The sequence below is a fragment of the Cucumis sativus genome, unplaced genomic scaffold (genome assembly GCF_000004075.3).
Source record: "Cucumis sativus cultivar 9930 unplaced genomic scaffold, Cucumber_9930_V3 scaffold110, whole genome shotgun sequence".
NCBI lineage: Eukaryota > Viridiplantae > Streptophyta > Magnoliopsida > Cucurbitales > Cucurbitaceae > Cucumis > Cucumis sativus.
In genome coordinates this window covers 1-129,950 of record NW_022279517.1, presented here as the reverse complement: position 1 = coordinate 129,950, position 129,950 = coordinate 1, and the positions used below count along the sequence as shown (strand labels likewise).

Sequence of the window (129,950 nt, the reverse complement as noted above, 5' to 3'; positions counted from 1 at the left end):
TAGAGAACTTAAGGTTGTTATGACTTACATATCAGTTTTTGAGATTTTCCTTTATAACTTTTTCATAGACCTTATTGTAGTTTTTGTTCTTCATTTTTGTTTGTAGGACGTTTCTAGAGAATGCAAGACCATGTTTGAGTGAGAAATTGGTCTCGATGAAATTGAGAGTTCAATGAACAGCACATACAATGCAAGTAAATCTACCTACTCAAACCCATATTCTATTTCTAAAGTAGAAGGGCTTTCGGTGGCTGAACCAAGTGAGTGATTAAGTTTTTATCACTCGTATTATTTGTTATCACTAGGGAAAGAAAGTTGAGTAGAAAAAGTAGAATGCCAAATGGAAAAAAAAAGATTAGTAAGCATCGTTATTATTTTAAAATAGAAAAAAAAATTAACATGATTGTTAAACCGAGCCATTCTCGAGAACATGAAATAGAATTGGATAGCTACCATACATCGTGTCTATGAATGTTAAGAATGAAACTATCGGTAGGGTTATAGAATAATCATTCTATCAGCCTCAATTATGATACAGGGTTTATGAAATATAATTTTTTTATGTACTGTAATAGTAGAAGATTCTTCGTTAGGAAGCAAAGCTTATAGCTTTGAAGAGTATCTAAAGGTTACAGAAGAGCAACTGAAAGCTTACAATCAGCTCCAAACCAATTTTCCAGCACAAAGCCAGAGTGGATCCCAAGTACAACGGGAAGGTTGTTAAAATCAAATCTCTTATGTCTTATTTCATAACTATTTAGTTTTGATCTTAACTACAACAATTTTCATTTTTTTCTAGGTGAACATTGTATGTGCTTAGATATTAAGTGTTTTGAAAATTAGAGGTGAGCAATCACACTTAGAAACTAATTGTAGAACCATAGAAATGTTACCCCATTGGTTCTAGCAACGCCTAGTTACCGCAGTTCATAACAAAGAAAGAAAAGAGGCTCGTAAATGCAGACCATAAAAAAGTGAGACAATCAACAATTATAAAAAAAAACATATGCAATATGCATTAAAAAAAGCTCATAAAAAATATAGAGTCAAGTCGGTTAGGTCAAGTAGAACCTGTTGAGTTCCTAGCTATTAGAGCTTTTGGGGGAAAACATCGCTTTTGGCCTAACCAAAACTAGACCATCTATTTTTAGTGTTTTAAACATAACGTCAAGTTTGATTGAGGACTTTGAAAAGAGGAGGAATCCTCCTCGATCCACAGTAGTAGGAGAAAACGAGGCTTGTTGTCACTCCGAAGGAGAAGTCAAACTTAGAAACTAAGTCTAGAACCATAGATAGGTTACCCCACCGGATCTAGGAAGACCTAGTTACCACATTGTACGTACCAAAGAAAGAAAAGAGAGACTTGCAAATGTAAAATGTAAAACAATGAGACAATTAGGAACTAAAATATATATATATATATATGCAATATAGATCAGAAAAAAACGCATAAAAAATGAGTAGAAACTTCACTTTTGGATAGTTATGTTGTTATGGTTTCATCACTCGCATATTTGTTGGAAAACTTCCAGTTTGGTTCTTTTACAAGAACATCTATTGAATCGATTAACCATTCTAATTGGGTCTTGGATAAATTGAGGATTAAGTTTACAAGAACATCTTGTATATGTATTTCTTTAGTGAATGCAATAAGTTATTTTGATTCTCTCTCAAACCTCTAAGTATTTTACGTATCTAAATCATATCCCCTCCCTAGATTTTTGTGTAATTTGTGTTACATATTGACGACCCAGATCAGTTTATTAGACAAGTTTGATGCTTCATTTATTTCCTGGATTGATGGCTAATGAAAAACTTCTGGTACTCTTCTTCAATCCTCTTTAAGTTGTTTAAGAGACCTTAGCTTCACACAATTTGTACATTGAGATGATGGTCTATTAATTTGTGAATTATATACATAGCATAACAAATATTATTTCTTTCAGCAATGGGATAATTGTTATGCTTTATAGATATATATATTTTTTAAAGTTCATTGTATTTTCTTCTTCCAACTACAGGTTGACATGATTGTCTTGACAGATGGAAGTCGTATTCTTGGCCGGTGACCTTGGAGTTCAGGGAATAGGAATATCTACAGGAAAGCTGGATATGTATGTTGCTGTTGCTGGCATAAACCCTCAAAGAGTATGTTTTTCTTAGACAAGCTCAACGCCCCCCTTCATCCAATGGTTGTTTATCCAACTTGATTTCAATCAGTTGTGGCTATTTTTTAATTGTTTATAGGATGTCTGCATTCAGATTGTTTTATCTTCTCATGTTGGGCTACTTCCAAGAAATTTTTTAAGCGAAGGGTGGATAATAGCTCGCTTGTTTAGTCTAAACTTGGGGGATTTCAAATTTTGCCCAAATTTAAAATTTTTCAAAAGTTTTTCATTACAATAACGAGCATCATAACTTCTTAGATCTTGCATAAAAGGCATGACTGTCAACCCTTGAGCAAAGCTCGGGTTTGTGACATGAGATTCTGAATTTTGAGAATAAGCTTATGTCCTTTTTGTTTTTGCTAAGTTTCAACTAATACACTCGTATTTATCTTTGTGCTTATGTGATAGATTTGTTATGCACTGTAGTGATGTGGGGTGTTTCCTTATTTTCTGCATCTTAACTACCTTATTTCCTGCATTTAATACCTTATTTCCTGCATCTTAAATACCTTATTTTCTGCATCTTAAATACCTTATTTTCTGAATCTTAGTTGGTACTGAAATTTGGTTTGTTTCAGTGAAAGAGGCACTATCAGCATTGACATGTACATGTGATTTTAGGCATGAACCAGGAGAGTGAGAGTTTTAGTGTGCCGTGTTTAGAATTTGCCGATATCTTTTTCCCGTTCCAGCAAGTATTCCTGATTGTGGGGGTAACTCTCAAGTCTGCAGTCTTTTCTTCATGAAATTTGTAGATTATCTAAGAATACTAATATCATTTAATGTTGACATTTTTTTAGCAACTTTTCTTAACCCCACTTTTTGAATTTCATTAAGTTTACTCTTGTTTAATTGACAGATTCTTCCAGTAATGCTAGATATTGGTACTAACAACGAGAAGTTACTTAATGATTCTCTTTGTAAGTGAAAGGGAAACCTTCATGTCGTTTATCTCCATATTTTCCATGTAATATATTGTGCTTATATTGATCTGTTTCTGTTGTCAATGGCGATATATTTGGGTTTTTGTTGTTGTTGGTGGTGGTGGTGAAATATTTTATTTAAGTCTCTAGTTAATATTTATGCTTACTTAACAGAAAATTTGTTGCTTGAGCTTGCTTCATTTGGTTCTTTTACTTGTTTAAGTCCTCCTCTAACTAATTATACATTTCGTCCTTTTACTTGTTTAAGTCCTCCAAAAAGTATTCATTACTTTAATAAATTCCCTCACCAGCATCATCACCTCTTATTCAACAAACTGTTTTTTCCCAAAAGCAAAAAAGGAAAAAAAAAAAAGATAAAGACAATCAAGAACAACCATCAACTACATGAAAAAAAAAAGAAAAGAAAAAGATAGCTGCGAAAAACATTACTACCCATTTTCATTATCATCATCCTCTACTATGCTTTTCCACCTTCTTCTAACCCATTTTTCCATTGCAGGATTTATTGGAGTTGAGGAGTCCCACAATCTTTATGTTCTGTTTGTTTTTCCATCACTTTTTCAAGGCTGTTCAATTGGAGTTCCATCTTCAGGTAATATTAATGTGTTTGTTTCTAAGATAATTTTGTTAAACACTTGTTTTTGTTGTCCCCATCCACCAGCTGTTTGATGAAATGCCGCATTGAATAATTTTGTGGGTTCTTGGGAAGCTGTGATATATGTGTTGTGGAATTTGTATAATTAGTTAGAGTGATTTAGGAAAACTTTTGTATTTGTAGTTGAATAGATAATTCATTCCATATTTAGAGCATGATTAAGAGTTATTTTGAAATTGTTAAAATTACTTCAAAAGATATTTGGATAATTTAAATGACTTTCTATTGTATGTTGATCACGTTTGATAGATCGAAAACTTTTCTTCTTCTTCTTCTTCTCGTTTCTTCCTGCTGCCTATTGACCTGCAACTTTGAGTGTAGTTGCTTGGCTGTCTAATTGCCACCACTAAAGTCACTCCTTCGCCTTCTTATCACTCTTAATTTCTTGACAACAAAGTCAAACTGCTACAGAACAATCGAATTTTCGTTTGATTAATTTTCTATCCACAGAGGCTTTTGTATGTTGATCACCCTTGTTTTCTTTGAAAAGTTTAAAATTCCATACACGATATATTGGGAAACTTTCACATTCCTCGGACATTAAAAGCTCAAGAGCATTGATTTTGAGCAAAATAAAAATGAAAATCCCTTTTAATTTCCAGCAACACCATATTTGAAGTTCATTGTATTTTCTTCTTCCAACTACAGGTTGACGTGATTGTCTTGACAGATGGAAGTCGTATTCTTGGCCTGGTGACCTTGGAGTTCAGGGAATAGGAATACCTAGATTGGAGGGAGAAGAGTATCTATCTATTGTTGATGAATTTATGGAAGTCGTGCATACATGTTGGCCTAAAGCTATTTTCAGGTTTATTGGTTAAGATATCAAATTTTTAACTGTGTTCACTGCCAGTAATCAGTATCGTAATCTCGCAATTTGATTTTGAATGATGCCAGTTTGAGGATTTTCAAATGAAATGGGCTTTTGAAACATTACAACGTTATCGTAAGAGGTTCTGCATGTTCAACGATGACATACAAGTGGTAGTTCATGTTGTATTCATGCAGTTGATAATTACTTAAAAGGACATTCATTTTGTTTATTTCATTTCATAAAGGGAACTGCTGGTGTTGCTCTCGCTGAACTATTGGAAATGTGAGAGCTCAAGGGCGGCCATTGAGTGATTTTGTTAACCAAAAGATAGTAGTGGTAGGGGTTGGAAGGCATTGTCAGCTGTTTAACTTTAACATTTTCTCCAAATAGTAATATTGCTAACTCTTTAGGGATCATAAGCCTTGTCCTCTTTGTTGAAACAAAAGTGGTTGTTTGAAAGAAGAATTACTATTACTATAACTATTACTTGATCACTATTACTATCACTATTACTATCACTATTACTATCACTATTACTATCACTATTACTATTACTATTACGTGAATATAAGAGAAATGAAAACTTTGGAAACTATAGTTCAATCCTTTTGGTTTAACCTTCATTTGTTTCAACATGCTGTTTTTTCTCCTCTTTCAACTTCAGTGGGGCTCGGTGTTCTTAACATGGCTATTCAGGCTGTTTTGAGAATGGTAGGGAACAACGATTCTACTGCAAGAAATCGATTTTTTTCTAATAGACAAAGATGTAAGAATCTTTTTCAAACTTTCATTTCTCAATTTATGCATCAGTCTGTCCAAGTTTTTCCTTCCATGAGAGTTACTGATTTCAGAAACCAATCGGATGGGGTTTGGAATTTGGGTAGCTTTATTATGGGTTAATTTGTATGACGCAGTTTCGTGTGAAAAGTATGAGGCAGTTGAAGAAGTTAAATGACTTGTGGTGGTAGTAATCAGTGTCAAACTCATGTGGTTTTTAACTTACAAAGAAAGAGGAAAAATATCAACTTAGTCCGATGCAGATTAGGTTTTAAGTCTTCTATCTAATTGTTTGTGTGATAAATGCAGTTACTTTATCAAAAACAAAGAAGAAAAGGAAGGGACCACAAGATTCTTTAGTATTTTAATTTTATTGCATTACATTATATTCAATCTTCATTTTTCTTGGTTGTGCTGCAAATGGTGTTTCTTCTATTATGGATTTGCATTATACAACATTGCCATATTAAGTCATAAAGTTATGAAAATTAGAAACACACCCTTTGTAGGAGAGAACATGATCCTTCCTTTGAAGTAAATTGAGAGAATTTCCTCTACTGCCTCAATTTTAAGGCTTGAGGTTTGAAGAACAAGGATGAATAATCAACGAAAAAGGAATGAAGAGGTTTCTCGTTTAGGGAAAATAGCGATTTTTCGTTTTTCATACTTCCAAAACGACACAAGTATGAACTTATTGTGTATTAAATTGATCGAGAGGCCTTCCAATTGTTTGTTAATCTATAGTTTCTGTCTCTATTTTAATTAACTGCTACATGTAGAAGCCTAACTAACTTAGTTAGAGTTCTATCAAAAAAAGGAAAGAAAAAAAGGAAGAAGAAAGATCATGTGATAAATTTATAGAAATGCCATGCAATTATTTTCTAACTATTAATTTATGTTTCTGTGGTAAATTACTGCTACTAGAAATCTAATTGTGTTCGGTTAGTTAGACTTCATGGGTTTGATTTTTTTTTTTTTTTGTTAAAGAGGTTCCATAAGTATACCGATGGTTTTGAAATTTTGATTTGATGCATGTCTGAGAAATTTCAAGGCTAAATTATACAGAATACCCATAAACTTTGTACTTTATATAAAAATACCATTGAAAATACACCAAAACATAAACTACCAAAAGTGTTAAAAATACAGTTAATATAATTATCCTAATTTTAGTAATAAATGAAATTGAGAGAACTTTCTTTGATTTTCAGGAACAAGGATGAATAATCAATGAAAAAGGAATGAAGAGGTTTATCCATGCAAGCTTCAAACCAAAGCCAAGGATGTCGATCCTTCCAGGGGAGTCCAAAGTTCTCCCTTATTTTTCTCCCTTTATTTTGATTTTCAAAAGTTTGCAATTTTTTAAGTGGGGGTGGGCAATTGCTTGCATGTTTAGTCTAAACTTGGAGGTTCAAATTTTGCCCTTCAAAATTTCTAAAAAAAATTTCCTTACAATAATGAGCACTATACCTTCTTAGATTACTTAGATCTTGCATAAAAAGCATGACTAGCAACCCTTGATCACTGAGCTTGGGTTTGTGATGTAAAATTCTGAATGTTGATGAGTATATGTGCTGAAATTTGAGAATAAGCTGCCAGTGTTTTTTGGTTTAAGCCCATTTTTAGCGATATCTTATGGAGATGTGAATGCATGATTGAGAAAATGGTATGTGTGTTGTGAATGCTTGATTGCATGCATATAATAAATAAGTGCATGGATACTTTTCTAGCTTTGTCTTCCTTTGTTTCTTTGCCATGACTTACCTATGATGCGCTTAGTCCAAACCTAGCCTAGATAGAGTTAAAAAAGGATAGGAGGTACTCTTTAGAAATTGAGATGGTTTTAACAAATTTGTCTTGTCAAACATGAGTTTGGAGCCTCTTCTCTAGCCACAATGAACTAAATCCCTTTAGAAAGGGTGGGCATTAACAAATCTTGTTGTCACTTCGAAGGGAGCAGTCAAACTTAGAAACTAAGTGTAGAACCATAGAAAGGTTACCCCATCGGTTATTGTGTGCGTACCAAAGAAAGAAAAGAGAGATTGCAAATGTAAAACTTAAGACAGCGAGACAATTAAGAGCTAAAAAAAACAAAGAACATATGCATTATACATCAGAAAAATCCCATAAAAAAATGAAGGGAAACTTCACTTTTGGCCTAACCAAAAGCAGACCACCTACTCTTAGCGTTCTAGACATAGCATTGAGTTTGATGAGGGCTTTGAAAATAGGAGGAATCCTCCCCGTTCCACACTAGGGGAAAAACGAGACTTGTCACTCCGAAGGGAGCAGTCAAACTTAGCATTGAGTTCAAGGTATCCTTCTTAGATTCTTGAATCATGACTACATTAGGACTACAATAGTTGATGAATTTTTTAAGTGCACGTTTAGAGGGTCGTTCAAACTCCTAGTGCTCCAGGAGACAACCTTCATAATGACTGGGAGGAGGAAAAGGCAGTTGCACATCTAATTTAAGCCATAATGATTCCACAATCACCGACTATAGACACTAAATCATTAGGCAAATCCAGGGGAATTTTAATAGGGAGAATATCTTCATCATTGAACAAGACATTCAGATCCATCCCATTAATTTCTTGGACTAATTTAGGGTCAACTTCAGTGTTGGGGACTGCCAATTTAACTGATCTCACAGTAAGTTGATTAAGTTGGGGAACACGAGACAAGGCATCTGCTGCTTTGTTTTCTAGTCCCGGTTTATACACGACATCAAAATTGTAGCCAAGAAGCCTAGCAATCCACCTCTGATGTCGAGGTTGGATAACCCTTTGTTCCAATAAAAGTTTCAATGATCGTTGATCAATTTTCACTACAAACCTCCTGCCCAAAAGATAAGGTCTACAACATTGCACAGCCAAAACTACAGCCATAAATTCCCGTTCATAAACTGGTTTAGCACGACCCCTCATAGCTAATGTCAGGCTAAAATAAGCAATTGGCCGATGATTTTGAATTAAGACAGCATCTACCCCGTATCCAGAAGCATCGGTCTCTATTTCAAATGGTAAGGAAAAATCTGGCAGTGCTAAGATTGGGAGAGTCATCATAGCCATCTTTAAATTCTCAAAAGTTTCAGCAGCACAGTCCATTCATAAGCTCCTTTCTTCAATAATTGAGTCAAAGGAGCAGCCACACTTCATAATTCATTACAAATCTTCGATAATATCCTGTCAACCCAAGAAATCCACGAACTTCACGGACATTAGTGGGCACGGGCCATTCTTTGATAGATCTAATTTTCTCGGGATCACCCTCTACACCCTTGCCCGAAATTATATGGCCAAGATACTCCACTTTCATTTTGGCAAACCCACACTTGTGCATATTAGCATATAATTTATTCTCTCGCAGCACCTCTAACACCCATTCTAAATGTTGAAGATTTTCATCCAAACTTCTGCTGTAAATTAAAATATCATCAAAAAAGACTAAGACAAACCTGCGTAGGTAAGGTTTAAAGATACTATTCATCAAAGCTTGAAATGTTGATGGTGCATTGGTGAGCCTAAAAGGCATGACAAGAAACTCATAATGCCCCTCGTGAGTTCTAAAAGCTGTTTTCTCCACATCCTTTTTACACATTCTAATTTGATGATATCCCGCCTTGAGATCAATCTTCAAAATAATTAGCCCCATTAAGTCATCAAACAATTCCTCTACTACTGGAATAGGAAACTTGTCTGAACGGTCACACTATTCAACGCACGGTAATCTACACAAAACCGTCAACTACCATTTTTTTCACCAACAAGAACGGCAATATGGACTAGTACTAGGTTTTTATGCCAGATGCCATCATTTCATCAACCAATCTTTCCGTCTCATCCTTTTGCTGGTATGCATATCTATAAGGCCGAACATTGACTGGATTAGTCCCCTTTTTAAGATGTATATGATCTTCAATGGTACATTGTGGTGGCAACTCTCCAAGCCAATCAAAAACATCTTCATACTTAGCTAACACGGCTAGAATAGACTCATGAATGGTAGGCACTTCATCAACCCCATACAACGCTGCAAATGCCATTCCACCTTCCAAAGATCTACACTCAATCAGAAATCCCTAATCAAGTTATGTCCTTGTCTTCATCATGTGCTTCAAACTCACCCTAGCCTTCGTAAGACTCGAATCTCCCCTTAATACAACCTTCTTCCCATTTTGTATGAATGTCAAAGTAAGTTTTCGCCAATCTACTTCGGTTACTCCTAATGTACGTAGCCATTGCATACCAAGAATGACTACATACTCAAGTTCTGTCCTTCGGTTACTACTAATCAAGTTCTGTCCTTGTCTTCATCATGTGCTTCAAACTCACCCTAGCCTTCGTAAGACTCGAATCTCCCCTTAATACAACCTTCTTCCCATTTTGTATGAATGTCAAAGTAAGTTTTCGCCAATCTACTTCGGTTACTCCTAATGTATGTAGCCATTGCATACCAAGAATGACTACATACTCAAGTTCTGTCCTTCGGTTACTCCTAATCAAGTTTTGTCCTTGTCTTCGTCATGTGCTTCAAACTCACCCTAGCCTTCGTAAGACTCGAATCTCCCCTTAATACAACCTTCTTCCCATTTTGTATGAATGTCAAAGTAAGTTTTCGCCAATCTACTTCGGTTACTCCTAATGTATGTAGCCATTGCATACCAAGAATGACATCCACTCCCCCCCCCCCCCCCAAATTCCAATGGCAGAAAATTATCTACAACCTTCCATTCACCAATAGCAGTTCCACTTGTTTACAAATTCCCTTCCCTTTTACAGCAGATTCAGACCCCAAAATAACCCCATAATGAGAAGTTTCTTCCAATGACAACAACAATTGAGTTACTAAATTTTCAGATATAAAATTATGGGTCGCGTCGCAATCTATCAATACTACTACTGACCTTTCTCGAATCATACCTTTAATTTTCATAGTTCCGGGGTTTGTTAATCTCACAACCAAATTTATTGATAATTCGATCACGAGTTCTTCTTGTTTAACAACTTTAGTCTCCTGTATTTCAGTTTTTGAATCCTCTTCTTCAACTACTTCTAGTTCTTCCCCATTTTCCCCAACAACTAAAACTCTAAGTTCCTTATGATCTTTCACTTTACACTTATGTTATGGCCCACAAAAAATCTTTCCTCACAACGAAAACAGAGACCTTTCTCATGTCTAGCCTGAAATTCAACATCAGAAAGTCGTTTTAGTGGTCCTTCTCGTCGATTAGGTTCACCAGCCACTCCTCGAAGTGTAATCGTCCGCATTGGAACAATCCCTCCTGACTTATTACCATTAGAAATCACAGGAATTTTTGGTTTAAAAGAAGAAACCTGAAGTTTTCCATCCGCTGCATGTTTGAAACTTGATTCTCCCCTTATCACTTCTCGGTCCTCAATCTTTTGGGCCAACTTCATCATTTGAGCAAGCCCCATAGGTTCCCAACATTCCATATCTGCCTTAATCCATGGTTTCAAACCATTCATATATGTTTCTTCTAAGACAGCCTTTTGTAGAATAGGCAATGGTGCTACTGATTTATCAAATAAATTTTGATATTCTTCCACTGTAGTTTCTTGCTTGATCTTTAAAAATCTTCCCAGAATTGATCCCTCACGACCCGATCGAAATCAGACAATAAGTCTCTTCTTTAAATCGTCCCAATTAACAAACGGTTCACGATCTTCATGAGATCTATACCAATCCAAAGCTGCTCCATCAAAACTAATAATGGACACAGTCATTTTCTCTGACTCACTCCATTTGTGTATCTGAAAGTATCTCTCAGCCCTAAACAACCAAGAATCAGGATCATTTCCCACAAAAACTGGCGTTTCAATTTTTTAAAATTTGCTTCGGTCGTGCAGCGTCTTCACCCTCCAACTTGGTATGTTTTTCCTCAAATTTTCCTCCCATCATCGTTGAAAATCAACCATGCTATCAACTTTACTTGATGATCCTTCTAGTACTTTTTCCATCGTTGTCTTCCCTTTGATCATTCCTTCAATATATTTCAACAGTGTTTCTAGTTAATGTTGTAGCTTCTCAGCTTGTACTCCTAACCTCTCAATACTCTTCGCCAAAGATGACATGTTTTCCTTGATTGTTGGCAGATCATTTAATTCTGCTCGAATGCCGGATATTTCTTGATCTACCATTTCCAACTTTTCCTCAATTTGCTTTTGAGCCATGATATAGAACTTCACATATTCGATTTCTTTGATGCCAAAATGATAGAACACCAAATAGTGTGTTCTACTAATTTATTAATCAGCCAAACTTTTACAGAAAACAGGTTCTAACACAGTCTCGAAAACAAAGTACAACACAAGAACTAATACAAGGATAAACCATGTTCAACATAAAACATCAAAACAGTAAAGTACTTCACGATAATGGATATAACTTGCTCCAGACTACAGAAACTGAACACTTTCTGCATTCCCTGCTCTCTAGGAAATTACAGCCCTCCACTTCCAGAAACAGACTAACCACCCCTCTCTTCCCTCCATTCTTTCCTTTTAACTCTCTCCCATGTAACTAACTATGGTCCCCACCAAGGTGGTTTCCACTTCTTTTTCCACTTCTCTCTATTTCCCTTCTCTTGTTCACGTGCAACTGCTCCCTTTTCCCTCCTACTATATTGTAAAATAATTGGTGGTCTATCACATTACTTGTGTGAATGTGAACCATTATTTTGTTTGAATTTGAAACTGATCTCTCTCTCTCTCTCTCTCTGTTTTTTTGTTTCTTTGGTTACCAGCTAGTGCTTATGGCTGGGGGCCTTCAAATGTTTCAAGTATGCACTTTTTCTAATCCCAATTCCTTCATGTTTTTTGTTCTTGAAGAGGAGGAATAGTGTGTCAATTTGTGGCTGTACAGGAACAACTATGTTATTCATGAACTGGAAAGGAGAATAGAAGATAAAGATAGAGAATTGCAATCAATTACATTAGACAACGAAGCGGTCTGTTGGTTTTTTCCTCATGCTTGATTTGCTTGCATAAGAATGTTTTTAAATATTTGTTTTTTTCTTCACGAACCCTTTTATTCTATAATTTCTTCACAGGCTTGGGTCAAGGATGATCTTCTGGCGTGAAAAAGAAAAAGAATTAGCAACTTACAGGTTACATTTTTTGTTGAAGTCATTCAATTTTTCTCTTCTTTAGCCATTGATTTTACTTTTTGCTTACGCTCACATCCTAACACATTCTTTAGTATTTTAATTTTATTGCAGTACATTATATACAATCTTCATTTTTCTTGGCTCTGCTGTAAATGGTGTTTATTTTATTATGGATTTGTATATTATACAACACTGCTATATTAAGTCATAAAGTTATGAAAATTAGAAACACACCCTTTGTAGGAAAAACGTGAACCTTCCTTTGAAGAAAATTGAGAGATTTTCCTTTGAAGAACAGGATGAATAATCAATGAAAAAGGAATGAAGAGGCTTATCCATGCAAGCTTTAAACCAAAGTCAAGGATGTTGATCCTTCTAGGGGAGTCCACTGTCCCCCCCCCCCCCCACTTATTTTTCTCCCTTTACTTTGATTTTCAAAAGCTTTGAGGACGAAGCAATTTTTTAAGTGGAGGGTGGATAATAGCTCACTCGTTTTGTCTAAACTTGAGGGATTTCAAATTTTACCCAAATTTCAAAAATTTTCAGAAGTTTTTCATTACAACAATGAGCATTATAGCTTCTTAAATCTTGCATAAAAGGCATGACTATCAACCCTTGAGCACTAAGCTCGGGTTTGTGACGTGAGATTTTGAATTTTGATGAGTATATGTACTGAAATTTGAGAATAAGCTTCTGTCCTTTTAAGCCCTTTCACAACTTGTATATATCCTTTTTTTTTTCGTTAGTTGGGCTTACTTCAGTTTTGTTAGTTGGATGAAGCAATTTGGAGTTTCAAAGTTCTTGAAAAGGTTAAATTTTTTGTTTGAAATTGGGCTCTCGGTACTATTGATACAACAGTCAAACAGTAGTAGTGAGACGTGAAGCCTCGTGATTACCTGCATTCTAGTGTTTGCAGTCTGCGAAAAAGCAGAGAACTGTTGACAACTCCTTTTTTTTTCTTCACCAGGGTAATAAGAAGCATTGGAACATCCCTATTAAACGATAGAGTCTTACTTGCTGTCTCTACATGGTAGTAAAATATTGTTTACTTCATCTCTTTAGCCGTCTGCATCTTAAATGCAAAAGCTCACAATATATGGGTGACATGAGTCAAAGGGATCTAAGACAAGGAGACCCCCTGTCCCCATCCTTTTTACCCTCCGTGGTGATGCTTTCAACAGATTAGTTTACTTCTATATGGAGAAATAAGCTCTTGAAGGTTGGGAAATCAGTAGAAAAAAGGTGGCTATCCTTCATCTTCAGTATGGTGATGACACTTTTTTTTTTTTTTTGTCCAGGGGATGTTCATTCTTTAATTTGAATATGGCGAATTTCTTCCTAATTTGATTAATATGAAGGAGCATAAGGTGTTTGATGGAACTCCAATTGGTATTAACGTAGGAATTTTATTGATAGTAGCAAGGGAATGAATTCCCAAATACAAGCTAACACTAATACCTTCTGCAACCTATCTTTAAAGGGAACAAAAAGGTACTCTTTACTTGAATTCTAACTAACTTTCCCACCTTTCTATTTCATCTATTTATACTAGTCTCTCCTTCCCTCCTACTAACTAACTCACACGTGCTTCTCACGTATTAATTCTTTTTTTTTCTCTTCTACTATATTGATATAAGATAGGAGGTCCTAGCTTGCGGTTGAGTTGGGTTGTAAGATGGAACCTCTCACCCTTAACTCGCTAGGCTTTCCTTTGGGTGGTAAGCATTGGTTTCTGGCTTTCTGGGATGTTGACAAAATTAGAAGTAAGATTGCTAAATGGAAGAATTTGTTTCTTTCCAAAGGTGGCTGGTAATCATTGATTGCTCCGTTGCTCAATGGGTTGCCTTTGCATTTCCTTTCCCTCATCAAAGCTCCTTACAGGATGATTAAAAGTATAGAAAAACTGTTTAGGTATTTCTTCTGGGGTGGTGAAGACTACAACTCAGGGAGTCATCTTGTTATAGGAAAGTTCCAGCACTGATTGAGAAATGGAAAATTTATGGAATCAGTTACTTGGTTCTCTGTGAATGATATGTTTAAAATTTTTCATTCATAATCTATAATTTTGTACCCCATATATGGTTCTCAGGTTTTAGCAAGTCATTTGATTTAACAACATATTGGTAATAACTTTGACTTTTATTTTGCAGCCTTTTTACTGTATGCAGCATCGGTTATGACAGCTGTGTTTATTGTGGTTATATTGCTCTGTTTTTGTTGTCAATGGCATATATCTGGGCTTTTTGTTTTTGTTGTGTTGTTTTGGTGGTGATGGTGGTGAAATATTTTATTTAAGCCTCTAGTTAATATTTATGTTTACTTAACAAAAATTTGTTGCTTGAGCTTGCTTCATTTTGTCCTTTTACTTGTTTAAGTCCTCCTCTAGCCTGTCAGTTTATTAGACAAGCTTGATGCTTCATTTATTTCCTGATTGATGGCTAATGAAAAACTTCTTGTACTCTTCTTCGTCTTCCTCAAAATCACCGATTCACGACCATCTTCTTCTCCTAGCCCTAACAACGCCAGATTTCTCAACTATCGATCGACGTGACAATCATGCCTGCCTGCTTGACAAAGCCTTTTTCGGTCTACCAATAAAGGAAAAAGGATTGCTGGTGACACGAAAGTTGGCTCGACGCTCCTTTTCCTATTCCACTGCGCGTCGTGGTCTTTCCCTTGCTGGCTTGGATGACTACTATGGACGATGATCACAACTACTTCCAGTCTCTACTCGATAAGTACCCAAGGATGCCCTGGAGAGCTCCTTAGTGGATCACAAATGCTTCCAAATTCTTTGTTCGTAGACTAATTTGAAATCCTTCCAATTTTAGGGTTCTAAAAGGTAGAATTTGACCACAAAATCCAAAATTTTTCTTTGATTATTAATTTATTGTATTCAACTTTTGTCGGTTATTTACAATAGCATTATAGTTTAAAGATATTGAAGTAGCTTTACCTCACCTATATAACTACATTTAAATCGAATATTTGTGGTTTCATGGAGATACTTTTATTTTTTTTACTTAAGGTCTTGTAGTAATAACTTTACTTTCTTTTAACATCACAACATTCCTCTAAACTTGAATCATGTGTTAAATTCTTACTTCATTCAGGAAAATATGGATCCATGTTGTCTTTGATATCCATAAGATACCAATTAGATTGTGTTAATTATTGTTTATAAGAAAATATTTGTGTGCAGAGTTGCAGTGGGTAAATCTTAATGGCTGGCAGAGCAGAAAATTGGTCCGGGATATATTACTCTCAAGACAAAGTATTTTTTATCAGTTTACTTCCCATGGGGTATTTGTTCTTCCTATGCTTTATCCTTATCCCATCTTTCTCCGATGTAGTCTTCATAGGATGGATTTCTGTGGTGTAAATTTATTCATCTAGTTTGTTTGATTTATGGTTGCATTTAGGGAGAAGGTAAATTACATAAGCCGAAGTAGTTATGGAAAACATCTCCAATTTACAGCAAGTTAAAGCAAAAAAAAAAAAAAAAAAAAAAGAGAAAAATAGCAGTTAAAAACAACTGGGCATCTTGCTTCTTTCTTATTGAAAGTTATGTCGTTTCTTTCAAGTCAAATTGACCACAAAATGCTCAAATGAGATTCTTCAATAGGAATATGTAAAAAAATATAATATGTAAAATAATTTTTTTATATTGGAATTGGCAGATGGCTGAGGGCCTTCGTGAAACGTGGGAGAGAAGCGATAACATTATCCTTCAAAAAATTCAGGAGTAAATATTTATGTGAAAGGCATATTATTTAGCCATTTGACCTTATTTATTATTAATTATTTGGTTGGAAATGATAAACTACACATTATTGTTTCCTTCAGTTGTGATCTTGATTATGGGCTATTTGGTATTTTGCCTACAAACTGTATAGTTAATTATCTATTAGCTTTTGTTTTACTGTCAGAACTTTATGTTTATGTGGCTAATTAGCCAAAAGTTTTATTTATCGATCTTATTTTTCACAGCATAAATGAAATTGTGTTTCAAGAACCAGATGCTGCTACATCATTCAAGGAAATTCGTCGTAGAGGTCCGTAAGTTTTTTCCTTTGGAGCTGTGATACTAACCTGTTTGAATAAAGGAATTGACTTGGTCTTTTCCTCTTTAACATTATGGATTAGGTCTTTCTCTTTACCAGATTTCGTAGCTGAAGTTTATGAAGTAATCAAACGTGTTAACTTCTTATACAAAGGTTAGTGCTAACTGCTAAGCTTATTTCTAAGGTGAAAGATGCTTTTATACCCTCCCCAAAGAATATCATTACTATTATGTTGTATTTCTGATAACTAATTCTGCATAGCATCTGGTTTGATAATTAAAGTGAAGTTTCTGACATGGAGGTTTTCAAGTTGTAATATATGTTTATGTTTTAGGTAGATTCCCAAACTTTGAAGAAACACTGCAATACTGAGGTAATGGAACGTTGTAAGGCAGAGCATCGGGCTTATTAGAGCCAAGGTATCTTCTTCGATAACAAAGGTAAGGATAGTCCTGATACTACATTTCTTTTGTTATTGAAGTTTAGTGTTCCTTTTGTTGGGTGCTTGGTGGTTGTGCACCTATATTGATTTGTACTTCTGTTAATTAATTATAGTCCTTCTCTCTTGAGTAATTATTGTCTACCATCTTGTTAGCAAAGGCTTCCCATGGAAATTCAGTTTGTTGTGCTGCATGTCCACGCTGATTTTCGTGATTTTAGTTTTAGATACATAAAAGGGTCTTTGCATCACAACATGAATGACTATTTTTTAATATGAACCTACAATACCCCAAATGAATGCTGGATTTAAATTGGATACAGGCAGATAGAGAGTGAGATGGAGAGTGTGTTTGTGCTTTAGAGCCATCTGTCTCTAAAACATAGTTTCTTCCCCCCCACCCTATAAGAAGTAATTTTATTGATGTATGAAATTTACAAAAGGTTTGGTGAACACCACAACAATCTTTTGAACTTTTTGGTAGGTTATGAGTTACGAACTTGTATTGAATATTTGTTAGGTCATTTTAATAATTCAAGTGATACTTAGAAAATGCAACCGAGCTAAACAATTCTACACATTTTTCTAAAATTTTTAGTTTAACCTCTTTAATAAAATTCGATGCGAAATTATTGTTTTCTTTTTGTAGGAATAAAGGAAAATGAAATATAACCAAACTTGGGATCTTTGCAAGCAAGCTTCCATGAAGAAACTAGGTTACAAGGGGAGGTCTTCTGTTCTCCTTTTTTTTTTTCCATCCGTAGAATCTTGCTTAAAATGCTTGAGGACAATGCAAATTTTTAAGTGGGGTTAGGTTGTAGCCTTGCACATTCCATGTCCTTTGGGAAATTTTCATTTTGCAAATTTCGCTAAAATGTCAAAATTTAGAAACTTTGCAATGCTCTATGCTTAGAATAAGTACCATGTCTACTTCGCTTTTAGCATAAAAATGCATGTATGCCTAACCCATGAGAATGGAGCTCGGATTTGTGATTGTATTTGTTATTTGAATATGTTACATATGTTGAAAATGCATATATTGATAGCTTAGAAATGAGTAGAACACTTGGTTCATTTTCTGAATATTGTGAATTATGTACATAATAATATGTGTGGTTGTCTTTTTTATCTCAATTTTAATCCCCCTTTTTTGCCATATTCTACTGCCTTTTATATTAATTTAAATCCCTCTTGTGGCCATACACATTTGTATAAGATTGTTTGAAAGCAAAATACGATTGTTAGGTCAAGTAGAAAGCAAAGCCGGCAAGTTCTTAGAGTTCTTCACCCAACATAACAGTCGATAAAAACAAAACAAGAACCCTAAACCCTAAACCCTAAACAAAACATGACTGGCAACCCTTGACCACTAAGCTTAGGTTTGTGATGTAAAATTCTGAATGTTGATGATTATATGTGCTGAAATTTGAGAATAAGCTGCCGTCTTTTTTGGTTTAAGCCCCTTTTTAGCCACATCTTACTGAGATGTGAATGCATGATTGAGAAAATGGTATGTGTGTGTGAATGCTTGATTGCATGTATATAATAAATAAGTATGGATACTTTTCTAGCTTTGTCTTCCTTTGTTGCTTTGCCTGACTTACCTATGATGCACTTAGTCCAAACCTAACCTAGATAGAGTTAAAAAGGATAGGAGGTACTCTTTAGAAATTGAGATGATTTTAAACAAATTTGTTGTCTTGTCAAACATGAGTTAGGAGGCTCTTGTTTAGCCACAATAGACTAAATCCCTTTAGAAATGGTGGGCATTAACAAAACTTGTTGTCACTTTGAAGGGAGTAGTCAAACTTAAAAACTAAGTGTACAACCATAGAAAGGTTAGCCCACCGGTTGTAGCAAGACCTAGTTACCACATTGCATTCCAAAGAAAGAAAAGAGAGACTTGCAAACGTAAACAGTGAAACAATTAGAGATAAAAAAACAAACAACATATGCAATATACATCAGAAAAAGGCCATAAAAAATGAGAGGAAACTTTACTTTGCCTAACCAAAACCAAACCACCTACTCTTAGCGTTCTAGACATAGCACCGAGTTTGATGAGGCTTGAAAAGAGGAGGAATCCTCCATGTTCCACACTAGGGGAAAACGAAGCTTTTCTTCTTCTTCTTCTTCTTCTTCTTTGTTTCTTCCTACTGCCTATTCGACCTGCAACTTGAGTGTAGTTGCTTGGCTGTCTAATTGCCACCACTCAAAGTCACTCCCTCGCCTTCTTATCACTCTTAATTTCCTTGGCAACAAAGTCAAACTGCTAGAGAACAATCGAATTTTCGTTTGATTAATTTTCTATCCACGGGAGGCTTTTGTATTTGATCACCCTTGTTTTCTTTGAAAAGTTTAAAAATTCCATACACGATATATTGGGAAACTTTCACATTCCTCTGGACATTAAAAGCTCAAGAGCATTGATTTTGAGCAAAATAAAAATGAATATCCCTTTTAATTTCCAGCAACACCAATTTGAAGTTCATTGTATTTTCTCTTCCAACTACAGGTTGATGTGATTGTCTTGACAGATGGAAGTCGTATTCTTGGCCTCGGTGACCTTGGAGTTCAGGGAATAGGAATACCTAGATTGGAGGGAGAAGAGTATCTATCTATTGTTGATGAATTTATGGAAGTCGTGCATACATGTTGGCCTAAAGCTATTGTCAGGTTTTTGGTTAAGATATCAAATTTTTAACTGTGTTCACTGCCAGTAATCAGTATTGTATTCTCGCAATTTGATTTGAATAATGCCAGTTTGAGGATTTTCAAATGAAATGGGCTTTTGAAACATTACAACGTTATCGTAAGAGGTTCTGCATGTTCAACGATGACATATACAAGTGGGTAGTTCATTTGTATTCATGCAGTTGATAATTACTTAAAAGGACATATATTTCATTTATTTCATTTCATAAAGGAACTGCTGGTGTTGCTCTCGCGTGGACTATTGGAAATGTGAGAGCTCAAGGGCGGTCATTGAGTGATTTTGTTAACCAAAAGATAGTACTGGTAGGGCTGGAAGGTATTGTCAGCTGTTTAACTTTAACATTTTCTCCAAATAGCAATACTGCTAACTATTTAGGGATCATAAGCCTTGTCCTCTTTGTTGAAACAAAAGTGGTTGTTTCAAAGAGGAATTACTATTACTATTACTATTACTATTACGTGAATATCAGAGAAATGAAAACTTTGGAAACTATAGTTCAATCCTTTTGTTAACCTTCATTTGTTTCAACATGTTGTTTTTTCTCCTCTTTCAACTTCAGTGCAGAGCTCGATGTTCTTAACATGGCTATTCAGGTTGTTTTGAGAATGGCAGGGAACAACGATTCTACTGCAAGAAATCGATTTTTTTTCTAATAGACAAAGATGTAAGAATCTTTTTCAAACTTTCATTTCTCAATTTCTGCATCAGTCTGTCTAAGTTTTCCTTCCATAGAGTTACTGATTTCAGAAACTAATCGGATTGGTTTGGAATTGGATATCTTTATTATGGGTTAATTTGTATGACGCAGTTTCGTGTGAAAAGTATAGGCAGTTGAAGAAGTTAAATGACTTGTGGTGGTAGTAATCAGTGTCAAACTCATGTGGTTTTTAACTTACAAAGAAAGAGGAAAAATATCAGCTTAGTCTAATGCAGATTAGTGTTTTAAGTCTTCTATCTAATTGTTTGTGTGATAAATGCAGTTACTTTATCAAAAACAAAGAAGAAAAGGAAGGACCACAAGATTCTTTAGTATTTTAATTTTATTGCAGTACATTATATTCAATCTTCATTTTTATTGGTTATGCTGCAAATTGTGTTTCTTCTATTGTAAAACCCCGAAACTCTAAGCTAATTGATTTTAATCAGATTGCTCTATTTTAGGATTTAATTTTTGTTGAGTGTTATTTTATTTCTTTAGGCTTGAAGAGAAATTTAATTATTGGGAAGAAAAGAAGTGTAGGATGAAAAGGTATATAATATAATAATATAATAAATATTATTAATTATTAATTTATAAAAAAAGAAGGAAATTAAAATTTCTCTCTTCCTCTCTCCCGCGCGTGACCCTTCCCCGTCTTCTTCCTTCTTTTTTTTTTTTTCTCTTCTTCTCCTACTTCATCCAATACCCTAGCCTCCATAGCCTCCCCCATCTTTCTTTTTCTTTTTCCTTTTCTTTCCTTTCAGATCTGCAGTCGACCGCCGATCGTCTCGATCTTCCATTGAAGTTGAAGTCGTCGTCGTCGTCGGTTGGTGTCATCGGCGTCACGTCCCTCTCACCTTGTCGTTCTCCGGCTACGTCTACACCGGTCTCCATCGTGAAGTCCAGCCGCCGTGATTTTCGTCACATTTCGTTCACCGAAACTGAAACCCAGTCGCCACACTTCTTTCTTCTTGAATCTAAAACCGCCGCGCCCATCCGCCTGTAACGCCGTGTCTCTCCGTGCCGTTGTCCAGATCTGCAACGCCGTGTCCCCATCGGTAGCCCCGTCCCAACGCCGTGTCCCCACCGGTAGCCCCGTCCCAATAGTTTTGCCGACGCTCGTCGTTCAGATACGAGCCGTGTAGCATCCAACAGTTGTGCATCGTGAAGTCCTCATCTGTCGCGCAACTCCCCGTTTTCCAGTCGCGGTCTGACGTCCATCTTTATTGTAGTGCATATCTGTTTTGCACGCATCAATTTCATTCGATTGTCGCTGATTCTATTTTATTGTCAATCGTCAAAGTTATGTTGTGATTTCATTGGTAAGGAGAAATTGTGGATTTAGTAGTATTGTTCTTGGCTAGCGTAAGTTTTAAATTGATTAATTGATTTGGGTATTGCTTGATTTTAAGGTGATATTGGAGAGTCGTGCTTGATATCTATGTTTCGAAGTGAGCTTCATTGGAATTGTTGTTTCATTCTACTTGGAATTTAATTTATTGGATTTAGTACGATTAAAGAACTTTACGTAAACTTGAGGTAAGGGACTTTCTACTGGACTCACCTAAAGTTTTCAGTTGTGTTGGACGATATCCTTATATCGAAACTTAGTAAAGATGATGGTTATGATATACACATTTGGTTGCAGATTAAATGTTTAGTGTATATTGTGTTTAACTGGAAATATATATATATATATATATATATATATATATATAATATACATATATTTATGAATGGATTGATGTGGATTGTTGAATGTATACTGTGAATGACTGAAATTATGCATATACATAAATTGACGCAGATTTGATGTTGAATATATATGGAGATTGTCTGGGATTAAACATGCAGGTGTGGATGTAGATAGGATGATATTAGTAGACTGTGCTGTATAAAATTTTGGATGTGAATTGGTGAATTTGTTTCAGTTGGGTGTGTGTTATAATGAACTGTGGTTTGCGCTGGTAAAATGAGGGGTGTTGTGACTTTGTGGTTTACTTGACGGATGTATTAAAATGTTATCAACGACCTTCGAACTTAAGTGAGATAGGTTGACTGTTAGAATGTTGAGTGAAAGAACTTGATATTTGAAGTAACTGAAAGATGTCATAAATTATCGTAAAGATAGTTAGAATGGATTGAGGGGAAAAATTGTTAGTTTTATTGGGATGTATGCCTTGTAGGTGTCCTACGGGATCACCAATTTTTATGCGACCTTCGGAGCATTAGACTGATATGTGTTTCTGCAGAACACTAGACTGAAATGTACGTCTCTCGGGGCGTTAGACTGAAATGTGCATCCTACGGATCACAAGACTGCGACTGTGCAGGGTGTCCCAATAGAATGTTAACAATTTATTTTTCCCTGACGGGACCAGTAGAGGGTCGCTTACTGGGTATTTTTATATTCACCCTCCTTATGTTTAATTTTTCAGGCAAAGGTAATAAAGGCGGCAAACCGGCGAGGGGCAGGAAGGAAGCGTGATCGCCACAGGGGACACTTTAAAATTTTGCTTCCGCTTAGTGATTTATTGTATTATTTGTATTCGAACGTGAGACTGTTTAGAAATTTTGAGGTTTTAAAGTATTCAAGGATTTGAAACTTTTTAGTTTTAAATTTTTACGTGAATTTTAGTAATTTAAAACTGGGCCCAACAAACAAAATAAATTTCGTTCTTTTCAGGTTTTAAATTTTATTTAAACTCGGTCTTTTGTCAAAATTAACGATTTTGACATAGTTAGAAAAGTCGGGTCGTTACATCTATTATGGATTTGCATTATACAACACTGCCATATTAAGTCATAAAGTTATGAAAATTAGTAACACACCCTTTGTAGGAGAGAACATGATCCTTCCTTTGAAGTAAATTGAGAGAATTTCCTCTACTGCCTCAATTTTAAGGCTTGAGGTTTGAAGAACAAGGATGAATAATCAACGAAAAAGGAATGAAGAGGTTTCTCGTTTAGGGAAAATAGCGTTGAGTTTGACGAGGGCTTTGAAAAGAGGAGGAATCCTCCCCGTTCCGTAGTAGGGGGAAAACGACGCTTGTTGTCACTCCGAAGGGAGAATTCAAACTTAGAAACTAAGTCCATACCCCACAAGAAACTTGTCCAATGAACCTTAACACTACGAGGATGAATAGTATCCCATGCACTAGCAATCAAAAAACCACTATGACGACCAAGAACCCAATAAAGTTTATCAAGAAATTAAAATTTCAAGATGAGCAACCCTACTCTGATACCAATTGTTGGATCGGTATGGCAACCCTAGAGGGGGTGAATAGGGTTTAAATAAACTTTTTGACAAATAAAAAGTAAAATCAACTAATTAGATATTTTTTAAATTTAAATAAAGAACTTTGTAAACTTTGTTAAATAACAAGATTGATAAAAAGATATGAATGGAAGTATGCAATCAAACTCAACCAATAAGAATATGTAACTAAAATTAAATTAAAAAATAATTAGAAAAGAGTTAGAGAAGAAGACACCGTAATTTTATAGTGGTTCGGTTAAACTCAACCTACATCCACTTTCCCAAGCACCTCTTGGGATTTTGATTGAAAATCTTCTTTGGACTCTTTCCACGGATTTGAGCCGAACCGATTCTTGCTCCTTTTTCGGGTTCAAGAGCAAACCCGATCCTTTCCACGGGTTAGGATCCAACCGTTACAATATGTTGAATTTTTAAATCACACAAAAGAAAACTCTCTAAAAGAGTGAGTATACAATTTGAAGCTCACAAATTTAATCCTCACAATACAATAAGAAGCTCTCAAGAATAAGATGAAAAGAATAAAAATTGGAAGCTTTAGAGAGAATAACAATGTTGGCTTTTTGCTTGAGGATTGTAAAGATTTAATGATCTTGTGTAAATGTGAAGTATTTAAAAAGAGAGGAAAGATAAATTCAAAATCATTTGGGTCATTAGATATAAGTAAAAGAAAAATGAATGGTTGAGATTTAAACTTAATTAGCCGTTAGACACAATACAAATAATAATATAATAATATGTCTTTTCAAAATATTTTGTTTAAAAAGAAATCAATAAAGCAACTTCACCCTCTTTTAAAAAAACTAGCCGTTAGACACAAGAAAATAATAATATTAAAATCATTTTCTTTTAAATTCATTTTCTTTATAAAAGCCAATAAAACATAACAAAAAGCCACATTTGTTACTCCTTCATTGCTCCAAGTGGCTTTCTCTAATTGGTTCAAATTGAATGCTTGGTCGCCACGTCACCATCTCGGGTATTTTTTCGTTAAGCTTCTTTTAGCAATATTTTCTTCATTTGAACTTCGATTTGGGTGATTCAAGAGGCGTTAGAATCATTTTTCCAAGCTCTACGATATGGTCTATTCAAATTAATAAAATTGTCAATAAAAAAATCAGATTTGTTATCATCAAAACATAAATTAATTGAATAATTAAAATAAATTAATTTGAGATTAAGGGCCAAAAAGCCAACAATCTCCCCCTTTTTGATGATGACAAATCATTGAAGAAAAATAACTTGAAACACACATGATCAACAAGTAATTCTATTATCAAGATGTATAACCATAAAGCTCATGTATATATTTCACCACAAAGACATACTTGAAAACAATTGATAAGAGAACCTTCTTTGTCCTTAATTAATTTTTTTCTCTAAAAAAATATGCATTATTCAATAGAAACAATTATGCAACAAATTGATAAAAACATATTTTTCTTATACTTCTCCCCCTTTGGAATCATAAAAACAATACCAATGAAGTTAGCTCTCCCAAAAAAATATGAACACATACAAAATGTCTAATTCTCCCCTATCAATATGCATTACGGTAACAATATCAAGTAAGATATAAAATCAAGATGCATCACAACGAATAATTCCAAGCTCAAGCCTATTTTTACAAAAGCTTTCTTCACTCAAAGGTTTGGTAAATATATCCGCTAATTGATTATTGGAACTTACAAACTCAAGAGTAATATGACCATTTTGTACATGCTCTCTAATAAAGTGATGCCTAATATCTATATGCTTAGTTCTAGAATGATGAATAGGATTCTTAGTCAAATTTATGGCACTAGTATTATCACAAAATATAGGCACATTATCAAATTTTAATCCAAAATCACAAAGAGTTTGTTTCATCCAAAGAATTTGTGCACAACAACTAGCAACCGCAATATATTCCGCTTCGGTAGTGGATAAGGCAACCGAATTTTGCTTTTTACTAAACCAAGATACTAAGGAACTACCAAGAAATTGACAAGTCCCACTAGTACTTTTACGGTCAAGTAAACTACCGGCAAAGTCCGCATCGGAATATCCTACCAAATTAAACTCAACATTTCTAGGATACCATAATCCAACATCAATAGTTCCAAGCAAATATTTAAGTATCCTTTTAACGGCATGGAAATGTGATTCTTTAGGACAAGATTGAAATCTAGCACAAAGACATACACTAAACATGATATCGGGTCTACTAGCGGTCAAATAAAGTAAAGATCCGAATCATACCTCGATAAGTCTTTATATCCACACACTTACCTTTTTCATCTTTGTCAAGCTTAGTGGTAGTGCTCATAGGAGTTTTTGCAACTTTACCTTCATTTAATTTGAATTTCTTGAGCAAATCCCTTGTGTATTTTTCTTGACTTATGAAGATGCCATCCTTGAGTTGTTTGATTTGAAGACCAAGGAAGAAACTAAGTTCTCCCATCATACTCATCTCAAACTCATTATGCATACACTTGGAAAATTCTTCACACAAAGATGAATTAGTAGAACCAAATATAATATCATCCACATAAATTTGTACTATAAGCATGTCATTATTTTTAACTTTAATAAATAGAGTATTATCAATTTTTCCCATCTTAAAGTCATTCTCAAGTAAAAACTTGCTAAGTCTATCATACCAAGCTCTTGGAGCTTGTTTTAAGCCATAAAGAGCCTTTTTCAACTTATAAACATGATTAGGTAAATCAAAACTTTCAAAGCCCGGAGGTTGTTCTACGTAAACTTCCTCCACAATATAACCGTTTAAAAAAGCACTTTTTACATCCATTTGATACAAAATGAAATTTTTATAAGAAGCAAAAGCAAGCAACATTCTAATAGCTTCTAATCTAGCAACCGGTGCAAAAGTCTCTTCATAATCTATACCTTCTTCTTGACAATAACCTTGAGCTACAAGTCTAGCTTTATTTCTAATGATATTTCCATTTTCATCCATCTTATTTCTAAAAACCCATTTAGTTCCGATTATAGATGCATTAGAAGGCCTAGGGACTAATTTCCAAACTTTGTTTCTTTCAAATTGATTTAATTCTTCTTGCATAGCTAAAATCCAAAACTCATCACATTCGGCATCTTTAAAACTTCTAGGTTCAATTTGAGACACAAAAGCAAGATTACTAAATAAATTAAGAGAAGAACGAGTTTTGACACCTTGTTCGGGATTGCCAAGAATTAGATCCTTGGGATGGGATAGAGCATATCTCCACTCTTTAGGCAAGGATGAAGAACCCTCTTCTTTCTTTCTATGATGTTCACATCTTGCATACTTGGAACAATTTCTTTGCCTTTGTCATTAACAAGTAAATCTCCAAAATCTTTTTCTAAATCATCACTACAAATAGACTCATTAGAAACATTATTCCAAGATTCATCAAATACAACATGAATAGATTCCTCAATAACTAAAGTTTTCTTATTGAAAACTCTATAAGCTTTACTAGTAGAGGAATATCCTAGAAAAATACCAACATCCGTCTTAGAATCAAATTTTCAAGTTTTTCTTTGTTATTCAAAATAAAACATTTACAACCGAAAACTTTGAAATACCCAATATTTGGAATTTTTCCATGCCAAAGTTCATAAGGAGTTTTATCTAAAGATGGTCTAACTAAAACTCTATTTGAAACATAGCAAGCGGTGTTAACGGCTTCCGCCCAAAAATATTTAGGTAAACCATACTCATTCAACATTGATCTAGCAAATTCTTGCAAAGTACGATTTTTCCTTTCAACTACACCATTTTGTTGAGGAGTTCTTGGAGAGGAAAAATTATGGGAAAAACCATTTTCTTCACAAAAAGCTTTAAAAGCATCATTATCAAATTCTCCTCCGTGATCACTCCTAATTTTGGAAATAAAAAATCCTTTTTCATTTTGTACTCTTTTTGCAAAACTAATAAAACTTTTCAAAGCATCATCCTTATGTTTTATCATCAAAACCCAAGTAAATCTAGAAAAATCATCAACTATCACAAAAGCATAATAATTTCCTCCATAGCTAGCAATTCTAGAAGGGCCAAATAAGTCCATGTGTAATAGTTGTAAGGGTCTAGTAGTAGAGATCACATTTTTAGATTTGAAAGAGACTTAGTTTGCTTACCCATTTGACAAGCATCACAAACTTTGTCTTTTTCAAATTTAAAACTAGGAAGACCTCTAACCAAACAATTTTTAGAAATATTTGAAATTAAGTGCATGCTAGCATGTCCTAGTCTTCTATGCCATAACCAAGAATCATTATGCAAAACCGAAAGACATTTATCAATAATAGGATAATCATTCAAATCAAGAGTGTACACATTTTCATCCCTATTTCCAACAAACAAAACTTTTCTATCACTAACATTTTCAATTATGCAATTTCTTTTATCAAATATTACTCTAAATCCTTTATCACACAATTGACTAATACTAAGCAAATCATGCTTTAAACCATCAACCAAATGAACATTTTCAATCAAAGTAGATGAATCATTTCCTATATTACCCTTACCAATTATTTTACCTTTCTTGTTGTCACCAAAGGTTACCATGCCTCCATTTTTTTTGGAGAAAGAGATAAGCTTGGATCGGTCTCCCGTCATGTGTCTTGAGCAACCACTATCCAAGTACCATTTGTTTTTCTTGGAGGCTTTCAAACAAACCTAAAAACAACTAATTTCAAGTTTGATCCTTTGGTACCCATACTTGTTTGGGTCCTAGAATGTTAGCATTTACATATTTAGGGATCCATTTCATTTTTTCATAACATTACAAGCACTAGATCTAGATAGGTAACAAGAATAAGCTTTATGTCCATACTTGCCACAAGAAAAACAAACAACATTATGCAAAGATTTATTTTTCATAACAAATTTATGTACTCTACTTTTATTGGAGAAATTCTTCCTTGGAGCAATGTAAAACTTTGCTCTTTGCGAAAAATTTCTTCTTGAATAAGTATTTTGAGCATACTTCAATTTAAAGCATTTAGGTCTAATGTGACCTTCAACACCACAATTATGACATATGGGTACAAAACTAGATTTAACATGATTAGACACATGATTAGACATGTTAAACTTAGGCACAATAGGTGATGCTTTAACGAATGTAGTTTTAGAACTTGAAGGAGTAGATGATTCATCAATATAGCCTAAACCTCTCTTATCACCATAAGATTTTCCTACTTCAATAATTTTGTCCAATCTTTGAGCACCTATTGTCAACTTTTTAATAGTTTCTTTAGCTTTATCAAGTTCTTGTAAAACACTTAGTTCATTTTCTTTAAGCACTTTAATCAAGTTATCTTTTTCACAACTATCATGCTCAAGAAATCTAACTTTATCAAGCAAAGCATCTTTCTCAATACAAACATGCTTATCACTAGAGACATTCAATTCTTCAATTTGCTCAAAATTTTCATTCTCTTTAAAGCAAGCAATTGTATCAAGTAAAGACTTATTTTCACTAATTAAAACATTGTATTTCTTCTTAAGCACAACATACTTAGAACTAAGTTTTTCTAGGTCATTTTGCATGCTTTCAAAATTTTCAAATAATTCATCAATAGAAAGAGGTTCTAGAGTTACCTTATCATCATGTTCATCATCTTTGTCACTATGAGCCATGAGACCAAGATTTGCCATTTCTTCAACTTCACTTTCACTTTCACTACTATCATCCCATGTAGCCTTCATTGCCTTCTTCTTGGATTTCTTAGATGATTTGAGGAGAGGACAATCCGTTCTTATATGACCCGATCTTTTGCATTCATAACAAATCACCTCATCCTTTTTGCTTTTCTCACCTTTTGACTCTTTTTGGGTTGATAGGTGTTTCTTGAAATATTTCTTTCTTTTTATGAAATTTTTGTACTTACGTGAGAAATAAGCAATGTCATCTTCATCAAGGCCATCCTCATCTTCGGGATCAACTTCCAAGGAGATAGTCTTTAATGCAATGCTCTTCTTCTTTTTGGACTCATCCTCCAAGTGCTCCTTCATGATGATCTCATGAGTCATGAGTGAGCCAATAAGCTCCTCTAGTGGAAGTTTGGTGAGATCCTTTGCTTCTTCAATGTCGTTACCTTACCTTAGAATTTTTCTAATATTTTCGGAAGTTGTATAAACTTTACCAAGACCCTTCAAAGCATTTATGATGTTAGTAAATCTAGTAAACATATCGGTGATAGTCTCATTAGCATCCATCTTAAACAATTCATAATTATGAACAAACATGCTAATTTTAGACTCTTTAACTTGATTTGTTCCTTCATGAGTAATTTCAAGAGTATTCCAAATTTCTTGAGCGGAAGAACACATGGATATTCTATTAAATTCATCTTTACTCAAGGCACAATACAAACAATAATAGCCTTAGCATTAAATGAACACTTTTTCATTTCATTTTCATCATACTCTTCTTCTAATTTAGGCGTATCAACATTATCAACATTTTTCATGGGTACATAAGGACCTTTAGCAACAATTAACCACAAATTATAGTCAATAGATTGCAAATAAATTTTCATTCTAGCTTTCCAATATGCATAATTTGAACCATCAAAATAAGGAGGTCTAGAAGTAGATTGACCTTCAACAATACCATTTGCCAATAGGTTTGCCATAATGCTCTAACAATAAAGTTTATCAAGAAATTAAAATTTCAAGATGAGCAACCTTGCTCTGATACCAATTGTTGGATCGATATGGCAACCCTAGAGGAGGGTGAATAGGGTTTAAATAAACTTTTTGACAAACAAAAAGTAAAATCAACTAATTAGATATTTTTTTAATTTAAATAAAGAACTTTGTAAACTTTGTTAAATAACAAGATTGATAAAAAGATATGAATGGAAGTATGCAATCAAACTCAACCAATAAGAATATGTAATTAAAATTAAATTAAAAAATAATTAGAAAAGAGTTAGAGAAGAAGACACCGTAATTTTATAGTGGTTCGGTTAGACTCAACCTACATCCACTTTTCCAAGCACCTCTTGGGATTTTGATTGAAAATCTTCTTTGGACTCTTTCCACGGATTTGAGTCGAACAGATTCTTGCTCCTTTTTCTGGTTCAAGAGCAAACCCGATCCTTTTCACGGGTTAGGATCCAACCGTTACAATATGTTGAAGTTTTTAAATCACACAAAAGAAAACTCTCTAAAAGAGTGAGTATACAATTTGAAGCTCACAAATTTAATCCTCACAATACAATAAGAAGCTCTCAAGAATAAGATGAAAAGAACAAAAATTAGAAGCTTCAGAGAGAATAATAATGTTGGCTTTTTGCTTGAGGATTGTAAAGATTTAATGATCTTGTGTAATTTAAAGTTTGGGAAAAGTGAAGTATTTAAAAAGAGAGGAAAGATAAATTCAAAATCATTTTGGGTCATTAGATATAAGTAAAAGAAAAATGAAGGGTTGAGATTTAAACTTAATTAGCCGGACACAATACAAATAATAATATAATAATATGTATTTTCAAATACTTTGTTTAAAAAGAAACCAATAAAGCAACTTCACAATTTAAAAAAAAAACTAGTCGTTAGACACGAGGAAAAATAATAATATTAAAGTCATTTTCTTTTTAAATTCATTTTCTTTATAAAAGCCAATAAAACATAACAAAAAGCCACATTTGTTACTTCTCCATTGCTCCAAATGACTTTCTTTAATTGGTTCAAATTGAATGCATGGTTGTCACGTCACCATCTCGGGTATTTTTCCGTTAAGCTTCTTTTAGCAATATTTTCTTCATTTGAACTTCGATTTAGGTGATTCAAGAGGCGTTAGAATTTTTCCAAGCTCTACGATATGGTCTATTCAAATTAATAAAATTGTCAATAAAAAGAAATCAGATTTGTTATCATCAAAACATAAATTAACTAAATAATTAAAATAAATTAATTTGAGATTAAGGGCAAAAAAGCCAACACGATTTTGTGGTCTCGTTCCTCAAGAACCTTCATCAGGAGATTAATTTTCTCTTCATCTATGCCACGACAGCCTCGATCATTACATCAGCCACCATGGCAGACATCATGTCAGGGTGTGCTTCCCTCTTTGACTTGTTAAAGGCAGAATCAGAGTTATCATACAAAGAATTTTCCTTGATGTTAATCTCAGCTTTAGAAGACTCCATCAATTACTTAAGGATTTCCTGCACGATGACAGAACCTTGATCCTGCTCTTGGATGTTCCCTTTTGAACAATTGCAGGTGACAGGTCCCGTGTAAGAGTTGCTTGAAATAGAAGATTTGGATGCAACTTTCTTTAGTGTCACTGGTTTGCTTGTAGATTTGGATGACGAGAGAGAGATGAGAGGTAGAGAGATTCTACTAGGCGTGCCAATTTGTTCATACGAGATTTCTGGAGAAATTTAATTTGTGTTGTTGAACTTCTGTTTATTTTGTGTTTGTGTTGATTTGATGCAATGTGGTTCAATCTCTAGTATTTGATCCTCTAATTCTATTTTGGTTGAGAACCTACGCTTGATTTGAGGAAGCAGAGCACGTAATGTTCTTAAAGTTTGAGGGGATGGTTGGCTTCAGGAGTTGGGAAATCTTCTAGCTCTAAGGAAAATTCTCTCAAAAAATTTTATCCCCACATATGAAGAGAACTCATCTATTTATAGACTTCTCTTGTGGGTTTATGAGCTTGGGTCTGTTTGATTCATAAACCAGACTTAATCACATAAATTTGGGTCATATTTAGTCTTTGGACTAAAATTAAGCTTATTTTATTATTCAATTAAACCTTAGACCAAATAAATAATATTTAGGATCTTTAACTCATATAGCCTAAATTGCTATATGATATTACATGAAAGATCCAAATTACTAATAAATTTCATAAAAGTCCTAAATGGACTAGTATATTACATAAATGTAGGCTCAAATTACTTTAATACTTATTTCTATTATTTAATTGATTTACAACAAATATCTAAATGGAAAAAATCGTGTGATATAGTTTTGGAAAGAAGTGAGGCCCAAATTAATTTAATACTAATTTCTATTATTTAATTTAATTGATTAACAAATATCTAAATGGAAAAAATGGTGGAGTACCGTTTTGGAAATAAGTGGGGCCCAAAATAATTTAATACAAATTTCTATTATTTAATTGATTTATAACAAATATCTAAATAGAAAAAATAATGGTATACGGTTTTGGAAAGAAGTGGAAAACTTTTCATGCTTTCCTTCACGAAAACGGTTAGTCTACTCCTTCGAACGTGGATTAGGATTTTTACTTCGAAATTTTAGAGAGTTTGGAGGTGAAGAAAAAGACAGTTGACGGCCGACAAATACAAAACTTCTCGAACATAATCTAGTTAAAAACTTCGAGATTAGTATTGTATATATTTAACACATATGAAATATTAGGTATATTTTAGATATTCAATTAAATAGCCAATCAAATGAAAATGTAGTTTTGAATGTGATACATTTTAGGATTTATTGAGATTTCGGCGGTGAAGAAGAAAACTTTCGATGACCGAAAAATACAAATCTTATCCGGCAGAATCTAGCTAGAAATTTTGTGCTTAATATTATATATATTCAAAACAAATGAAACATTCGGATATTAGGTATATTTTAGATTATATTCAAAACATATGAAACATTTGGTATATTAGATATATTTTTAAATATTCGATTAAATAGGCAAACAAACGAAAATTTAGTTTTGAATGTGATACATTCTAGAGTTTATTAAGAATTCAACGTTGAAAAAGAACGATCATTCTATCAAAAAAATAATATAACTATATGTCAATATATAATATGAGGTATATATATATTAAAACATAGCTTATAACTAGTATAGATTGCGGATATATTAAAATATAATGTAATCAAATACATTTATAAATGAAAAATATGTATGAATTCTACGAACAAAAAATTTATTCTACAAACAAAATATTTAAGCACAAATTATGTAAGAATTAAGTATAAGGTATTATTGTATATAATATGATGTATATATACTAAATAACATATATAAATTCAATGTATATTTTATTTGTGAAAGATTCTTATATCAATTTGTTTATGTTTTTTATTTAAATATTCATATCTTATGTGGTAAATAATACGTTATGTTTGAAATAATATTGATTATGTATTAAAGTTGTTTATGGCTACAGGAACATGAATGAGAAATAATTATGATGAGTATATGTAATATATGCCATTAAAACATTAATTGTTTTATAGTATATATAATGTTGAGAAAAACATTAGTTGATGTTTTATATGGTATATCATATAAAACATTAACTAAAAGTATTATATCTCACGAGTAATATATAAAACTAATATAAATGTAAATAAGATGTGGTATATATATAAATAAATCACGTATATACAACTATTATATAATGCGACAATATTATAAAACTAGTATAATCATAAATAATATGTAGTATATATTTATAAAATCATATCAGAATAACATTAAAATGAGGGGTATATTGTTAATATATACAATATATACGCAAATGATATAGTCAGAATGAACTAATCAATAGTTTTGTTGTTTAACTATTTAATTTTAAATGGGTAAAAGAACAAATGACTTACTGTGGACTTTATCGTAGCTTCAGATCATGAAGAATTGTATATGCCGGCGACTTGTTAAGATTATGCAGCTTACGGTTATGAGAAATTTGAATACAAATTAAGAAACACAATGTAATAAGAAGTTCGAATTTTATGATTGAATATCTAAAAGCTTCCAGTGATGGAGAATAATAGGTAAAAATAGTTGCCGGTGATGAAGAAGAATAGATATATTATGACTGCCGGAAAGGCAGAAGAATTAGGTAAATATATAATTTTGGAAAGAATATATAAATAGTTTACTACAAAATTAGAAAAAAATTATAAAAATTATAATATATTTTAATTTATAACTAAATTAAAAGATACTTGAAATTTATTACCATATTAATTAATCAAATAAATTTATGAAAGATATGAAATTCATATTAAATTCAAATCATTTTAAATAAGGTAATTTTTCAAATAATTTTATGAATATAATATCTCATTAATATTTGTATTATATAATTAATAATTAATGAAAGGTTATAATTGTCCGTAAAATATTATCTTTCTTATTTAAGAAAATAATTTTCAAATCAGAACATTTGTGAAATTTCTTACTAAATTAATGTCTTTTGTCTAATTATTTCTAATATTTAATTGGATCAAAATAATTACTTGATCCAACGATCATGATGAAAACATGTGGTATCATCGGAATAGATTAATTTATGTCTTTAATTTTAATAGAAGATACATGTCCATTTTTAATTAATCGTAAATTCTATTATTTGTATTTTTCATCATTAATTTAGTAAATGACGTGTCAATTTGTGGTTGGTCTCCAAATTTTTTTGTTCAACCAACCTGTCCAATAATTAAGATATATCATGAGTTGATTATTAACTAACACTTCATAGTAATTATAATACTCTTTTTTAAATACATAATAATTATAATGTTACACTAAAATTTTGAAATTTCAAAACTAATTACTAAAATTAGATACATTAAAGTTGTACTCGCCAAATATGAAATCGAAAAATTGTTATAAATAGCACAAAAAATAAAGGGGCGCTTGCAAAAAGCAAAAAATGAAAATATGATAATAAAACTCATGACACTATATTTTCTAAATTGCAAAAGTAGCAAATTTAAAAGTATTTTATAAATTGCAAAAGTAGCAAATTTAAAAGTCGATCATCCTCTGATAGCTCTCTCATAGTCGTCTAATATCACTAATTACTTGTCATGTTTGTTATATTCACAATATGCAAAAAAATAGAGGTATTATGTGCTGTTTTTTTTTTTCTAAATTTTTTTGCCATCTAATGTAATTTCTGAAAAAGAAAACTATTTACAAAATATAAAATTTTTAAGTGAACTATGGAGAGTTTTGATGATTTTTTCTATATTTTGTAAATAGTTTCAATATTTTACTATTTAGTAAAATGTTCCTATAAAATTTTACCAACATAATAATATATTTAAATGAAAATAACTAATATTTTATTTATGTAAATAATAGGTTAATTTGTACAAATTCCAAGTTTGCCCTTAAATATTACGGTTCTTTTTCTTTTTCTTCTTTGCGATTTATTCATCTCATTTTCATATTATTACTTCTTCTTCATATTCTCATTTATTCTTGTTCGTGATTTCTTCATTTCCTATTCTAGAATTTCTTCCATCTTTGTCATCTCTTTTTTATTTTCTTTTTTCACTTCTTCAAATTTCCACTTGGTAAACGATCTTCGTCATCTCTTATATATTTCATCTTTCAAATCTAAACGATTGTTGTTCAAGATTGTGTACCATGTACCAAATATAAAAGATATTGGTACACGATCTTGAACAAAAATCGTTTAGATAAATACACGATTGTGTACCAAGATCTAAGCGATCGTGTACCAAATCTAAATGATATTGGTACACGATCTTGTACTGAATATAAATGATCTTGGTACACAATCAATAACCAAGATTGTTTAGATTTGGTACATAATCTTTTAGTGTACCAAGATCGTTTAGAATTGATACAAGATCATGTACCAAAATCGTGTACCAATATTTAACAATCGTATATCAATTCCTACACGATAAATATACAATCACGTATCATGATTGTTTAGAAAAAGAATTACACTAATACGTATCATTTTCTACACGATCGTGTATCATTATCGTTTAGAAAAAGAACTAACACGCACACGTATAGCAATTAACCACGTGTTGACCTGGACAATATTTTAGTTTTCATCGTGAACTTGTGGACTTTTTCTGTTTTTAAAATTATTCTATACAATGTAAATATTTTGTCGGTTTGTTATATATTTAAAAAAACCCATAAATATATTATCTAAATTATTAAAAAACACAAATTGCACAAAAATAAATAAATAAATAAATACAAGTGCTAGAAACATTAGTAATCATAAGTGGCTAAATTCCAACGGGATAGACATGTCATTTTTAATGAAAAAGAATTTCCCACTTCAATTGTTCAATATATCTTCCTTCCTCCGAAATTTCTTCAGAGTATGTTAATCCCTCTCATCCAATGAAAACATGATCAAAATGTAGTATAACCAAACCAAAGTTTTTAAACTATCTAGTGTACTCATCTTGTAACTCAACTGATACTTAGGAACCAAGATCACTCAAAGAAGCTTTATGCTTTAAAGAATGAAAAAAGGCAACACAACTAGAAATGGGTGCTTTGATTATATTTCTTTTTAAAGAAAAAAAAAAGAGAAGAAGACACTGGATGAAAACCTAGATTTTAAAAGGCTAACCTCACATAAAGATGAAAAGTTGGGAGAAGAAAGTGAAGCAACCATTTTATAAACTCATTCATTAAATGCTACTTCCGCCATGAGGGCATATTAAGAGGAAGGGTTCAGAGAGAGAGAAAAAATAAGAATTTGGAGACTGTAAGAGACCAAGGGAGCATGGAAAAGCAAATTTCTCTATTAGAGATGATTCTTATAAGTATTCTAAAATACTGGCAGCAACTAATGAAAAGACCCTGAATGGAAATAATGAGGATAAAGAAGTCTACTTTATTAACTCAGATTGTCCCTTTGATTATGACTCCTCTTAATAAATAGTTTATATTCCACAAACAGTGGGACAAAAGATCGGTATCCATGAAAAGTAACCACGTGGGGATAGGTGATTGTTTGACTACCGCTGTTATTTACTTATAATAGAAGAAAGAAAAATACGTGAGGAACTACCTACAGTTAATTAAAAAAAGAACCACCTACAGTTAATTAAAAAAAAGAACCACCTACAGTTAATTAAAAAAAAGAACCACCTAGTTAAATTTAAAAAATGACTGTTATTTCAAAAAGGAAGTTAAATCAAGATGGGAAAGGATGGACAGTTTTTGGAGTGAAAGAAAGGGTCTGTAATACTCCTTGAAAAACAGAGGAAGCATGACTGGTGTTCTGTATTCTAGTTTGCTTTTCAGTATTTTGTTTTGTTTGTTGTTTGGTATTTTGGATTAGGAGGTTTACTTATTTGATGTTTGTGAATTATCTGTAACGTGACTTATCTTCTAAGGTTCACGGTTTGCTTATGCTGTAAGTTGTGTTTGAATTATCAATATAATAGAAACACTACATCAGTGTTCTATCAATTGGTACCTAGGCAGTTAGAAAAAAAAACATGGCGAAGAAGGGAGACGAACGCTTGGAACTTCTTGAGCAGGAAATTCTGGAAATGCAAACAGAATTCAAAAAATTGCCGGCGATGGAGGAAAATTTAACCTTGATTTCGAAGAACTTTGAAAATATGAATGCAACGATTGAAAAATAACAACAGCAACAGATGGTTATGAAATATCTTGAAGGTATTATTCGAGAAAGGGCATTGACATCGAAAGAAGACGATGGTTCTGTGAGTAGGGAGAAGAGGAGCGAAACTACGTTTGATGAAGTCAGCAATGAATTGAGGTTGAATCGAAAGAGTGATCATGAAAAAATGACTGGTCGGAGTAAGTTTAAGAAGGTCAAAACACCAGTTTTCAATGGCACGGATCTGGATTCTTGGTTATTCTGAGCAACTCGTTTTTTCAAGATAAATAATTTGACAGATTCAAAGAAGTTACCTCTGGCAATTATCAGCTTCGATCGACTGGCTTTGGATTGTATCGTTCTTAGGAAGAACGTAAGGCTTTTAAGGATTGGGATGATCTAAAAATGAAAAATGCTAACTCATTTTCGAACGATAAGAGATGGATCTTTGGTGGGTCGATTTCTGACTATTAAACAGGAATCAACAGTGGAAAATACCGCAATCGTTTTGATAAGTATTTAACCCCTATGGCATTTTTACAGACGATTGCATTGGAAGAAACATTTATGAATGGGCTTTATCCATGGTTGAAAACGAAAGTGTCTGTTCTGGAACCTGTGGGCTTGGCCCAAACGATGAAATTGGCATTAAAAATGGAACACAAAGAGATGGTTCGCAGAGAGGTGTTAGACCTCCAATATTATATCAGTACAGGAGGAGGGGAAATAAGTTTGTTAAGGGGGGAGACACGTGTGAGTGATAGGTTGGTTAGTGATAGGTTGGTTAATCATATAAATAAGTTTGTTAAGGAGGGAGACAGGTGTGAGTAATTGGTTGGTTAGGGATAGGTTGGTTAGTCATATAAATAAGTTTGTTCGGAGAGGGAGGGATATGGATTTTTTTTAGTAATTGAATCTTTCTGTTATCTCTTGGCGAGAGGGAAACAGACGATTGTTAACGTTCTGCTATATTAAATCAATAAGATAGAATTCTCAGTTCGATTTTGGCTACGAGTTCCATCAAAAGGTATCAGAGCGTGATCTTGGAAGAAGTAAACAAAGATGGTGCAAACTCGGTTGGAAGAGAAGATGGAGTCGTATGACCAGGAAATTCAAAGCATCAAGAAGGAGATGAGTAAAATGCCAATTATCGAAAAAACGTTGACCGAAATATCGAAAAACATGGAAAAACAGAACCAAATGATGTTACGATTCATGGAGTCGGCCGCCTTAGAGAGATCCATGATGAACGAAAGGATTACCGAGTTATCAATGCGGGGTACTCCGATGAAGAACAACGATGACGGCGAAGGGACTTCTATTCGCGAACACGAACCGAAGCAGGAAGAAATAAAAACGAGTGAAGACGCTAACGGCGACCGCAACAAATTCAAAAAAGTGGAGATGCCAATCTTCAATGGAGATGATCCAGATTCATGGTTGTTTCGCGCCGAAAGGTATTTCCAAATTCATAAGCTAACTGATTACGAAAAGATGACCGTGGCAACGATTAGCTTCGAAGGACCCGCACTGAACTGGTATCGGTCTCAAGAAGAGCGGGATAAATTCGCTGATTGGACAAATCTAAAAGAAAGAGTGTTGATTCGATTTCGATCAACAAGGGAAGGATCTTTATACGGTCAGTTCTTGCGCATTCAACAGACGACTACAGTGGAAGAATACCGAAATCTGTTTGATAAGTTAGTAGCACCTCTGTCGGATCTGGCCGATAAAGTGGTGGAAGAGACGTTCATGTCAGGATTGAAGCCCTGGATACAGGCCGAGATGGATTTCTGTGAGCCTCAAGGATTATCACAAATGATGAGAATCGCGCAGAAAGTAGAAAATAGAGAGGATATTAGACGAGAAGCAAACCTCCCTAGTTATTCGAGAACGAAACTGAGCAATTCTGGAAGCAAAACCAACATAGTTGGGAATTCTGGAGAAAGTAAGGGAAATTGGAACTGGCCGATGAGAACCGTCACATTGAGAGGAACGGCTGGCGAAGAGGCACAGAAAACAGGTCCAACGAAAAGACTATCTGATGCCGAATTTCAATCATGAAAAGAGAGAGGACTCTGTTTTCGTTGCAATGAGAAATATTCTCATGACCACAAGTGTAAGATGAAGGAGCAGAGGGAGTTACGTATGTTGGTAGTGATGGGGGATAATAAGGAATATGAAATCGTTGAAGAAGAGAAGGCAGAACAGAAAGAGTTAAATGGGCTGAAGTTCTCCAAGAAGAGCAGACTGTGGTGGAGTTGTCAATAAACTCAGTCGTGGGATTATCTAATCCAGGAACTATGAAGGTGAAGGGAAAATTACGAGGAAGGAGATCATTGTATTAGTAGATTGCGGAGCTACACATAACTTCATTTCTGAAAGCTTGGTGGAGGAACTGCAGATAAGCACGAAGAGTACTACAAATTATGGAGTCATATTAGGCTCGGGAACAGCCATAAAAGGGAAGGGAATTTGTGAAGCCATCGAAATGAAATTGGAGAATGGAGAGTTATTGATGATTTCTTGCCACTGGAGCTAGGAAGCGTGGACGCAATTTTGGGGATGCAATGGTTATATCTCTTGGTATAACGAAGTAGACTGGAAAAACTTAATTTGACTTTTACCCACCACAGAGAGAAGATTGTTATAATGGGAGACCCCAGTCTAACAAAGGCAAGAGTCAGCTTAAAGACCCTTATGAAATCTTGGGGAGACAAGGACAAGGGTTTTTGGTCGAATGCAAAGCTTTAGAAAGAAGGGAAGCCTTAGAAAGGGATAACTCGTATGATGAAGTCTTGACTGTAGAGGAGTCAGTAGCAGTAGTGTTGAAAAGCTTCGAAGATGTCTTTGAATGGCCCGAAACTTTGCCACCACAAAGAGTAATAGAACACCAGATTCATCTAAAGAAGGGAACCGATCCAGTGAATGTACGACCCTATAGGTATGCATATCAACAGAAGGCAGAAATGGAGAGACTGGTAGAAGAAATGCTAGCATCGGGAGTAATACGGCCAAGCACAAGCCCGTATTCCAGTCCAGTATTATTGGTAAGAAAGAAAGATGGAAGCTGGCGTTTTTGTGTAGATTACAGGGCCTTGAATAATGTTACCATACCAGACAAGTTCCCAATCCCAGTGATTGAGGAGTTGTTTGATGAGTTGAATGGAGCCACTGTTTTTACGAAGATTGATCTAAAATCAGGGTATCATCAAATTAGAATGAGTACTGATGACGTTGAAAAGACAGCATTCAGAACTCATGAGGGTCATTATGAGTTTTTGGTAATGCCGTTCGGGTTGACTAATGCACCATCCACTTTTCAATCATTAATGAATACTATATTCAAGCCTTACCTAAGAAAGTTCGTCTTAGTGTTCTTTGATGATATTTTGATCTACAGCAAGGGGATGAAAGATCATCTGAGTCATCTGAGATCAATATTAGAAGTATTGAGGAGGAATGAACTCTATGCAAACAGGAAGAAATGTAACTTTGCTCAGTCGGGTGACTACTTAGGACATATTATTTCAGGGGATGGAGTTGAGGTGGATCCTGAGAAGATCAGGGCAATAAGGGAGTGGCCCGTTCCTGTTAACGTAAGGGAAGTAAGGGGGTTCCTTGGTCTGACAGGGTATTATCGCAAGTTTGTCCAGAATTATGGGACAATTGCGGCCCCTTTGACACAGTTATTGAAGATAGGAGGATTTAAATGGACGAGGGAGGTTCAAGAAGCATTCAATAGGCTGAAACAAGCCATGATGACACTTCCAGCGTTAGCTCTACCTGATTTCAATATGCCCTTTGAAATAGAAACTGACGCTTCTGGATTAGGATTGGGGGATGTATTAATCCAGAACCAACGTCCAATTGCGTATTATAGTCATACACTGGCAGTACGGGATAGAGTCAAACCTGTATATGAGAGAGAGTTGATGGCAGTAGTAATGGCAGTGCAAAGGTGGCGTCCATATTTGTTGGGGAAGAGTTTTCTAGTCAATACTGATCAACGTTCTTTGAAGTTTCTGCTGGAACAGAGAGTGATACAGCCTCAATATCAGAAATGGATATCCAAACTTCTGGGATATTCCTTTGAGGTGGTGTATAAACCGGGGTTAGAGAATAAAGCCGCGGATGCATTGTCCAGAGTACCACCAACAATACACTTGAATCAGTTGATAGCCCCTAAGCTGATCGATATCGAAGTCATCAAGGCAGAAGTGGCACAAGACGAGAAGCTGAAGAATGTTATGCAGAAATTGAGTGAGACCGAAGAGTTGGAGGAGGGAAATATTCAATCAAACAGGGACTGCTGATGTACAAGGATCGAATAGAATTATCAAAACATCTAAGTTGATTCCTACCATCTTACACACTTATCATGATTCGGTTTTGGGGGTCACTCGGGTTCTTAAGGACATACAAAAGGATGGCTGCGGAGTTACATTGGGAAGGAATGAAGCAGGAGTGAAGAAGTATTGCGAAGAATGCATGATATGTCAAAGAAATAAGACTTTGGCGCTATCACCAGCTGGACTGTTAACTCCGTTAGAGGTACCCAATCGAGTGTGGGAGGATATTTCAATGGATTTTGTGGAGGGATTACCTAAAGCAGCAGGGTATGAAGTATTATTGGTAGTGGTTGATCGATTCAGTAAATATGGGCACTTCATCCCTATGAAACATCCATATACAACAAAGACGGTAGCTGAAATATTTGTGAAGGAAGTCGTGCGGCTACATGGATATCTCAAATCCATTGTTTGAGATAGAGACAAGGTGTTTTTAAGTCACTTTTGGAGGGAATTGTTTCGCGTGGCAGGAACAAAATTGAACCACAGTACAGCATATCATCCACAAACGGATGGTCAAACAGAAGTTGTTAACCGTGGAGTGGAGATTCTTGCGTTGCTTTTGTGGAGAAAGCCTAAGGAATGGGTTAAATGGGTACCGTGGGCAGAATATTGGTATAACACTACATATCAACGTGCACTTGGAGTCACACCGTTTCAGGTTATGTACGGGCGTTTACCACCTCCCTTGATATACTATGGAGAGAGGGACACTACTAACTCTATGTTAGAGGAACAGCTGAGAGAAAGAGATGTGGTGTTAGGAGCCATACGTGAACACTTAGAGAGTTGCACAGGACAAGATGAAGAAATATGCCGATACCAATAGAAGAGAGGTTCATTACCAGGTTGGAGATTTGGTATTATTGAAGATAAGACCATACCGACAAGTGACTGTCAGAAGAAAAAGAAATGAAAAACTTTCTCCTAAGTTCTTTGGACCGTACAAGGTGATAGCTAAAATTGGTCCAATGGCTTACAAGCTGGAATTACCAGAGAATTCGACCATACACCCGGTATTTCATGTATCCCAGCTGAAAAAAGTGTTGGGAGAGCACAAGGAAGATAAGCATGATGTTCCCTGTTTAACAGAAAATCATGAATGGAGGGATTTTCCCGAGGAGGTTTATAGTTATTCAAAAAACAAAGCGGGAGACTGGGATGTGTTAGTGCAATGGAAGGGTCTTCCACAACATGAGGCTACTTGGGAGCTATATGAGGAGTTGAAGCAGCGTTTTCCAGATTTTCACCTTGAGGACAAGGTGAATTTGGAGAAGGAGAGTAATGTTAGACCTCCAATATTATATCAGTACAGGAGGAGGGGAAATAAGTTTGTTAAGGGGGGAGACACGTGTGAGTGATAGGTTGGTTAGTGATAGGTTGGTTAATCATATAAATAAGTTTGTTAAGGAGGGAGACAGGTGTGTGAGTAATTGGTTGGGTAGGGATAGGTTGGTTAGTCATATAAATAAGTTTGTTAGGAGAGGGAGGGATATGGATTTTTTTTTAGTAATTGAATCTTTTTGTTATCTCTTGGGCGAGAGGGAAACAGACGATTGTTAACGTTCTGCTATATTAAATCAATAAGATAGAATTCTCAGTTCGATTTTGGCTACGAGTTCCATCAAGAGGCTAGGCTGGTTAGCGTATATGGGAATAAGATTCAGTATAATTTTCCTAAAATCAAGGAGATTCTCAACACCAATAATGCGAATATACAACCAGGAGGAAATACAACCATCAGAACGATAACTTTGAAGGGGCTGAATCCAGCCGCAAACTGTAGGAAAGAGCCAACAAAAAGATTGTCATATGCTGAATTTCAATCTCCGATAGACAAAAGTTTATGTTTTAGATGTGAAGAGAAATATTATGTTGGGCATCGTTGTAAAATTAAACAAAAGGAATTGAGAATGCTGGTTGTGCGCGAAAATGGAGAAGAATTAGAGATCAGTGAAGATGAACCAGATGATGAAGAATTGGAAGATAAACCAGAGTTGAAAATCTTAACATTGAGTTATATATCAACTCAGTGGTGGGTTTAAACAATCCTGGAACCATGAACGTGAAGGGAAAAGTGAAGAATGAGGAGGTAATAGTATTAATTGATTGTGGAGTTACCCACAATTTCATATCTAAAAAATTGGTGACTGCATTGAATCTTCCTTTGAAAACAACTACAAATTCTGGGGTGATCCTTGGGTCAGGTACAACCATTAAGGGGAAAGGTGTGTGTGGTAAAGTAGAAGTATTAACGGGAGATTGGAAGATTATTGATAGTTTCTAACTCTAAAATTGGGAGGAGAGGATGTGATTCTTGGAATGCAGTTATTACATTCTTTAGTTGTAACTGAAAGTCAATTGGAGGAAGCTAGTTATAACTTTTCAGCATAATGGAAAGAAGATTACAATCAAAGGTGATCCTAGCTTAACGAAGACAAGGGTTAGTTTGAAACATATGATGAAGACTTGGAATAATGTAGATCAGGGTTATTTAATAGTGTCGAGCCTTACACAGTAATTTATCTCTAGAAGAAATGTATGATGAGGAGACCACCTACAATCGATAATTCCCTACCATCCCCGTTGACTAAGTTTGATGATGTATTCAGTTGGCCCGAGACATTACCACCAAAACGAGGGATTGAACATCATATTCATCTCAAACAAGGGACAGATCCAATCAACGTGCGACCATATAGATATGCACACCAACAGAAAGAAGAAATGGAGTGATTGGTTGATGAGATGTTAGCTTCGAGAATTATTAGACCAAAAACAAGTCCATATTCCAGTTCCGTGTTGTTGGTCAGAAAGAAAGATGAGAGTTGTCGTTTTTGTGTTGATTATAGAGCGTTGAACAATGTAACAATTCCAGATAAATTCTCTATTCCAGTTATTGAAGAGCTTTTTAATGAACTTAATGGAGCTAATATGTTTTCAAAGATTGATCTCAAAGCGGGATATCACCAAATTCGCATGAATGTAGAAGATGTGGAGAAGACAACTTTTAGAACTCATGAAGGGCATTGTGAGTAGTTATGCCATTTGGCTCACCAATTCTCCATCAACTTTTCAAGTCTTAATGAACTCCATCTTCAGACCGTATATCCAGAGGTTTGTGCTGGTTTTCTTTGATGACATACTTGTATACAGCAGAGGTTTGGAAGAACATTTACAACACTAAGAATTGGTACTGGAAATTCTTTGAGCTGAGCTTTATGAAAATCTTGGTAAATGCAGTTTTGCCAAAGCACAGATAGGGTATTTGAGGCACATCATTTCAGCAAAGGGAGTGGAAGTTGATCCTGAGAAAATAAGAGCTATTCGAGAATGGCCAACACCAACAAATGTTCGAGCAGTGCGAGGATTTTTAGGATTGACCAGTTATTATAGAAGACTTGTCCATAATTATGGTAAAATTGTCGGACCATTAACTCAGTTATTAAAGCCTGGTGCCAATAAATGGAGTAAAGAGGCTGAGAAATCCTTTGAAAAATTGAAGAAGGCAATGATGACTTTGTTAGTGTTGGCTATGCCAGATTTTAATTTGCCATTCAAGATAGAGACAGATGCTTTGGAGTATGGAGTTGGGGCAGTATTGACACAGGCTAAAAAACCTATTGCTTCAGTAGGACTCTAAGTATGAGAGATCAGTCGCGACCAGTTTATGAAAGAGATTTGATTGTTGTAGTGTTTGTCGTTTGTCGTTCAAAGGTGGCGACCATTTTGTTGGGAAGAAAATTTTTGGTAAAAACAGATCAACAGTCATTGAAATTTCTACTTGACAAAAGGGTGATACAGCCACAATATCATAAATGGATCGCAAAATTATTGGGATATTCATTTGAAGTAATATATAAGTCGGGTTTGGAGAATAAGCGCGGTTGATGCTCTTTCTAAGAGTACCTCCAAGAGTTCATCTTAATCATATATCAGCACCAACATTGATTGATTTAGCAGTTATTCAAGAAGAGATAGACAGAGATCCAAAGTTGAAGGGGATTAAATGCACAGTGGAGAAGCACCAATCTGATATTCTCAATTTTTCAGTAAATCAAGGTGTGTGGCAATTTAAAGGCAGATTAGTTATTTCCAAAACTTCATCTCTATTGCCAATTATTTTGCATACACACCATGATTCGGTATTTGGAGGACATTCTGGATTTTTAAGAATGTATAAAAGAATCATAGGGAAATTATATTGAGATGGAATGAAGAGTGACATAAAAAAGTATTGTGCAGAATGTTTGATTTGTCAAAGAAATAAAACTTTGGTTCTTTCACCAGCAGGGTTATTAATGCCATTAGAAATTCCTCACACTATATGAAGTGATATTCTATGGATTTTATAGATGGGTTACCCAAGACTCTTGGTCATGAAGTTATCATTGTGGTGGTGGATAGACTAAGTAAATATGCTCATTTTTTGGCCCTCACACACCCTTATACAGCTAAGACAGTGGCTGCAATTTTTGTCAAAGAGGTGGTAAAGCTACATGGATATCCAAGATCTATTGTGTCTGATCGGATAGGGTATTTGCAGCCATTTCTGGAATGAGTTTTTTCGATTGGCTGGTACTAAACTCCGCAGAAGTACAACTTATCATCCGCAAACAGATAGACAGACTGAAGTTGTTAATAGAGGGGTGGAAGCATATCTTAGATGTTTTTGTGGAGAGAGACCGAAAGAGTGGATTAACTGGTTGCATTGGGCAGAGTTTTGGTACAACATAACATATCACAACTCACTTGGTATGACTCCTTTCCAAGCAGTATATGGAAGACTACTGTTCGCACGAGATTTTCGGAGAAATTTAATTCGTGGACTTGAACTTGGGTTGATGTTGTATTTTTGTTGATTTGATGCGATGCGGTTCAATCTCTAGAATTTGATCCTCTGATTCTCTCTCAACTGTATGTCTACTTGATTTAGAGGAAGCGGAGCACGTGATGTTCTTGAAGTTTGTTGAACGTCTACGCTTGATTTGGAGAAAGCGGAGCACGTGATGTTCTTGAAGTTTGTTGAACGTCTACGCTTGATTTGGAGAAGCGGAGCACGTGATGTTCTTCAAGTTTGTTGAATGCTTACGCTTGATTTGAGGAAGCGGAGCACGTGATGTTCTTGAAGTTGGAGTCTTGGAAGAAAGTTTGTATCTTCAAAGCAGCTTCAATCTTCGAGGGTGGTCAACTTCAGAAGTTAGGGAGTCTTCTAGCTCTTGGAAGAATTCTCTCTGGATCTTCTAGAGTCAAAATTTTCCAACCCCTACAAATGAGGAGAATTCCTCTATTTATAGAGTTCACTGGTGGGCTTTATGGGTTTGAACTTGGTTGGTCCATGGACCAGACCCATGGGCTCAACCATATGGACTTAGGTTATATTTAGTTTTGGGCTCAATTAAGCTTATTTTTTGGCTTAATTGAACTTAGTCCAAGTAAATAATATTTAATTGAACTAAAATGATTGACTTAATCCAACGATTAATATGAAAACATGTGGCATTCTTAGAATGACCAATTTATTTATTTTAACTCTTTAATTTGGAGCATGTGTCAATTTTAATTAGATCCAAATTTAATTATTTGTACTTTTCATCATTAACTTAATAAATGATGTGGCAACTTGTGATTGGTCTCAAAATTTCTTATTCAACAAATGCCCCCTTTTCGAGATTTATGCACGTATATGGGTGAATGAATCTCGGAAAAGATAAATTTGAAGTCAAAGTACGAGCCCCTTTTTTTTTTTTTTACTCAATTCAACATATCAAATTAATCAAACTATGAATTTAGTACGTGAGTTTGATTTAAATTTAAAATAAGGGTTGGAATATGGTCAAACCTTAAAAAAAAATTCAAAGTTTTATTTCCCACTTAATTTTATTTAAGGGAGAAAAAAAAATTTAATATGATGATTTTTTTTTAAGTAAAATTTGGAATATAACCAAAATTTTAATTTTGAAATAAGGATAAGGTTTCTACCGTACCTTAATTTATCTTGGGGATGCATAAGAATTTGGAATGACCAATTTTAATTTGAGATAAAAAAAATCAGATCCTCAATCTTAAAAGTTGGATTTATGGCTCCGATTTAAATTCATGATAAAAAGGAGGTCATATATGCAAGTTAATTTAACTTGAATTTTGAAATAGAGAATATTTATCTATTATATATATATATATTATGTTTTTTTTTTAAAAATGTTGAAATTTTTAAATATTTTAAATATCTCAATAAAAGTTAAACTTGAGATTTATCCAAAACAAAAAAAAAAAAAATAATAATAATAATTTAAAATAAAATAAGATAATTAGATTATCTTTTCTTTATATATATATATTTTTAAAAATCATTCCTATTCCTTTTAGGAATTGGATTTGTTTTTTTTTAAAAAATAATTAAATATCATTCCTAATCCTTTGTAGGAATTGGATTTGTTGGGCTTATAAATAGACTCATACCCTACTCACTTATACCTCATCCAACGCTTATTCCTCATCCAATCAGCGGAAAGGTATAGAAAACTTTTCTTCTCCTTTCTCTTTTTTTTTTTCTCTTTTTTTTGTGTGTGTGTTTTTTATTTTGTTTGTTTTGTTTTTTTTTGTTTGTTTTGTTTGTTTTTTTTTTTTTTTGTGTTGTTTGTTTTTGTTTTTGTTTTGTTTTTGTTTTTTTTTTTTTTGCAGGAATGACTTTGTCGAGCTTCTTCTAGGGACGATCGGGCTTCTGCCGTCAGATCTATCGCCCTAGTAGGAGAGATCGACTCTGTCATCGTCGGGCTTCGATCTTCGTTTGCAGAAATGACTTTGTTGAGCTTCTTCTAGGGACGATCGGGCTTTTGCCGTCAGATCTATCGCCCTAGTTGGAGAGATCGACTCTGTCATCGTCGGCTTCAATCTTCGTTTGCAGAAATGACTTTGTTGAGCTTCTTCTAGGGACGATCGGGCTTTTGCCGTCAGATCTATCGCCCTAGTAGGAGAGATCGACTCTGTCATCGTCGGGCTTCGATCTTCGTTTGCAGAAATGACTTTGTTGAGCTTCTTCTAGGGACGATCGGGCTTTTGCCGTCAGATCTATCGCCCTAGTGGAGAGATCGACTCTGTCATCGTCGGGCTTCAATCTTCGTTTGCAGAAATGACTTTGTTGAGCTTCTTCTAGGGACGATCGGGCTTTTGCCGTCAGATCTATCGCCCTAGTAGGAGAGATCGACTCTGTCATCGTCGGGCTTCAATCTTCGTTTGCAGAAATGACTTTGTTGAGCTTCTTCTAGGGACGATCGGGCTTTTGCCGTCAGATCTATCGCCCTAGTAGGAGAGATCGACTCTGTCATCGTCGGGCTTCGATCTTCGTTTGCAGAAATGACTTTTTGAGTTTCTAGGGACGATCGGGCTTTTGCCGTCAGATCTATCGCCCTAGTAGAGATCGACTCTGTCATCGTCGGGCTTCAATCTTCATTTGCTTTTTCTTCCCCCCCTTTTTTCTTCTTTCTTTCTTTTTTTTTCTTTCTTTTCTTTTGTTTTTTTTTTTTTGGTTTTTTTCTATTTCTTCTTCTTCTTATTATTATTATTATTTTGCAGGAACTCTTCTTTTCATCATGGTGCACTTCACTGAGTATTCTGACTCGACCAAAAGGTGTTTAATTATCCTGAAGGACGTAGATCAATCTTTAGAGGAAGGGATCATTCTTCCTGTGAGAGAGGGACATATGAGAATATTATGGACTCCAAATACCCGAGGACAATTTTATCTTTTTGCCTAAATGGTCCAAGGAACGGTTTGTAAATCCAAATTCATCTTTAAAATCTTGGTTTCTGGAGTCTTCGATTCACAACAAGCCTCCAAATGAGGATCCAGAATCAACGTTGGGTCGTCGAATTATAAACGACCCAAAAATTCGTTGGGGAAATGTGCTCAAGGTACATGGAGAATTTTACTATCTTCCTCATTATTGGGAGTGGTTAGAGCTCGTTGTTGCTAGAAATACGGCAGTACTCAAGCGAGCCTCCCTATTTAATGCTGTGATGGCTTCCCTATATACATATGATCGCAACAGTGACATTGATCGGGCTTTCTGCGAGGCATGGTGTCCTTCAACAAACACTCTTCACACCTCAGCTGGTGAGATGTCCATCTCCTTATGGGACTTATGGATACTAGGAGGACTCCGATTAAAGGTAGATTTTATGAAGAAAGCATTCCTTGCCACCAAGACTTAATAGGATCACCTGATGTATGTCCAAGAAGTTGTGAGCATTTATTTGCAGCCTATTACCGCATTGTTTCTCAACGCATGGATCACTCTCAAATCACTGTAAGTGAATGGATCTCTTTTTGGGTTACACGATCTGAGGTAAAGTATTCGAAACCGCCTCCTCGAAAGCCTAAAAAGACTTCTCGCCCTCGCTCAACTCATAATCCAGATGGAATTCCCATCAGACGTCCTGACTGGTCTAAAGCTGAACTCAAAGTGTTCCTTGACTTAAGCGTCACTGATGATCATAGGGACAAAACCTATCTAGCGGCATTTCTCTCTTGTTGGCTATGTGTGTTTGTGTTCCCTGATAAGCAACTTTCCCTTCGTCCGGAGGTTTTTAAGGTTGCTAGCCTCATGGCGGAAGGCTACACATTTAGCCTTGCCGTTCCCTGTTTTAGCTAATATTTATAGTGGCCTACGCCAAGTTCATGATTCTACTTCATCACTTGGTTATTCAAATGCCTGTTTTCCTCTTCACTATGTCCATGGGTGGCTTGCTCTTTACTTCAACACTCATTATAAAGCCCCTAGGAGTCTTAGGGGTCCTCGCATGGTTGAATTTTCTGGTGAAGGTGGGGCCAAATATTATACTAATCTTGAGGCTCGAACACATATCCACAAGGGAAAGTATGTGTCATGGCATGCGTGTCTTCCAACAAAGAATAAGGACGAACTCTTAACGGATGATGGAGAGTTAATTAGTTGGAATGCTTCATTTTTCATAAGCATTCGCTCTTGTTTTCTATCTCGCAATGTGGATCCTCCACAGTTATTGAGCCTTATAGTCCTTGTCGCTTTAGCCGACAATTTGGATTTTATCAAGACGTGCCATATGACTTAGGTGAAGAAATTCCGAAGCCAATTTTTTTAACGTACGATATTGTTGGATGATTTGTATTCGCGAGAATACACTTTCCCAAGTATATCTTCCTGTGTCTGCCCCTAATCCAGACACACATGTTACCTCTCATTATAAGGTCTGGTGGCTTAAAAACACGGTGATTACCTCCAAGAAGGAGTACAACATTTGATAGATCGTCCTACTCCCCTCACATCAAATCCAAAACCACAAAAAAGATTGAACATAATTTTGGTAGTGGAAATCAGAAGATATGCTCCGATGAAACTGATGAACGACTTGTGGAGAAAATTGAGGGAGGGACAAAACGCTTGGTGGATAATTTGTCTCTTTCTACACGATTTAAACATCTTATTAAAGGTGGTATTGACAATGTGGGTAAGGACAACCGCTTATCGATAGCTACCAAGCATCCTTCTAAACGTATTGAGGACAGTCAAAGCAGCAATGATGATCGCCATTGGAAGAGACCCAAGAAGCCCAACAAACAGTCGATCGATGATGAAGAGTCTCCTATTCGGGTCCCTGATGCTGCACAATTCTTCGATGTCCCTTCCCCCATGGTTTCTTTTCGTCTCCCTTTTTATTTATTTATTTATTGTATTTTCTCTCCTTACTCCTCTTATTTCTTGTTGTTAATATTATTTTGCAGTCTTCTTTAGGTGATCACGACCTACACATCGAAGATACCCTAGAGTCGATGCCGAATCTAGAAGACTGTAACGTTGTACTTTCTTATAATGGAACTCTAAGGAACCTATAGGCGCAAATATTGTGTCTGCTTGTCCTCCTGTGATCAAGGGACCTCCTCAAAAAGTGGAAGGCACGGAGCCTATTACAGTTTCTGAGATTTCTCATTTTTGTGCTGACAGCTTAATTTCTGACCTCCGACGACAGGCTGCCATAACCTTATGGGAAAACCTACGACAGAAGATCATTCGTACCCCTTTTGAACGACTGAGTAGTCTTGAACCAGAAATGCATAAGATCTTTGATGCGATTGCGACTAGCGGCAGCGACAACCTTATTGTTTTGAGGGAGCTTGTGAATGGTTACTTCCAAGGTGTCGAGAACCATAATCAAATACATTCCTCATTTCTACTCCAATCAACTAAGGATGTTCAGCTAACGGAGGCAAAAGGTTTTGTGAAGACTCTCGAGTTGATGAGAATCGTATATTGGCAGAGACCAACACTGCTAAACGTCGTCTTACACGACTGTCCGCCAAGGAGGCTAAACTAGAGGCAAAACTAAAGATGGTGCGGGCTGAGTCTGCTAAACTTTCTGGAATAATTTTTAAGAACGACCTGGAGCTGAAGCAGAAGCAACATGAGATTTCGAAGACTTGTGAGGAAATTGACAAACTCGAATGTGCCCCGATCGTTGGAGATATTGATGCTAAAATGCTATCAACACTTCGTGAATCTTTAGAAAGCACACTAGAGGAGCTGAAGAACTTAAAATGGACTCCATGATTCTCTGCTTTCTCTTATTTATCTACTTATGCCTTTTTAATAATTTTTTTTTGCTAGAAGTTTATAATATAAAAAAAATTATTCTTTCATTATGTTCCATTCTCTCATCATATTTTCTATTAAATGTAATTTGTCTTTCTTCCTTTTTTTTTTTATTGGATGAACTTAAAGTTTCCTTTAAGCTGGCCTTTATAATATAGGGATCAAGTCATAACAAGTTCAACTTTTTTTTGCTGGACTGGGCTTAAGGTTTCCTTAAGCTGCCTACGTACCCTTTATAATATAGGATCAAGTCATAACGTAGTTCAACTTTTTTTTTTGCTGGACTGGGCTTAAGGTTTTCCTTAAGCTGCCTACGTACCCTTTATAATATAGGGATCAAGTCATAACGTAGTTCAACTTTTTTTTTGCTGGACTGGGCTTAAGGTTTTCCTTAAGCTGCCTACGTACCCTTTATAATATAGGGATCAAGTCATAACGTAGTTCAACTTTTTTTTGCTGGACTGGGCTTAAGGTTTTCCTTAAGCTGCCTACGTACCCTTTATAATATAGGGATCAAGTCATAACGTAGTTCAACTTTTTTTTTTTTTTTTTTTTTACCTAACAAAATTAAGCATAAATTTTTTAAGAAATTTACCATTGATTGGGCCAATTCGTAGTCCGTCTTGATCAACGATCTTGTATGCGCCATTTGTATAAACTTCTTTAACAATGTAAGGTCCATCCCATTTAGGTGTGAACTTATTTCCTGTATGCCTTGTTGTGATGATGATCGTCTCCTTACGGCAAGTACTAGATCACCGACTTGAAAGGAGCGAGGTTTAACGTGTTTATCAAAAGCTTTGGACATTCTCGCTTGATAACATTCCAATGCTTGCTGAGCCTCTAATCGCTTTTCGTCAAGTGCTTCTAATTCTTGAAGACGTAACTTCACATTATCTTCGGTAGTCAATCCCTCTTGTACTGCCATTCTTAGTGACGGAATTTCCCTTTCGAGAGGAAGGACAGCCTCCACACCGTAAACAAGCGAATATGGTGTAACCCCTGTAGGGGTGCGATGAGTCGTCCGATAAGCCCATAATGCCTCGCCGATCTTTTCTTGCCAATCCCTCTTTGACTTGGAGACAATTTTCTTTAAAAGATTACACAATGTTTTGTTGAATGCTTCTGCTAGTCCATTCGCAGCTGCGTTGTACATGGATGACTTATATTGCTTGAATTTGAATTTTTCACATAACTTGTCCATCATACTATTGGAGAATTGCTTTCCATTATCCGTCACGATTCGATGTGGAATACCGTATCGATAGATGATGTGTGTTCGAATAAAGTCTGCCACGTTCTCCTTCTTGGCTTCTCTCAATGAAATGGCCTCAGCCCACCTTGAAAAATAGTCTGTTGCTGCTAGGATATAAGAATGTCCTGCTGATGATTTTGGTGTAATGGGGCCAACCAGATCGAGTCCCCAAGCCTCAAAAGGCCAAGAAGCCACAGTTGGATGAAGAGGTTCTGGAGGTTGGTGTATGAAGTTTGCATGGTATTGACAAGGCTCACACTTCTTCACATAGTCTATTGAATCTTGGATCATCTTAGGCCAGTAGTAGCCCATTCTTCTTAGCTGGAATTGAAGCTTTGGTCCCGATTGATGTGCTCCACAAACACCTGCATGTACTTCCTTTAGAGCTTTTACCGAATCTTCCTTTCCGAGACATCGAAGGAAGAGCCCTTCAAGAGAACGGCGATATAAAGTTCCCTTGTAATAAATGAAGTGTGCTGCCCTTCTTCGTATCTCAATTTTATGACGAGAATCCTTTGGAAGCTTTCCATGTTCAAGATACTCTATGATGGGTTGACGCCAATCTTCTTCATCAATCAAATAGGATGTTGCCATGTTCACTTCCTGACATTCAGGCCTAACTGGGGGTATAATCCATCGTTGACAAAGTGGTATGTTCAGAGTTACATCATCTGGCATGGTCAAGGCCGTGGCTAAATTTGCCAATGCATCCGCTCTCTTATTTTCTACTCTAGGGACATGTTCTAACATCACATTATCAAACTTTTCCATCAATTGTCGAGCATAAGCAAAATATGGCTTCAAGTCTTCATGTTTCACGTCATATTGAAGCGAGAGTTGATTGATTATCAATTTTGAATCACCATAGACCTCTATGAATGACACTCCGATTTCTAATGCTATTTGAAGGCCAATTATCAAAGCCTGATATTCAGCCACATTGTTTGAACACAATTCGGAAAGTGCAAAGCTATAAGGCAACATATGCTTCTCAGGAGAAATGAGGACAATGCCTGCCCCGCACCACTTCTTCGAGCTGCACCATCGAAGTACATAGTCCAAGGTTCCATAACTTCTGTGAAGAAAACCTCATCGTCTGGTAGGTCATCACATAACTTCCAATCCGAAGGAATTGGGTGGTCTGCTAAAAAGTCTGCTAGCGCTTGTCCTTTTATCGCCTTTTGGGGAATATAGACAATGTCATATTGTTGGAGTAGAACCGCCCATTTGGCTAAGCGTCCAGCGATGATTGGCCTGGATAGAACATACTTTATAGGGTCTGCTTTTGCCACTAGATGAACCGTGAAGGCCTGCATATAATGCCTCAACTTATCAATGGCAAAGAAAAGTGCAAGACACATCTTTTCGATAGGAGAATAGTTAACTTCAGCCCCAATTAATGTTCTGCTTAGATAGTAGAGAGAACGCTCCTTTCCCTTTACCTCTTCTTGTGCCAGTAATGCTCCTAAGGACCTTTCTTGTGCAGCAATGTACAATATTAGTGGTTTGTCAGGTACTGGAGCTCCCAGCACTGGGGAGTAAGCAAGTATTTCTTTATGCTATCAAAAGCGTTCTGACAAGCTTCATCCCACACAAAATTTTCTCCTTTTCTCATCAACTTTTGAAAAGGTTGACACCGACCGGCCAAGTTAGAGATGAACCTTCGGATGTAAGCCATCGTCCTTGGAGACTTCTTAGGTCATGCAAACTTTTAGGTCTTGACATCTTCTGAATGGCATCAATCTTGGACTGGTCTATTTCGATCCCTCGATGCCTTACAATGAAGCCAAGAAATTTTCCTGAAGTTACACCAAACGCACACTTGAGAGGGTTCATCCTTAGCTGATATTTTCGCAAGCGATCAAACACGACTTTTAGATCCTTCAAATGGTCTTGTCGTCTCTTTGTTTTGACTACAAGATCATCAACATAACATTCAACATACCTGTGCAACATATCATCAAACACTTTCTGCATGGCACGTTGATAAGTAGCGCCGCATTTTTCAATCCAAAGGGCATCACCTTGTAACAGTATATTCCCTTTGGAGTTCTGAAAGCTGTCATTTCTTCATCTGAGAGGGCCATCCGTATTTGATTATATCCAGACGACCCATCCATAAACGACAACGCCTCGTGTCCAGTAGTTGCATCAACCATGATTTCGGTGATGGGCAAGGGAAAATCATCTTTAGGGCATGCATTATTCAGATCGCGAAAGTCTACACAAACGCGAAGTTGTCCATTTTTTTTCTAACAGGGACAATGTTTGCTATCCACGTTGGATATTTGACCTCGCGAATGAATCCTGCTTCGATCAACTTGTTGACTTCCACCTCGATTTGAGGGATAAGCTCCGGTCGAAAACGTCGTTGTGCTTGTTTAATCGGTCGATATCCGGTTTAATTGCAAGATGATGGACTGCTACTTTTGGGTCAAGTCCTGGCATCTCCTTGTACGACCACGCAAAGATGTCCCTGTATTCGGTGAGCAAACTCATATATTTATCCACCTCTTCGTTAGAGAGGGACGCACTAATGAAAGTCGGACGTGGTTCCTCTATTGTACCAAGGTTCACCTCTTTTAGCTCGTCTACAGTAGATTGACCACCATCCTCTAAACTTTGTGGGGCATTTTCTGCGTCTTCTTCATGAGTTCCAGTCTCTGATTCCTCAATAATGGTGATGTGATGACATGAAGTTTCACCTTCCCCTTGTTCCGACCCTTCTTTTTCAGGATTCGTTAGTATAACATCATGTCTTTTTACCTTTAACGAACCTTGACTTGTATTGAGAGTAACAAAAGTTTTTCTTTTCATGCGAGAAGGAACGTTGCTATGAATTTCTCCATTTTCCTTTGTCTCGCAAGGAAACTTCTTACTACGATAATTCTCGACATCTGTATGCTTAATTCGACGCCAAACTTTCACACGAGACATTGGTTCCTTCTTCTTTGTATCTATGTTGGAATCAATGTTGTCGTGTGATCCTTTATCCCCGAGATGATTAAAAATCGGAGCACGGGGTGCTTGTACATTTTTCTTTTTAGACACACCTAGCCTTTCAAAGGCTGATGGTCTTGTAGTTGTCAAGGCATGGCATGTGCTTTCTTCCTTTATGGGAGTCGTAGTTAGCCTTCGAAAGACCGAATGTCTCTCAAGGTTTGGTACTGACTGGAGCCTTTCTCTTTCTGCCTCTGTCATGCTTAGCCTTTCAAATACTACGGGACGTGCAACAGATGGTCTAATTCGATCAAATACTGAGATTCTCTGATTATCACCTTCTTTTACGTCAGTATTGTCATCCTCCTCTATAGTTATATGATTGATGTCAACCACTTTTTCCTTCCCCTTTTTAGTTATACGGATCGGTTCTGGCGACTTGTATCCGAGTCCTTTTCTCGACACGGGTATAGAATGTCCTTCCCGTAGAAGCTTCTTTTGAGTTGAGGAGAGCTCAGGTCGGTCATGAATTTCCAAGCTTTTAAACTCGGTGTGAGCTGTGAAGTCATAACCTGCTTTCGCCATCAATTTGTAAGCCTTGGGGTCGAATCCGTCTTTCGTTCGCCTTTGGGGCAAGTTTGCTTCCACCAGATCTACCTTTACCTCCTGCTTCGCTATCTTAGTTAGTGGTGTAGTGAAGCTTTCTTTTATGATTTCGATGTCACCAACTTTCAAACCTTTTGGAGACTCCATGAATGGTGATTCGCCTTTCTTGCGCCTTGACAGAGGGACATAACGCAAAACTGGTGTGTTTGCAGCATTTTCATCCTTCAAGATCATACCCTTTGTGCTGCTAGTGTATGCTTCACCCTTTCCAGAGTTAAAGGTTCTCGCACTTTCATGTGGTTCTGTGGTTGCGAGTGATTTCAGTTGTGAATTATCTTCTCCTTTTGTAAGAGGGGTTTCTGCAGGCAAAACTTCTAAAATATTATTATTCTTTGAATAAAACTTTGCATCTGCGAAGTGAGACTCAGCTTCTGAGAATGGATTAGAGTCGGCTTCAACCTTCTTTACACCGTCCTGATAAAATTTGAAGCACTGATGCAGTGTTGAAGTTACTACTCCGTTTCCATGAATCCAAGGACGCCCTAGTAACAACTTGTAAGTAGTCCTTGAGTCTATGACATGAAACAATGCACTGGCCTTTAGGTCGCCAATTATGAGTTCTAACCGTATCATGCCTATTGCTCTTTGGCTACCTTGGTTAAAACCTTGAATTACTAGCTTGCTATTTGAGAGCTCGTCCATCAAGATGCCTAATTGCCACATAGTCGACTTTGGCATTATGTTGACAGCTGAGCCATTATCAATGAGGATTCGATCGACTCTCTGTTCTCGAACGTATCCAGAAACATACAAAGGTCTATTATGAAGTTTAGATCCCAACAACAAATCCTCATCTGAGAAGTCTATAGACATACAATAAGAACCACTCTCATATGTCATAGTCGGAGTACTCGAACTTGATGCTCTTGAATTTAGCAATGCATCAATAAGGATGGTTTTGGTCTCTTGAGGAAGTGATAATAGATCCTCTACATTAAACCTTGAAAGGTCTTTTGATACTCCCTCTCCTTCTAGTGATCTTGGAGGGATTATTTCTTCCTCCGTTGTGTTGATAGCATGACACGCAACGACTTCTGGGTCTTCATCCTGATGATCACAAAGGAAGCTTTTTGGAAGGAAGTCTGCCAAGGTCACTAAGCGTTGAGGTCGAGAGAAATTCATGTCTTCATTATGTACGAGCTTAAGCTTATGAGTCTTCTTCTTTTTCTTATTCTTTTGAGTCTTATTTCCTCTTCTATAGTTTTGGTAAGAGCGAGACTCTCTTTGGGTCGGGATCGACTGTCTTTTCTTTCGGTGGGTCACCACTATCCACCCTTCATCGTCTTCTTCGATTGGTCTTTTCTCTCCTTGAGGATCCTCGTATGAGATTTCCTGAAAGAATTGGACAACTATAGGCTCAAAGGTCCCGAACTGGACCAAGCTTTTCCTTTGCTCAAAAATCAATCTCGACGAAGAAGCCTCAGACATTATCGTCACTTCAGCGTGGTTTGTTTGAGCTACTTCCTCCAAATCTAGCTCAATCCTTTTCTCACGAGCCAACCTTAGAATTAGCTCCTTCAGCACGAAGCATTTCTCTACTGGATGACTGATGACCCGATGATACTTGCAGTAATTGGGATCATCTACCTTTCCTGCTTGCTCAGGTCGTTTACATTCTGGCAGCTGGATCAGCTGCTTCTCTAGTAGTTGCTCTAGCATGTCAGCGATATCTGAATCAGGAAATGGGTAAACTTTTTCCTGCCTTTCTTTTAAAGTCAGACGTCGCCTTTCGCTTCCATCATCCTTCTTTTCAACCCTCGCTTCCTTTCCTTTGGAGAATTTCAGCGGGGTTGTGTTTACGACCATAGATTCTTTCGCGGTGCTTTTCACTATCTTTTCAGCACCTTTCATCTCTTTCTTATCTTTCTTTACTTCAGGAACAAGAAAATCTTTAGTTCCTCTACTGGCGATGCTCAACTCCATATCATGAGCTCGAGTTGCCAGTTCTTCAAATGTGCGGGGCTTTATTCCCTGCAAAATGTAGAGGAGTCCCCAGTGCATGCCTTGGGTGCACATTTCTACAGCCGACAGTTCGGTGAGCCGATCTTTACAGTCAAGACTTAGAGCTCTCCATCTATTGATGTAGTCGATGACTGGTTCTCCCTTTCTTTGTTTCGTATTTGTAAGCTCCATCATGCTTACAGTACGCCTGGTGCTGTAGAAGCGATTGAGAAACTCCTTTTCTAGTTGTTCCCAACTCTCAATGCTTTCTGGCTCCAGATCAGTATACCATTCAAAAGCATTTCCTTTCAAGCTTCGAACAAATTGTCTGACTAGTTGATCTCCTCTTGATCCTGCATTCTCACATGTTTCGACGAAGTGAGCAACGTGCTGTTTTGGATTGCCCTTTCCGTCAAACTGCTGGAATTTTGGAGGCAGATATCCAAGCGGCATTCTCAAGTTGTCGATTCTTTTGGTGTATGGTTTAGAGTACATGAAAGAATTCTGAGATGGGCCTCCATATTGTGCTCTGATGGAGTTTGTGATCATATCTTGTAATTGTTGAACCGAGAGAGAAGCCACAGAAGTTGATTGTTGTTGTGGCTGATTTTCTTGTACCACGTTCTTCCCTTTGTCATCAACTTTAACGACAGGAGTTTGACTCGATTCAGCAGTTTCACGAGTCTGCATCTGCTCCTTTAAAGCTGCAATTTCGTGGTCTCGTTCATCAACAACCTTCATCAGGAGATTAATTTTATTCAGAAGAGTAAACTCAATTGGCTTTCTTTGGGTGATGAGAATACGGGCTTCTTCCACCGCTTTCTAAATGCGAATAAAAGAAGGAACCTCATAACTGAATTAAAAGATGATGATGGGGTTGTCTCGACTTCATTCCGCGACATTGAAAGGCTTGTGCTGGAATTTTTTGAGACACTTTATACCAGAATTTCGGGGGACAGATTCATCCCTATTAACAGTAATTGGTCTTGTGTTTCCTCAATTCAGAATGAGGCTCTTGTTACCCAGTTTTCAGTGGAGGAGATCTTTAAGGCATTAAAGGCACTTGGCAACAATAAAGCTCCGGCCCGGATGGCTTCACAGTGAAGTTCCTAATCACCCAATGGTCTATTTTCAAGGATATCTTCAAATCACTAATGTCTGATTTCCACAGAAATGGAAGATTAAATGCTTGCATCCAAGAAAACTTCATTTGTTTAGTGCAGAAAAAAGAGAATGTGACTCTAGTCAAGGATTTCTGTCCAATCAGCCTTACTACGTTAGCATACAAGGTCGTCGCAAAGGTTTTATCTGAACGTCTAAAACAAGTTATGGATGCAATTATAAGCCCCACTCAAAGCGCCTTTATTGAAGGTAGGCAAATTCTTGACCCAATATTAATTGCTAACGAGGCCGTGGAAGATTATAGGGCAAAACGGAAAAAAGGATGGATTTTAAAACTTGAATTGGAAAAAGCCTTTGATAGGGTGAATTGGAACATTTTAGAAAAAATTTATCTTTAAAAAGTTTAGTTCCAAATGGATATCATGGATAATGGGCTGCCTAAAAAATCCAAAGTATTCAGTCTTCATCAATGGTAAGCCTAGAGGCCGGATAACAGCATCTAGAGGTATCCGCCAAGGGGACCCCTCTCCCCCTTTTTATTCCTCCTAGTAAGTGAGGTTTTAGGAGAAATCATAAACAAGCTTCATATTAACAGCCAGTTTGAAGGTTTCCTTGTTGGCAAAGACTTGATCCACCTCCCTTTGCTTCAATTTGTCGATGATACTCTTCTCTTTTGTAAGTATGATGTGAAGATGCTCCTTAAACTTTAAAACGTCATTAGATTATTCGAATGGTGTTCGGGGCAGAAAGTAAACTGGGAAAAATCAGCCCTTAGCGGCGTTAATGTGGGAGAGGAAGATTTGTTTCAAACAGCAAATCTGATAGGGTGCAAGGTAGAAAAGCTTCCGATTATATATTTAGGTCTCCCTTTGGGAGGCTACCCTCGACAAAAGTCTTTTTGGCAACCAGTCATTGATCGAATTCACAAGAAACTTGAAAGGTGGAAAGATATAACATCTCTAGAGGCGGAAGACAAACCTTATGCAACTCAGTTCTGGTTAGCCTTCCTACATACTACCTACTTTATTTTCTATACCTGAAAATGTGGCTGCCTCTTTGTTAAAGTGAGTTTTTGGAGTGAAGGAAAATGTCTGCAATACTGCTTGAAAGACAGGGGAAGCAGAAGATTGGTGTTCTATATTCTGGTTTGCTTATTAGTATTTTGTTGTTCGGAATTTTGGATTAGGAGGTTTTCTTTGTTTGATGTTTGTGAATTATATGTAACGTGACTCATTTTCTGAGGTTCACGGTTTGCTTATGTTGTAAGTTGTGTTTGAATTATCAATATAATAGAAACACTACATCAGTGTTCTATCAGGATGTCATCCTTGGAATGCAATGGTTGGGTAACTGAAGTGGATTAGCGGAAACTCACTTTATCTTTCATACAAAATGAAAAGAATGTTGTTATAAGGGGTGACCCGAGTTTGACAAAGACTAGAGTGAGTCTATAACACATGATGGAGACATGGACACCATCTGATTAAGGTTTCTTGACAAAATGTCGAGCTATGAGGAGGAATGACATTTACCGAACTATATGGAATTGATGATGTTCCTACATTTCAAGAGTTACTACCAGCAGACAATTTTGGCTATCCTAAAAATCCAGCAACAAAGAAGTGGGAAGTGCTTGTTAGTTGGAAAGGAATACCACCTCATGAGGCTACATGGGAGAACTGTGATGATTTTACACAAAAGCTTCCTCATTTCCCACCTTGAGAACAAGGTGTCTTTGGAGAGGGAGAGTAATGATAGACCACCAATTGCAATACAATATAGCAGAAGAAAGACAAGTGGAATTGCACGTGCACAGGTGATGGAATTGGAGGAAGTGGAAACCACCTTAGTGGGGACAACAGTTAGTTACAGGGGAGGTTAAAAGGGAGAGATGGAAGGAAATATGGGGGTTGGTTAATCAGTTTCTGGAAGTGGAGGGGCTGTATTTTCTGGAGAGCAGAATTACAGAAGTTGTTCAGTTACTTTAATCTTACAAAGTGTTTTCCGTTATCCTAAACTACTTTTGATGTTTGAATGTTTTATTTTATACTTGGTTATTGTCTGTAATAGTACTTGTTTGTTTGGTGTTTTCAAGACTGGTTTGAGTATTGTATTCTGTAATAGTTTGGTTGCTTAATGAACAAATAAGAACCATTACTTGGTGTTCTATCAGCTTCTCAATCAAGCATACACATCTCAATAAGGTATTATACATGCAATCAAACAATCACAACATAATACCATTTACTCAAAACGACCTAAAACATGCTCAAAACGACCTAAAACGTGCTCAAAACGTGTCTAACTTTCATTGCAACTTTCAAAACGACCTAAAACAGCTTACGTGCAGGTTCGTAACTCATAACCTACGAAAAAAGTTCAAATATTGTGAAAAAAGCACTACAAGACCCAAAATGGCAACCAAGTGTGTAAGTGCAACAAACTTAGTTCAAACCAACCTAAAACGTGCTCAAAACGTGTCTAGGTATTACTTGTGTTTTCAAAACGACCTAGCAAATCCTAAGGGTAAGTTCGTAACTCATAATCTACCGAAAAGGTTGAAAAAAGCATTTCAAGACCAAAAATGACAACCAAGTGCAACAAACTCAATCTAACCTAAAATGTATTCAAAACGTGTGTAAGTATCACTTGAATTTTCAAAACGACCAAGCAATGCTTCAGTGTAAGTTTGTAACTCACAACCTACCAAAATTTCAAAAGTATGAAAAAAGTACTTCAAGACCCAACATGTCAATCAAATGTGTGTAAAACTTAGTTTCAAACCAACCTAAAACGAGTTCAAAACGTGTCTAAGTTTCACTTGAACTTTCAAAACGACCTAAAAATATTCAATACAAGTTCATAAGTCATAACCTAGAAAAAAAAGTTCAAAATTTTTGAAAAGACACTCAAAACCAAAAATGTCAAGTGTGTAAGTGCAACGAACTTAGTTCTATACAAACCTAACAAGTATTCAAAACACGTATAAGTTTCGAACAACCTAACAACGCTTAAGTGTAAGTTTATAACTCATAACTTACCAAAAATTTCAAAAAGTGTGAAAAAAAATCTTTCAAGACTCAAAATGGAAACCATGGCTGTATGTAAAACTAACTTAGTTTGTAACAACCTAAAAGGTGTTCAAAAAATGTTTAAGTATCACTCGAACTTTAAAAACGACCTAATAATGCTTTAGTGTTACTTCATAACTCATAACCAACCAAAAAGTTCAAAAAATGTAGAAAAAGCACTCCAAAATCCAAAATGGCAACCAAGTGTGTAAGTGCAACAAACTTAGTCTCAACTTTAAAATTAGTGCGAGTTGGGAAATGTATTAACTCAAGCATGATGTACAAACTTGAAACGACTTAAATATTTATTCACCATCACATAAAAACAGTAATTAAATATAGATAACATGTGTAAATAAAGGGAGAACCACCTTTCTAGCAGTAGCTTTAGAGTAAGACCAAACACCATCCTCCTACTTGTAAATCTGCTCAATTGTCTACTTTGTTCTACACTCGTCATTTCACCGTCTCAGGCCATCCATTGAATTGGCCACCCAGCCTTGGCATACAAGAGTATGTCTCAGCCTGTTAACAAATACCACTAAAACTAACCAAGACTAAGAAAAAAGTTTTCAAAAAATTACCTAACTTTTAGGTCTTCATGTGACCTTTAAGTTCTTCTGTCTTCTCCTTCAACTCTTTGACAGATTGCCTTTCTCCTCATGAAGCAGAATGAGGAGGAAAGTATAGAGTTTGTACCATCTGAATTCTATATTTTTTATAAATCTTAACTTAGTTATTGCTATTACTTTATTGTTTTAAAAAATTACTTTAACCAATTTGATAAATAATGTCTTCAAATGTTGTTACGATTTGTTGAAACCAGATGAACTAAATTTAAGATGTACTGATAGTACGACATATAAATGTACAAGAACTAACAACGTCCAAAATAGTATACTAACTTTAATACTAATCAATATTGATAGGAACAAAATTGTAACAGAACAAAACATTAACTATAATTTAACCATAGCAAAGAAAAAAAAGAAAGATCTAGGTTTACAATGATTCTCAACTTCAATGGAACCTAGAACAAATGTCTGTTCCATTTAAATAAAAGAAATAATCAATATGAAAAGAAGGAGAAAAAAGAATAGGGATAAGATTTGAAATGCTGAACTTATTCCATTGTGATTTCAAATTCAGCAGCAATAGGAAGACGATCACTTGGGTAGCTATTATTAGGTAACCCACCAATAATCTCTGGCCATTCTAATTCTGGGAGCTCTAGAAAGCTAATGGGTCTTATAAAGTCAGAAGGTGAGAAAAATATGTAATCAAGAGTGCGAGTGAAGCCAGGGGTGAAGTTTGTAAAAGAAGGTTCACTTCCTAGAATGTTGTCATAAACACTAGAAAGGGGTAAAGGAAGCTCTTGATCCAAACATTCAGGGGAAAATTCAGAAGGAGAGTTGTCTGAGACAAGGTATTGGTATAATTAAATAATTGTGAGAAGTAGAAGTATTAGGCCTTCAATAGTGAGAGTTCATGAGTTGTAAAAAGAGATGGGTAAGGACCTTATTTATTTTTTACCATGATTAGGTGCAGTCTAGCATAATAGTAAAAGAAAAAAATCTATTTTTTTTTTGTCATGGTATATTTTTATTGGTGTGCAATTTGAGTTGCACGATGATGGATGCAACCTAAGTTGCACATGTTTTTTATTTTTTTATTTTTTTTATTTGTCAAGTTAAGAAGATGATGTTAGGATATTTTTATTCAAGATTTTATTTTGATAATTAGGAAAAAAATATACAATTTTTACTTTCCAGATTTTGAATCTAGTTTTCGTTTTTCGTTAAGTTCAAAGGTTATTGGTATTTATACCCCTAACCCTTTTTGTTTAATTTCCATTTGGCCCTAGGTTCCAAAATGTTACGGTCTTTTTAACCTTCTCGGTTTTTTAGTTTAGTTTCCATTTAGTCCATTGATTTTAAATATTTTAAATCTTTCCTCCAAAACTTGCAATAATACCATTTTGGCTTTTGAGTTAAGTTTTAGTTAATTAATGTAAAATAATTATGATTGTGATTTTTTTTTTAATTTAACAAGGAAGAAAAATTGTTAAAATTTGGACCACATTGAAACAAAACCCAAAACTCAAGTCTAAATCTTGCATTTTAAAATCTAAAGACCAAATGGAATTTGAATTCAAAATTCTTAAGTAAACGTGTAACATGTGAAATTATATGGACTAAATGTAAACTAGACTTAAAAGGACGAGGGACCAAAATGCCCATGCTAACAGTTTATCACTCCTTCCTGTATATATCTCTCTATCACTTCAGACTCTAAATTAACAAATGAACTTTTTTAACATTCATAAAAAATAAATTATAAGAGATGATCTCCAACAAGAGACAAAAAAATAAGAGACCAATCTTTGAACTTCGGTTCACATTTGCACCAACAGAAACCAGTAAGTTTCTAGATTACTTATTTTCAAAGGTGGTGTGGTTAAGAACGTTATAGCATCAAACTATTTACCGTTCATCTTCGTTTTGAACTATGTAGTTTATATTTTTCGAAAGATAATATAAGCTATCTAAATATTTTTCTGTTATATGTTTCTGCTATATGAGATTCCATACAATAGTACTTTTCATGTCACCCTGTGAGTTTATGGTCATCAGTTCGTTCTAGTAGCACTACGCCTAAAAATAAGTCTATATACTCAATAACAATTGGTTAAATTGTAAGTTTAGTCCTTAATTTTGAGGTCTGTATCTATTTGATCTCTAAAATTTCAATTCTGTATGGAAAAATCCTAAACTTGAAACAGTATCTACTTGGTCCTTAAACTTTCAATTTTGTGTCCAATAAATCTATGAATTTTCAATTATGTTTTTAATAGATCTAAATTTACCCTGTATAACAGAACCTATTAAATGCATGAATTTAAAATTTTGAGACTTGGTTACACAAAATTGAAAGCATGCAGATCTTTTAGACACTTTTGGAAAGTTAAGCAATCAAGGAGACACAAAGTTCAAGGGACTAAACATGTAATTTAGACATGATAATAACAATGAAATAGCTATATACCATATCTTCAGAAAGAGGAAATTCAATGCAAATGATAAATCGAGATAGAATACAAACCTTATCTCCTGGGGTTGAATTGAAATCGCCAGCCAAAAGTACTGAGGGTGTGCATTCAAACTTTTCAGCAACTAAAGATTTGAATCGAGCTAGGCGTGATAAAAGATACTTAGCCTGAGCGAGCTTCACATCAGCCCATTCTGGATCCCTGTAACAAAATATCCATTTCTTTACATATTGGATGGATAAGATGTTCTTCAATACAGCAGGTCCTAAAAGCAATCATATAGACTTTACAGATAAGGGCAAAGGAAACTAGAAAGTACAATTTTACCAACAAAGATGGGTGTTGGCTAGAATTACAACATGATGAAAAGGCTGCCCAAGTTTGAAAGCAGCCATAATCCCAACGCAATCACGTTTTAATCTTACTCGGGGATCGTTAGGATCCCCACGATCGGCTACGGTGGTTTTTGATGATGAACCTAAATTCACGTGTTTGAACAATTAGCTCTTATAGTCCATGGCAAAGTAAGTCAGCTACACCAAAAATAAAACATCAACATTTGTCTTAAAAATGAATTGAAAATACCAAAAAAGATAAACCATGGGCAATGCTCCTCTCAATTCTACAAACTAATCACAACAGCTGAATGAACATACTGTGAGTGAACTTTCTTCTGGGGAAGGAAAAGGGGGAGTTCTTCAAAGACATGGCTATGAAAATCTTGTATGTGTTAAGCAAATGAGATAGAAAAAGTCTCTTCTTTTTTTCTTTGCAAAACCCCGGGATTTTTTCTTCTTTTTCCACTCAAATAGCATAACATAAATAAATAGAGACTCTATCTACTCTACGATAATTGAGTTCAAAACCACCCATTTGACTTTCTTTCTTGCTTCAATATTCTTTTCAGCTCTCCTAATGGATAGTCCTACTTCTGTTAATTACGGATGGTCCTACTTCCATATGGATAGTCCTACGGATAAATCCTCCGGACCCTGGACCTTTCTTTGGCCCTGCGGACTCCGGACTCCGGATAAGAATCCTGCGGGCTCCGGACAGGTGACGGGGAATTGCGAGAGGGTCCGAAGGCTCAATGCAGAATATTGCGGTTTGCCTGAGGCTGAATGAATTGAGTTGCGGACAGGTTCATATTCCATTTCTGTACTTGCGCTCCTAAAAAGGAGCAAAGAATTTGCGAAAAACCACTAAAAGACTAGTCCTTCGGACGGTCCTCCGGATTTGAGAGTCCTTCGGTCTTCAGACGTAGAAGCAAAAACAAAGGTCCAGATGTTCAAAGTAGAGAGAGAAACTGAAAGTCTCTTCTCTTATCTTAGGGGTATGGAGCCACCGTCGCTTTCATCAGCGTGCCATTAGAACCAGGTCTCCACCCAGTTAATGGCGGTAGGCTGAGACACTGTTTTCCGACAGCCACCCAGGACCTCGATCTCTGGGCTCTAGAAAGAGCCTACCGATTGATGCCCGTTTACAACGATGTCCCTAGTCGCGATCTTTCGGTTTCGGGCATACACCGTTTTCATCAATCAATATATGAGAAAAGCAAACCTTCCCTCGCTGGCCGGAGCGTAGCGACTGAATCTACTGCTTGGAAAGATAGAGCTACCCCGGAAAGTCCGTTCCCCTTTGAGCGTAGCGACTTCAGGAGCGTAGCTACTTCAGTAGTAGTTCCCCTTCCTTCTTGCTTGTGTTTCTGGTGGAGGAGCAAAGAATTTGCGATTAGGATAGGCTTTCTTCTTCCTTGAACTACCAACTCTCGGAGGTGAAGGTTGCTTCTGCTGAGTACGCGGATCACTGACTCTATCTTTATTGAGAGATAGATACCCCTACGCGTAGCTACTTCAGTAGTAGTTCCCCTTGGAGCGTAGCGACTGAATCAGACTGTTTAAGTCAGTCTTCCGCACTTTTCCAGGTGGAGGGGAGGACAGGTGACCGGGGGGAGCCTGTCCGGAGATGGCCAACTAGCCAACTTATTTAATGAATACACCAAACAAAGGCGCAAAGAATATTGCGAAGGAGAAAGGAGTGCAAGAAAAGAGGGAGCGAGAAGGATATCAAAGAGTATAATTAATTCGACTACAGGCCTTGGCCTCGGTATGCCTGTATTCAGCCAAAAGGTGATTCTCAGTTCTAGCCTCTAATCAGGATGGATCACTTTCATCGGAAGATTCCAGATCCGTTGCGTTGAGGCGGACAGGTAGCTTCCAGAGTGCGGGAGATGGGGAGCTAGAAGAGAAGCCTGAGCCACCAGGAGCCGATTGCTCTTAAGTTAAGGAATCGGACTTGCTTTCAGTCCTTCTTCTTCATGCCTCATTCAGATTCAGAATGAAAAGGAGTGATTAATTTACTGATCGAAACCCTCTTTCTACCCAGCCTCCAGCTTCTTATTTGACTCCTCCGCATTCCAAATAGTAGGTTAGGCCTTGGCTGATTATCAGATCCTTTTTGCGCTTCTGTAGAAGGATCTTGTCTTTGTCTATTATATACAGTCGCTTCGCATACTAATGTTTTTCAAAGACGAGGCTCAATGTAATATGAGTTGCGAGTCGTCTTTTCTTATTAGATTATATATAGTCGCTTGGCTTCGCCTTTTAGAGTCCTTCGAGTATGAATTCATCGTCCTGACCCAGCCTCCAGGAGGCGCAAAGAATATTGCGTGAGCCTCTAAAGGGACTTCTCTTTCTTCTCTGAAATAATAGTCTGGTCTGCCTTCGTCGTCTGATTTGCGCTCCCGGAGAAGGAGTCGTCTGAACTTATTCTCTATTATTTGAGTAGTCTGAATTTCATTTCATGCTCCGCTTCGCATACGATATTAATCTTTGACATAGTCTTTCCAATCAAAAAAACAGTATTTTTTAGGTTGAGTTGCATAAATGAACTGCGTAGGAGGTCTTCTCAATATTCTTTGATCCTAGCACAAGATCCCTTTATTTATGGATGTTCATTGAGCCGGAGTTAGAAGAGATGCGATTGCCTTCCACTATTAAGAGTTTTCTACCCGTCCGAAGGACTGATTTTTATCCATATTCAATCTCGCAATATTCTTTGCGCCTTTCTTTTTGGGCTATGAATCATATTTGTTTGAGAGTAAAAGACAACTATAATAGTGTGCAAAATCTTTGGTAGGACTCCCAGCGCATCAAGATGCGGGAGATATCCCCTATGGAGATTCTCGTAGACTATCTAGAAAGGAAAGGCCGGCCCCAAGAATACACTGACGAATTCTTGCAAGACAAGTATCTCCTGCTGAATTGGATAGCAACCAACCTTCTCTTCGAGCGGCCAATAAAGACAAGGCTGCTCTTTCTCTACGGAAGATCAAATACGCGGAAAACCCTCCTTATAAGTCTTCTTAAAAAGATTGGCTTAAGGAGTCGGGAAAAGAAGGAATGACTACTCCGGAGCCCATGATTTCTTTGATTTTTGGGTCTTCGACGAGTTCATCGAAGAAAACGAATATGATGAAGGCGAGCAGCCCTCCTCCGCGAGGGACCTTCTCCCTCTTCTTGATGGGCAGGAGTGCAGGCTAGATGCCAAATATGAAAAGACTTTTAACGGCTAACGTACCTTTTGATGGGAAAACTCTTGCCCAAAAGCTTTAGAAAGAAAGGGGTACAAGAATTATGCCTTTAGCATTCGACTCCCCCCACTGCGAAGACCTACAAGAGGACAGAATAGCCGCAACCATGTATGGTTGCATGTGCCGAAGGGCAGCCTATTATTCGTGGAGACAGGGCCGCCGGCCCAATCCAAAACGAAACTAGAACTCCCTTTTATAGAAAAACCTCTTTTTAGGAAGCGGAAACTGAAATCCGTCCTTTTCATTGAGGGAACCCAAGAGAGCGACCTCTATTTATTACATAACGACGAAAATCCAAGAATAGATATAAGAAGAATTCCTGCCTCCCGATTGAGGAAAATGGACATGAATGTGTTGCAGTTCGCATATATTCCCCTTGCGGAAAGGACTCCGCTGCATTCTAATGGAATTGCTTTCTCAGACGAATGGATCCCAGACAAATGGGACGAGGGAGACGTCGGGGCCCTTTGGCCTCTCTTTCTAAAAAGAAAAAAACTGCTCAAAAAATCTGTCTTTTTGACATGTATGGGTGGACCGTCACGAGGAGAAAGAAAACGAGGTGTGGGGCCCATGTCCAACCTTAAAGCTGAAGGAATCCTCTGAAAGGCTGGGCATCCAGATAGAAGGAGAGATTTTGATCGGCTGTCCGGAAGAGCACGGCGACCCGGCGGCGAATGATAAGACGATTCCCCGCACGGGGAAAGGGCAATATAGGCGAGCAAGCAAGCTTTTGCCCGGGAATGGCATCGGTAGAGGCTTTCCCGATTCTATTATCCGGGCAGAAGTTCTTTTAAGTAGACCTCTTGTTTCAGACCTTTGGGAAGTCCAGTGGAAAAAGTCAGGAAATTGACAATACTCCCTCTTTCTTGTTTTACTGGGGCGGATTGGAATTCTTTCAAGAAAAGGGGATTTCCCGGGATTGTGAGATATGTCTTTCGTAAGTGAAGAAATCAGCCAATTCTTAGCCTTGGGAAAGATCTTCACTGGAAGCTGCTCGGACTAAGCAAAGAAAGAGTGCCACAAACAAATATGAGAATCTCCGCGCTTTCTTTTCATCTTTTTCAGTTCAAAGGATTTTCGGATCAGAATTGGTGGGACATCCGTACTCTTTCTTATCTATGTATTTTTGAATTTCATTCATTCACCTTTGGCAAGGCTCAAAGTAATAGGTTGAATAGTCCAAAAAAGAAAGGTCCAGATGACAGGTCCGAAGGACTGGCACAAAAGTCAAGAAAAGAAGCTAAAAACAAAAAGAATCTGCTAGATTTCAGATGAATCCGCGGAGGGAAATGCTAGGTTTTGCCCATAGGGAAGTAGCAAGAAATCATGAAAAATCAGTCATTTTTAGACAATTTTCGTTAAATAGAAATCTTTGATTTAGTCCTATTTAGAAGCAAAAAAGCCGGGAAAACGCAATGAAAGAAGAACTCCTAGGAAAGGTCAAATCAATGAACAGAGTTTGATTATGGTTTCTGGTCCGGAGAAATACGGGTCTATTCTGGATTTCCCTCCAGGTTATGGGTGATTCAATCAGAATTCTTCTTTCATTCGAGTTAATGAGTTCATTCTTCTTTTCGTCAATATTCTTTGCGCCTTCGGACCTTTGTTTTTGGACTATTCATAGCTATTACTTTAAAGAAAAACAAAGGAGGCTCCAGATGAGGATGAATTCATATTCAAGAAGTCTTTATATATTGATTAGGTTCCCATATTAAGCTACAGAGGCCCAAAGAATATTGCTCAGATTTTCGGTGAATCTTTAGCTACGTGGGAACTAGAGGCGGAGGACTATTCGCTATTCTAATTAGGAAAACAAAGGTCCAGGTGACAGGTTAATATTAATATGGACCTGATCTCAAATGAGCAATATTCTTTGCGCCTTATAATTAGGCCTTAGATAAGAAAAGTCTAAGATTGAGTCTTATAGTTGGGTCTCATCCCCCCATAATCAAGTAGCGTCCACTAAAAAGGAGCCCTCCCGCTCCGAAGGCTCAAAGAAGAACATTAGGGATAGCTCTGATTTTGGTTTTCTCAAAGAAAGGTCCAGATGAGTCAGAAAATCTAGACCTTTGCTTTTGCTGCTGCTCCTATTTAGCGGTAAAGGGTAGATTCATTCTTCATTCAACTCATCTGGTCCGAAGGCTAGGTTCATACGGATAGTCCGGAGGAGTTAGAGCTTTTCTTTTTTTAGTCGCAAGTCAAATTCTCTAATGGATAGGCCTTTCATTATTTTAGCTTAAAAAGTCTGATTCCACTATCAAAGTATTATTCCGAAAAAAAGCTGTTAAATAACTGAAAGGAGCGGTCTTAATACTCCAAAAACAAAGGCTCCAGATCCTAATGGATAGTCCGGAGGACGGGTCAAAGATTCTTAATCAATTGTGATTGATTAGACCAAGGTTCCCATTAATTTGAGGCGAAAGCGGAGGACTTGTTTCGCAAATTCTTTGCGCTCTGCTTTTATAGCTTTCATTCATCAAGCCTAGGACGCAACTTTGCGCCTTCGGACTATTCCAAAATGACTAAAAATAGCGTAAATAGAGACTTTGATCTAATAACGTAAAAAGTCCATTTTCATAGTAGCTCGGGAGAAGTACGAAGCGCTTTGTTTGCATTTTCTTTTCCTGGCAGAAAGGGAATCGAGACAGAGTCCGTGGCGCTCAATAGGAATGAGAAAGGGACTAAAGAGGAAGAAGAGGGATCCACCTCCACCCCACCGAGTTTGCCAAGAGGAAACTGGTCCGGGGAGGTCATTTACCAGGCATAAAGGTAAGATCCATCCGGATCAATCGGAAGCTGCTGTGAAAGGTTCAAAGATTGACCCTCATTCGAGTTGGACCAATGGAGTTTACTCAATTCCGGATGCGGAGTCTTCTTTCTTTGAAAGGGAGGTTTCCGAAGAAGTTGATGTTTCGAGAAGTAGCAGTAGCTTTAGTTGTAGTAGAAAGCGAGAGAATGAGATCCTTATTCCTAAGGCTTTTCTTATCTATAAACTTCATTCTTTGAGATTTTCAAATCTAATAAAAGTGACTCGAAGAGTGCTGCCAGTCATAGCAAGCATTGCTTTCGTTCATCCATAGGCAATAGAGAACCAAGGGAAAGAGTTTTCCTCAAAAGACTGGGCAAGCATCCAAATTCCTACCGCTACGTGGGGCCCCAGTCATATATCTCATTCAATAATGCATCTGCAGCCAGGAAGGAGTAGGGCGACTCAGAAAGCGGCTCGACTGTGAGGGGGAATCGATCGGGATAGAGGTCGCCCATGCGATAATCATTTCTTTAGTTAGGCTCTTTCATGCATAACTTATCTCGGCTGAATCCTGGGATTCTAATTAGAGACTGCCTGCCTGGGAAGGGGAATTAGACCGCTGCTTTAGTCTGCTCTTTCATACTCAAGGGAATGATGATCGAGAAACCTCCGCCCAAAGGGAAAATGATTCGCTGGAAAGCGAGAGAGAAAGAGGATGCGGCCTTGCTGCTATTTCTCGTCAATCTTCAGTCAGGTAAGCAAGAAAGTAGACGCGCCGAGGGAAAGCAGGTTATATATATCGGTTCTAGAACCCATCGCTACCATGCCATCCCGCTACGTGGGATCCCGTGACGAGGAAGGTCAAGGCGCCAGGTTAGAAGTTAGAAGGAAGCGCAGTAAGCAGCTCCCTACTAGTTGGAGAGGCATCCCATCCCTTGAGCTTGAAAGTTCCTTGTCTATTATGATTCTGCTCTGTAGCACTTGTCCGCCAGAGCGGTCCAAGCTTCGCCTCGTGGGATTATTCCTTATTCTTTCATTTCATTCTCTCTTTCGGATCGGAATAAAGGATCGGAAGAAAGGGAAGAGAAAGAGGCAGAAAGGCGAGATGGAATTGAGTCGAGACCACCCACGCTTGATTTTGACTGTATCAACTCTGAATCACTATCCTTAATTGTAAGAAGGCAAGGGCCTTTGACGAAGTTGACTTTCGATCAGAAGCGAGACCAGAGCGGAGAGGAGTTCAACTGCGAGACTGTAACTTCAAAAAGGTGAATTTCCTCGATTCCGGAAGACACTCCCGGGCTCACTCGCGAAAACAAGGTCCTGTGAGGACTGATTCCGTAATTGTGCACTCATGGTCGATCGCTTAGCTTTACTACCTTTTTCTTGAAATAGGGAGCATCTAAAAATGCACTTGCACTCCTATTAGATTAAATCGCTTCTCCGCACTCTTCCCCTGAAAAAGTAAGTCGAAGATATGAAGAAGAAAAGATGAAAAGATATAATAAGATAATGATATTAGAACTCAAATCCCCCCTCCCCCAGTGCAAAGAATATATAGAAGGCCCATATGCGAGGCGGAAAGAGCCGTAAACTACTTTATTTATCCTTTCCGCGTAGCGACTCTGCTCTTGAAACTTCTTATTAAGCTACTTAGGACCGGAGCGACTCTATCTTTATTGAGAGCGTAGCTACTTAATCTGCCCGGAGCCAGAGGGAGCGGAGCGACTTCCTTCATCTGCTTGGATTGTGCCCCTACGCGTAGCTACTCTATCTTTTTGATCTTGGAGCGAAAGCTACCCCGTAGCGGAGCGACTTCATCATACAGTTTGAGATGAGAGCCCGCAAATTCTTTGCGCCTTGCTACGCTGAAAATGTAAAGGGCGAAGCCACCGATCCGCGGAGCTTCCGGTGTCCGCTCCCCTCCGTTGGTGGAAATAAGGTTCCGGTGTCCGCTCCCTCCGCTGGAAAGGGAAAGCTGGAAAACAAAGGCGCAAAGTTCGGTTAATTACGGATAGTCCGACTTCCTTCCATATGGATGGTCCTACGGATAAATCACCTGGACCTTTCTTTGGCCCTGCGGACTCCGGACTCCGGACCAGTCTCTTTTCAGCTCTCCTTATCGTCGAGCCCTAGCAAAATCATGTATTTCACTCCTAGCACAAAGATGTCTGAAATCTCCCATATTCACCTCTTTATTTTGTATTCCCATGTTCCGTCCGAAGGACTTCTTTATCCAGTAGTCGTTAATGAGCTTCTTTTCTTTTCTGCAATATTCTTTGCGCCTCTCCCTCTAAAAAATCTCGTCGGCGAGCCGCCCCTCCCTGTCTTATGGAACCTCTCCTCTAAGTCTGAAATATTCTTTTCACCTCTTGAGGAGCAAAGATCATTGATAAGGCGCATATTGCGACCTGTGGATTTCATCGATCCTCTCCTTAACTCTCGAGCCTATCTCCTGAACTTATGGGTCTGGGGGTCCTCTCCTCTCTTCTTCGGGGAAACTTAGAAAAAGCCTATTCTGGATACGAACCTGAAACCGAGAATTGAAAGGCTTTGGTCTCGTCTCGTCCCCGGTTTGGAAGTCGCTTTATTGAAAAGCAATTATGAGGAAGGTAGTAGATGAAGAAGTAGGATAGATCAGTGGATGAAATACAATAGATCCGTAAATAAAGAGGAAGTCAAAGGGCTCGTGTGCAGGACAAACTCCCACCGCTGGTCCCCAAAACAAAAGGAAGCATCAGGGAAAGGCGCCTCATGAGGAGGCTTCGAGAGGCCTCTTTCTTTCTATCTTTCAAAGGCAGGAATGCTCGGCTTTCATTAGTTCTTCCCGAAGAAGAGGGAGGACGGACCATCCCATCCGGTCTTGAGGCCCCTTGTTCATGTTCATTGAGGCGGTGGTTCTAGCAACCAGTGCCGGTTGAAGGAGAAGTGATCAGTTTCAGCACTTGTTGTGAGATTCTTACTTACCACTTCCCGAATTCAATATATTAACCAACAAGGGGTTATCAAAGGAAGAACGAGGCTCCGAACCGAACCTACTCATATTCAGAGTTAGGGGCGTCCCTCTACACCTCCGTCGAGCAAGTCCCTCTTCCTACATTAAGAGAAATTTCTTTTTGCTAGTTGAATCTTGGACTCCAACTCAGCCGCTGTTTGCACGGCAAAACTGACTGAACTGAAAGAATGAGCACAAGATAAGATGACTTCGGAATCGGAAACAAGAATGAAATGAAAGAAGAAAAGAATGAGAGAGAATCAAGGCTCCATAAGACAGGGATATTGTAATCAATATATAAAGAGAGCAATATTGCGCCTGTCTGTCCGAAGGACGGGGGATTTGATGAGAGAAAGAAGTTGTATAAGTTTAGATAAGAAGCGAGACTCGGTCCTCTTCTTATTTTATCGTGAGATTTTCTTGAAGTAGGACGCGCGCTATCACTCTTTTTCTAAGGGGTTCAGCATTCTCAGTTGCCGAAGCCTCACAGCTATCCCTTGACTTCTTCGATCGGGATCAGAAGGTTCCGCTTGCTTTTCTTCTTTCTTCACTTCCTTCTTTACAGGAGAAGTCGTTGTGGCTGCTTTAGCAGCTATCTCTCTTTCCCAAGCCTTCTTCTTGCAATACCTACATACCCCCTTTTTGTTCAAGCTAATAAGCGGGCGATTCAAACTCTGACTTTTTTCTCTTTTGACCTGTCCGAAGGCGCCATAAGACAGGTCCGAAGGCCAGACAGGTCCTCCGGACTATCCATATTAACCCGTCTGTCCGGGGAGGTCTCGCAATATTCTTTGCACCTAACTCCGGCGCCATAAGACAGGTCCGAAGGACTATCCATTAGGGAAGGTGAGAAAGAATATTGCGTGAGAGAGAGGGAGCAGAAAGGTTTTCTGTCAGGTTTCTTTTTCCCGATTCTCTTTATTTCTGAGTTTTTCGTCTAGAGGTTATGGTATATGGCTCAGCTCCTTGAAGGGAGCTTCGGGGGGGCTAGGGTCAATGAAATATGAGAAGACGCTGACCTTCGGGTTAGTTCTAGATTGCCCCACTATTGTTAGCTATTGAAGCTCCTATATTATCTTATCATTTGAATTTCTCTTTTGAAAAAAGGGATTTTCAGTCAAAGTGTGTCCTGTTGTGAACGAAAGGAATCTTCGGAGATTCATTTGACTTACTCTTTCCCAAGCCGAAAGGGAGGTTCAAAGAATATTGACAAGTCACACCTCATTCCCAGAATTCGAGGGCAGTCAGTGCTGGGTCACCTTCCATAAGATAAGGGGATCGCTCTGCTACTACGTCACCAAGGAAAACAAGGAACCCTTCGTCTGGGGAGAGTTCTCCCTACAACAGATTCTGGCAGAGGCCCAAGCAAGTACAAGGAAGAAGACCGCCTTCCAAAGTGGAAGGAAAAAGACGATGCCAGTGGACTACGTCCTTCGGAGACTACGGATACACGAGACGTGGAGCAGCGTCTTAAACGATCCACAGCTTCAAGGGGTCTTATGGGTAAAGTACAATATCCTAGAACACTTATGGGGGGAATTCCAGAATGAGAAAAGTAGGTTCAAAGAAGATTGAAATGGAAAGAATTCCCAATTACCTATGGGAGCACGGATGGCAACAGGCCTACGAACCGGAGGACTTGGACGAGAAATTCCTTCTTTTGGATTGGCTTGCCGTCAACCGCGTAGTGGGCTCAAAGAGACCGAGAAAAAGCAGGCAACTTTTTCTCTACGGAGAGCCGAGTACCCAAAAAACACTAATGATCTGCATCCTGCAGCAGGCGCGAAGGGTATACACCACGGGTTCAAGGAAAAGTGACTACTCGGGCGCAGATGACTTCCATGATCTTTGGGTACTTGACGAATTTCAGGACCACGTAGCAGAGAGGACTCTCTACGAGGAAAAGCCGGGGGCCTACCTGAATCATCTTCTGAAACTCTTAGATGGGCAAAGAGCTCGACGCTAAGTATGAAAGAGTCCTTCTTCAAAATAGAAATGTTCCCATTATGAAAAGAAATAAAGGCAAGGACCTACCCTATCTTTTTAGGAAGACGGGACCCTGGTCCGGTCCGAAAGGATCTTCCCTTTAAAGTTCTACTCCCACCTGAAAAGGATTGAAGAGGGAAGAATTGTTGCCACCTTGTGGTGGTGCATACGAAAGAGAGCGGCTTTTCTAGAGGCCCAGGGGTTCCCGCCACTGGACAAGAACTGAATTCGAGTGAAGGAATTCTTCGTAGAAGAAAGATGCCAGTTTCGTACGGAGAAATACGATGTCATTGGACTTGCCCAGATGTTCCTACCAGAAAGCCTTTTCTCTTCTATTAGAACGAGGAAAGGGCAAAGGGACCCTATTTATCTACAGATTACCGAGTCTTCCAAAAGTGCCAACTCAACCTACTCGCTTGTGCTCTAATACCAGTTCCCAGGAGGCAGGCAGGCGGACGCAAGCTCAAAGACACATCCATACAAAGGATAGACAGAGCGGAAATCGGGGATTGAATCCAATGGCCTCTATTTATGAAAAGAAATAAAGGCAAGGACCTGGGGTCCAATGTTCTAATAAGCGTGGAAGTGGAGCAGCCGCTCCTCTTAATCTTGAAGAGGAAATTCCAAAAGCAAATAGAAGAAGCAAAGGATGAGGGCACGAGGCTTCTCATCGGACGAGAGACGGAGCACGCTTAGCAGCTTAGCTTGGGAGTGGGGTCCACTCCTTTTTTAGGAAAGATAGGGGTCTCGCTTGGGAAGTGAGGCGACTCACTCTTCGGAGGATATGAGGACTCACTGCAATTTCTTGATTAGGAGTTAAAGGACAAAGCCTAAAGAAAGATTAGGAGTGAAAGGCGAAAGCCTAAAGCAAGATACGGGAAGACTGGGAACAACTGAAAGGAAAGAAAGAACCGAAGGTGCAAAGAATATTGCGATGAGAAAGAACCCTGTAAACGCCACGCGGGACAGAGGAAAAGAAAAGATAGATGCTATGAGGCGGGCAACCGCAGTCGCTCCCTTTTTTGAGTGCGCTCCGGGTTGCCCAACAAAGCTCAGACCCTTCATCCTACTATTCCGAATTACGGAATTCTGTTTATTCTGAAGCACCACCTCATTTGCGACATTCAGTACTAAAATAGGCAATACCTCATTCGCGCCTAATAGAACAATCGAGATTGGTCCCAAGGCTGTTCTTCGACCTTTTTTATATCTCCTTGTGAACCGCTAGCTCCCAATAGGGAATCGGGAATAGGGAATCGGAGCAAGAGCTTGCCCTCCCAACTTGGATTATATAATCGAATAAGGAGAAAGACCGACAGTCAAAACTCCAGGGGTTACGGCCGGACAGGAAGACTGACTGACTCACTTCTTAGGAAAGAAAAGGAATCTCCCTCCGCGGAGCTCAGCCACAGATTCCATTCTTCCGGAAGCCGATAGCTGCAGCTGCTACCGACAACTACACAGAGAGGGAAGACAGACAAGAAGGAAAGGGGAGCTCTTACGCGTCAATATTCTTTGAACCTGCTAATTCCGATCTTCTTATTCGCGTCTAGAGGATGTGGTCTATGGCTCAGCTCCTCTACGGAAGCTTCGAGGGGCTAGGGTCCATGAAATATGAGAAGCGGCTCACGATTCGTTCTAGATTTATACACTATTGTGAACTATTCAGGAACCTATCTTATCATTTGAATTTCTACCAATTTTGGACTAAAGTGTCTTTTCATGGACCAAGCAAGTGGAATAGAATAAAGAAGTCCTTCGGACCACTACACGGAAATTTCTTTGAGAAAAAGATTCCTTTCATGGACATGAAAACACATGCTTGCTAAGATTCGTGATTCTGTAAGGCCTTAATATACCGAAAAAAGAATAGAAACATAGTATAGATAGGCTTTCCATTTGAATTCCACAGGCTAAGGCGCAAAGAATTTGCGTAGTAGAAGGAGTCAGAAATCCATATGAACCTGTCCGGAGGTTATGAAATAACTCGACTGTAAGGAGAGGGGAGAAGCGAAAGGGAAGGAGTGCATTATGAAATAACTCGACTCCAAATTCTAAGGAGAGGCAACAGCAGGGATCTTTTTGAATAAGGACTGAATGAGAATATAAGAAGGAGCCGTTATATTTAGAAAGAACTCGACTCCAAATTCTAAGGGGCGGTTCGAAGAAAGTCGACTAAAAGGAATCAATGAACAAAGGCGACTGCAAAATTCTAAGAAAAGAAGAGAAAACGAGTCCTTCGCAAATTCTTTGCGCCTAACTACGGGAGTGCAACGAAGTGAATAAAGGGTTCAAAGAATATTTCAGAACAAAGGCCAGAAAAGAAAGAATCTCATCTTGATGAAAAATCTTTTCAAAGATAACAAGTATAAAAAAGATTGGTATTAGAACCCCCAAACGGACATCTATGTAATTTGCATACATACGTCCTAAATAAATAGAAACAAGAGCTAAAAGGGCTCCAAGACACGCATCTGCATTTGATTTTGCGAGTCCAGGGAGGCTCAAAGAATGATCGAGGCGCAAAGAATGAGAATTTTCCACAGAAGCTTCACTCTTTGTCTTCTTTCTCCGGAGCGGAATCAAGAATAGACCCGTCAGTATCCGGACCAGAAACTCAAACAAGAATCAAGCCTATAAAAGAAATGAACATAGTTTGATTCTTTCATTGCGTTTTCCCGGCTTTTTTGCTTCTAAATAGGACTTTTTCTCATATATATATCTAACGATAATTGTCTAATTTTGCCTGATTTTTCATGATTTCTTGCTACTTTATAGGCCCAAAACCTAGCAAAATCATGGAATTCACTCCGTCAAAAAGACTAAAATCGATGTCTGAAATCTCCCATATTCACCTCTTTATTTTGAATTCCCATTTTTTTCTTCTTTCATTATCGTTAATGAGTTCATTCTTCTTTTCTTGACTTTTCCGCAATATTCTTTGCGCCTCCGGACTATCCATATTAACCCAGATTTCAGAGTCCCACTTTTCTGTTCTCTCTACAAAGCTTTTTTTGTTCTCGTTCAAGGGAAAGAGAAAGTCAGAGTAAAGGGTGGTCCGGGTAGAACGACCGGGATCGCTATCCCGGATCAGTACTATTTAGTGTTGGGCGAATTAAGCTACCACGGACCGGGAAGCGACTGAGAAAGGATTAAAGGAAGTTAAAGGAAGAGGAAAGCCTATCCTCCTTCTACGTCCTTCTCCTAAACCTACTAAAAAGAACCTCTATCCTCGAGCCTTCTACGCGAGCCTACTATTTGGAAGAAAAGATTTGCCTATCAACTATCAAAAAGACCATCAAGGAAGAAAGCCTATCCTCCTACGTCGACTAATTAAGCTACTTCGGACCGGAAAAGAATCTCCTACTACGACGTCCTCCTACGTCCTACGCCTCCTACGACTACGCCTACGGAGTCTTCCTTAACGTAGTACAAATCCCGGGAAGCGGAAGCATGAGGTCAAAGACGCACAAGCCAAAGGGTTAGACACCAGGACCCAACCGTGGAGGAATGAAATAATTCGACTCGCGGATTAGAAGCCCGAACGAAGGGGCACTCAACCCCACGTAGCGGTTGTTTCGGAATCAGAATCTGTGGATTCAGTATCTCTTTAGGCAGTTGATCTCGTCTTAGTTGTCCTTGCTTTTGTCGTTAGTAGTTCGATCCCCACGGAGCGGGAATGCGCTTAGAGATCGTAAGGCCAATATCAAGGCCTTTCACTCAATTAAAGGGTATAAAGAAGGTTCTTGATTTTCATCCAAGGAAATGAATAAATATGCCCTTCTTTTAGCCTTAGAGCATGAATGAGACGATCGAACCACGCACGGATTCAAAGAATGAATAAGACAAATTCCTAGCGCGAGTGATCCGATATTTCACTCTTTCCGCTTGTGTACTTCTTTTATTAAGGTCGAGCTTTCTAGCTGAACTTATGTAATGCCTTCTGGGCTCAAATTAAGCTACCACGGACCGGTTGAGTTGAAAGGGCAGCAGTGGCCGTTCTTTCATTCTAAAAAAAAGGTAAATCAAAAATAGGAAGTTCTTTCGCGGGCGAAGTGCCGCGTAGTGGGTGAGGAGGTTCTTTGTAGGGATGTGAAAAGCGTATTCAAACCTCCATGTTCCGACCAACATCCATTTCTTCTCTTTATGCTAATTAATAAACGAGATCTCTATCTAAAATCAAGGTATTTGAGGTTCAAGGAAAACCGCGTAGTGGGTTTTGTCCATTTGACCTAAGACAAATCGTGCTAATCGAGGTTATCAGAAAGGAGACGTAGTTCTAGAAGGAGAGAAAAAGGGCGAGACTCCCACGGGGCGGAGAGGCGCTACCTACGGCAAGTTACCTACTTAAAAGAACCTCCTACGGAGTCCGGAGCCTACGGGCTTTTGGAAATGAATGAATGTGTTAAGCAATGAAAGAAGAAAGCCCTTAGTCCTTTCTTCCGACCTGACTTTCGTTTTCATGCTTGAGACGGCGTCCCCTTCTCTTTCATCCGTACTTCTAAGAAGAAGCTTGGGAACGAAGATCCTTAGTTGGGGAAGTCATATCTATCCCCGGCACATCGACTTATTCCCTTTCTCCTCTGCCGACTCCTCCGTCTCCAGCGTAGACCTCAAGCCTCATCCGTTGAAGGAGAAGTTTCATAGTCCTGAGTCATCGGAATAAGGATCGGGAGAAGAGAGTGGATACGAGACCTAGTTTTTTCTTGGGTTAGGGCTTTCCTTAAGCTATTGTATGAAAATAGCGTTCGTGATCGGCCTACTCAACTGTGTATCGGATCGGAATAAGTACAAGTCTCACTCTGTTTCCGTTGAGGCAGAGTCTGAGTACGATAAGACGTGATTCAAGGTTCAAAGATTGCTCTTTCCCTTGCACATGAAAACAAGAAAGAGTCGGCCAGATATGGAGTTGAATGAGTGAGTATGAGAGGTTTCGGAATAAGCTAGATCAAGAGTCAGGGAATTCCTGATTGAGCAAGCTATCCGTTCATCCATTCTCAGTTGCGGAAGAAAGGAGAGTCAGGTCAGTTCGTATTCTCAGAAGAAAGAGGAATAGGTTGAATGAGATCTTTCGGCAGAGGTTGAGTCATTCTTAGTTTCTAGAGTAACTGAATGGGAAAGGATAATTAAGGGTCCGGACTAGCTTAATTAGTAGGACATTCTTTGCCGTAGGTTCGTTGCCGTAGGTATGTCTTCTTATCCATCGCTTTCTACTCTGCCAGACCTTTACCGGCATCTCCGGGCACCTATATTTGACGGTCCACTACTGACTGGTCCGAAGGACTCCTACAGAGATTTGCGCTCCCCCGGGGCGCTGGGTTTTCTCAAGAGAAAGAAAAGAAGAAGATCGATAGACAAAGCAAGAACTCTCTGAATCATATAGATCATATTACTGCCCTTGTGAATTATTCTTTCTTTCATGCTTTGTGAGTTAATTCATTGAGAATGAAAGAGAGGCATAGTAATCTTTGTAAGAGTCTATCGTCATCATCAACACCGGAGGCGTAGGAGGCCGTAGGAGGCTGAATGCAAGATTCGTTCTTCTTATTTGGCGTAGGCGCGAAGCGAAGCGACTGTGAAGGAGCCGTTCAAATTCAATTACTGAGGGACATTCCTTGCCGTAGGTAAGTTACCGTAGGCGTAGGAGGCTCAAAGAATCCCACTACGCGGGATAGTCCGGACTCCATTTGCGCTCCTCTGAAGTCGCTTGGCTTCGCCCCTTGCCTCCGGTTCTACGGTAAGTTACCGTAGGCGTAATCATCACAACCTTGGTAGTAGGTTCCCTCCCTTTATTCCGAAAGAGAGAATGAAACTCCTAATCCGACCCTTTCATGTGAATGAATGTAATGGGTGAATTCAGGACATTATCAGCATAAAGAAGACTTGCTTTGACTCCCATGTGATAAATGGGGGTTTGAATTTGGGTAGAAGGGAAGGAATCTTTGAAGGTTGAAGAGGAAGAGCATAACCTCTTTCTTCTTCCGATCCCGATCGGCTAGTGAATAGACTTTCTTTCTCATAATATGCTGCTACAGCCTCTTTCCAGCCACTTCAATCCCCTCCAAGGTCTGGTCTTGCTTCTTCCCCGACGAGGCCGTAAGGATGAGTGAGCGCTGACGGACTCCGGTATAAGAGAGAGATCTAACCTGTACAATGGTTCTACTTCTGCTGCCTGCATATCCTACGGCTCCAACCCACTGAAAACAAGACCGCTCCGTGGGTGGCCGTATTTATTCGCCCTGCTATAGCTCCTAATCATCCTTGAAACTCGGGGCATATGAGCACCTCGGTCAAGGTGGAAAGCATATTTCCCGCTCCCGATCCTTTCTTAGAGTACTTCTTTTTATCCTTCTCATTCCCCTGAGACTGACTAAATCTATCCAATTCCTATTGAGGAGAGCTCGCTCCATATCTCCGGGCAGAACTCCTATCCGATCTGGTATTCCTATCCCACTCGGCCCTTCCTTTATACCGGGATAATAACCAGACCCAGCCGAAGGCTGATTATTGCTTTATCAGGCGAGATTCAATTGATCTGATCTTCCCTAGCTTCATAGTTATTCTAGAAATACCTTCCCCTGTCCAGCCTTCCAGTTCGGCAAGACCTCTCCCTCCGTTTTGTCGAGCTGCTTGAGCAACCTCTAATCTTCGCCTTCTTTTGCCTAGTTTGCTCCTCTTTGTTTGCTCCGACCCCTCTCATTCATATGGATAGTCCTACGCCTTAATATGGATAGTCCTTCGGACCTGTCTTATGGAGCATCGACCGACTTGATTCTCTTCTTTCTAATGGATAGGACTGAGGCGCATCAAAAAAAAGGGTTTCAGATGACCTTGATTTTTCTGTTGGCGGCCATTGCTTTGGCTAAGTCAACCTTTCTGGGATGCAATCTCCCTTCTGATATAAGGATCAGACCATCTCTCGGTTCCCCGAACGAAGGGACAAACGGAGGGCACATCAACTTATGAAAGAGGAGCCTCTAATGCCCCCAGTAAGGAACTGCCGAAAATTCAAGCGACTTCTGGTCTTGTACAGATGAAAGGTACCCCCTCCGTGGGCATTGACTTGTCGACTTTGTCCCGAATCCATAGAGCTATTTCCTAAGAGTGATCAAAGCAATTACTTAATATTATAATGAAAAGCAGAAAGGACAAAACTTTGTTTTCAACTTTCCCTATGTCTTACTGATGAATTCGAACTTGAATTCTTCTTTTATCTCTTTCTTCTGGCTGTAGGGGAATTTTCGTAAGCAAGAGAATGAAGAAGTACGATATGGTAATGCCGATGCTTCGCTGTAGGAGCCCTGTTTTTCGCAAATTCTTTGCTCCTTTTTAGGAGCGCAAGTACAGAAATGGAATATGAACCTGTCCGCAACTCAATTCATTCAGCCTCAGGCAAACCGCAATATTCTGCATTGAGCCTTCGGACCTCTCGCAATTCCCCGTCACCTGTCGGAGCCCGCAGGATTCTTATCCGGAGTCCGGAGTCCGCAGGGCCAAAGAAAGGTCCAGGGTCCGGAGGATTTATCCGTAGGACTATCCATATGGAAGTAGGACCATCCGTAATTAACAGAAGTAGGACTATCCATTAGGAGAGCTGAAAAGAATATTGAAGCAAGAAAGAAAGTCAAATGGGTGGTTTTGAACTCAATTATCGTAGAGTAGATAGAGTCTCTATTTATTTATGTTATGCTATTTGAGTGGAAAAAGAAGAAAAAATCCCGGGGTTTTGCAAAGAAAAAAAAGAGACTTTTTCTATCTCATTTGCTTAACACATACAAGACTTGGTCATGCACCTTTTTAGTCTCTGAGTTTATAAAAATTGGTTTAGAAAGTCCCAATATAACTTTATACATTTTTAAGGTAGAATAACTTCTTCTAAAAATTGGTTTTGAGAGTCTCCAATACAACATTGAGAACTCAAGGATTAAAATAGTACATTTTGAAAACTCAAGGACCAAATAAACCTATTTTTATAAAATTGGGGACTAAAAAGGTCATTTTTCCATTTTTTTTTATATCATTCTCTTAACAGGATCCGATTGTTAAAGAAACGGTAGATCTAGAATCCTATGCACCATTGACTTGCTTTTAAAATCATGGAGTTGGAGCACTAATGAACTACTCTTTACTCAAGTCAACTGATATTGAATACAGGGCTCCTACTTTGTTATTTTTTAAAAAATGGATGCTATTTACCACAATAATACATCTAAAACCTAAAGTGCATAGTGTACATTAATCATGCTGTTTGAAATAAGAGGAAAGAATCTTTACAACATACCCGATCTTCTGAAAGGAACTAGAAAAACAAAACCATGAAATCACGCCCCATCTTTTCTTGACTCTTGTTTGTACCATTTGCTACACATTGTTGGCTTTTCTGGGATAATTTCATTTTCCTGTCTCCATTCACTTTTTTCTTCAATTCTTTCCACTGCTATTGACGTCTTTCCAATGTTAACATGAATATTTCCTTCTGACACATTTGATGGCACGATTGGATGAACATTTGGAACTTTATTCCGATCCATAACAATGGTGCTCATTTTACTAGATGCTGCAAAGTAAACAGCCAGAAAATTTAGAACAAGACAAACAGGCTAGGGATCTCCAAACAAATATTAGTCATGCATCCAGATGAAATGTGCAGTTATTCTGCATGATGGTAGTTTAAGATTGCTATTCAAAAGACAGATAGCTTAGAATACGAGTCTTGCATATCAAACCTTTAGGAATAAGTTCATCATATGCCATGTGTCTACCAAGAATAGGGATCTCCTTCTTCTGACGATCACAATCTTCAAGCCAGTTGCTATTATGTGTGTTAATTTGTCATTGAACAACATGTATCGGAAGCCTCCACCTCTGAGAATCATATTTACAATCTTCTGCATCTCAGAAGCTTCAAACCCAACAACTTTTATTCTACATGCTGACAAATATAGGTCGTTTTCTTCAGACGGAAAGTCATTTGCAAGGCAATTAACAGTGTTTTCTTCATTCCTTCCCATCGCGACTGGCACTTCAACATCAACCTCATTTATAAAATGAGAAGCATCTGAAAACATAGGCGTGCTCTGTGAAAGAGTAACTTCAACATCCATGTCTGAAAACCAAGGACCAGCAACTGCTGTGAATTTTGAATCGGCAAGAAATGAGGCGGTACAGCTGAGTTCACAATAACCTTTTCTTGGCTATTGTGAGCAGTCAAGCAAACCCTTGTCAATTTATTTGAAGTTCAGAAACGCTACCAACAGGGTACAAATCCTCATTAAGACATCCTATCAATTAAAAACGAGAATAAAAGGATTTGAAACAAGTTAGAAACTAATAAAATTATTTGACAAATAACTGCCAACTTATTTGACAAATAACTGCCAACAATTCAAATATCATATCGGTTTCAAATATACAACCCGAACTACTACCTTTTCTGGCTATGGACTGATCAAACCATTTCCAGTAACAATATTGATACGGCCCCACGTTCGTGCAACCTTGTACTTGTCACCTTCAGAGCTTACTTAACCATTAAAGAAAACCTCTTATTCAAACAAGAATATTTAATACAATAAGTAAACATTCTATGCAACTATTTAGAAATGGATTGTCTATGCAAGCAGCATGCTTGCAATGGCCATACAAATAAACGTTTGTGAGTGTGGTTAGTCATTCCCATCACTTAACCTCAACTAGAAACTAGAGAGATTGTCAAGGGACAAAAAGTGATCAATTTTGTTCTCGATAAGGCCGTACCTCATTCGTGTCAATCTCACATCCTTTTAGGATTATTCTAAGAGATATGGAAAAGAAAATACAGCCATTAAAGATCATTAAAAGAATAGTTATCATCATAAGTGAATCGCCTGACAATGGGAAGGGTCATTACTACCGGAAGAGAAGGAATAATGAATGATTGAGTTAATAATCATATAATCAGTGTTGATCCAATTTCAAATAAATAAGATACAAGACTTTTCCTTGGTAAAATTTAAAGAGACTAATGCTCAAAATACAATGAAACAAACTAAAGCAGTTGCAACTATTACGGTCAAATACTGCCAATAATAGCACTTGAAAAGAAATAGAGGCCCTTATGAAAGATCCCAAGACATATTGTTCAAAGTTAATTCTTTTAGTAGTATTTATTATCCCTATCCATTTATTCTGTAACTTAAGCTGCAGTAAGATGTTTTTCCAGCACATAAATTTGAGTGCTTCAAACAAGAAGAAGCGAAAAGATCAAAAGTAACGCCAAGAAAAAAAATGCAAAAAGGATATATCACATATCAAATGTGTACACTTTCTTGTGAGATCGGCAGAATATCTTCCACCATTTTGCAAGATAAGCTTTGCCATCTCCTTGCTCACCTGAGACCCAGAATGATGGAACTAACACAATTTTATCGGATGTCCCCAAGAGGACCATAAATAAGAAGAAATACAAGAAAAAATTTTCTCTAAGAAGAAATAAAATATTATAAAACACAACCTGCAGGAATTCCAGATACCGAAATATTCAATCCAGAAAATGGAAGGACCCGATATCCCTCCTGAGGCACAACACGATGTTCAATCCAGCATTGTTGTAACCAAGAAAATGACACGATTGGTTTCTTTGAAATGTTTAGTGCCCACTGAAAACAGAGAAAATAATATGAAAGTATCTGTCAAAACCTTTGCAGTAACATTTCAGGTAGAATAAAACTAAAAACCATTATTAAGTCTATTACGCATTTAACAATTAAATTAAGGGAGAATATCAATTTACACCCTAAACTGTAGAGATTGTATCAATTTAAACCTGGCTTTTGTTAGTGTATCAATTTACGCCCTCTATTACATTCATTTTGAAAAATTTCGTGTGAAACTTATGTTATATCAATTAGATCAATTTAAAGGTAACCGTGATTAAAGGTCTAAATTGATTGAAAAATGAATTTTGTGGAGTTTAATTGACTCAAATCTTATGATTCACGTGATATTCATGAAATGGTCTAATACACATACATATCACGTCAAGAAAATCGAAAGTTCAAGCAACACGACCTTGTATTTCGCAGCCAAAGCATTCTTCGCGATAACAAAACTGACATCTAGTGATGCTTTCGTATGCAATACTCCCCCCATTGCACTAACTAACTTCCCTATCTCAACCTGCAATGCAATTTTGTGTCATTAGTTCTACAAAAATAAAATTACTAATTACTAATAAGAAAAAAGATGGGTGGACTAGGAACATTTGCACGTACCTTTTCATCTTCCTGAAAACCGGATGCCAAGATTTTCACACCATCCATGGCAAGGCAGCAAGTATAACCCTGTTGAGGAAGAGGTCTGTGCTCTTTTTGCACATGACATCACGCACTGAGGACCTTCCCAACAGAAATTCAAGTTGTCAGCGACGCACCAAATCCCCGGCGTCGGACTGAAATGAGAATTTCAAACAACTATGTTTGGCTATTCGGAAAGAGAGAGCAGTGAAGTATATATTACTCGGCTACTGCGTACATGCAGCATGCACTGACAAATATTAACTGCAATGCGGTAACTATACATTTGACAAATTAACGGAGACATTCAATTTCCTGTTAATCTCGTTCTCCAGTGAAAATTTCTCTCCAATTCTATTCCGCAAAAGAAAGAAAGAAAAGGCTGGAACTACAAATTAACTATACCTAACAAGTTGCATCCCTTGGCGCGAAGATCCTCGAACTTTGCCTGAAAGCAGGAATCAACAACCAATAAACACATCGCCAATCCGAAGTAGCCATATAAATTGAACAAGAAATGGATGAGACGTTTGGTACGTGATCGGCGGAGGAGATAACATGATAGTCGTTAGGGGCGTTTTGAGAGGGATCGCAACAGAGGAAAACCTCAGCCCCATTCTGCTTGAGAGCGTCGTGAAAAGGATCGAACATCTCCGAAGCGACAAGATTACGAGAGACGAACACATTAGCTCCAGCAAATGGTTTGGGCTTCAGAAGTTGGAGAGTTGCTTCGATTACTTTCTGTGTCGATGGAAGTCCGACGAGAGAGAGGATTTTGTGAGAAATTGGAGGGATGAAAGATTGAGAGTGTGAATGGCTGAAGGGTTTTGTGAAAGGAAGTTGAGCCTTCACATTCGTGCTTCGCGTTGGTATCTAAAAAAATTTCCAAAAACATACTTTTAAAGAATAATAGCAATTTTAAAGTTAAAAAATGACCAAATGAAAAAAAGAAAAACAATAAATAAGAATTTGCAAAAACCCAAAATACCATTAAGTAGATAAAGTGTAAACTACCCTAAAATATAATAAATACATTTTTTTTTTATTTTTCGTTTCTCATCTTCCATTTTCTCTTCCTTCATATCCATTTTTCTTTTTTGATCTCATCTTTCTCGAGTGGACAAACCCTAATCTTTCCACCTTGAAGCGGCAACCTCCAATCTCTACCCTCTTCCGTTTGAAGTTTATCTTCAACTCCATCATGCATTTTAAAAAAGAAACTTCATCATGCATTTTCAAAAAAAATAATATAAACATTTGAAGCATGCAAATATTATCTCATTTTTCATCTTCTATCTTTGATTTTCAAGTCTACAACCTACAATCTCAAACGCTTGGAGTGGAAAAACAAAAACCTTCACTCCAAAAATTTTAATATGAATTATTAAAAACACAAAAAAGAATATCTTGTTTTGTTGTTTATGTCTCAATCTACAAAATTTAGGAGTATTAATATTAGAATAAAATTTATAATCTACCTAAATTTTGTCAAGTAAAATCTTTAATTAAAACAAATATAAATTCAATATATTTTTATAAATATTTTCAAAAATTCAAAATTTTGATAAATATTTTCTAAACTAATAATATCTATCTAAATAGAATCTATAATTAAAACAAAATATAAATTCAATATATTTTTATAAATATTTTTAAAAGTTCAATATTTTTATAAATATATTATAAACAAACATTATCTTTCACAATTTTCCAAATAAAATCTATAATTAAACAAAATATAAATTCAATGTATTTTTTTAAATATTTTAAAAGGTTAATCTTTGAGAAGTTCTCGACGGTTAAAAAGAAAAAAAGATAGAATTGATTTGTTATTTATTGAGAAGAACGCGAATAAATAAGAAAAACTAAGAGAACTTTGCTTTCCCTCTTAATAGCTAGACTACGTCAAAGAGTACTGCTTTCTTAGCTCAATCCCTTATAAAAATATTTTAACTTCATATTTGTTTTAATTAAAGATTTTACTTGACAAAATTTAGGTAGATTATAAATTTTATTCTAATATTAATACTCCTAAATTTTGTAGATTGAGACATAAACAACAAAACAAGATATTTTTTTTGTGTTTTTAATAATTCATATTAAAATTTTCATAATATTAAAAAGATACAAAAGTTATCTTCCTCGTCTCTTATAAATTTTTTTGCTGATTTTTAAATATATATATATATTTATATTAATTATTTAATAAAATTTGGGAGATTTTATACAAAAACACAATATCTTATGCTATTTTATTGGAAAAATAAATTAGGATCTAATATGAAAACTAATTTTAATTTTTAAATTATTAAGGATCAAAAGATTCAACTTATTTTGAAACAAAAAAAGGGTGAGGTTTAATTTCCAAATAATAAAAAAAAATTGAGATCTTCGTACAAAAACTAATTTTAATTTTCAAATTCAAAATTTAAAAGTAAATTAAGATCTAATTAGAAAACTAATTTTAATTTACAATTTATTAAAGATTGACGAAAAGATTAGATTTAGCCAATAAAAATTAATAATATGATTATTTTGAAATAAAAAAATGAATAAAGTTGTTAAGAACTTTAATAGTGGTGAAATAAAAAAATGAATAAAGTTATTGATATTTTTTTAATCCCGAGATATTAGGAAGAGGTTAGGATATGATTCTCTACCTTATTAACACGCATACTCATAATTGCATATCATAAATTAATTATAATGAAAAACTTTGATAAACTCAGAACTGTCTATTGCAAATTAATTACACATAAAAGACTTTTGATAAGACCGCAGTATATTGAAATAATTACACTTTTAAACTAATATCGATAGAAATTATAATTTAAGTAATGTTATTAAGTCAAATGAACATGGTTTAAAAATCTTCCTAAACACAATTAAACTAATTGTTTTTATATATATATAATATGCTATATTTTTAGAATAAGTTAATTATAATTTAATAAGAATAAGAAACATTGGAAAACAAACAAATAAGCAAGTTCTCACTTGAAAAAAATGACAATAAAATTTTAATTCAAAATAATAAATTGGTTATTTTGGTGGTTGAGCTCAATGTTATTTTGGTATTAAAACGTTGTTTTGAAATAAAATCAATGGTTGAAATTCTTCTAAATTCAAAATAATAATTGGGTTATTTTGAAATTGCGTTTTAAAATCAATAGTTGAGATTCTCCAATTCAAAAATTAATAAATTGGTTATTTTGAAATTTATTTTAAAATAAAATTAAGGTTGAGATTCTCCCCATTTCAAAATAATAATTGAGTTATTTTGGTATTCAAGCCATTAATGTTATTTTGAGATAAGATAGCAAACAAAGTGATATTTTTTTAATTTTGAAATTTAATTAATGTTATTTTGATACAAAATCTATCGTTCAGATTCTCAAATTCTGAAAAATAATAATTTTGTTATTTTGAAATTTAATTGGGTTATTTTGAAATTCAAAGTCAATTTGGTTATTTTGAAATTAGTAGATTGAATAAAGTTATTAAAATGTTGAATCAATTAGTTGAGTCCCGAGATATTAAGAAAAAAAAGTTATGATATGGGTTGCTGTATCTTTTCGAGGTAAAAAATAATTAAAAGCAGATAAATGAATAACCTAAATTAAGTACAATGTAGAAACGAAATAATTATAGTTGGAGAAGGAGATATTTTGGTATTTTATAAAATATAATGCACGTGCAAAAAATGTTATTTGCTAAAATTTAAAAGAAAAAGTAGTTTTGCCATTTTTCAAAATGACCCTTAAAAACGTTGATATATCTCTTGTTATTCCAAAGAAATTGACTCACGGAAATGACTAAATTTAATCATCCTTATTCCTTCTACATCCGCTCGACCAATGGTTCTCTCTTCTTCTACACACTTTTCCTCTCTCTATTTTGCCGAAATCTATTCCCCAAAATTGATCTATCTCTCAACCTACTTCCCTAGATCTTACAGTATTTTTACCCTCTTTGGCACTCACTGGTTTTTCTCCACGTTCAACATCATCTTCTTCACGGTATTTTGATCCACACCGATTTTCTAAACCTTACATTTTTCCCTTTGGTGGTTTCGAGCAAGGTAGGGTCGAGGTAATATTTTTCCCTTTGGTGGTTTCGAGCAAGGTAGGGTCGAGGTAATATTTCTTCCTTCTATTCGCGTGCCGATGATTAGTTATTTTCCCGATATCATATTGTTTTGATTGAAACGATCATTCCATGTGTTCTCTTTGATCTTCATTGTCAGTGGTTTTATTTTGTTCCATGTTCAATCTTAAAGTGTTCACAATCGTTAGTCTTTGTCAATGGGATGGGGATTCTGCTTTCGTTCTTCCTTTTCGGATAATTTAGAGTTTTCACATTCTATGGATTCAAGTACTTTTGTACGATGGATGAAGAAAGCACCCAAGCGAAAAGGCTCATATGTTAGCGATCAACCTGCTGCTACTTTCTTTTCACTTGTTGTCGAACTGGAATCCCCCATAAAGGGTCTCTATTGAGCGCGCGACTTTTAACCCCTTTGACTCGCATTGTAATGATCGGCCGGAAATGCGAAAAATCTATTAGTTCATATGGGCATAGCAAAGGAAGAAAGATTAGTGTTTCGGATGGTCCATAGGCAAAAAGTATATTGCAAAACCGCTCCATTAGGCTCATATAGAGCGATAGATCAATGAAATTTGATGATGAGAGAACTAAAAAAACGAAGGACTGATTAATGGAAAAAATAGTTGTCAATCTTAGATTTCAAACCGAGTTTCTTTCTTAAATGCTATAATGAACTATCTGATGGTTTCAATAGCGACTTCTGTTATGGAAACGGCGGCTCGAGTCCTTGTTCATTGAGGCTAAGATGACTTTACTTTACTTATGAGGGAACCATATAGGGAAAAGACAGAGAAGGAGTCCATTGAGTCACCATTTCTGAAACCCATCTTGCATGATCGCTTTGAGTGACATAATATCTAAAGATAGGTTAGAGTAGATTTTCGGAGTTCAAGCTCTTTTGATTAGTACACAATCAATGAACTGATAGAACTAAGACATGCACAGCGAAAATAGAATCGAAATTCTACCCTAATTGCCTCTAATTAACATGTAACCCTAAACTAATCAAATTAGGGTTTTAGGAAATATTTCCTTTGAAGCTTTCGAAAATCTTCGAGATCTCCTTACCAATTCAAACCGAGACCACCGCTAGTAGTCACCTACTATCCCTCTAGACAAAGAACCGGGTTGTGGGACCCAATTTGGTGTAGAAAATAAAGGAGATAAAATGAAATTGGAAGGTAGAAATTTTTGGTTGAGATATTGGAGTATGAAAAAATAGTAATTTCTAATTACTAGAAAAATGCCAAAAAAATTTCAACAATTTGAAAACACCCCTATTTATAACCTAATTAGATGCAAAAATGCAAGTAATTAATTTGCCAAATCTCAATACCTAATATTCCACTAACAATTAGTGGAACTTAGTGGGCTAGGTGTCTACATCTCATGTAGCCACATATTCCACTAAGAGTTAGTGGGATTATCCAACAAAATGTTAGATTTTTCCACTAACTTAGTTCAAGGGTAAAATGGTCAATTGACCTTTCAAGTCAAAAGTCAATATTTTGACTTTTTACCATTTTGTCCATCTTGATTAATTCCGACCTCCGAGCATGAATCTGCATTCATTTTTCTAAAATTCAAATCACATGAATATAAGGTCGGTCAAAGTTTGGCTTTCTAAAGTCAAAAGTCAACATTTTGATTTTTTACAACTTTGACCATTTCCATCAATTCCAAGCTTCTTAGTATGAATTCGTATTCATACTTATAGTATGTAAAACATAAAAGCTCTATTTCTAATTAGAAGACCGACGACTATATCACTATATTTGTCGGTTTTCCTTTCTTCTCCCAAATGTCACTATACTTGGGAGAAGAAAGGAAAACCGACAAATATAGTGATATAGTCGTCGGTCTTCTAATTAGAAATAGAGCTTTTATGTTTTACATACTATAAGTATGAATGCGGATTCATACTAAGAAGCTCGAAATTGATGGAATTGGTCAAAAATAGTAAAAAGTCAAAATGTTGACTTTTGACTTTGAAAAGTCAAACTTTGACCGGCGTTATAGTCAAATGTGATTTGAATTTTGGAAAAATGAATGCGGATTCATGCTCGGGAGGTTGGAATTAGTCAAGACGGACAAAATGGTAAAAAGTCAAAATATTGACTTTTGACTAAGAAAAGTCAAAGTTTGACTTTTGACTAGAAATATCTAATGACCATTTTACCCTTGGACTAAGTTAGTGGGAAAATCCAACATTTATTGGATAATCCCACTAACTCTTAGTGGGATATGTGGCTATATGAGATATAGACACCTAGCCCACTAAGTTCCACTAATTGTTAGTGGAACATTAGGGGTTGAGATTTGGCAAATGAATTGCATGCATTTTTGCATGTAATTAGGTTATAAATAGAGGTGATTTCAAATGTTGAAGAACTTTTGCCTCTTTTATCATTTTCATCATCTCAACAAAAGAAAAAAAAAACCTTACAATCCCATTTTATCTCCATTACTTTCTACACCAAAGTTGGGTCCCACAACCCGGTTCTTTGTCTAGAGGATAGCAGTTGAGTACTAGTGGTGGTCTCGGTTAGAATTGGTAAGAAGATATCAAACCTTTTGAAAGCTTCAAAGGTAATATTTCTTAAAACCCTAATTTGATTAGTTTATGGTTACATGTTAATTGTGGCAATTAGGGTAGAAATTCGATTCTTTTTCCGCTGTGCATGACTTAGTTCTATCATTTAGGTGCAAAGTCAGCCCACTATATGGGAAGAAAGAATAACCTTAGCTGACGTGAGGTGCGTGGGAAAGAAGATTTTTGCTTTATTTCTCTGTGATGTAGAGTAGGATCAGAGGATCGAGTCAGTCGATCTTCTGTAGCAACTCTGATACATGAAAGGACTCATATGCTCTGCTCCATGGGCTAAATAAGGAAAAAGCACCTAACCCTAGGCTGAACTTCCTTTCGACATGGGGAATACAATGAAACCAAGACTACTACTACCTAATAGGCAAATCACGCACCCTTCAAGATTCATTCACCTAGGTCTTAGGCTTAACTAGGACAAAATACTCGGCCTTTTCCTTTTCTTCCTTTTCATCTAGACCTTTCTTTTTGGGATCCGACGGCTTCTTGATGACTCTTGGCTTGGCCTCCTATCTTCTTCGCTCTTCCATCTCCAGCTCATAAGTTCATTCTTTTTTGCAATTGACCTCTTCTTCTCTTTGAACTCATTTGATTAGTCCTTCACCTGAGATTTATGGATTAGGAATATTTCATTCATTTATCTTTTCTCTTTCATAATCTCTTTCGGAATGTGGTAATAAACGACTTATGTCTTTAATAAGAGCTTGAGAAACTACTATTTCATTCTTCTATCTTAAATAATCTTGAGCACTTTCGCAGGTTCGAAGACTCGATTCATTGAGAAGAGAGAGAAAAAGAAGAGCTTGAGAATGATTTCTTCTTCATAAATGATTCTCTCTTTCTCTTTTGATATTTTATTCGACTATGAAAATTAATGTTTGCGCAGAGACAAAGCTCCATAAGACGAGGATATTCTTGGTTCAGACGACTGGAAGAACGAGTATGTAAGAGGACGAGTGTTATTCCACTAAAAAAAGAATATTGAACTTTCTTTTATCAATGTGGATAAATAAAAGTATTATTTTCATCCCGTGGAGGGATTTTGGCAGTCGCGATTCTTCTTCTTTCAGTTGTAGAAAGAGAAGTAGCCTTATCTCTTTCATGAGATCTATGATTAAAGGTCGAAGTCCCAACTAGTAATTTTCTCTCTTTTCACTATCAACTTAGTATGAAAGAAGAGAAGGAGAGTAGTTAGGCTCGAGTGAGTAGGAGAAGTTGAGACAAGACTAACAAGGCTTTTTATGATGATCTTGACTATTCAAAAGATTATTATGAGAAGGGAAGAGGTGTGCATTATGAACGAGGAGAAGAAAGAGACCTACAGTTTACGCAGTTGAGGAGACGAAGTTGGAGAAATAGATGAGAATTAGAGGACTCGACTTTACTCTATCTTCTCTTCTTATTTCTTGACCCTCAAGTGGGTCCTGCTTTCCCCTTTCCATATCGGAAGCTATCGCTCATATTCATAAGGCCTATACATCAAGGTGCTCAGCCTACCGCTTCGTGGATATAATTAAGAGTATGAAAGATCAGAGCTTTCAAAATTCAATTTTTTTTCATATCTTCTTACATAGTCTTGAGCACTTTATCTTCTTATTACTTGAGCGAGATCAGGGTATCGATCTCCCGGAAAGGTTATACTCCACCTCTCAGTGGGGTAGTTTCTGAAGCTAATCGCAGAGAGAAAGTAGACTAGCTCAAAAGACCGTGGGACATATCAAAGCAAGAAAGAAGAAAACTCCACACCTCGACCCGTCTCCTAGATCAGTCTGAATGGTAAGCGGTTCACTTACAATCTATTTTCATAGCCTGACTTATGAAGGCGAAGGGAAAGGAAAGGAGGCACTCCTTTCCAGAGTTTAGATCTTGAATAAGATCTCTGACAATCTTTCCCCATTAAAGAAAGGAAAGGGATGTAGAGGGAGAGGCAGTAGCCCTTGTTTAAGGTGTCGCCTTTGTTGAGGGTTGCGCTTCTTATTTGATAAGGCAAATAGAAAGAAAAACCAGGGGAGAAAAATTGACATATGACCAATAAATAAAGAAATATGCTAGAGGCCAATGCATGCATAAGGCATCTTTCTCTTTCAAAAGAAGAAGGATTGAAACCTCCAATGGTAGAAGTGCCATAAGAAGAGATAAGGCCGCCACGAGAGCAGACACTGCTCTTAATTCCTGCCTCTTCTAAGGTAGTTTGAGATGGTCCTTGCCTCCATGGAAAAAGAGTGGCCCACATAGAAATAAAGCTAAAACCTTTGAGCAATATTCTTTGTTCCCGCCTATGGCGCCTTCTTGTTCGTAAACTTTGTTGAGCGACTATCCTTCTCCTTCGAGAACAAATGCCTCAACCGCAGAGTGGGGGTGAAGACTGAATACCGCCACGTGGGCTACTTTTTCAAGCTCAATGAGTGAGGAAAGAGTCTTTTCCACGTTTGAGAGGTCGACGACGTCTAGTACACAGAACCTAAAGAATCTCAAAGGACTAGGATTGGGAATAGACTAAAGAGTGAATTTCTTTATGAACTATAAGAATTGTAGCCCTTATTCATTGACCTGTCTCAGGCCTCAAAGGAAGAAAGGAAAGTTTGTTGGAGCTCATTTCACAGCGAATGTGGAAACTGTTCAAGTGCTTTCTAAATCCACAGAAAAGCATAAGGACGGTAGCCTACACTACCCTGTAGTAGTAAATCACAATAGTGCTAAAGAAAGCCCTATCTTTATGCCTGAGAAGAAAGGCCTTGAAAGAGTGGGACGGACCCCAATGTAATCTTTCCTTTGAGGAGGTACGAAATTCTTCCATCCATTAGGTTACGATCACTGAAAGTGAGTAGTCAAAAGTACTATTTCAAGAAGAAGCTTTCCCTTGGATCCAAATTGAGTAGGGAATATCTCTAACGATAGGGTCTGTCTTTCCTTATGCAATCATTGTCTTAATCATAGTTGTTCTCATCTCAGATCGATCAAAAAGCATAAGAGAGGCGAACTTTGAGAATGAGAGGTTAAATGAGGAGACTCCTTAACTAGCCCCTTAAGCAAATCAATGAAGGATGCAATATTCCTTTTCACCTTGCTGCTGAAGGACATTCTTTTGCTGTTGTGGTTGATTTTGCATAGGCTTTCTCTAGCTTTTGCAGAACTGAGATCCCTGAGAAGTTGCTACTCCTCTTCTTTGACTTTCTTTAGTTGGAAAGGAGAGGTGCCATAAGACAGAGATATTCTTGAGAGATGATCGATCACGAAAAAAGGATTATGATAATAAGGGAATTTCTCTCTCTCTTTACGACGGTGTGTGTTAATAACTATTTTGGATTCTTGACTGATCCCTTTGTTTACAAGAATTCAAGAGAGGTTTGAATAGCTCGACCTATAGAAGTCGCTAAAATAGGGTAAGTCGCTAAAATAGGGTAAGAGACATGGAAGTGGGGGCATTCTATGTAAAGAGTTGACATAAGACTGGAACCATGAGATAGTCGCTTTTAAGTTATAACACCGTTAACTTTGTAAAACTGACTATTTCGTTTATAGATATCCAATGTAACTTAATCTTAAAAATGAGCTAACTATGAACTTCTGTTCACGTGAAATTATTGATAGATCTGCATAAGTGAGGGCAGCTCAATGGCGTTGGCTCAATAAGCCTCCCATTTCAGGGGTAAGATCGGGTGGATAGCTAGGGACATAGGGTGCAAGACGGAATTCACTCCTACCACTCTAGGGTTAGTAGATAGGTTGTTCCCTTAATGATTGAATCCAAGTCTTGAACAAGGGTCCCACCCTTTCATTGGCCCGAGAGGATTCAGTTTATAGGTTGGACCTAAAACCAATTATTTAATAGTGGATCAGTGGGACTTAAAGAAAAAAGATATAATGTCGGGGTAAAACAGTGCTTTGACCCAGTCGAGATCATGAACAACTTGTGAAAGATTAACTTACTTATCATGTCATATCACATGGACACAAATATATCTATAGTGAGGGAGTGCAACTACGGGACTTTAGTGGAATGACTCATTAGTTAACGAAGGTTGATTAACTCGATCTAAACAGTTTAGTCGGTTAATCTCAGATCGTTGAACCCTTGATCTATAGATCCATTAGGTTCCCCCACTAGCTCATAAGGAATCAACTTAGAACATTATGATGGAATAATTCGAATTGTTAGAATTAGAATATAGTCATCGATTATAATTTAAGATAAAGCTTCATGTTTAAATGTAATTTAAATATGAATATGAATTCATATTTGGAAGCTCAAAATTGATGAAAATGGTAAAGAAGTAAGAAGTCAAAATGTTGACTTTTGACTTTGAAAAATCAAACTTTGGATGACTTTATATTCAAATGTGATTTAAATTTTGGATAAATTTATACGAATTGATGCTTGGAAGGTTGAAATTAGTCAAGATGGACAAAATGGTTAAAAGTCAAAATGTTGACTTTGGGCTTGAAAAACTCGAACTTTGAATTTGATTTAAATGTTGAATTTGATTTAAATACATATTTTATTTTGTATTTGGTTTATGGAAATCATTCCATAAGCATATCGTACACATGGAAAACATCTAATTCAATTTTGAAAGTGTATTAGGGATATTGTAGTAAAAAAAATATTTATACAAAATTAACAAAAAAAAAATCAATTCGTGTTTTTTGTGAACGCTTGGGTTACGGTTAACTAAAAAAATTAATTTGAATACAATTTTTTGTTGAGGCTTTAACGGTATCAACAAAGTTTGCAACATATATTAGCACATTTTTCATTTTGTATAGGGTTCACGAAAAAAACAAAGAATTTCATTCACACGAAAAAAAACAATTCTACATTTAATCTCATATTCAGGTTAATGTATAAATAATAATAAAAAAAATACAATTTTGGTTTTAATCCTTCTGACATAATCTTCTCCCAGATTATAAATAATCTCTCACAATCATTCCACTTAATCCTTTCCGAAACAAAGATTATAAATAATCCTCATAATCCTTCCCTCAAACAAGGATTATAATAATCCTTTCCTCCACTTAATCCCCCATTTTCCTTATTCTTTTCCCCCTTATTCATTTCTTTCCCCCAAACGGCCCCTTACAGTTGCATTTAGATGAAAAACTTTAATGTTTTGTATCATAAAATACTCTTGTTTCGAAAATATAACTTAATAAAATATAAAAAAATATTGTCACTATAGGTATTTGAACAGAAATGGTTAATTCATTCGTGACAAAAATAACTTTAGAAGAACAAAAATGGTTCATACCGTAGGCTTGTAACTCTCAAATTGAAGGTTTTGGTAATCTTTACCCAATTTAGACCCATTCATGTTTGCCCTACCAACCAAATATAAGCGTCTCAATCTAAGAGCTTTTATCCTGTTCAAACTCAACAACATGTCTTCACCTATACCTCAACCTCAACCTCAACCTCGTAATAATGCCAAAATCTTCTTGTCTGAAAGACACCTTCTGAGAAATTTAAAATTGATAATGTCACATCGATCATCCTCAAACTCTCTTAACAAGATGTAATGACACAAAGATCCACTGATCATCAACCTAATGTCCAAGAAATGATTGAATGGAGTTTTCCTAAACATATACAATTGCCTAGGAGTTAACTTGTTTTTAATATTGGAGATAGTTTTCGCCGAGTGAGAACATGTCAATTTTGGAAGGAAAATGTTTGAATTGCAAATTTTAGTGACAAGAGGCATTTACCAAACAGAGAACACAGGTAACATAAGAAAATAAGTACTTTGTCTTAGAACTCAAGGGAATCTTGATCCAATCTCGGTCAAGAACAACATAAATTCACTATGTACTTGGGTTATTTACATGTGATGTCACGATATTGGTGTTTTATATGCATCCTATGATGTATCTTGGTTAATCTCGGGTGAAATCTAGCCCGATAACCAACACATAATGCATATGAACACAAACGTAGAACAATCTCAAGACTCATTCAACAAATCTCAGTCCAATTTCAACAATCTCAGGCGAGATTCCTAATCTAAATGAGCCTAGGTTGATGAAATTTATGACATTCATCAGATCACCACCAGAAAAAATTTAAAAATGAGATATGCACACATCCAACTACTTATATTCCAGCCACCTCATATTTCAAAAAAAAAAAAAAAAAAACCTATAACAAAACTTTAAAAAAGCTCTAAACTATCAAATTGTTCAAGGCAGAATACATGTAAAGACTTAAATGCTTGAGGATACACAGAACAATTTTGCCCACACAAAAATCAATAAATCTAAGAGATTTTGAGAGTAATGAAGTTCAAACTTAACCTAAATGAGTTCCTATTTTCACAACTATATGAAATTGTTTGCTGGAAAATATTTTGGTAATTGTATAATAGCATTTATTTTAAATTTTAAATACAAAATAAGAAATCTCATAATTGAATTCGGCTAAAGCTGTGAAAAAAGCCGTCTCTGTGAGAAAAACAGACGAATATAAAAAAAATGTATGCTATTTTTTAAATGGTAGACCCAAAACTGACAGTATTTGACCATTTTCATAATATTAACGATTTTTTTGAATGTTTTTAAAAATATTCATTTTAATTATTTTTAACATTATCCACCTGACAGTGTCCATCAACAAACTCAACACAAGAGCGTTCGAATTCTTCGGTGCCCGCTTAACAGAGTTTGCGTCCTCATGAACTCCACTGTCTTCCTCCTCTCCTCGTCGTTGCCGCCCCCCACAATCAACCATCTTTGAGTCTCCTCCATCTCCTCCGCAACCTCTCTTCCCCACCTCCCAAGCCTGCCCTATCGGAAATCCACTCCATCTGCATCTCCTCTCTTCCTCCCTAGAAGAAACCCTTGTCGAGTCTTCTCCGGCGATGGCAACGGTGATAGTGGTGGTCCCGATGACTACGACATGGACGATGAGGAAATGGAGGAATTCAACAGCAACAAAGATTTCGACATCGAGTACGATCCCCTAGTCGCCGCGATAGCTGCAGCAGCGGGTTCCGACGACGTTGGCGATGAGAATATCTCGATTGTGCAGAGCAAAAGCTTCGTGTTCACACAGGGATGGGATTCGGAGATGATTGTGGATTATAGGATAAATGAGGAGGAATTTCATAAGATTAGTTTTATGCACTGTCATTTCTTCATTAGGAAGTCGTCGGATTCCAACAGCGATGTTTATGATTTTAGAGAGGTTAGTGGCAAAATTTGCTTAGTTTCATTTCAAACTTGGCTTTATCAGATTCATTTGATAGTTAAAAAAAGTTTTCGTTGATGTGTTTCTTGGTTGTAGATGTATGTTACTCCTCCGGATACTGATGTTTATGTCGTCCCCAAAGTTCTTGCTCCCTCCAATGCCTCAAAAGGTATTATTGTTCTTTCTTTGCATTTATATACATGATAAAATGGTGTAAATTATTATGTTTTAGTCTTGAACTCTAGATTAAAAACCCGTTTCAACCATTTTCATTAGTTTTTAACTAACAAATGAACAGAAACTTAACCTGTTAGTTTAGCCATTTTCATTAACTTTACATTAACAATAACTAGTGCAATTGGCCGGCATTTATCACGCCTCTCTAAGTTTTCATTTACTTTTTGAAGTCTTATTACTTCAGTCTTACCACATTTACTTTAATCCTCTGTGGTTAATTGTTTACATTATGCTATGTTTTTGTTGTATCCTTTTGTATGTTGAAGCACTAGTCTCTGTTCATCTCCTTTGTGAAAAGTTTCAATCATTTTCTATAAACAGATTTCAATTTAGCATGTTCATTTAGTCAGTCGGCAAATGTTTACAGACGGTCATTTAAGTTTTTGTGGAAGAACGGTTGGTAAGTTAACAGTTAATTTGATGAAGAAATCTGAGACTAAAACTGACTTATTGAAGGTTAAGGGACTTAAACACAATAATTAAAAGTTAATAGAACAATATGGAACAAACATCATAGTTCAAGGACCAAAATAAGATTTTAAGGAATTTCAGTAGTGTATGATCATACTTTTCTTCACAACTGCAGTATATTAGATGTGCTTAGAGTGATTATGGATGCTACAATGTCATAGAACCACCTATTGATGCACCTAGAGATCCATTATACAAGTCTGAAAAGGAGGTTCTTAAGGTAAGGTTGGACTTAAGAATTTGATGATTGTTCACTCTATTTTTCTATTTCTAGTGAAAGTGATGATAATTTAATGGACTCTTCCATTTCTTTGTAAATCCGAGTATAGGTTTCGCCGCGATACGTTAGAATAGAAGTAGCTAGCATAGTTATACAAAGTGACGTTCATTGACTCAACGACGTTTGAAATTTAAGAATATTATGCATGTGATGGTCTTCTCTTCAGGATGGGAATGTGGACAAAGATATAAGAATGTGCAAACAATTCATTTATCTTTTGCAGGTTTTCTTGACGAAGCACTTCAAAATCGAAGGCTGTGGACCTGAATTTGTCCTAGATTTTGAGAAAATATATGTAATTGATTCAAAACCAAGTCAATCACTAGGCAAAAGTCCTGGTAAGACTTTTTTTTCTTGGCTTTTGCACTGTTTCAGTAATAAGTGAAGTTCTAAACTTCAAGTCGAATTGAAGATTTCAAGCTGCTTCTAGTCTGTTAAAAGGTTTAAACTACTTCCTTTTGCTCTAACACAGTCACACTTCCAGTTCCAGGAGGAAGAGATAGGGTCAGGAGAAGCGACTTGCTCGTAGTTTGAGACAATGGAAACTCTTTCAAGATCATCCATTCGTATCCGTTTCTTATCTACCAGATTTCATTGCATTTTATGCTCTATTTATTGCTTAATCCCTATACTCTCAATGCAATCTAGAGTGAACGAGATGACCCGACCACGGTAATCGAGAAAGAATAGAGGACCAAAACTAGACAAGATATGGAGAGACATCTTAGGAAGTTAAGGGACTTCAACAATTCAAATTGGTTTTAAACAACACCATTCAACCTGCAAAAGTCGTCTCAGCATCCTCATCTATTTGGAAGTGAGGACAAGAAATGTGAATTCAAAGTTTTGAGCATGATTTTGGACGGCTGACTTACCTGTCATGATGATTCTCTCGTGTGAGTTCTCGACGTATCTCCTGCCTGTGCTCTTGTGATCGGTATTGAGTTCCATTCTGGCTAGTTGCACTTGCAATGATTGTTCTTGATTCAAATTCTACTCGCTTTCAATTCTCAACACAAGATAACAATCAATTAATCTAGGAGAACCCTTAGGGCTATAAGAACTCTACTAACCCTTAATTAGGTCCAATTACTAGCACAATAGTCAAAGTATGCCAGAGTAACCCTACGGTGAGGATATAAGCTATTTGTTGACTAGGAGTTGTATGAGATATAAATGGTGTCATTTCAAGTTTCTCCTTCATAAAACGTGTGTCTATCTTTACATGTTTCGTTCTGTCATGTTGAACTGAGTTATTGATTATGCTTATAGAAATAAATCAAATTTGATATTATGAGATTTTGTCTAAAATGAATTAATTTGCTTTTTTCCCTAAAATGATAGATATGCTCATTAAGCTTTTTATTTTCTCTTTTTTTATATAAAAGATTATAAAGAAAACGATTATTTTAAGATTTCATATTATTGCATAAATTTTTACTTTTTAAAAAAAATAAAAATCTTAGTCATAAATATCCTTAAATCTTAAAAAAAATTCAAAAAGATTTTCATTAATCAAATTTTTACACCAAAACTTTCTATACTTAAAATGAAAACAAATCACATAAAACAAATGCTTGCCTAATCAAATAGAAGGATGAATCGATATTTTTAATACATCCTAAAAAATCCATAAATCACATAAAACAAACATCAAATGAAACTAATATAAATATAATATAATTGATAAACATGTTTACTCACTTTCAAACAATAAAATATTTATTAATGATTTTATTTACTTTTTATTTTTTATAATTTTTCAAAAACATCCATTGAAATTGAAAAATCAAAACTTTGATATATCTATCAACATTGATATTTTAGATCTCGCGTTAAAACATAAAAGCCCACAAAATCTCACAAAGTTTCGAAACAAAAATTTATTTAAAACATACTAAAAAATAATTAGGTAAACAAAAGAATTCTCACACCGATAGATCTCTTAAACTATCATTTTGTGTTAATAATCAAACCAATTATAATCAACCTCTAAGAAAAAAAACTTCATTTTCTCCCTTCTTCTATTCTTATAATAAAAATGGATGATTTATTGAAATACTGTATTCTTAAAAAAAACAATTGTTTTAGAACTTATTAGAGATCTAGTGTAGAAAGATGAGTCTTGATGACTCATCCTATAAAAGAGAAAATGAAAAGGATGTGACTTTTGAAGACTCGTACCATATCAAATAATTCTTAGACACTCAAGACTTAAATAAAAACAAAAAGAAAAAAAAACCATGAGTAAATATATGATTCATAGCAATATTTTAATATTTTAGTTTTTCAACGTTTCGGGACGGAACTAAAAAATCAAGTCTGGACATCGTCGTTTGATTTTTTTCGGCAAGAAATATTGATATTCCTCGGAATGGGGCCACCCAGCAGTTAGATGTGAACTTTCGGGACCTTTGACATTGTTCTAAGCTGGGTGGTTTCTTTCTAGGCCATAGCATCGACCATTTTTTCAACGTTTCGGGACGAAACTAAAAAACCGAGGTCGGGCCATCGCCGTTCGGCTTTTGTGGGCAAGAAACTTTAATATTACTCGGAATGTGGCCATCCGACAGGTAGATGTGAACTTTCAGGACCTCTGACATTGTTCTAAGCTGGGTGGTTTCTTTCTAGGCCATAACATCGACCCTTTTTTGGATGTTTCGGGACAGAACTAAGAATTGACAGTCTTCAATGCTTGTTTTAACAACGTTTTCAATCAAATTAATCATCTTTTACGTTTTCTAAAAATATTTTTCCAAGAACGTGAGGGAAGGTTGAAGCGTGTGTTAAAGTTGTCCGCGATTTGCGGATTTTGATCGGCTGACTTGTTCGTCGAGTTCGAACAAGTGTCGCACAATCGTTCACATCGTGTTTGAAGGGTTACAATTGTGACAACTGGTATCAGAGCCAAGTTGGCAGTTGACAGTGCGAGACAGAAAGATGTCGGTGGCGAAACAGTCTAGCAAGACCCATAATGAGCGACTTATGAGAATCGAAGAGCAGATGCTCTACCTGGTGGAAGTTCCTGATTCCATCCGGTTCTTGGAATAGCGGCTTGAGGATATTGCCAAGAAAGCTGATGGCATTGAAGTCGTGTTCGGTCGCCTTGACGGACTACCCATCCAAGAGTTATTGACTAGAGTCGACGCTCTAAAGTCCCGAGTTATGAGAACGGGAAATGTCACCTACGAGCGTGGGGACAGTTAATCGGGCTATGTTGCCGAGATGGAAGAACGAGTTATGGAGCTTGATAACTCCCAAAAGAACATGTTGAAGATGATCAACAACATGACGGAAGATTTTCGAGCAACCCTCGATGTCGTGAGGAATGAGCTCGCAGAGGTAAACACAAGGGTGAACCTTACTATGCGAGCACTAGCAAACCAGGCTCCAGCTGGAGGAGCCATTCCTGCGGGCAGAATCAAGATTCCTGAGCCCAAGCCCTTCTATGGGGCGAGAGATGCCAAGGCGTTGGAAAACTTCATCTTTGATGTCGAGCAGTATTTCAAATCCACGAACACAATTACTTAAGAGGCCAAGGTGACACTGGCAACCACGCATCTGTCAGAAGATGCGAAGTTATGGTGGAGGTCCCGATACATGGACATTCAAGAAGGGCGTTGCACAATCGACACGTGGGATGCCCTAAAAGAAGAACTCCGTTCGCAATTTTTTTCTTGAGAATGTCAAGTTCTGGCCCGACGGAAGCTGCGTGAATTGAAGCACACGGGGAACATTCGGGACTACGTGAATTGAAGCCGTGGGCTAGGACCAAGTTGTATGAGCAACGAATCCAATACCTCACGTCGACATACGCAGTGGCTGAACGGTTGTTTGACTTATCTAGTGAATCTTAGGATGCAAGACGACATCAAGCTTCCTCCTCTAGAGGAAACAGAAACAACCGCCCAAATTCCCCGAAGACTGTAGGGGGAGACAAGCGACAAGGTGGAGATCGCAAGCCCTTCCAAGCGAATACAGGAAACAACTGGCGAGGACCAAACAATCAAAACAACACCAGTCGTTCCATCAGTTGTTTCATATGTAAAGACCTCATCTTGCCAGAGAGTGCCCCAACCGTATCGACTTCAACGCTTTTCAAGCCACCCTGGCCTCGGACTCAGATGATAGATTGAGTCAGACTGAAGGAGACGTTGGACAGATAGAAGAGGGCGAGAATCCTCGGATGGGGGCCCTAATGTACGTAGAATGGTCTCATGTACGTAGACTGTTGGGTCAACCAAAAGCCACCCAAGAGCACTATGGTGGATTCTGGTGCCACCCATAACTTCATTGTAGAAGCCGAAGCTAGACGGCTGAATCTCCGTCGGGAGAAGGACGCAGGAAAAATGAAGGACGTGAACTCAGCTGCCCTACCTATCGTCGGGTTGGTAAAACGAACGACCATAAGGATGGAAGAGTGGAGCGGTCCCATAGATTTGGTGGTTGCAAAGATGGATGACTTGGATGTGGTACTGGGTATGAAGTTTCTACTGGAGCATCAAGTCATACCAATGCCGCTAGCCAAATGTTTAGTGATTACTGGAACAACGCCTACTGTTGTTCAAACGGAGATTCGTCAGCCTGATGGGATAAAGATGATCTCGGCTACGCAGTTGAAGAAAGGCCTTGCTCGTGACGAACCAACCTTCATGGCTATCCCACTGGAGTCGTTCGAAAGCCCAAGGGAAACAGTCCCCAAAGACATCCTAAGTGTCTTAGAGAAGTACAAGGATGTGATGCCAGACAGCCTGCCGAAATCATTGCCTCCACGGAGAATGATCGACCATGAGATCGAACTGCTGCCAGGGGCAAAACCGCCTGCGAAGAATGCTTATCGTATGGCACCGCCGGAGTTGGCCGAACTTCGGAAACAACTGGGTAAACTGCTGAACGCAGGATTTGTGAGGCCTCCAAAAGCTCCATATTGAGCTCAGTCTTTTTCCAGAAGAAGAAGGATGGAAGTATGCGGTTGTGCATCGACTACCGCGCCCTAAACAAGATCATGGTCTGCAACAGATATCTGTTACCAATAATCAAGACCTGTTTGATCGCCTTCATAGAGCAAAGTATTTCTCGAAGCTAGACTTGCGATCGGCTATTATCAAGTAAGAATTGTCGAAGGGGATGAGCCCAAAACCACCTGCGTTACGAGGTATGGGGCGTTCGAGTTCCTTGTCATGTCATTTGCTCTTACCAATGCACCTGCAACGTTCTGTACGCTAATGAACCAGGTCTTCCATGAATACCTTGACAAGTTTGTGGTGGTCTATCTGGACGATATAGTGGTTTATAGCTCCACGCTAGAAGAACACAAGGACCACCTCAAAAGGGTTTTTCAGAAGTTGAAGGAGAACCAACTATATATGTCAAGAGGGAAATGTGTTCCTTTGCTCAAGAGCGGATCAATTTTTTGGGTCATGTGATTGAGTGTGGTCGAATCAGTATGGAAGAAGGAAAGATCATTGCGATTCGTGATTGGGAAGTACCAAGGTCAGTCACCGACTTGCGCTCCTTCCTCGGGTTAGCCAATTATTACAGGTGATTCGTGGAAGGATTCTCTAAAAGAGTAAGCCCGTTGACTGACTTGCTGAAGAAGGACAACAAGTGGAATTGGACACTGGAATGTCAAGTCGCCTTCGATGAACTGAAGCAAGCTATGGTCAAGGGGCCAATTCTTGGGATCGCAGATGTGACCCAACCATTTGAAGTAGAGACCGATGCGTCTGATTACGCATTGGGTGGTGTACTCCTGCAGAATGGAGACCCCATCGCTTATGAGAGTCGAAAGTTGAATGACACGGAGAGGAGGTACACCGTGTCCGAGAAAGAAATGCTTGTCGTAGTACATTGCTTAAGGGCCTGGAGACAGTACTTATTGGGGTCAACTTTTTGTTGGACGGACAATAGTGCTACTTGTCACTTCTTTACGCAACCGAAGTTGACTTCAAAACAAGCTAGATGGCAGGAATTCCTAACTGAGTTTGATTTTGAGTTTGAACACAAGAAAGGGGTGAGCAATCAGGCCGCTGATGCGCTTAGTCGAAGAGGTGAACACGTTGCTTTGTGCATGTTAGCACATCTCTACGCAAGCAAGATTAATGGTCCTATGCGCGATTTCTTGAGGGAGTTCAGAAGCATTCTGCGGCTCAGAGTGTCATGAGTTTAGCTGAGGCAGGTAAAACAAGGCAGTTTTGGGTTAAGATGGGTTGTTAGTGACGAAGGGGAGACGGTTGTATGTCCCTAGGGGAGGAGACCTGAGAAGAAGTTGCTACACGAGTGTCAGGACACTCTGTGGGCTGGCCACCCCGGATGACAGAGGACATATGTCTTGCTGAAGTATGGATACTTTTGGCCCCGTATGAGAGACGATATCATGCAATACACGAAGATGTGTCTTGTCTGTCAAGGACAAAGTCGAGAAGGCAAAGGTTGCTGGGCTTCTCGAACCTCTGCCTGTGCCAACGAGACCGTGGGAGAGTGTTTCTATAGACTTCATCACACATCTTCCAAAAGTAGGCGACTATGAGACTATATTAGTCATTATAGATTGATTCTCGAAATATGTCACTTTTGTTCCCACTACGAAGCAGTGTTCGGCGGAGTTAACAGCTCAATTATTCTTTAGACATATTATGAAGCTGTGGGGTGTACCGACAAGCATTGTGAGTGATCGAGATGGACGGTTCATTGGCGCCTTTTGGACAGAGTTATTCACTTTCTTAGGGACAAGCCTGAATGTGTCCTCAAGTTACAGACATACTTGTCCAAGGTGTGTTTACCTATGGCCATATGCTCAGATTAGCCCCAATTTATCTTGTCTTTATGTCTTGTACGTAGTTTAGGTAGTTGCTTTGAATTTCAAGTCGATATGCTTGGGTGTGACGTTTCGGCATTTTCATATGCAAGTCTGCCAGAGATGAAAATGTTAAAAAAGTACTATAGGAGAGGCATACCTGTTGAATCCCCGCCCAAGCCTTGTCGTACTCTTTGCAATCTATGCTTTCTTATTGCAATTGACAATCTTCAATGCTTGTTTTAACAACGTTTTCAATCAAATTAATTTGAATTTTTTTTTTTAAAAAAATTTTAAGGGTTCTCCCAGTTAGATTTGTGTTGTTTAGCAATGAGAACAACTCACAAAGCTCCCTCTTGTGATCAGCATCACGAAAAGTTTTCCAATTTTCCATCGATGACATTTTTTATGGTGTAGACCAAATGACTTAATTTTATTAATATTTAAATTTGTGAATACAAGAAGACAAGTACTCTATTAAAATCAAACTAATCCTAATTCTAATTAATATAAGAAACTAATCCTAATCCTAATCCTAATCCTAATATATTAAGAATTTGTCCATAATACCCTAATTCACTCCATAAAAAATCTTATGAGTTGTAGTTCGTTCTTTAGTCCTCTTGTAATCAAGTTGTCAAAATGATGGCAAATTTTAAAAAAATTACTATAATTGATAAGAGTTATAGTTGGCAAAAAGAAAGATGGGCACACACCTGAGACTCCGTTTGTGTTTCACTAAAGCCGTCATATATGCCCAACGGTCCATCTTCAGTATATTACATACATAAGTGTATAACACAATGTGTACCTGCCACAACTTGATCATATATTCTATATCAAAAGGTTGTTGGAGTTTCAAATCTCAACCCACGTGAACTAAAAAAAATTGTATGTGCATATCTATATTATATACACACATCAAATATGATGTGTCAAATGAAAGACTCTTCTTATATTAACTTTAGCTTAACACTAATTGTGATGTGTCAAATGAAAGACTCTTCTTATATTACTTTACTTAACACTAATTGTGACAGAATTCTACTTATCAAATTCACTATTTAACTTATCAATTGGATCCGTATAATAAAGTGATCATCATTTAAAGATAAGGACAAAAAAACAAATTCCCCACTGATCAAAATTAAAGCCCTTGTTGAATGACAATAATACGACCAATTGCATAGGACATAATATGACAATTGCATAGGACATAAAGGCTCAAGAATGAGTGATTTTACTACTAGAAAGTAGTAAGTGTGTTTGTAATTGAACCAACTTATTTGCATGTCTAGGCCTAGAAGAATATTTGAGGTCCCTTTTTAAACTTTTTTTTAAAACCAAAGGAAAAAGGAAGAGCCTTTTTCCTTTTGTTTTTAACGTTGTTTGTAAGAAGTGTGATTTGCTGGCTAGTAATGAGTTCTACTTCTTTATTATTTGCTAGAATTTTTTGTTTATAAGCTTGTGATTTTGGATGTCCAAAGAGATAATAACAAAAAAAGAACCTATATTTAGGGATATTTGAATTGACTTTCTACGAAAATGTTTGAGGCACTGACTATAGTAAGACTATAAATCCCCAATTACCTATCATCAATACTATTTTGAAACCTAATTTGCTACCGTTTTTACTGTTTTACCTTCTATCACATAATATTATTACCAAAACTAAAATAATTCACACCTCAAGCACAAACTATAATAACCTAAGACTATATAACGAATTATCAACTCCTTGCCCTAAACATTCTCATGTGTTTAAATTATAGTCTCTAAAGTGAAGAAAACAGCATTTATAAAGCATTTAAAAAAATCATTTCAAATGGCCGGTCCATTAGATGCTGAGTTTCAAATAAACATAAAATTCAATCCTTCTCAACAATTCTCATAGTTCAATTCACATGATTTTGGTGGTTTAAATTTAATCAGACATTGGACCATTAATTATGCAACAGTCCTAGATGGTTTTGGAAGTTGTGATGAGATGAGATTCAAGTACTACCATGGAGTAATTACAAAAAGGAAAAGGAAGGGAAAAAATAACCTATGGAACGCACTCCAACTATCAAATTAACACCTATAGAGTAATTACAAAAAGTCTTCAAAACCAAAACCCACGAGCCAGGAAGCATGAAAGCGATAAAAAGATGACCTTTCTCCTCATGAAGCAGAATGAGGAGGAATACTTTTGTACCATCTTAATTCTATATTTTTTATAAATCTTAACTTAGTTATTACTATTACTTTATTGTTTTAAAAAAATTACTTTAACCAATTTGATAAATAATGTCTTCAAATGTTGTTACGATTTGTTGAAACCAGATGAACTAAATTTAAGATGTACTGATAGTACGACATATAAATGTACAAGAACTAACAACGTCCAAAATAGTATACTAACTTTAATACTAATCAATATTGATAGGAACAAAATTGTAACAGAACAAAACATTAACATATAATTTAACCATAGCAAAGAAAAAAAAGAAAGATCTAGGTTTACAATGATTCTCAACTTCAATGGAACCTATTAAATGCATGAATTTAAAATTTGAGACTTGGTTACACAAAATTGAAAGCATGCAGATCTTTTAGATACTTTTGGAAAGTTAAGCAATCAAGGAGACACAAAGTTCAAGGACTAAACTTGTAATTTAGACATGATAATAACAATGAAATAGCTATATACCATATCTTCAGAAAGAGGAAATTCAATGCAAATGATAAATCGAGATAGAATACAAACCTTATCTCCTGGGGTTGAATTGAAATCGCCAGCCAAAAGTACTGAGGGTGCATTCAAACTTTTCAGCAACTAAAGATTTGAATCGAGCTAGGCGTGATAAAAGATACTTAGCCTGAGCGAGCTTCACATCAGCCCATTCTGGATCCCGGTAACAAAATATCCATTTCTTTACATATTGGATGGATAAGATGTTCTTCAATATAGCAGGTCCTAAAAGCAATCATATAGACTTTACAGATAAGGGCAAAGGAAACTAGAAAGTACAATTTTACCAACAAAGATGGTGTTGGCTAGAATTACAACACGATCGGCTACGGTGGTTTTTGATGATGAACCTAAATTCACGTGTTTGAACAATTAGCTCTTATAGTCCATGGCAAAGTAAGTCAGCTACACCAAAAATAAAACATCAACATTTGTCTTAAAAATGAATTGAAAATACCAAAAAAGATAAACCATGGGCAATGCTCCTCTCAATTCTACAAACTAATCACAACAGCTGAATGAACATACTGTGAGTGAACTTTCTTCTGGGGAAGGAAAAGGGGGAGTTCTTCAAAGACATGGCTATGAAAATCCCGTAAAAATAGTTTAGAAGGAATTAGAACACAAGCACACAGATGCATGTAATAATAGATTAGGTGGAGTGGGAACCAACGATAAGATACTAAAGTCTATCACTAGATACTATTTAAATGCAGATGCATTTAATAACTTTTTCTTTTAAAAAAAAAAACTTAATTTTCATTTAGAAAAAATGAAAGAATAAACGGACATAAAAAAGAAAGCCCACAAAAAGAACCAAAGTGCAAAAAAGGCTCCAATAAAGAGATAAGGTCTAGCAAATAATAACAAAACAAATGTCCCAGAAGAAACAAAGAATTCAGTAAGGGATCAAACATCGCAATAAGGACTCTCACACCCTTTGACGATTCTGTTCTTTCTCTCGCTCCACCAGAATGTAATAATGAAACCTAAAGGCTGCTTTTGACTCAGTAAAACAGACAAAGAAAAAGAAATTGTCCTCGTACGACTAACTGCTTTGGATGTAAGAGCTAAGAATGGCCATGTCCACTAGTTAGTTTAAACCTAATAGAAGGATACACTTTTGTCGCAGCCAGTCTTTCCAGGTGACTTCTGATCTTGAATCTTAAAAAGAATGGAAAACAAAAGGATTTGAAGGAAAAAATAAAAATAAAAATGGAATGAAGTAATGGAATTGAAGCTCAAACCAGATTTTACCTTAGTTGTCTGCTCCAACAAGTCCTCGATTGCGGAAGCGACATCAGGAACGTGTGAAGTTACTACAGAAGATTTTGATGTAGTTTGTTTTGTGGAATTCAAATTGCAGTCAGATTGAGTGGAACTGTTTCCAACAAAAACTGAACGCTTTTGTATGGCTTCGTCAAATAACTTGCGCCTTCTTTTAGTAGAACTTATTCGTTCAGCTGCTCCTATAGAGCTACTGTTAGTTCCAGCTGATTGGTCTCTCAGAATGGCAGAATGGATAGGAAACTGGGATACGCTTTCATTGGCTATCATTGGGGCAGCTTGAGTAGGAAATTGGCTGACAGTGCACAAGCATGTCACTCTGTCTTGAGCTGTAACTTCTTTTGGGCGATACAAATCAAGAGAAACAATCTTTCTCTGAAAATTTTGTATTCAAACAAAATCATTCCATATCTAAGAGAAGAAATATAAACACAATGGGTCTAGAATTCTATCAGGATATGCATGTATATGAACATATATAATTGAAAAGCAACAAAATCGCAAAGTTCCTTGTCTGACACACTCATATATCCATTCAGCTGTAATGCATTGTTTCCCCCATTTACAAGCAGCCTCATACTTTGTCCCATCCGTGAACTTGCATATTAGATGGGTTACCTTCTTTGTCAGCTTCTCCACAAACTTGGCCCCAAGTACAAAACACAGATTTCTTAACAATACTCTGTCTTTATCATCATATTGTGAAACACAAAACCGTATGTTTTCAAATCCAGGCAAAGGGACACAACAAGGAAGAGGAGAATAGAGAATGTGCCCATTGGTATCCCACAAACATCCATCCTTCATAACGAATTTATTTGAAATAGTCAGTAACAAATAAAAACAAGATAAATATTCAATTCTCATTTCAAATATCGGTTTAAGATATTGAACATAATTAAGTTAAAAATTAATAATAATATAAAATTAAAAATAAAAATCATCAGTAGTATCAAATTTCATCAATAATGGCAGTTTCTACTCCAGCTATCCATTCAAAATTGGCTTGAAAGCCGTAATTTAACGCATTTAACAGAAGTTTGCATCAATACTTTCTCAATTCCTCCAGAAAAATATTTAAGAAGCATCTATTTGTTTGGCACAGGGATGGAGTGCAAACCTTTGGAGTTCAAGGGACAGTCATAGAAAGACTTCTTCAAATTTCGAACTCCAATTAATTTTGTCGATAAAGAAACCTCTCACACTATGATAGCATTCATATTTCCAAAATGTAGACAGAGTGAAGAAAAAAGAGAACAACCAAATATGTTTTCCAAGATAGACCACCCTTTTCTTTTCCAACCAACCTTAATGGATAGTCTGAGAAGGTAAATTTATGTTACCACCTTCCCCTAAACATTAAAAGGTCAAAATGATAGAACTGATTGAATCTCCATTTTTCAATTTAATAGTATCCACCATTTTATGCCAATTGTTCTATACAGATGCAGAGTTAGGGAAACAAGTAGCAGATCAGAAGCAGAATGAGTCATGGACCAGCCACATCTGGTGGCCCAAAGGGAAAAAATAAGGGTGTGACCATTTGATTGTGTGATGCCAGTTGAGGACAAGATCACGGCCATCACCTCGTCAGAGACATTTCTTCTTGAAAGCACCAACAAAGCTGGGGTGGCAGAGACACTTGGTGACTCAGTCACTATCACTCAGGACAAGAACAAGATCAACATCAACTTCAGTAGCTACTTCTCCAAGAGGAATCTTAAATACTTGGCTAAGAAGAATTTCAAGAAACACAACATTTGAGATTGGCCTTGGAGTTATTGCTTCAAACAAGGAGATGAATGTCTATGAATTGAGATACTTTAACATCGCCGAGAACAACGGGCGAGGGAGAAGATTCAAGTCCTATATTTTGGTAGCGCCATTTGAGGTAGGATCAGTTCTAGCAGCCCTCTTCATCTAAAGGCTGTTTTAATTTATATTCCCATACCTTGTCTGCTTTTCCTATACATCAGCAAGAGTTCTCGAGTCCAACTCTAATTTACTTTTGATGATTTATTAACTATAAATCTTGCTCATATATTCCCCTTCTTTTAGTTGGTTTGAGGATACCTTTTTTTACGCTGGGAGAACAGTTGTTGTAATCTTAGAAAACTGATGTGTGTTTGGTTTTGGAAAAACTAGTATCCATCCTTCATATTATAAGAGCGTGGCTAACACAAAACTAAAGTCCCTCAAAATTCAAAACTCCAACCCAAACACAATCCAAACTTGCAGTGGCTAAATGAAACAAAATATGCTATTCAACCTTGTGTGGACTTTTATGTCCAAAAAGGGAAACACAAACAAAACCCAATAGTAGAGTTCTAAAACAGAAATCACAAATAAGACAATTAATTATTATAGTTTACCTCTAAACATGATTGAACCCAATGACTTGACACGTAAGTACTATGAACGTCTGTACTCCTTGGTATCCCACCATGACATTCAACAGTGAAGTGCACTTTCTGCTTCATGTGATCTTCAACAACCTCGCCTCCCCCTTGATTTATCCATTCAACAATTTCAGCTCTCTAGTAGGAGAATTTCAAATATGATCTCAGAATATACATAAAAAATATTTGGGATTATGGAAGTCAAAAGTTGATGTACGTTTGTTAGTGTTCAAAAATAAAATGGAAAAAAATTTGAAGGCATATTCCTCAAATGAAAAATGAAATCGTAATTACTTCACATGATAAATGACATTTGGCATTATCTTAAATTTTTTAGGAAAAATACTCCCCAAGTTTTGAAGAACACATGTGTTTGGTTCCTAAGTTTTAAAAATGTACACTTTTTAGTCTCTAGGTTTAAAAAAATAGGCCCACTTGGTCATGCACCTTTTTAGTCTCTGAGTTTATAAAAATTGGTTTAGAAAGTCCCCAATATAACTTTATACATTTTTAAGGTAGAATAACTTCTTCTAAAAATTGGTTTTGAGAGTCTCCAATACAACATTGAGAACTCAAGGATTAAAATAGTACATTTTGAAAACTCAAGGACCAAATAAACCTATTTTTATAAAATTGGGGACTAAAAAGGTCATTTTTCCATTTTTTTTTATATCATTCTCTTAACAGGATCCGATTGTTAAAGAAACGGTAGATCTAGAATCCTACCTGCACCATTGACTTGCTTTTAAAATCATGGAGTTGGAGCACTAATGAACTACTCTTTACTCAAGTCAACTGATATTGAATACAGGGCTCCTACTTTGTTATTTTTTAAAAAATGGATGCTATTTACCACAATAATACATCTAAAACCTAAAGTGCATAGTGTACATTAATCATGCTGTTTGAAATAAGAGGAAAGAATCTTTACAACATACCCGATCTTCTGAAAGGAACTAGAAAAACAAAACCATGAAATCACGCCCCATCTTTTCTTGACTCTTGTTTGTACCATTTGCTACACATTGTTGGCTTTTCTGGGATAATTTCATTTTCCTGTCTCCATTCACTTTTTTCTTCAATTCTTTCCACTGCTATTGACGTCTTTCCAATGTTAACATGAATATTTCCTTCTGACACATTTGATGGCACGATTGGATGAACATTTGGAACTTTATTCCGATCCATAACAATGGTGCTCATTTTACTAGATGCTGCAAAGTAAACAGCCAGAAAATTTAGAACAAGACAAACAGGCTAGGGATCTCCAAACAAATATTAGTCATGCATCCAGATGAAATGTGCAGTTATTCTGCATGATGGTAGTTTAAGATTGCTATTCAAAAGACAGATAGCTTAGAATACGAGTCTTGCATATCAAACCTTTAGGAATAAGTTCATCATATGCCATGTGTCTACCAAGAATAGGGATCTCCTTCTTCTGACGATCACAATCTTCAAGCCAGTTGCTATTATGTGTGTTAATTTGTCATTGAACAACATGTATCGGAAGCCTCCACCTCTGAGAATCATATTTACAATCTTCTGCATCTCAGAAGCTTCAAACCCAACAACTTTTATTCTACATGCTGACAAATATAGGTCGTTTTCTTCAGACGGAAAGTCATTTGCAAGGTAATTAACAGTGTTTTCTTCATTCCTTCCCATCGCGACTGGCACTTCAACATCAACCTCATTTATAAAATGAGAAGCATCTGAAAACATAGGCGTGCTCTGTGAAAGAGTAACTTCAACATCCATGTCTGAAAACCAAGGACCAGCAACTGCTGTGAATTTTGAATCGGCAAGAAATGAGGACGGTACAGCTGAGTTCACAATAACCTTTTCTTGGCCATTGTGAGCAGTCAAGCAAACCCTTGTCAATTTATTTTAAGTTCCAGAAACGCTACCAACACGGTACAAATCCTCATTAAGACATCCTATCAATTAAAAACGAGATAAAAGGATTTGAAACAAGTTAGAAACTAATAAAATTATTTGACAAATAACTGCCAACTTATTTGACAAATAACTGCCAACAATTCAAATATCATATCGGTCTTCAAATATACAACCCGAACTACTACCTTTTCTGGCTATGGACTGATCAAACCATTTCCAAGTAACAATATTGATACGGCCCCACGTTCGTGCAACCTTGTACTTGTCACCTTCAGGAGCTTACTTAACCATTAAAGAAAACCTCTTATTCAAACAAGAATATTTAATACCAATAAGTAAACATTCTATGCAACTATTTAGAAATGGATTGTCTATGCAAGCAGCATGCTTGCAATGGCCATACAAATAAACGTTTGTGAGTGTGGTTAGTCATTCCCATCACTTAACCTCAACTAGAAACTAGAGAGATTGTCAAGGGACAAAAAGTGATCAATTTTGTTCTTGGATGAGGCCGTACCTCATTCGTGTCAATCTCACATCCTTTTAGGATTGTTCTAAGAGATATGGAAAAGAAAATATAGCCATTAAAGATCATTAAAAGAATAGTTATCATCATAAGTGAATCGCCTAACAATGGGAAGGGTCATTACTACCGGAAGAGAAGGAATAATGAATGATTGAGTTAATAATCATATAATCAGTGTTGATCCAATTTCAAATAAATAAGATACAAGACTTTTCCTTGGTAAAATTTAAAGAGACTAATGCTCAAAATACAATGAAACAAACTAAAGCAGTTGCAACTATTACGGTCAAATACTGCCAATAATAGCACTTGAAAAGAAATAGAGGCCCTTATGAAAGATCCCAAGACATATTGTTCAAAGTTAATTTTTTAGTAGTATTTATTATCCCTATCCATTTATTCTGTAACTTAAGCTGCAGTAAGATGTTTTTCCAGCACATAAATTTGAGTGCTTCAAACAACAAGAAGTGAAAAGATCAAAAGTAACGCCAAGAAAAAAAATGCAAAAAGGATATATCACATATCAAATGTGTACACTTTCTTGTGAGATCGGCAGAATATCTTCCACCATTTTGCAAGATAAGCTTTGCCATCTCCTTGAGCTCACCTGAGACCCAGAATTGATGGAACTAACACAATTTTATCGGATGTCCCCAAGAGGACCATAAATAAGAAGAAATACAAGAAAACAATTTTCTCTAAGAAGAAATAAAATATTATAAAACACAACCTGCAGGAATTCCAGATACCGAAATATTCAATCCAGAAAATGGAAGGACCCGATATCCCTCCTGAGGCACAACACGATGTTCAATCCAGCATTGTTGTAACCAAGAAAATGACACGATTGGTTTCTTTGAAATGTTTAGTGCCCACTGAAAACAGAGAAAATAATATGAAAGTATCTGTCAAAACCTTTGCAGTAACATTTCAGGTAGAATAAAACTAAAAACCATTATTAAGTCTATTACGCATTTAACAATTAAATTAAGGGAGAATATCAATTTACACCCTAAACTGTAGAGATTGTATCAATTTAAACCTGGCTTTTGTTAGTGTATCAATTTACGCCCTCTATTACATTCATTTTGAAAAATTTCGTGTGAAACTTATGGTTATATCAATTAGATCAATTTAAAGGTAACCGTGATTAAAGGTCTAAATTGATTGAAAAATGAATTTTGTGGAGTTTAATTGACTCAAATCTTATGATTCACGTGATATTCATGAAATGGTCTAAATACACATACATATCACGTCAAGAAAATCGAAAGTTCAAGCAACATGACCTTGTATTTCGCAGCCAAAGCATTCTTCACGATAACAAAACTGACATCTAGTGATGCTTTCGTATGCAATACTCCCCCCATTGCACTAACTAACTTCCCTATCTCAACCTGCAATGCAATTTTGTGTCATTAGTTCTACAAAAATAAAATTACTAATTACTAATAAGAAAAAAGATGGGTGGACTAGGAACATTTGCAACGTACCTTTTCATCTTCCTGAAAACCGGATGCCAAGATTTTCACACCATCCATGGCAAGGCAGCAAGTATAACCCTGTTGAGGAAGAGGTCTGTGCTCTTTTTGCACATGACATCACGCACTGAGGACCTTCCCAACAGAAATTCAAGTTGTCAGCGACGCACCAAATCCCCGGCGTCGGACTGAAATGAGAATTTCAAACAACTATGTTTGGCTATTCGGAAAGAGAGAGCAGTGAAGTATATATTACTCGGCTACTGCGTACATGCAGCATGCACTGACAAATATTAACTGCAATGCGGTAACTATACATTTGACAAATTAATGGAGACATTCAATTTCCTGTTAATCTCGTTCTCCAGTAAAAAATTCTCTCCAATTCTATTCCGCAAAAGAAAGAAAGAAAAGGCTGGAACTACAAATTAACTATACCTAACAAGTTGCATCCCTTGGCGCGAAGATCCTCGAACTTTGCCTGAAAGCAGGAATCAACAACCAATAAACACATCGCCAATCCGAAGTAGCCATATAAATTGAACAAGAAATGGATGAGACGTTTGGTACGTGATCGGCGGAGGAGATAACATGATAGTCGTTAGGGGCGTTTTGAGAGGGATCGCAACAGAGGAAAACCTCAGCCCCATTCTGCTTGAGAGCGTCGTGAAAAGGATCGAACATCTCCGAAGCGACAAGATTACGAGAGACGAACACATTAGCTCCAGCAAATGGTTTGGGCTTCAGAAGTTGGAGAGTTGCTTCGATTACTTTCTGTGTCGATGGAAGTCCGACGAGAGAGAGGATTTTGTGAGAAATTGGAGGGATGAAAGATTGAGAGTGTGAATGGCTGAAGGGTTTTGTGAAAGGAAGTTGAGCCTATCCAGTGCTTCGCGTTGGTGTCTAAAAAAATTTCCAAAAACATACTTTTAAATAATAATAGCAATTTTAAAGTTAAAAAATGACCAAATGAAAAAAAGAAAAACAATAAATAAGAATTTGCAAAAACCCAAAATACCATTAAGTAGATAAAGTGTAAACTACCCTAAAATATAATAAATACATTTTTTTTTATTTTTCGTTTCTCATCTTCCATTTTCTCTTCCTTCATATCCATTTTTCATTTTTGATCTCATCTTTCTCGAGTGGACAAAGCCTAATCTTTCCACCTTGAAGCGGCAACCTCCAATCTCTACCCTCTTTCGTTTGAAGTTTGAGGTTTATCTTCAACTCCATCATGCATTTTAAAAAAGAAACTTCATCATGCATTTTCAAAAAAAATAATATAAACATTTGAAGCATGCAAATATTATCTCATTTTTCATCTTCTATCTTTGATTTTCAAGTCTACAACCTACAATCTCAAACGCTTGGAGTGGAAAAACAAAAACCTTCACTCCAAAAATTTTTAATATGAATTATTAAAAACACAAAAAAGAATATCTTGTTTTGTTGTTTATGTCTCAATCTACAAAATTTAGGAGTATTAATATTAGAATAAAATTTATAATCTACCTAAATTTTGTCAAGTAAAATCTTTAATTAAAACAAATATAAATTCAATATATTTTTATAAATATTTTCAAAAATTCAAAATTTTGATAAATATTTTCTAAACTAATAATATCTATCTAAATAGAATCTATAATTAAAACAAAATATAAATTCAATATATTTTTATAAATATTTTTAAAAGTTCAATATTTTTATAAATATATTATAAACAAACATTATCTTTCACAATTTTCCAAATAAAATCTATAATTAAACAAAATATAAATTCAATGTATTTTTTTAAATATTTTAAAAGGTTAATCTTTGAGAAGTTCTCGACGGTTAAAAAGAAAAAAGATAGAATTGATTTGTTATTTATTGAGAAGAACGCGAATAAATAAGAAAAACTAAGAGAACTTTGCTTTCCCTCTTAATAGCTAGACTACGTCAAAGAGTACTGCTTTCTTAGCTCAATCCCTTATAAAAATATTTTAACTTCATATTTGTTTTAATTAAAGATTTTACTTGACAAAATTTAGGTAGATTATAAATTTTATTCTAATATTAATACTCCTAAATTTTGTAGATTGAGACATAAACAACAAAACAAGATATTTTTTTTTGTGTTTTTAATAATTCATATTAAAATTTTCATAATATTAAAAAGATACAAAAGTTATCTTCCTCGTCTCTTATAAATTTTTTTGCTGATTTTTAAATATATATATATATTTATATTAATTATTTAATAAAATTTGGGAGATTTTATACAAAAACACAATATCTTATGCTATTTTATTGGAAAAATAAATTAGGATCTAATATGAAAACTAATTTTAATTTTTAAATTATTAAGGATCAAAAGATTCAACTTATTTTGAAACAAAAAAAGGGTGAGGTTTAATTTCCAAATAATAAAAAAAAATTGAGATCTTCGTACAAAAACTAATTTTAATTTTCAAATTCAAAATTTAAAAGTAAATTAAGATCTAATTAGAAAACTAATTTTAATTTACAATTTATTAAAGATTGACGAAAAGATTAAGATTTAGCCAATAAAAATTAATAATATGATTATTTTGAAATAAAAAAATGAATAAAGTTGTTAAGAACTTTAATAGTGGTGAAATAAAAAAATGAATAAAGTTATTGATATTTTTTTAATCCCGAGATATTAGGAAGAGGTTAGGATATGATTCTCTACCTTATTAACACGCATACATACTCATAATTGCATATCATAAATTAATTATAATGAAAAACTTTGATAAACTCAGAACTGTCTATTGCAAATTAATTACACATAAAAGACTTTTGATAAGACCGCAGTATATTGAAATAATTACACTTTTAAACTAATATCGATAGAAATTATAATTTAAGTAATGTTATTAAGTCAAATGAACATGGTTTAAAAATCTTCCTAAACACAATTAAACTAATTGTTTTTATATATATATAATATGCTATATTTTTAGAATAAGTTAATTATAATTTAATAAGAATAAGAAACATTGGAAAACAAACAAATAAGCAAGTTCTCACTTGAAAAAAAGACAATAAAATTTTAATTCAAAATAATAAATTGGTTATTTTGGTGGTTGAGCTCAATGTTATTTTGGTATTAAAACGTTGTTTTGAAATAAAATCAATGGTTGAAATTCTTCTAAATTCAAAATAATAATTGGGTTATTTTGAAATTGCGTTTTAAAATCAATAGTTGAGATTCTCCAATTCAAAAATTAATAAATTGGTTATTTTGAAATTTATTTTAAAATAAAATTAAGGTTGAGATTCTCCCCCATTGCATACTCATAATTGCATATCATAAATTAATTATAATGAAAAACTTTGATAAACTCAGAACTGTCTATTGCAAATTAATTACACATAAAAGACTTTTGATAAGACCGCAGTATATTGAAATAATTACACTTTTAAACTAATATCGATAGAAATTATAATTTAAGTAATGTTATTAAGTCAAATGAACATGGTTTAAAAATCTTCCTAAACACAATTAAACTAATTGTTTTTATATATATATAATATGCTATATTTTAGAATAAGTTAATTATAATTTAATAAGAATAAGAAACATTGGAAAACAAACAAATAAGCAAGTTCTCACTTGAAAAAAATGACAATAAAATTTTAATTCAAAATAATAAATTGGTTATTTTGGTGGTTGAGCTCAATGTTATTTTGGTATTAAAACGTTGTTTTGAAATAAAATCAATGGTTGAAATTCTTCTAAATTCAAAATAATAATTGGGTTATTTTGAAATTGCGTTTTAAAATCAATAGTTGAGATTCTCCAATTCAAAAATTAATAAATTGGTTATTTTGAAATTTATTTTAAAATAAAATTAAGGTTGAGATTCTCCCCATTTCAATTATTGATGACCTAGGTAACTTAGTCTTAATCCTGAGTTAACTATGAACTCCTGTTCACACGAGATTATCCTTAGATCTGCATAGGTGAGGGCAGCTCATCAGCGTTGGCCCAATAAGCCTCCCATTTCAGGGGTAAGATCATGTGGATAGCTGGGAACATAGGGTACAAGATGGAATTCACTCCTACCCGCTTTAGGGTTAGTAGATAGGTTGTTCTCTTAAGCACTGAATCCAAGTCTTGAACAAGGGGCCCCACCCTCTCATTGGCCCGAGAGGGATTAAGTTTATAGGTTGAACCTTAAACCAATTGTTCAATAGTGGATTAGTGGGACTTAAGGAGCAAGATGTAATCTTGGGGGTAAAACGGTATTTTGACCCAGCCAAGGTTACGAGCAACCTGTGAAGGATTAACTTACTGATTATGGTTTTATCAAATGGACACAAATATATCTATAGTGAGGGGAGTGCAACTACGAGACTTTAGTGGAATGACCTGTTAGTTAACGAATGTTGATTAACTCGGTTTAAAAGAGTTTAGCTAGTTAATCTTGAATCATTGGAGCCCATGATCTATAGGTCCATTAGGTTCCTCTGCTAGCTCATATGGATTAAACTTAGAACAGTGTGATGAAATAAGTCGAATTGTTCGAATTGGGAGAAGAAAGGGAAACCGACAAATATAGTGATCGTCGGTCTTCTAATTAGAAATAGAGCTTTTATGTTTTACATACTATAAGTATGAATGCGGATTCATACTAAGAAGCTCGGAATTGATGGAATTGGTCAAAAATAGTAAAAAGTCAAAATGTTGACTTTGGACTTTGAAAAGTCAAACTTTGACCGGCCTTATATTCAAATGTGATTTGAATTTTGGAAAAATGAATGCGGATTCATGCTCGGGAGGTTGGAATTAGTCAAGACGGACAAAATGGTAAAAAGTCAAAATATTGACTTTTGACTAAGAAAAGTCAAAGTTTGACTTTTGACTAGAAATATCTAATGACCATTTTACCCTTGGACTAAGTTAGTGGGAAAATCCAACATTTATTGGATAATCCCACTAACTCTTAGTGGGATATGTGGCTATATGAGATATAGACACCTAGCCCACTAAGTTCCACTAATTGTTAGTGGAACATTAGGGGTTGAGATTTGGCAAATGAATTGCATGCATTTTTGCATGTAATTAGGTTATAAATAGAGGTGTTTTCAAATGTTGAAGAACTTTTGCCTCTTTTATCATTTTCATCATCTCAACAAAAGAAAAAAAAAAACCTTACAATCCCATTTTATCTCCATTACTTTCTACACCAAAGTTGGGTCCCACAACCCGGTTCTTTGTCTAGAGGATAGCAGTTGAGTACTAGTGGTGGTCTCGGTTAGAATTGGTAAGAAGATATCAAACCTTTTGAAAGCTTCAAAGGTAATATTTCTTAAAACCCTAATTTGATTAGTTTATGGTTACATGTTAATTGTGGCAATTAGGGTAGAAATTCGATTCTTTTTCCGCTGTGCATGACTTAGTTCTATCATTTAGGTGCAAAGTCAGCCCACTATATGGGAAGAAAGAATAACCTTAGCTGACGTGAGGTGCGTGGGAAAGAAGATTTTTGCTTTATTTCTCTGTGATGTAGAGTAGGATCAGAGGATCGAGTCAGTCGATCTTCTGTAGCAACTCTGATACATGAAAGGACTCATATGCTCTGCTCCATGGGCTAAATAAGGAAAAAGCACCTAACCCTAGGCTGAACTTCCTTTCGATATGGGGAATACAATGAAACCAAGACTACTACTACCTAATAGGCAAATCAGGCACCCTTCAAGATTCATTCACCTAGGTCTTAGGCTTAACTAGGACAAAATACTCGGCCTTTTCCTTTTCTTCCTTTTCATCTAGACCTTTCTTTTTGGGATCCGACGGCTTCTTGATGACTCTTGGCTTGGCCTCCTATCTTCTTCGCTCTTCCATCTCCAGCTCATAAGTTCATTCTTTTCTGCAATTGACCTCTTCTTCTCTTTGAACTCATTTGATTAGTCCTTCACCTGAGATTTATGGATTAGGAATATTTCATTCATTTATCTTTTCTCTTTCATAATCTCTTTCGGAATGTGGTAATAAACGACTTATGTCTTTAATAAGAGCTTGAGAAACTACTATTTCATTATTCTATCTTAAATAATCTTGAGCACTTTCGCAGGTTCGAAGACTCGATTCATTGAGAAGAGAGAGAAAAAGAAGAGCTTGAGAATGATTTCTTCTTCATAAATGATTCTCTCTTTCTCTTTTGATATTTTATTCGACTATGAAAAATAATGTTTGCGCAGAGACAAAGCTCCATAAGACAAGGATATTCTTGGTTCAGACGACTGGAAGAACGAGTATGTAAGAGGACGAGTGTTATTCCACTAAAAAAAGAATATTGAACTTTCTTTTATCAATGTGGATAAATAAAAGTATTATTTTCATCCCGTGGGAGGGATTTTGGCAGTCGCGATTCTTCTTCTTTCAGTTGCAGAAAGAGAAGTAGCCTTATCTCTTTCATGAGATCTATGATTAAAGGTCGAAGTCCCAACTAGTAATTTTCTCTCTTTTCACTATCAACTTAGTATGAAAGAAAGAGAAGGAGAGTAGTTAGGCTCGAGTGAGTAGGAGAAGTTGAGACAAGACTAACAAGGCTTTTTATGATGATCTTGACTATTCAAAAGATTATTATGAGAAGGGAAGAGGTGTGCATTATGAACGAGGAGAAGAAAGAGACCTACAGTTTACGCAGTTGAGGAGACGAAGTTGGAGAAATGGATGAGAATTAGAGGACTCGACTTTACTCTATCTTCTCTTCTTATTTCTTGACCCTCAAGTGGGTCCTGCTTTCCCCTTTCCATATCGGAAGCTATCGCTCATATTCATAAGGCCTATACATCAAGGTGCTCAGCCTACCGCTTCGTGGATATAATTAAGAGTATGAAAGATCAGAGCTTTCAAAATTCAATTTTTTTTCATATCTTCTTACATAGTCTTGAGCACTTTATCTTCTTATTACTTGAGCGAGATCAGGGTATCGATCTCCCGGAAAGGTTATACTCCACCTCTCAGTGGGGTAGTTTCTGAAGCTAACCGCAGAGAGAAAGTAGACTAGCTCAAAAGACCGTGGGACATATCAAAGCAAGAAAGAAGAAAACTCCACACCTCGACCCGTCTCCTAGATCAGTCTGAATGGTAAGCGGTTCACTTACAATCTATTTTCATAGCCTGACTTATGAAGGCGAAGGGAAAGGAAAGGAGGCACTCCTTTCCAGAGTTTAGATCTTGAATAAGATCTCTGACAATCTTTCCCCATTAAAGAAAGGAAAGGGATGTAGAGGGAGAGGCAGTAGCCCTTGTTTAAGGTGTCGCCTTTGTTGAGGGTTGCGCTTCTTATTTGATAAGGCAAATAGAAAGAAAAACCAGGGGAGAAAAATTGACATAAATAAAGAAATATGCTAGAGGCCAATGCATGCATAAGGCATCTTTCTCTTTCAAAAGAAGAAGGATTGAAACCTCCAATGGTAGAAGTGCCATAAGAAGAGATAAGGCCGCCACGAGAGCAGACACTGTCTCTTAATTCCTGCCTCTTCTAAGGTAGTTTGAGATGGTCCTTGCCTCCATGGAAAAAGAGTGGCCCACATAGAAATAAAGCTAAAACCTTTGAGCAATATTCTTTGTTCCCGCCTATGGCGCCTTCTTGTTCGTAAACTTTGTTGAGCGACTATCCTTCTCCTTCGAGAACAAATGCCTCAACCGCAGAGTGGGGGTGAAGACTGAATACCGCCACGTGGGCTACTTTTTCAAGCTCAATGAGTGAGGAAAGAGTCTTTTCCACGTTTGAGAGGGTCGACGACGTCTAGTACACAGAACCTAAAGAATCTCAAAGGACTAGGATTGGGAATAGACTAAAGAGTGAATTTCTTTATGAACTATAAGAATTGTAGCCCTTATTCATTGACCTGTCTCAGGCCTCAAAGGAAGAAAGGAAAGTTTGTTGGAGCTCATTTCACAGCGAATGTGGAAACTGTTCAAGTGCTTTCTAAATCCACAGAAAAGCATAAGGACGGTAGCCTACACTACCCTGTAGTAGTAAATCACAATAGTGCTAAAGAAAGCCCTATCTTTATGCCTGAGAAGAAAGGCCTTGAAAGAGTGGGACGGACCCCAATGTAATCTTTCCTTTGAGGAGGTACGAAATTCTTCCATCCATTAGGTTACGATCACTGAAAGTGAGTAGTCAAAAGTACTATTTCAAGAAGAAGCTTTCCCTTGGATCCAAATTGAGTAGGGAATATCTCTAACGATAGGGTCTGTCTTTCCTTATGCAATCATTGTCTTAATCACAGTTGTTCTC

General features: G+C 36.6%; 4 protein-coding genes and 2 long non-coding RNA genes across 12 annotated transcripts; 2 read left to right on the top strand and 4 right to left on the bottom strand.

The window, feature by feature from the left end:
• The first annotated feature begins 2,072 nt into the window (after positions 1–2,072).
• Positions 2,073–19,835, top strand: LOC105435511. Of its 4 annotated transcripts, none has more exons than XR_004218621.1 (6): positions 2,073–2,148; positions 2,747–2,881; positions 3,028–3,088; positions 3,612–3,704; positions 19,531–19,647; positions 19,757–19,835. It is a non-coding gene; the product is annotated as an uncharacterized LOC105435511 (long non-coding RNA). The 4 variants fall into 4 exon arrangements; XR_004218622.1 differs by having other exon boundaries at positions 19,531–19,669; XR_004218620.1 differs by lacking the exons at positions 19,531–19,647; positions 19,757–19,835 and adding an exon at positions 4,416–4,477.
• A 44,628-nt stretch (positions 19,836–64,463) lies between these two features.
• LOC116405489 lies at positions 64,464–74,718 on the bottom strand. 4 transcript variants are annotated; one of them, XR_004218625.1, is made up of 5 exons: positions 67,660–74,718; positions 67,402–67,552; positions 67,128–67,275; positions 64,610–64,734; positions 64,464–64,524 (listed from the first exon to the last, which is right to left on the bottom strand). It is a non-coding gene; the product is annotated as an uncharacterized LOC116405489 (long non-coding RNA). The 4 variants fall into 4 exon arrangements; XR_004218626.1 differs by having other exon boundaries at positions 67,731–74,718; XR_004218627.1 differs by having other exon boundaries at positions 67,674–67,689.
• Positions 74,719–86,572: 11,854 nt separating this feature from the next.
• LOC116405488 lies at positions 86,573–87,571 on the bottom strand. Its single transcript, XM_031889472.1, has 2 exons — positions 87,123–87,571; positions 86,573–86,953 (listed from the first exon to the last, which is right to left on the bottom strand). The coding sequence occupies exons 1-2, from the start codon at positions 87,498–87,500 to the stop codon at positions 86,939–86,941; spliced, it is 393 nt and encodes a 130-aa protein (XP_031745332.1). The 5' UTR covers positions 87,501–87,571; the 3' UTR covers positions 86,573–86,938.
• Positions 87,572–88,857: 1,286 nt separating this feature from the next.
• LOC116405486 (protein ECT2-like) lies at positions 88,858–103,108 on the bottom strand. The gene is given in 8 exon segments (XM_031889470.1): positions 88,858–89,033; positions 89,446–89,553; positions 89,649–89,744; positions 89,746–89,771; positions 90,075–90,117; positions 90,207–90,542; positions 101,634–101,745; positions 102,975–103,108. Coding segments are annotated over 8 exon segments (1,014 nt in total). The 3' UTR covers positions 88,858–88,874.
• Positions 103,109–103,276: 168 nt separating this feature from the next.
• Positions 103,277–107,762, top strand: LOC116401683. Its single transcript, XM_031889468.1, has 6 exons — positions 103,277–103,564; positions 103,664–103,736; positions 104,437–104,495; positions 104,779–104,893; positions 105,028–105,080; positions 107,607–107,762. Exons 1-6 carry the CDS (start codon positions 103,277–103,279, stop codon positions 107,760–107,762), a joined length of 744 nt encoding a protein of 247 aa, XP_031745328.1.
• A 7,135-nt stretch (positions 107,763–114,897) lies between these two features.
• Positions 114,898–122,559, bottom strand: LOC116405487 (DNA topoisomerase 2-binding protein 1-like; the record flags this gene model as incomplete). Its single annotated transcript, XM_031889471.1, is given in 15 exon segments — positions 114,898–115,249; positions 115,343–115,747; positions 115,883–116,173; positions 117,745–117,909; positions 118,753–118,985; positions 119,155–119,238; positions 119,241–119,711; positions 119,859–119,952; positions 120,715–120,806; positions 120,930–121,074; positions 121,489–121,596; positions 121,693–121,788; positions 121,790–121,815; positions 122,119–122,161; positions 122,251–122,559. Coding segments are annotated over 15 exon segments (2,622 nt in total), but the record flags the coding sequence as incomplete, so codon positions are not given.
• Between the last annotated feature and the right edge of the window lie 7,391 nt (positions 122,560–129,950).

Coding starts and splice junctions, on each gene's coding strand:
- LOC116405488 (XM_031889472.1), bottom strand. CDS start 87,500: ATGGATGTTGAAGTTACTCTTTCACAGAGCACGCCTATGTTTTCAGAT.
- LOC116401683 (XM_031889468.1), top strand. CDS start 103,277: ATGGACGATGAGGAAATGGAGGAATTCAACAGCAACAAAGATTTCGAC. Junction 104,496..104,778: donor CTGAAAAGGAGGTTCTTAAG/GTAAGGTTGGAC, acceptor TATCTTTTGCAG/GTTTTCTTGACGAAGCACTT. Junction 104,894..105,027: donor ATCACTAGGCAAAAGTCCTG/GTAAGACTTTTT, acceptor GCTCTAACACAG/TCACACTTCCAGTTCCAGGA.